Source organism: Hypanus sabinus, chromosome 5 (assembly GCF_030144855.1).
Source record: "Hypanus sabinus isolate sHypSab1 chromosome 5, sHypSab1.hap1, whole genome shotgun sequence".
Lineage (NCBI taxonomy): Eukaryota > Metazoa > Chordata > Chondrichthyes > Myliobatiformes > Dasyatidae > Hypanus > Hypanus sabinus.
In genome coordinates, this window is record NC_082710.1 from 883,802 (window position 1) to 1,027,980 (window position 144,179).

The 144,179-nt window shown below is 41.7% G+C and overlaps 1 protein-coding gene across 1 annotated transcript; it reads right to left on the reverse strand.

The window, feature by feature from the left end:
• Window positions 1-9,892: 9,892 nt before the first annotated feature.
• Window positions 9,893-99,078, reverse strand: LOC132393879 (UDP-glucuronosyltransferase 2A1-like). The gene is given in 9 exon segments (XM_059969285.1): window positions 9,893-12,590; window positions 24,011-24,230; window positions 26,056-26,143; window positions 32,755-32,886; window positions 55,386-55,534; window positions 70,480-70,649; window positions 70,651-71,102; window positions 75,062-75,075; window positions 98,370-99,078. Coding segments are annotated over 9 exon segments (2,202 nt in total). The 5' UTR covers window positions 99,064-99,078; the 3' UTR covers window positions 9,893-12,307.
• Between the last annotated feature and the right edge of the window lie 45,101 nt (window positions 99,079-144,179).

Consider the following 144,179-nt stretch of genomic DNA (forward strand, 5'->3'; position numbering starts at 1 on the left):
GAATTAGGTGAGAGTAAGCGTTCGGCACAGACTAGAAGGGCTGAAATGGCCTGTTTCCGTGCTGTAATTGTTATATGGTTATAACAGAGATAAAGAGGAATTTTTTTTAGTGAGGGGGTAATGAATCTGTGGAACATTCTGCAGCAGAGGCCAAGTCTGTGGGTGTATCTAGGGAGGAAGTTGATCATTTCCTGATCAGTCAGGATATCAAAAGATAGGCTGAGAAGGCAGGAATATGGGGTTGAGTGTGTTCTGGGATCAGCCATGATGGAATGGTGGAGTAGACTCAATGAGCTAAATGGCATAATTATGCTCCCATGTTTTATGGTCAAATGCTCTGGGTGAGTTATGGAACCTTGAGTCTTTCAGGTTTCTCACCACACTCCCACTTCTGTTAGGAACAGCACTCACTTCTCTTCCCTCACACCCTTCAGCATCTGGCATACTGTTAGTGTCTTCCACAGTGAAGACTGATGCAAAATACTCATTTAGTTCATCTGTCATTTCCTTGGCCCCCCATTATTATTTCTCCGGCCTCATTTCCTAGCAGTCCTATATCCACTCTCAACTCTCTTATATTTTTTACATACTTGAAAACGCTTTTACTCTCCCACTTTGATATTGTTTGCTAGTTTGCTTTCATATTTCATCTTTTTCCTCCTAATGATTCTTTTAGTTGCTCTCCGCAGGTTTCTAAAAGCTTCCAAATCATGTCTTTCCACACATTTTTGCTTTGTTGTATGCCCTCTCTTTTGGTTTTACATTAGCTTTGACTTCCCTTGTCAGCCACGGTTGTACTATTTTACCATTTGTGTATTTCTTCATTTTTGGAATGCATCTCTATTGCATCTTTTTCATTTTCCCCAGAAATTCACGCCATTGCTGGTCTGCTGTCATCCCTGTCAGCATCTCCTTCCAATTTACTTTGTTCAACTCCTCTCTCATACCACCATAATCTCCTTTACTCCACTGAAATACTGCTATTTCAGACTTCACTTTCTCCCTATCAAATTTCAAGTTGAACTCAATCATATTGTGATTACTGCCTCCTAAGAGCTCTTTTACTTTAAGCTCCCAAAGCACCTCTGGTTCATTATGTAACACCCAATTCAGTACAACTGATTCTCTAAGTAGGTTCAATGACAAACTGCTCTCAAAAAGCCATCTTGTAGGCATTTCCCTCGAGATTCATTACCAACCTGATTTTCCCACTCGATCTGCATGTTGACTCTCATGACTATCAAAACATTGCCTTTTTGACATGCGTTATATTTCCCATTGTAATCTGTGGTTCACCTCCCAGCTACTGTTGGGAGGCCTGTATATAACTGCCTCAGGGTCCTTTTACCCTTGCAGTTTCTTAACTCAACCCACAAGGTTGTTTTGGTCCATGTAGGGACCAATGAAGTGGGTAGGAAGAGTGAGGAGATCCTAAAAGGTAAGTTTAGGGAGTTAGGTGCCAAGTTAAAGGACAGGACCTCCAGGATAGCAATTTCAAGATTGCTACCAGTGCCACGTGCAGGCGGGTTTAGAAATAGTAAGATAGCGCAGATCAACATGTGGCTGAAGACATGGTGCAGGAGGGAGGGCTTCAGATTTATAGATAATTGGGCAGTTTTTCAGGGAAGGTGGGACCTGTTCCGGTGGTACGGTTTACATCTGAACTAGAGGGGGACAAATATTCTTGCAGGTAGGTTTGCTAGAGAGGCTCCAGTGGATTTAAACAAGAAATGAGGGGGGAAGAGAACCAGAGTGTAGGAACAGATGTATGGGAGAAGGAAGAAAAAAAAGTTAGTAAAGTTGTTTGCACCATTAGTGATAAACAGAGAGTAATAGGTGGAGAATTTCTTAAATGCATTTATTTTAATGCTAGGAGCATTGTAAGAAAGGTGGATGAGCTTAGAGCATGGATTGATATCTGGAAATATGATGTAGTTATTAGTGAAACATGATTGCAGGAGGGGTGTGATTGACAACTAAATATTTCTGGATTTCATTGCTTCAGGTGTGATAGAATCGGAGGGACAAGAGGGGGAGGTGTTGCATTGCTTGTCAGAGAAAATATTACAGTGGTGGTCTGGCAGGATAGATTAGAGGGCTTGACTAGGGAGGCTATTTGGTTGGAATTGAGGAATGGGAAAGGTGTGGTAACACTTATACCCCTATATTATAGATCACCAAATGGGGAGCAAGAATTGGAGCAGCAAATTTGTAAGCAGATAGCAGATATTTGCAAGAAGTACAGGGTTGTGATTGTGGGAGATTTTAATTTTCCACTTATAGACTGGGAAGCCCATACTGTAACAGGGCTGGATGGTTTGGAGTTTTAAAATGAGTTCAGGATAGTTTTTTTGCAGCAATACATAGAGATACCAAGTAGAGAAGGGGAGGTGTTGGATCTCCTGTTAGGGAATGAGATAGGTCAAGTGACAGAGGTATGTGTTGGGGAGCACTTCGGGTCCAGTGATAACAATGCTATTAGTTTCAATATAATTATGGAGAAGGATAGGACTGGACCCAGAGTTGAGATTTTTGATTGGAGAAAGGCTAACTTTGAGGAGATGCAAGAGGAGTTATAAGGAGTGGATTGGGACAATTTGTTTTATGAGAAGGATGTAATAGAGAAATGGAGGTCATTTAAAGGTAAAATTTTGAGGATACGGAATTTTTATTTTCCTGTTAGGTTGAAAGGGAAGTGCAGTGGTTCAGTTCGAAGTCCATGGTCCGGTCCATGGACTCCGGACTCCGGGTTTTCCGGCGGTCCCTTTCTGTGGTTGGACTTAACTAGAAACACATGAGGCTCATATTGGAACTGGGAATATGAGTGGCCCTGGTATTGAGCGTGGTTGGGTGTTGTCTTGTCAAGATACTCATGGCACAGTTGGCTGGTGGAAGGCTGGTATGGGCTCTTGTCATCCTTGGGGCTGTGTTGGAGAACCATGGTTTCTTAGAGGCTTGCTGGTAGAGTTGGAGTGGTCATTGTGGTAGGGATTCAGCTGTTTCCCAGGCTGGCTGGCTGTCAGCCACTCTGAGCTAGGTGGGGATCCAGTTGCTTCAGTAGGCAGCCAAGGCTGCTGGCTGTAATGGCTACTCAGAGCAACCCTGATGCAGAGATGGAACAGTCTATTGTTCTTTGGTGTTTGTCTCTTGTCCTCAGCTCTGTGTGGTAAGTCAGGCTGTTCTGCCGTTGCCCTGCGGGGGAAATCTGTCTTGTCTTTGCCTCTGTCAGGTAAGTCAGGCTGTTCTACTGTTACCTGATGGATGGTCCTGCCCCATCTTGGTGTGGAGTTATAGATGAGTCCTGGCTTGTCAGTGCGTAAGTCCTGGCTCTGTTTGTGTACTGTCCTGTCTCATGTCAGTGTCCTATTAAAGATGAGTCCTGGCTTGTTGGAAAGTAAGTCCTGGCTCCATATTAATGTACAGTTTCTAGTCTGCCTCTAGCTCCAGCCTCAAGCCTTGCCCCAAGCCTGCAGGCTCCAGCCTCAAGCCTTGCCCCAAGCCTCAAGCCAAACTTCAAAGCCCCAAGTCCCTAGCCAAGCCTCATCATATAACCATATAACAATCACAGCATGAAAACAGGCCATCTCGGCCCTCCTAGTCTGTGCCTGGGTTTGGGGTCTGAGCCTGAGGCAAGACCCAGGTTCTGGGTCCTTGTCCAGTCTTGGGCTCGGAGTCCACTATCAGCTCCTTGTTCCCAGTCCCTCGTCCTGGTCCTGCTTCCCCTGCCTAGACTGCATCCTGTCCCGTCCTTGGGTTCCATCTCATCCTGTTTCTGGGACTCTAGTGTCTGTGTCCTGCAGGTGGGTCCTGATTCAACACCCGGCTTATGACAGAAAGGTTAAAAGTTTGAGACAGCCGTGGTTTTCAAATGATATTGGAAACTTGGTTCAGAAAAAAAAGATATCTACAATAAATACAGTCAGCATGGAGTAAATGAGGTGCTTGAGGAATATAAAGAATCTTAAGAAAGAAATTTGTCATAAGGGGACAGGAGGTTGGACCCAAGTGCAGGACACAGGCACTGAAGTACTAGGGGCAGGATGGGAACAACTAAATGATAGACAAGATGTGGTGACCATGGTGTGTGCAAGGGACGTGATGTCCAAGGTGATTCTGGGGTTCCAGGAGAGTCTTAGAGTTCAGGCAAGGCAGGATCCCAGAGTTCAGGCAGGGCCCAACAGAGGCAAGGGATAGGAAGGGAACTAGGTCCAGGGTGACAGCCAAACTTACTCAAAGAACTTGTCTTTAACAAGGAGAACTCCAAGCCAGGGCGACCAGGATAGGCAGGACAACCCCCCAACTCCATTCAGTCCCAGAGTCCCCTAGATACACCGCCAGCCGTTGGGCATCAGGTGCACCTCCTTGAGCCCCAAGAAGCCACAATGATCCACAGGTGTGACTAATTGGGCTCAAGGGTGAAAGGAGGGATGGCTACAAGACCCAGAGTCCAGAGTCCATGGACTGGATCAAGACCAGGAATACCGGCTCCGGACCGGACCATAACAAAATTAGAAAAGCTAAAAGAAGATCAGAGGTTGTTTTGGCAAGTAAGGTGAAAATAAATCCAAAGGGTTTCTACAGTTATATTAATAGCAAAAGGATACTGAGGGATAAAATTGGTCCCTTTGAGAATCAGAGTGGACAGCTATGTGTGGAGCCAAAAGAAATGGGGGAGATTATGAACAATTCCTTTTCTTCGGTATTCACGAAGGAGAAGGATATTGAGTTGTTTAAGGTAAGGGAAACAAGTTCGTAGTTATGGAAAGAAGAGGAAGTACTGGATCTTTTAAAGAATATAAAAGTAGATAAGTCTCTGGGTCCTGACAGGATATTCCCTAGGACATTGAGGGAAGTTAGTGTAGAAATATTTCAAATGTCATTAGAAACGGGGATGGCGTCAGAGGATTGCCATATTGCTCATGTGGTTTCATTGTTTAAAAAGGGTTCTAAGAGTAAACCTAGCAATTATCGGCCTGTAAGTTTGACATCAGTTGCGGGTAAATTAATGGAAAGTATTCTTAAAGATGGTATATATATAATTATCTGGACAGACAGGGTCTGATTAGGAACAGTCAACATGGATTTGTGCATGGAAGGTCATATTTGACAAATCTTGTTGAACTTTTTGAAGAGGTTCCTAGGAAAGTTGACGAGGGTAAAGCAGTTGATGTTGTCTATATGCACTTCAGTAAGGCCTTTGACAAGGTTCCACGTGGAAGGTCAGTTAAGAAGGTTCAATCATTAGGTATTAATATTGAAGTAATAAAATGGATTCAAGAGTGGCTGGATGGGAGATGCCAGAATGTAGTGGTGGATAACTGTTTGTCAGGTTGGAGGCCGGTGACTAGTGGTGAGCCTCAGGGATCTGTACTGGGTCCAATGTTTGTCATATACATTAATGATCTGGATGATGGGGAGGTAAATTGGATTAGTAAGTATGCAGATGATACTAAGGTAGGTGGCGTTGTGGATAATGAAGTAGGTTTTTAAAGCTTGCAGAGAGATTTAGGCCAGTTAGAAGAGTGGACTGAAAGATGGCAGATGGAGTTTAATGCTGATCAGTGTGAGGTGCTACATTTTGGTAGGACTAATCAAAATAGGACATACAAGGTAAATGGTAGGGCATTGAGGAATGCAGTAGAACAGAGTGATCTGGGAATAATGGTGCATAGTTCCTGAAGGTGGAATCTCATGTAGATAGGGTGGTGAAGACAGCTTTTGGTATGCTGGCCTTTATAAATCAGAGCATTGACTATAGGAGTTGGGATGTAATGTTGAGGTTGTATAAGACATTGGTGAGACCGAATTTGGAGCATTGTGTACAGTTTTGGTCACCGAATTACAGGAAAGATATTACGGTTGAAAGAGTGCAGAGAAGGTTTACAAGGATGTTGCTGGGACTTGAGAAACTGAGTTACAGAGAAAGGTTGAATAGGTTAGGACTTTATTCCCTGGAGCGTATGTAACCCTTACCCAACAGGCTGGTATATGTCTAGGGGAAAAAGGGGATCCAGCCACTCTCCAACCCACCTCCCGTACACACAGGTGCTGTAAGAATCGAGTTTACGCCTCGAGCCCGCCAACAGTATCAAATCCACAACAAATACCGTTATGAAATACACTTTAAAGAGTTTACTAAAATTAAAAAGAGTAGTAAGCAATACAATATATATACACAAGGAAAAAAAACAAAAGGCGTCACTTATCAAAGTTCAGTCTGTTTAGTGCACTCGTTGGAGCTCAATCAACGAACCAATCGACCCATCCGGCCGTCGCACCTGGGACCACCCTGGTGGTCTTACGAGCAGTCCAGCACACGTCCACCTTCTTCAGTGTCTTCCTCGGCCTCTCCCAAAAAACCCGCGAAAACCCCTCCCCCAAGTTCCCAGCATCACAAGACACAATGTGACATTCCCCATTGATTAACAAATGAATACAATTACCATATCAGCCATTCTAAAGTGAAACAACGGCTAGAGAAACACTTATCCGACAAAGAAACATTCCTACTTGTAACAAACCAAAGAGGCCATTTTGAGTAACATACCCAGGACATTGTACACGTAGGAGAATGAGGGGTGATTTGATAGAGGTGTATAAAATTATGATGGGTATAGATAGTGAATGCAAGCAGGCTTTTTCCACTGAGGCTCAGGGAGGAAAAAAGAGGTCATGGGTTAAGGGTGAAGGGAAAAAAGTTTAAAGGGAACATGGGGGGGTGGGGGCTTCTTCACACAGAGTGGTGGGAGTGTGGAATTTGCTGCAAGATGAAGTGGTGAATGCTGGCTCACTTTTGACATTTAAAAAATACTTGGACAGGTATATGGATGAGAAGGGTATGGAGGGATATGGCCCAGGTGCAGGTCAGTGGGACTAGGCAGAAAAATGGTTTGGTACAGCCAAGAAGGGCCAAAAGGCCTGTTTCTGCGCTGTAATGTTTTATGGTTCTATGGATTCAACACCTTCCAATCCTATGCCACACCTTTCTACTGATTGATGCCATTCTCTACCAGCAGAGCCATGCCAGCACTCTGCCTACCTTCCTATATCTCCAATACAAATTGCAACCTTGGATATTCAGCTTCCAACTACAACCATCCTTCAGCTACAATTCAGTGATGGCCACAACATCATATCTGACAGTCCATAATAGTGCAACAAGATCATCCACCTTATTTCTTATATTCTATGCATTGAGAGATAACACTTTGAGTACGTACTGTATTTGCTCCCTTTTTGATTCTGCATCCCTAATGCACTGAAACTTGCCCTACTGGCTGCAATTACATCCCATCACCTGCCTTCCCTTCCTGATGGTCTGACTACACATTATCTTTACTTTTTTATCATCTGTCCTGTCCAGAGTTCCTTCACTCTGGTTCCCATCCCCCCTGCCAAATTAGTTTAAACCCTCCCCAGCAGCTCTAACCAACCTGCCCACGAGAATATTTGTCCCCTTCAGGTTCAGGTGCAACCCGTCCCTTTTGTACAGGTCAGAACCTGAAGCCCTGCCCCCTACACCAGCTTCTCAGCCATGCATTTATCTGCCAAATCATTTTGTTTCTACCCTCACTGGCACATGACACTGGCAGCAATCCATAAATTACTACCCCAGAGGTCCTGCTTCTCAGCTTTCTGCCAAGCTCTCTAACTTCTCTTTTCAGGACCATTTTGCTTTTCCTTCCTGTGTCATTGGTACCAATATGTACCAAGTCATCTTTCTGCTCTCCCTCTCAATCCAAAATGCTGTGGACGCAATCTGAGACATCCTTGACCCTGGCACCTGGAAGGCAGCATACCATTCGGGTGTCTTGTTCACGTCCACAGAATCTCCCGTCTGAATTCTTATTAATCATCCACTTCTGACTCTTTGATATCTGGTGCTTTTTCCAGTTTCTAAGTTGAATGTTCTCATAGGAGAGAATAGTGGACCATGGAAGAAAGGGAAGAAATGGGTAGGGGGTGGGGTCCCAGAGGGAGGTGATGGCAGATGAGGACAAGAGAAAGGGCGAGAGGGGAACAAGAATGGGATATGGAAAAAGAGAACAAGGGAAGAGAGAAAATAGCTGGTTAGAGTAATCGATGTTCATGCCATCAGACTGGAGGCTGTCCAGATGGAATATGAGATGTTGCTTTTTCAACCTGAGTTTGGCCTCATCATGGCCATGGAGGAGGCCAGAGACAGACATGTGAGAATGAAAATGTTAGTCAAATTGTAAAGGGTCACCACCAGGATATTCTGCCTTTTCCATTGGATGTCCTAAGCTGGATGTGCAGGAACCAACATGTCCTAGAGCCACAAAGTGTTAATTAAGAAGTAGGCCCCTCTGTCTATAACTTTGCCTGAGGACATTGCACAGTCAATCCAGTGAATTAAGAAACTCTCAGGTTGGATGGCATAGTCAAGGAAAGCAGGTGTAAGCCACATATCAGTGAGGCAAAGCACACAGCAGTCCCTCAGTTCCCTCTGGTAGGTCAGTGTTGCTCTTGGTTCATCAGCTTTGTTTTCAATGGCCTGAACGTCAGTTAGTAGTATGCTGAGCAAGGCTTCTTGCATCCAAGCTAATTCAGCCCCCACCTGCAGTTAGCCCAACCATCCTGCCACACCGAGGTAAGAGGCTGTGTCTCAAAAACTCAAGAGATTCTGCATACGCTAGAAAATTTTGAGCAACAAACAAATGCTGGAGGAACTCAGCAGGACAGACAGTATCTGAGTCAGATAGGACTCATGATGAAAGGTTTCAGCCAGAAACATCAACAGTTCATTTCCCTCCACAGACCTGCTTGATGTGCTGAGCTCCTCCAGCATTTTGCATGTGTTTCTCAAGTGGTTGCGCCTGGATGGTAGGTGACTGTTTAGGGACAAACCTGGAGAAACACCTCTCCTGCCACCAAATGCACTCAGCTGGGGAGTCAATACAGTTTAATCTCCCTCAACACCTTATGATCACTTTCCATATCCCTAATATCTTTGGCATCTAGAAATTTTAACTCCTTCTTAAATATATTTACCAATTTAGCATTGGCAGCTTTCTGTAATAACAGTTACTGTTGTTCACCCATCAGAGTGAAGGAACTTCTCTTAACTTCAGTCCAGTATCTCTTGCCCTGTTATCTGATCCATCATTTCTGACACATCATCCTTCCTATTTGTCAGTATAACCTTCTCAGAAATTTGTAAGTTTCAATGAGATCACATCTTGTTCTTCTAAACTTGAATGAATACTAACCAAGTCAATGTAATTGTGTCTGAAAGTGTCCAGTCCAATATTTCTAGCTGATATTACATAATAAGTAATGACAATCAGAAGAAAGAAAGCAATCAGCTTTGAAAGAATATTTCTTTTATTAGTTGTTTTCTCAAGAACTAAGTAGTACTAAATATGTGCTATTGGCTTCATTTAAATCTTCTCTAAAGTAGGAACACACACAAAGTGCTGGAGGAACTCAACAGGCCAGGCAAAAAGTACAGTGGATGTTTTGGGTCTACTGTAGGAAGACTGTTTGTTGTTCCGCTCGATGTCAGAAACAGTTTTAACGCTGCCGACTAACTACTGAACAATGTAAAAAGAGAAAATAAAACTCCATAAAGCATATAGCTAGAAGAGTTAGTTGTAGTGACTATTCCCTGTTCATATTTGAAATAAGGCTGGTTGTGCAGCCAAAAAACGGGCACATCCAGACTCTCGTTCTGATGCAAACATTTTCCACTCATCAGCTGGTAGTGGTAGCTTCCCACAAAGTAAAAATCCCAATGATATTTTTATTTGGTAATCAGTAACTATCCTCTTGATGTTATATAATACAGCAAACCCAAACGTGATAATTGGTAAGGACTGTGCTTAACATAAAGAAACCTTCAGTTGGCAAATAGGATTATCCTTCTCTGCCTTTTATCTCCTTTCATTTCCTGTTCCTTCCAGAATATTCACATAATGATAATAAACCAATTACAAATTAGCCTGAAAAGATCTGTTTATTTGAAATCTGTCTTTTATGCAGTAACAATTGTTAATCCATGATCAGACTACCTCACTAGTTCCATGAGATTTTACCTTGTACACAGGCCTTTCATGACACCTCATCAAATACCTTCTGAAGATCTACATACAATCCATCAGCATATTCCCCTTTATTGAAACTGATTGTTGCTGTAGCAAATATGTCAAATATAATTAACCATTCATAAACCATGTTGACTTGCTTTAAGATTTCCAAATGACAGCTGTTTCACCCTTGATTCGAGATCAAAACATCTTCGACCATAAAACTTAAGCTGTTAGGAACAGGATTAGGCCATTTATCTCACCGAGCCTGCTTGCCCATTCCATCGTGGCTGATTAATTATCCCTCTCAAAACCATTCTCCTGATTTCTCCCAGTAACCTTTGACACCCTGACTAGCGACCAGTGAGTGAGTGGGCCAGTGAAGGAATAGAGCTTTGAGGCTTTGGCTCGAGAGGTTTTGTCAGTTTTGGCAGTTGGCTTGTGCAATCAAGTCAATCAAAATTTAAATAGCTCAGACTCAGCAGAAAGCAGTTAATTGAGCAATTAAAAATTGAAAAGCTCAAACAAATAAGAGGGGTAGCTCAAGCTGAGTGGCCAGTGAGTGAGTGGGCCAGTGAAGGAGTGGAGCTTTGAGGCTTTGGCGAGAAGAGGTGGAGGACGAGCTTGCTCCCAGTGAGGTAAGGCCAGGTAAGTTTCTTTAATTAATTTAATTAACTTAGGAGATGGTAATGGAGGCAGTAGATAGGGCAGCTCAGTGCTCTGATTATAGGATGTGGGAAGTCAGGGACAGCACAATTGTTTCTGATGACTAATTTGGATCATTCAAGAGGCAGAGGCAGTACTAGATCAGAGATTCAGGGAGACAGTCACACCTATAAGTCAGGAGACAGGTAACCAGGTGACTATTAGGAGAGGGAAGGAAAACAGACAGAAAGAGCAGAGCACCCCGTGGCCATTCCCATCAATAATAGGTATACTGTTTTGGATACTGTTGGTGGGGACGACCTACCAGGGACAAGTTGTAGTGGTCACATCTCTGGCACCAGCTCAGAAAGGAAGGAGGGAAAAGAGGAAAGCAGCAGTGATAGGGGATTCAATAGTTAGGGGGAACAGATAAAAGGTTCTGTGAGAGAGGTCGAGAATCCTGGATGGTCTATTGCCTCCCTGGTGCCAGGGTCCGCGATATCACGGATCGGGTTCTCGGTATTCTCAGGAGAGAGGGTGAGCAGGCAGATGTCATGGTCCACGTGGAGACCAATGACATAGATAGGAGCAGGGATGAAGTCCTGAAGAAGCAATATAGGGAGTTAGGAAAGAAGTTCAAAAGCAGGACCTCAAGGATGGTAATGTCGGGATTGCTGCCTGCGCGACGAGACAAAAAGGGTAGGAATAGGAAGTCATGGCAGATGAATGCGTGGCTGAAGAGTTGGTGCAGGGGGCAGGGGTTCAAATTTCTGGATTATTGGGATCTCTTCTGGGGAAGGATGAGAGGGGACTTGATAGAGGTCTACAAGATTATGAGAGGCATAGATAGGGTGGATAGCCGGTACCTGTTTCCCAGAGCATGAATAGCAAACACCAGAGGACACATATACAAAGTTAAGGGAGGGAAGTTTAGGGGAGACATCAGGGGTAAGTTTTTTTACACAGAGGGTTGTAAGTGCCTGGATTGACTTGGCAGGGATGCTGGTGGAGGCTAAAACATTAGGGGTATTTAACAGCCTCTTGGACAGGCACATGGATGAAAGAAAAATAGAGGGTTACAGAGTAGTGTGGTTTTAGTACTTTTTGTAAGGAATATATGGGTTGGCACAACATTGAGGGCTGAAGGACCTGTACTGTGCTGTAGTGTTCTAGTGTTAATCAAGAACCTATCAATCTCTGCTTTAAATATACTCAATGATTTGGCCTCTACAGCTATCTGTTGCAATATATTCCACAGATTCACCACCCTTTGACTAAAGAAATTCCTCCTCATCTCTGTTCTAAGTGGATGTCCTTCTGAAGCTGTGCTCTCTGGTCCTAGACTCACCCACGCTAAGAAACATCCCCCAACAGAAATAGTCTTTGTTAGTGACTCAGATCACAAGAATAATTATTAATGAAAATAAGCTTAGCTTGATGTTGCATAATTTGGCAATTGTACAAGTCAAAACACTGGTAATAAGCATAATTATGATATGCAAGTTCTCCATTTCTTGATAAATTTTCTCAGAGTATGGTTTAAAAGTATAATCATTGAAATTCCAACATTATCATCATGTTATAATGTTCAGTGTGATTCTATGCATTTTTAACCATTATTGAGTTTTATTTTTCTGTACCTTCATAAGTTTCCAGGTTCTGCAGCAGTACAAACAACATTTTGTGAGGAGGAATATGAATGCTGCTAAACAGGTAGCAAGCAATGCTACCACATCCAGGCAATGATATTGATACCATGACAGAGAATGTGCTGCAGGCCGCAAATGCTTCGCTCCTCCATGTCGCATTACAAACTCAATCCAGTACACAGACCTTTCCAATGGAGTTAATTGTTGGTCATGATGAATTCTAGATAACTTCATTGCATTTTCTTTGTATCTAAGGGAATAAAAGTAAATAATTTTTCTGTTTTCTCTTTATTTTGAAGCTTAATTTGGATTATTGTGTGCAGTTGAATTTTTTACAGTAAAGACATCAAGAAGATTGAAAGAGTGCAGAAGAAATTGTGTTTGTAAAGGAGTAAAAGTCCTTTGGATAGTTTAATTGAATATATTTGTATAGGTTAACAAATTACTCTGACCGCACTCAATGCAAACTACATCTCAGATACAAACAAGTTCAATATTTTAACTCAAATTTCAGAAGAGCTCCTTGCTGCAATATCAAGTTCTTCCTTTCTTTCTAATACCTTTTCAAAAAGCCAAATCATGCCTCATTACAGCCCAAAAGTGTGATGCAATTGCCTGTATTTCTCCAGTCAACTTAATGTAATACTAGTCAGTTATTAAATGAAGTTGGAGATGTTGCAGTAAAGGAAGATCTTTGCCAAATCTTCATCATGATTATACCTTAACTGCATAAATGAAAGGTTAACTTTAATTTGAGTTCAAAAGTCAGGAAATTGTGTCGTGGCTTTATGAAACTCTAATTAGGCAGCATCTGGCATTAGATAATTCTTTCAAAAATGGTTGTCACAGTATAGGAAGGATGTCAAGATTTGGAGAAGGTGCAGAAGAGGTTTACCAGGATGCTGCCTGGATTAGAGGGCATGTGCTATAATGAGAGATTGGACAAACTTGGTTTTTTCTTTTGGACTGGCAGACTCAGGGGAAATTTGATAGAGGTTTATAAATTATGAGAGACATAGATAGACTGTATCTTCTACCCCAGGGTCAAATTGTTTAATACCAGAGGACAACATTTAAGGTGAGTGGTGGTAGTTTCAAATGAGATGCAAGGGGCACAATTTCTTTTACACATAGAATGGTGAGTACCTGTAATGAACTGCCTGTGGTGGGAGTTGAGACAGATAGATTAGGGCATTTAGGAGACATTTAGATAAGCACATGAATGTGAGGAAAATGAGAGGATACCTGTGTATATATATTGGAGGCACAGAAGCATGAAGACACACACTCAACAATTCAGGAACAGCTTCTTCCCTTCTGCCACCTGATTCCTAAGTGGATCATGAACCCATGAACACTACTTCACCTTTTTTAATACTATTTCTGTTTTACACTACTTTTAAATTAACTATTTAATATACATATATACACTTACTACAATTGATTTTCTTATATTTTTCTGTTCTACATGCTTATGAATTGCAATGTATTACTGCCGATAAGTTAGCAAATTTCACAACATATGCCAGTGATATTAAACCTGATACTGAATTACAATCAGGTTTAATATTACTGGCATATGTCATGAAATATGTTGTTCTGGCAGCAGTACATTGCAATAAATAATGATAAAACCTATAAATTTCAACAAGGTGATGTAAATTAATTACAAACATAAAACACAAAATAATTGATTGCATAAGAATTCACCCTCTTTAATATGATGCACCAACTCTTCACTGGTGCTGCCAATTGGTTTTAGAAGTCACAGAATTAGTTAAATGCAGAACACCTGTGTACAGTCATGGTGTTTCAACTGATTGTAGTGAAAATACATCAGTGTCTGGAAGGGCCAACTGCTTCAACTGTGGATATAGACTTCCACTTGGCAAAACAGAAGCCAAGGGGTTGGTGGGGATAAGAATTAGGAGAGTATGGGCTTAAGAGGAGACCATAGGACCACAAGACGTAGGAGCAGAATGAGGCCATCTGGTCCATTGAGTCTGCTCCACCATTCAAACATGGCTGATCCTTTTTTTAAATCTCCTCCTCAACCCCAGTTCCTGGCCTTCTCCTTGTAATCTTTGATGCCATGTCCTATCAATCTCTGCCTTAAATACACCCAATGACCTGGCCTCCACAACTGCATGTGGCAACAATTTCACAAATTCACCACTCTTTGGCTAAAGAAATTTCTCTGCATCTCTGTTTTGAAAGGATGCCCCTCAATTCTGAGGCTGTGCCCTCTTTCCTAGACTGTCCCACCATGGGAAACATCCTTTCCACATCTACCCTATCTAAGTCTTTCAACATTTGAAAGGTTTCAATGAGATCCCCCCTCATCCTTCTGAATTCCAGCCAGTAGAGACCTAGAACCATCAAATGTTCCTCGTATGATAAATCTTCCATTCCTGGGATCATCCTGATGAACCTTGTCTGGACCCTCTCCAAAGCCAGCAAATCTTTTCTAAGATGAGGGGCCCAAAACTATTCGCACTACTCAAGGTGAGGCGTCACCAGTGCCTTATAGAGTCTCAGCATCACATCCCTGCTCTTGTATTTGAGACCTCTTGAAATGAATGCTAACATTGCATTTGCATTCCTCACCACCGACTCTACCTGCAAGCTAACCTTCAGGGTGTTCTACACAAGGGCTCCCAAGTCCCTCTGCATCTCGGATTCTGAGATTTTCTCCCCGTTTAGAAAATAGTCCGCACATTTATCTCTATTAACAAAGTGCATGACCGTGCATTTTCCAACATTGTATTTCATTTGCCACTTTCTGGCCCATTCTCCTAATCTGTCTAAATCCTTCTGCATCCTACCTGTTTACTCAAACTATCTGCCCCTCCACTAATCCTGGTATCCTCTGAAAACTTAGCAACAAAGCCATCTATTCCATCATCTAAATCATTTATACAGAGCATAAAAGGAAGTGGTTCCAATACCGACCCCATGGGAACATCACTAGTCACTGGCAGCTAACCAGAAAAGCATCTTTCTATTCCCACTCACTGCCTCCTACCAATCAGCTAATGCTCAAAACATGTTTGCCACCCAGGTGTCAAGATCTGGGATGTTTCTGATCGCGTCCATGATATCCTGAAGTTTTGAAGCTGAACAGCCAGAGGTCATGGTACATATTGGTACCAAAGGCATAGGTGGGAAATGGGAGGAGGTCCTGAAAACAGACTGCAGGGAGTTAGGAAAGAAACTGAGAAGCAGGACCACAAGGGTAGTAATATCAGGATGACTGCCTATGCCAATGCGACAGTGCGTATAGGAATAGAGTGAGGTGGAGGATAAATATGTGGCTGAGGGATTGGATCAGGGGACGGGTTCAGATTTCTGGATCATTGGGACCCCTTTTGGGGCAGGGGTGACCTGTACAAAAAAGACGGGTTGCACTTGAATCCAAAGGGGACCAATATTCTGGCAGAGAAGTTTGCTGAGACTTTTGGGGAAAGTTTAAACTAGAATTGCTTGGGGGTGGGAACCGAACTGAAGAGACGGTTAGCTCACAAATAAAGAAAGCTTGTAGATAGTGCGAGGAGGACAGGTAATAGAGAAGGGATGCTCTCAGAGTGATGGTTTGAGATGTGTCTATTTTAATGCAAGGAGTGTTGTGAACAAAGCGGATGAGCTTAGAGCATGGATCAGTACTTGGAACTATGATGTTGTGGCCACTACAGAGACTTGGATGGCTCTGGGGCAGGAATGATGACTTTGAGTGCTAGGCTTTAGATGTTTCAGAAAGGATGGGGAAGGGGAGCAAAAGAGGTGGGGGTGTGGCACTGCTGATCAGAGATAGTGTCACGGCTACAGAAAAGGAGGAAGTCATGGAGGGGTTGTCTAAAGAGCCTCTGTGGATGTTAGTTAGAAACAGGAAGTGGTCAATAACTCTACTGGGTGATTTTTATAGACTACTCAATAGTAACAGGGACATCAAGGAGCAGATAGGGAGACAGATTCTGGAACGATCCAATAATAACAGGGTTGTCATGATGGGAGATTATAATTTCCACAATATAGATTGGCATCTCCTGAGAGCAAGGGGTTTAGATGAGGTGGAGTTTGTTAGGTGTGTTCAGGAAGGTTTCTGACACAATATGTAGATAAGCCTACAAAAGGAGAGACTGTACATGATCTGGTATTGTGAAATAAACCTGGTTAGGTGTCAGGTCTCTCAGTGGGAAAGCATTTTGGACATTCCTATGTCCTTTACCTTAGCATTGAAGAGGGATAGGAACAGACAAGTTAGGAAAATATTTAACTGAAGGAAGGGGAAATATGAGGCTATCAGGCAGGAACTTGGAAATGTAAATTGGGACAGATGTTCTCAGGGAAATGTACGGCAGAAATGTGGCAAATGTTCAGGGGTTATTTGTGTGGAGATCTGCATAGGTACGTTCCAATGAGACAGGAAAGGATGGTAGGGTACAGGAACTATGGTGTACAAAGGCTGTTGAAAATATAGTCAAGAAGAAAAGAAAAACTTACGAGAGGTTCAAAAAACTAGGTAATGATAGAGATCTAGAAAATTATAAATCCCTTCTCTTCGTGATTTTTATAAATGACCTGGATGAAGGAGTGGAGGGATGGGTTAGTAAATTTGCTGGTGACATAGAAGTTGGGGCTGTTGTGGATAGTGTGGAGGGCTGTCAGAGGTTACAGTGGGACATTGATAGGATGCAAAACTGAGCTGAGAAGTGGCAGATGGAATTCAACCCAGATAAGTGTGATGTGGTTCATTTTGATAGATCAAATATGATGGCAGAATATCGTATTAGTGGTAAGACTCTTGTCAGTGCAGAGGATCAGAGGGATCTTGGGGTCCGAGTCCAGAGGACACTCAAAGCTGCTTCGTTAAAAAGGTGTACGGTGGTCTTCATCAATCGTGGGATTCAGTTCAAGAACTGAGAGGTAATGTTGCAGCTCTATAGGACCCTGTTCAGACCCTACTTGGAATACTGTGCTCAGTCTGGTTACCTCACTACAGGAAGGATGTGAAAACTATAGAAAAGGTGTAGAGGAGATTTACAAGGATGTTGCCTGGATCGGGGAGCATGCCTTATGAGAATAGGTTGAGTTCACTTTTCTCCTTGGAGTGAAGGAAGTTGAGAGTTGACCTTATAGAGGTGTACAAGATGATGAGAGGTATTGATTGTGTGGACAATCAGATGCTTTTTCCCAGGGCTGAAATGGTTGCCACAAGAGGACATAAGTTTAAGGTGCTGGGGAGTAGGTACAGAGGAGATGTCAGGGGTAAGTTTTTTTTTTACGCAGAGAGTGGTGAGTGCATGGAATGGGCTGCTGGCGACAGTGGTGGAGGTGGATCCAATGGGGTCTTTTAAGAGACTCTTGGATAGGTACACGGAGTCAGAAAAATAGAGGGCTAAGGGTAACTTTCTAGGTAATTTCTAAAGTAAGTTCATGTTCGTCACAGCATTGTGGGCTGAAGAGCCTGTATTGTGCTGTAGGTTTTCTATGCTTTTATATTAGTAACTTCCCTTTAATACCACGGGTTCTTAACTTGGTAAGCAGCCTTATGTGTGGCACTGTATCAAAGATCTTCTGTAAGTCCAAATATACAGTACAACGTCCACTGCATCACCTTTTTCTATCCTACTTGTAATTTCCTCCTCGAATTCCAACAGGTTCATCAGGCAAAATTTTCCCTGAAGGAAACCATGCTGACTTTGTGCTGTCTTGTCCTGTGTCACCAACTACTCCATCACCTTGCAGTTAACAATTGACTCTGACATCTTCCCAACCAGTGAGGTCAGGCTAACTGGTCTATAATTTCCTTCCTGCTGCCTTCTTCTTTTCTTAAAGAGTGGAGTAACATTTGCAATTTTCCAGTCCTCTGGCATCATGCCAGAGTCCAATGATTTTTGAAAGATCATTTTTAATGCCACCACAATCTCTATCACTATCTCTTTCAGAACCCTAGGGTACAGTTCCTGTGGTTCAGGTAACTTATGTACCTTTAGGTCTTTCAGCTTTTTGAGCACCTTCTCTCTTGTAACAGTAACTGTAAGCACTTCTCTTCCTTTACACACTACAACATCAGGCATACTGCTTGTGTCTTCCACTGTGGAAGACATGAAAATACTTACCTAGTTCATTGGCCATCTCCTTGTCCCCCATTGTTATTTCTCCTGCCTCATTTTCTAGCAGTCCTATATCCACTCTCATTTCTCTTTTATTTTTAACACACTGGGAAAAACTTTTACTATCCACTTTGATATTATTTACTAGCTTGCTTTCATATTTCATCTTTTCCCTTCTAATGATTTTTAGTTGCTTCCTGTAGATTTTAAAAATCTTCCCAATCCCCTTATTTTTCCTTTGTTGTATGCCCTTTCTTTTGCTTTTACAATAGCCTTGACTTCCTTGTCAGCCACAGTTGTACTATTTTACCATTTGAGTATTTCTTCATTATTAAAATACACATGTCCTTCACCTTCCTCATTTTTCCAAGAAACGCATGCCATTGATGCTCTGCTGACATCCCTGCCAGCAGCTCCTTCCAATTTACTTTGGCCAACTTGTCTCTCATACCAGTGTAATTTGCCTTACTCCACTGAAATACTGGTAAATCAGACTTTACTTTCTCCCTAACAAATTTCAATTTGATCAGTGGTTCCTAAGGGTTCTTGTACCTTAAGCTCCCGAATCACCTCCGGTTCATTGCATAATAGCCAATCCAGTACAGCTGATCCCCAAGTAGGCTCAAAGACAAACTGCTCTAAAAAACTCAGGCATTCAACAAACTCGCTCTCTTGAAATCCATTACCAACCTGATTTTCCCAACCGACCTGCTTATTAAAATCTCCCTTGTCTACCATAACATTGCCCTTTTGACTTGCCTTCTCAATTTCCTGTTATAACTTGTGGTCAACCTCCCAGCTGCCATTGAGAGGCCTGCATATGACTGCCATCAATGTCCTTTTACCCTTGTAGTTCCTTAACTCAACCCACAAGAATTCAACATCTTCCGATCCTATGTCACATCTTTCTACGATTTGATGCAATTCATTAGCAGTAGAGCCACACCACCCCTTCTGCCTACCTTCCCATCCTTCTGAGATAACGTGTAACCTTGGACATTCAGTTCCCAACCACCACTACCTTTCAGCTATGATACAGTGACAGCCACAACATCATACCCGGCAATCTGTAATATTGCAACAAGATCATCCTCCTTATTTCTTATACTATGTGCATTTAGATACAACACCTTGAGTACTGTATTTGCTATCCTTTCTGATTCTGCATCCCTAATGATTTGATACTCAGCCTTTTGGCTGCAACTGATTCCCATCACCTGCCTATCCTTTCTGATAGTCTGACTGCACCCTATCTTTACTTTTTTACCATCTGTCCTATCCTGAGTCCCTTCACTCCGGTTCCCACTTCCTTGCCAAGTTAGTTTAAACCTTCCTCAAAAGCTCTAACAAACCTGCCCACAAGAATATTGGTCTGCCTCAGGTCCAGGTGCAATATGCCACTTTTGACCAGGTCACACCTCCCCCAGAAGAGATCCCAATTATCCAAGAACCTGAAGCCCTGCCCCCGCACCAGCTTCTCAGCCACGCATTTATCTGCCAAATCATCCTGTTTCTACCCTCACTGGTGAGTGGCACAGGTAGCAGTCCAGAAATTACTACCCTAGAGAGCTTTCTACCTAGCTTTCTAAATTCTCTTTTTGGGACCTCATTGCTTTTCCTTCCTGTGTCATTGGTACCAATATGTACCAAGATATCCGACTGCTCCCCTACCCCCTCCAAAATGTTGTGTACGCAGTCAGACATCCCTGACCCTGACACCTGGGAGGCAACATACAATCCTAGTGTCCTGTTCACATCCACAGAATCTCTTGTCTGTTCCCTTCACTATTGAGTCCCCTATCTCTACTGCTCCCTTCTTCTCTCTCTTTCCCTTCTGCACCACGGACCCATGGTTAGTGCCAGTAACCCGGTTGTCATGGTATTTTTTCGGGAGTTCATTCCTCACAAAAGTATCCAAAGTGATAGACTTGTTTTTGAGGGGAATGGCCACAGGGGTGCTCTGCTCTCACTGCCTATTTCCATTTCTCCTGACAGTCACCCAGCTACTCGCCTCCTGCAACTTGGGGGTGACTACTTCCCTGTAACTGTGATCCATTATATCCTTGCTCTCTCATACAAGCTGAAGGTCATCCACTTACTGCTCCAGATCCCTAATGTGATCTTTGAGGAGCTGTAGCCAGACACACCTCACAAGATGTAGTTCCCCAGGAGACTCTGGGTCTCCCAGTTCTCCAACATCTGGCACAAAGAGCATACCACAGCCATTTAAATGGCACAGTAAGCGAGGGGAAAAAACACAAATGCTTTACACAGAACCGACACCTCTTCTGAGCTGAAGCCTCCTTTGAGCCAAAGCCTGGCATTTCTACTCTCACCACTTGCCTCCTCCCAACAATGGCTGCTCCGCTTATCCCTTTTGTACTTTTATTTAGTTCGTAGAGCTCTGTTGATGCTGCTGATAGGCCATGTTCAGTGGACAAACACCCTCGAATGTCCCTTTTTAAACTACTGCCGCCAACCTGTGAGAAATACCTCTTGGTAGAGCTCTGTTGACGCTGCTGATAGGTCATGTACACCTTTACAGAATACATAAAACTGTAGGATTGATGACAGAAAGGGGTAAAACAAGATGGGAAGGAATTATATTGACTTGACTTAGAATTGGGCATACTATGCTTAATTATAGACCACAAGACATAGGAGCAGAATTAGCTCATTTGGCCCATCAAGTCTGCTCTACCATTCAGTCATAGCTGTTCTTTTTCCTCTCCTCAACCCTGTTCCCTAGCTTTCTCCCCGTAACCTTTGATGCTGTGTCCAATCAAGAACCGATCAAGCTCTGCCTTAAATACACTCAATGACCTGGCCTCCACAGCTGCCAGTGGTAACAAATTCCACAAATCCACCAGGCTCTGACTAAAGAAATTCCTCTACATCTTTTTAAAATGGATGCCCCTCTATCTTGAGACTGTGTCCTCTTGTCTGAGACTCCCTCACCACAGGAAACACCCTTTCCACATCTACTCCATCTCTAGGCCTTTCAACGTTCCAAAGATTTCAATGAGATACCCCCTTATCCTTCTAAATTCAAGCAAGTACTGACCCTTATGTTCCTCATATGATAACCCTTTCATTCCTGTGAACCACCTCTGAGCCCTCTCCAATGCCAGCACATCTTTTCTTAAATGAGGAGTCCAAAACTGTTCACAATACTAAAGGTGAGACCTCACCAGTGCCTGATAAAACTTCAGCATCACATCCTTGCTCTTGTATTCAATCAGTTTTGAAATGAATGCTAATATTGCATTTGCCATCCTCTACCAGCTAGTTAACCTTCAGGGTGTTCGGCATATGGACTCCCAAGTCCCTTTGCATCTCAGATTTTTGGATTTTCTCCCCATTTAGAAAATAGTCTGCACATTAATTTCTATTACCAAAGTGCATGACCATGCATTTTCCAACATTGTATTTCATTTGCCACTTTCTTGCCCATTCTCCTAATCTGCTTTAAGTCCTTCTGCATCCTACCTGTTTCCTTAACACTACTTGCCCCTCCACCAATCTTCATATCATCTGCAAATATGGCAACAAAGCCATCTATTCCATCATCATTGATATACAGTATAAAAAGAAGTGGTTCCAACACCAACCCCTGTGGAACACCACTAGTCACTGGCAGCCAATCAGAAAAGCATCTTTTTATTCCCACTTGCTGCCTCCTACAAATCAGCCAATGTTCTATCTTAGTAACTTTTCTGTAGTACCATGGGTTCTTAAACTTAATTATTCCATGTTTCTTGTTGTAAAACATCATTCTGGGGTGAGTCAGTTTTGTCATCATTATAAATGAGTTGAACACACTCTTCTACAATGTGAAGCATACAGGTTGAAAGAAAGCAAATGCTAGCTTTGGGATTGATAGTTTTCACTTAAAAACTTTATGAATTAAAATTTAATTTAATTCACAATATTTTCTTTCATTATTGACAATCTATCAGGCTTTTGGGGGTAATTTAGTTTCCAATTGATAAAGAACTAGTGAGGGTTTTATTTCCCAGCTCTCTACACCACACTCCAGTCCAGTTGGTGGGGAGGAGAGTGGGGAGAGGAAGGCGGGGGGGGGGGGGAATAGAGGAAGGGAGAGGAATAAAAGAAAGGGGTAGAGGAAAGGGGGTAGTGGAAGGAGAGGTGGAGATGTGAGAGTGGGGAGAGTGGATGGGGAGGGGTGAGAGGAAGGATCCAACTGCTGGTGAGTCAGTATCCTGGCAAAAACTACACCATGAAGACAAAAGAACACTCCAAGCAACTCTGTGAAAAGGTTATTGAAAAACACAAGTGAGGGGATCAATACAAGAAAATTTTCAAGTCACTGAATATCCTTTGGAGTACAGTTAAGTCAATCATCAAGAAATGGAAAGAATACAGCACAGCTGTAAGTCTGCCTAGAGCAGGCCATCTTCAAAAACTGAGTGACCATGCAAGAAGGGAACTAGTGAGGGAGGCCACCAAGAGACCTATGACAACTCTGGAGGAGTTACAAGCTTCTGTGGCTGAGAAGGAAGAAACTGTGCATACAACAACTGTTGCCTGGGTGCTTCACCAGTCACAGCTTTATAGGAGAGTGGCAAAGAGAAAGCCACTGTTGAAAAAACTTGCATGAAATCTTGGCTAGAGTTTTCCAGATGGCATGTGGGAGACTCTGAAGTCAGCTGGAAGAACATTCTATGGCCTGATGTAACCAAAATTGAGCCTTTTAGCCATCAGACTAAATGTTATGTTTGTCGTAAGCCAAACACATCATCAAAAACATACCATCCCTACCATGAAGCATTTTGGTGGCTGCATCATGCTGTGGGGATGCTTCACTGCAGCAGGCCATGGAAGGCTTGTGAAGGTCAAGGGCAAAATGAATGCAGCAAAACACAGGGAAATCCTGGAGGAAAACCTGATGCAGTCTGCAGGAGAACTGCAATTTGGGAGAAGATTTGTTTTCCAGCAAGACAATGACCCCAAAGATAAAGCCAAAGCTACATAGGAATGTCTTAAAAACAACAAAGTCAATGTCCTGGAGTGGCCAAGTCAGAGCCCAGACCTCAATCCAGTTGAGAATTTGTGTCTAGACTAGAAATTGCAGAATCCAGATGTGCAAAAGTGATAGAGACCTATCCACACAGACTCAAGGCTCTAATTGCTACCACAGGTGCATCTAATAAATACTGACTTGAAAGGGGTAATTATGCAATTAATTATTTTGTGTTTAATAATTGTAATAAATTTAGAACAATTTGTAGAAATTTTCTCTTTGACATGAGTCTGTTCTATTGATCAGTATAAAAAAAACAAATTAAATCCACTGTGATTCAATGTTGTAGAACAAAACATGAAAAATAAGTAGTGCAGAAAGAGGGAGAAAATTACCAAGGTAGTGTTCATGGGTTCATTGTCTGTTCAGCAGTCTGATGGCAGAGGGGAAGAAGCACTTTCAGAAGTGTTGAGTGTGTGTCTCAGGTCCTTGCAGAGTTTTCTGTCAGGTAGGCCAATGCACCATATTCTACAATAATGTTTAATGTGCTTCCTCGCAGTGTTTTATTCTTACCTTGTTCCATTGATCACAGCGTTAAGAGCATCAACCAAATCCTGTGCACGTAATGTGGCAAAATTAAGGACCACAGCAATCCCCTTTACTTTCATGTGAGCCAAGTTATCAGGCTGATCGGCAAACAGAGGAATACCAACCAGGGGTACGCCATGATAGATAGCTTCGTATATCCCGTTGGTACCACCATGAGTGATGAAAGCTCTGGTCTTGGGATGCCCTGGAAAAGCATAGAAAATAAAGACCACGAATTGAACCCCATAACTTCCGATCTGATAGGCTACTGATTGGATGGTGTTCATTATTATAAAAAAACACTTGTGGTATTTATTTGTTCATGAGTGTAGACGTTACCAGCATTGCCAGGAGTTACTGTCCATCTCTAATTAATCCTGAACTTCAATGAGAGTTAACGTTTGTGATGTTGAATCTGATGTAACATACAGACCTGTCTGAGGAAGAAGGCAAATCCCCCTCCCCACATGGACCTGTTGAAATTTTACAACAACTATAGTGCTGGGAATAATTATAACTTAGACTGTATATTTTCAAATTCTGGATTTTAAAAATTTAATCACTCGGAGTAAATTTGAATTCCCCAGTTATCGTGGCGTGATCAATCTGTTCATTCTGGATCAATGGTTCCGAGCTATACTTGGTGGTCCAGCAACAAAACTACAAGACCACATACTCATTATGGTATTGTCACGTACCCTGTGACCGGGTTACCAAACCAGCAGAAATGGAATATTGGAGTCTGGTGGAACTGTAACTAAAGGTGTTTATTAGTAAACTAAGTAATATAGTATCAAAAATGCAAATATTCATATAAACCAGTTTAGCAATGATAAATACAGAAGGGTAGAACTAAGAATCAAAACCAAGCTCTATCAAAGTCTAGGGGTAAATGAATAGTCTTAAGATAATGCAAGGTTCAGTTCAGTTCAGTTTAAGTCGAGGTAATTGCTCTTGTGACGTTGGAGAGAGAGAGAGAGAGTGAGCAAGATGTGAGCTGCTGCAGCAGGCAAACCTTCCGTTGTCTTCTTGTTCCGTTGTACTGATGTGGTCATTCGGTTATGACCCCTCCGTTCTCGGCTAGACCGTTCTTCCATGGTGGACTCGTCACTCTGGTGTGAGTGGACACACATACAAGCCCCCACCTGTCCTGCCATCACACTGTGAGCTCTGTGACCGATCTCCTGACTCGGTCCTCCAAGCCCCCACCTTCCTGTGGGTGCACAACACTCTTGCAGTGTCTCGTGGCGTGTCTGCCGGTGTCTCAGCAGACCCATCTTTTATCTCCCCAGCCGGGGTACCAGCCATCCATCAACTCCATGTCCATCAAACTGGCCACTCCCTCCTGTCTTAGCAGGCACCTGGTATCACTCTGCTGTGTCAGCAGAGATCCACACAAACAGGCCAAATGTCCTTGCCGTTAAAGTGAACAATTAGCGAAGAAGCCATAATACTAAATCATCCATTTTAATCCTTCTCTCTCTCTCTCTCTCTCATCTGCAACAGGATGCCTCCCCCCTCTTCATCTCTCTCTCTCGTTAGCAGCATAGTTCACAGGGGGGTCAACTCTGGACCCCATCTCCAGCTGGTTTTCTCATCACACATAACAGAATGCCATTGTATACCTTGCAAGGTGTTAAGTTCATTTGCTAATGAGACATTTATTACACCATAGCAAAAGGGACTGTTTGAGTCATTGAACCATGAAGCTCACTACATCCAGTCTGACCCTTGGAGACCCATCTGCTCCCAGTCCATCACATCCAATCTGACCCATGGACACCCATCTGTATTAATCCCATTTTCCAGCACTTGGCAATTAACTCATCCAGACGTGTCCTAAGCACTGAGAATAAGTCTGCTTCTAATACCCACCCCTGACAGAGCGTTCCAGATAGCCTGTCTCTACTGCTATCCCACATAAATAAATAAATAAATAAAGACACACACACACACACACACACACACACACACACACACACACACACACACACACACACACACACACACACAAAAACTCCAGCTCTTACCAAGTAAGTCATTTTGAGGAAGCCAATCATACAACTTTGTATTAGATGCCAGTGCCCTTGGTTTTTTCCCAGCGTATCTCCAAATAACCTAAAAGAACGGATAGACATATCATGAAGCTTGAAGGATAGACCTAATGCGAGGCCATGGATAGACATATCAGAATGGAAATGGGATGCAGAATTAAAATGTCTGGCCACTGGGAGATCCTGCTTTCTCTGGCAGACAGAGCGTAGGTGTTTAGTGAAACGGTCTCCCAGTCTGCGTTGGGTCTCACCAATATATAAAAGGCCACACCGGGAGCACCGGACGCAGTATACCACACCAGCCGACTCACAGGTGAAGTGTCGCCTCACCTGGAAGAACTGTCTGGGGCCCTGAATGGTGGTGAGGGAGGAAGTGTAAGGGCAGGTGTAGCACTTGTTCCACTTGCAAGGATAAGTGCCAGGAGGGAGATCGGTGGGAAGGGATGGTGGGGGGGGATGAATGGACAAGGGGGTCGTGTAGGGAGTGATCCCTGCGGAATGCAGAAAGGTGGGGAGGGAAACTTGTGCTTGCTAGTGGGATTCCGTTGGAGGTGGCGGAAGTTACGTAGAATTATACATTGGATCCAGAGGCTGGTGGATTGATAGGTGAGGATAAGGGGGACCCTATCCCAAGTGGGGTGGTGGGTAGATAGGGTGAGGGCAGATGTGCAGGAAATGGGAGTGATGCATTTGAGAACAGAGTTGATGCTGGAAGAAGGGAAGCCCCTTTGTTTAAAAAAGGAGGACATCTCCTTCATCCTGGAATGAAAAGCTTCATCCTGAGAGCAGATGCCCATCACTCTGCCTGTTCTCCATGTCCCGTTGGTGCTCCCCTTCCCCTTTCTTTCTCCCTAGGCCTCCCGTCCCATGATCCTTTCCCTTCTCTCGCTCTGTATCCCTTTTGCCAATCACCTTTCTGGCTCTCAGCTTCACCCCACCCCCTCCGGTCTTCTCCGCTCATTTCACATTTTCCCCTCCCCCTCCTACTTACAAATCTCTTACTATCTTTCCTTTCAGTTAGTCCTGACGAAGGGTCTCGGCCCGAAATGTCGACATTGCTTCTCCCTGTAGATGCTGCCTGGCCTGCTGTGTTCCACCAGCATTTTGTGTGTGTTGCTTTAATTTCCAGCACCTGCAGATTTCCTCGTGATTACTAATTGTATTGGGTCCTATTCCTGTTCTGGACTGTTCTATGTTCTACATTCTATTCATCAACCTAAATCTCTACTTTCATGATTAAATGTGTAAATATCACACTTAATGACATTTGGTTTTCTTTGAAAATGGAGATATACTCCTCAAATGATGTGAAAGATTTGGGTACGTTTGCAATTCAATGTTAATTTGAAGTTACGCTGAGGCCTGAGAAGCAGAATTTTAGAAAAGGTTGCAGTGTACAGAAATTATTACTACAGAAAATTTATTGTTTAATATTGTGCTGAGGTTCCTTGGGAAACAAACAGAAAACCTCTTTCCCAGACATTGCTTCACTTTGCTTCCTCAGATAATGGAGCAGAGGCTATTGTTTCCTCATTCTCCCTAGTCACCTTGTTTGACCCATGAACATGAATCAAGGTAGCCACATCTGAGTTCAGTATGTTGTACTTCTCAAGTGGGTTGTGTGATGCCAATGCTATTCAAGCTCCTGTGTACAATGCTCCTTGTGTCAACATCTTCTGGATAGATCATGAAACCATATATTTCACTTCTTTTATGTTTTTTATGTTTGTTTTTTCTTTTTGAATGTGACCCTGGGACTGTGATTTGCAGTTTGAAGATCTTTTGGGTGTTTTAGTGAGAATCTAAGAGGATTCCAGGAGGCAGAGAAGGCTGCAGAGTGATTAAATCTTCCATTGTTCGCTGATTAAAGCAATGAGGGAGATTGAACCATCAAGGTGAATACAGAAACTGAGTGCCAGCTGTCTGCCTTTTGATCACTGGTGAGATTGCTCTGCTGAAGCAGAGGGAAAGTCCTGTTACTGTGCCCAGAGAATATTACCAAGGTTTTCTGCATTTTGGATATGGACTTGCACTATAGACACTTTTTTTAGTCTGACAGTTTTTATATTCTGTGTTTCCCCCCCCCCCCCCACCCCCCGATCTTACTTTTTTTTGTGTACGGGAGAGGGGGGTTTGCAGATTGGTGTGCCGGTTCCATTTTTTTTTGTTTTTTTGTGCAGGGAGGAGGGATTTGAGGTTCATGATTGTGCTACCACATTTTTCTTTCTTGGCTTCACGGCTATCTGGAGAAGAAGAATTTCAGAGTTTAGATAATAAATGAACTTTGAAGCTGTGAACCAGCTTCCTGCTTCAGCTTCTGACTCTGCCCAATTCAATGCTTTGCTGTGCACTGCCTCTCAGTTCATGAGACTCCATCCAGTCAATGCCCATGATCAGGTCCACAGCTCTATCCTATTATTGGTACTTGGACACTTCTGTCTTTAATCACAATCCAACAATCTGCCTCTTGTAACATGGGAAGCCTTCTGTCAGACCAGCTTACCCTCACTCACACTCACAGGGTAGCAGTGTCAATGTGAGTTGACAAGCAGACTGCTAATATATTAGTGATAACACCTTCTACAAATTCCATTAACATACTCAGCTCTAGCCCTAAGATCCCGATTTCCTGTCAAGTGATTAGTTGACCTTTACCTCTTTGCAAGCAAGGTGAACAAAGACATTTGTCCTTTCTGACTATTGCTTCCTTCAGGGACCAACATACTGATGCAATATTAATCTCTGGGATGTCAGTTAAAACAGCAGGCTACTTTGAGTGGGCATTCTGATACCAGACAATTTCTAGGGCAGCCACTCAAAGCTCCTGATCCATACGCCTATGCACCTTCCTACCATGGTATTTGTACAGCCTGTAATTTTCCTTCTGAATGGACTTGTAACATCTGAAGAACAGCTTGCCAATGCCATGCATGAAACCATTTTGTATATTATAGTTATTAATGATCCGTCCATGCTGCTGGCCTTTCTATGTGCTCTCTTGAGCATATCAAACACATAAATCCATCTCACAACACTGAATTTAAAAGTTTGCAAATTTTACTTAGTGCTTTCAACTTGGTAACATCTTCAACCAATCTTCCTTTCTGTCCCTAGCTGCACATCATAGTACAATTCATTAAAATCTGAATTAAACAACCCCACTGAAATTCTTGCAATACCCAGTCATTCTCTCTTCTTCCTCTTCCAATGGACAGAAGGTACAAATGCCTGAAAGATTTGCCGGGGAAGTGGTTGAGGCCGGTACAGAGGCAGCATTTCAGAAACGCGTGGATGGGTAATTGGAGGTGGGGCTTAGAGGATCAAACACAAGAATCTGGGGTTATCTCAGTGGTCAGCATGGACTGGAAGGGCCAAAGGGATTATAATTGGAATCGGTTTATTATTGTCACGATTACTGAAATTCTACAGGTGTACCGTGGAGAGCACTCTAACTGGTTGCATCCCCTCTGGCATGGAGGGGGTCATTGCACAGGGTTGGAAGAAGCTGCACAAAGTTGAAAACTCAGCTAGCTCTATCATGGGCACTAGCCTGCCTAGCATCCAGAACATCCACATAAGGCGTTGCTCTCTTTTTGCAATAATTATTTAGTTTAATTTTTAGAAATGTATTTCTTATTGTAATTTATAGATTTAAAAAAAATATGCATTGCAATTTAGCATGGTGGATTGGACAAACATCTCTACCAAAGGAGGTGTAAGGCGCTCCTTTCCTCCGCTATCCTGCAGGTCACCCTTGGACAAGGTGTAGCACCTGCTTAGCAGGACCTCCCCCCCCCCCCTCAATCAGAGTCACCTGAAACCATGGGAGCAGGTGGTGGATGGTCGTATGAGCTGATGCCTATCAGAAGTCCTGGTTATGCAACCACTAACACCAGGCAGGCAGTCTCTGAAGAGTATTGATAATGGCTGGGGTCACCTGACTGTAAAGACACTGACCAGTAGGAGGAAATGGCAAACCACTTCTGTAGAAAAATTTACCAAGAACGATCACTGTCAAAGACCACGATCACCCACATCATACGGCACGGCACATGATGATGATGATACTAAAGAGAAACCCCCTGAAGAAAGAGGGGAAATACAGCTGAAAATTGAACAAAGCTAGTTCAGTAAGGGTGGGCACAGAACCCATCTAATTCTCTATAATGATGATGATGCAATGTACTGCTGCAAAACCACAAATTTCTTGAATTTGCCAGTGATACTAAACCTGATTCTGATTCTGAGGTAGAGTGAAAAGCCTTTCTTGCATACTATTCATACAAATCAGATCTGTATTGGGAAGATCAAGGTAAAACAAGAACACTGCATAATGAAATGTAACAGCCACAGTACAAGTAAACAATAAGGTGCAAGATCATAACGAGGTAGGTCGTGAGGTCAACATCATACTGGGAAACTATTACTACACTTCTAACAGTGGTGTAGAAGGTGTCCATGAGACACCTTCAAGCTTTTGTGTCTTCTTCTGGATGGGAGAGTGGATATCTGGGATGGATGGGAAAGTGGACATCTGGGATGGATGGGAGAGTGGATATCTGATATGGATGGGAGAGCGGATATCTGGGATGGATGGGAGAGTGGACATCTGGGATGGATGGGAAAGTGGATATCTGGGATGGATGGGAGAGTGAATATCTGGGATGGATGGGAGAGTGGATATCTGGGATGGATGGGGTCTTTGATGATGCTGGCTGCTTTACTGAAGCAATAAGTAACGCAGAGAGTCCATGGAGGAGAGGTTGATTTCTGTGTTGAGTTGTGTATACAACTCTCTGCGGTCTCTTGAGGTCACATGCAGAGCAGTTGCTACACCAAACCATTATGAATCCAGACAGAATGCTCTGCAAGTTTTGATAGCCTTCCTCACTGTCCACTACACTCACAATCTTGGTGTCATCTGCAAACTTGCTGATCCAGTTGATCACACTATCATCCAGATCAAACAACAAACAACAATGGACCTAGCACTGATCCGTGCAGCACTCCACTAGTCACATCCCTGCAGTCAGAGACAACCATCTACTACCACTCTCTGGCTTTTCCTGCAAAGCCAATGTCAAATCAAATTTACTACCTTATCTCGAATGCCAAGTGACCTGACTCTCCTTGACCAACTTCCCATGCAGGCTTTGTCAAAGGCCTTGCTGAAGTCCATGTAGACAAGTTCCATAGCCTTGCTTTGATCAACTTTCCTAGTAACTTCCTCGAAAAACTCTTTACTTTTGGTTAGACATGACCTACCACACATGAAGCCTTGTTGGTTATAGTTAGTTAGACCCTGTCTATCGAAATATTTCTATAAAATAGGTCAGTAAGTCTGACTTTGATTGTTGGAAGGTATTCTGAGGGCTATATCCTGTCCCTTCCAATACCTTCCAATAACCAAAGTCAGGCTCATTGGCCTATAATTTCCTTCCTTAGAGTCTTTCTTAAATCATATAACAATATTAGCTATCCTTCTGTCCTCAACCCCTCTCCTGTGGTAAAGGACATTTTAAATATCTCTGCTAGGGTCTTGTAATGTCTGTATTAACCTCCCACAGGGCCTTGGGATTTATCCACTTTAATTTTCCTCAAGCCAGCAAACATCATCTCCTCTGATATCTGGATAGTGATGACCTCACAACCGCTTTGTCTCACAGCTGTATATTCTGTGCCACAAAATACTCTGCCGATGCTAGGGGTCAAAGCAAAATGCACAACACACTGGAGGAACTCAGTTCGAGCAGCATCTGTGGAAACAAACATTTCGGGCCAAAACTCCCAAAACGTTTGTTTCTACGGATGCTGCCCGACCTACTGAGTTCCTCCAGCATGTTGTGAGTGTATTCTGTGCCATCTCCTCGGTAAATGCAGTCTCAAAAATTCCATTTAAGATCTTCCCCATCTCTTTTAGCTCCATGCATAGATGACCACTCTGTTTTTACAGAGGACTAATTTTGTCCCTTGCTGTGCCAATGCTCTGAACACATCTGTAGAAGCCTTTACGATTCTCCTTAACCTTGACTGCTAGAGCAAACTCATGTCTTCTTTTAGCCCACCCATCTTCATTCTTAAGTGTTCTCTTGCATTTCTTATACTCCATAAGTACCACATTTGTTCTTTCCTGCCTATACATGCTATATATCTCCTTCTTTTTCTTAACCAGGTCATCAGTATCTCTTGACCAACAAGTCTACACATCAAGAGCCCATAACTCTATAAATGTGATAGAATGAGCATCCCATAAAATGACCCTCTTCTTCGACATCAACTTCCTCCAGCTTAATTCCTTCCAGAGAAGAAAGCAGCAGCCAAGGAGAAATTCAGAGAGGTGAATATTCACACATTGGCCTCATCAGTCTCTCCACAACCCAATGAACCAGGTTTGAAGTAAATCTTCCTCAATCTCAAGGGACTGCCCAAAAAGAAGTAAAAATAACATTTTAATTCAGGTTTCCAGCATCCATAAGATTTCACTTTTATGTTCTTAGTCAGAAAGGAAACTCACAACAATTGATTTTTTTTACAAATTGAGATTTAGACTATGGATAATTCAAGGTACCAGAGTTAGTGACACCAGCATCAAACAACTCTAGGTTTTAACCTCATTTTCCCAGTTTTAATCTCACCTTGACAAAAACTGGATGCAGAATTTAAAAGTAAACAAACCTTTTGTGGAATTTGCCCAAGTGCTTCAGCAAATAAATTGGCTTTTTCATCAGTAAGGTTCTTTACGAAGGAGCCCAGGGAAAATATCACAATCCCATGCTCCCCTGAGCTCTGAACAAATTCTTCCATCTCCTGTAAAACAATGAATTATCAAGTCACACAGAGGTATCACACACTGAGGACTTTCAAATGACATGGGACCCTTTCACAAATGGGCTTTTGGCCATTCCTTCCAAAACCTTCCAGAGAAGAAAGCAGCAGCCAAGGAGAATTTCAGAGAAGTAAACATACAGCTGACTATGGTCTTTGCAAATCAACATCTCACCACTGACATCATAGTACTAATTCCATCATTAAGCTAATTCCCCCCACTCTTTAGATTACTGTACTTAATGATTTGAGGTTTTGCTACTATTCTTTCCTGAGGCTGGTTCACCAGAATCAAAATGAGCTGTAAAGAATGTGGAAACTAAAGTGCAAAAGTACATTTATTATCGAAGTATGTAGACTATATACAACCTGAGATTCATCTCCTTACAGGCAGCAACAAAACAAGGATACCCAATAGATCCCATTAAAAAACAAGACTGTTAAACACCTAATGTTTTGTATTTGAATTTATTTAAATCTTAAATGCATCCCACAATGAGGAAGTAAAATCTCTGTATTATGACTCCATCACAACATACAGACATGTGAATTTACAAGTCTAATGGCTTGTAGAAAGAAGCTGTCCTGAAGCTTGTTGGTTCTGGCTTTAATGCTGTGGTACCATTTGCCAGATGGAAGCACCTTAAAAAGTTTATGGTTGGGGTGACTGGTGTCCCCAATGATCTTATAGACAACAGACAATAGGTGCAGAAGTAGACCATTCAGCCCCTTGAGTCTGCACCGCCATTCTGAGATCATGGCTGATCATTCATTATCAATACCCAGTCCCTGCCTTGTCCCCATATCCCTTGATTCCCCTATCCATCAGATATCTATCTAGCTCCTTCTTGAAAGCATCCAGAGAATTGGCCTCCACCGTCTTCCGAGGCAGTGCATTCCACACCCCCACAACTCTCTGGGAGAAGAAGCTCTTCCTCAACTCTGTTTTAAATAACTGACCTCTTATTCTCAATCCATGCCCTCTGGTACTGGACTCTCCCAACATCTGGAACATATTTCCTGCCTCAATCCTATCTAATTATCAATCAGATCCCCTCTCAATCTCCTCAATTCCTGCGTGTACAAGCCCAATCTCTCCAATCTCTCTGCGTAAGACAGCCCTGCCATCCCAGGAATCAACCTAGTGAATCTATGCTGCACTTCCTCAATTGCCAGAATGTCCTTCCTTAAACCTGGAGACCAAAACTGTACACAATATTCCAGGTGTGGTCTCACCAGGGCCCTGTACAAATGCAAAAGGACATCCTTGCTCTTGTACTCAATTCCCCTTGTAATAAAGGCCAACATTCCATTTGCCCTCTTCACTGCCTGTTGCACTTGCTCATTCACCTTCATTGACTGGTGAACTAGGACTCCTAGGTCTCTTTGCATTTCTCCCTTACCTAACTCGACACCGTTCAGACAATACTCTGCCCTCTTGTTCCTGCTTCCAAAGTGGATAACTTTACATTTATTCACATTGAATGACATCTGCCAAGTATCTGCCCACTCACCCAGCCTATCCAAGTCTCCCTGTATTCTCCTAACGTCCTCTTCGCATGTCACACTGCCACCCAGTTTAGTATCGTCAGCAAACTTGCTGATATAGTTTTCAATCCCCTCATCTAAATCGTTGACAGAAATCGTAAAGAGCTGTGGTCCCAATACAGAGCCCTGTGGTACCCCACTAGTCACCTCCAGCCAGTCCGAGAAACACCCATTCACTGCTACCCTTTGCTTTCTATCTGCCAACCAGTTTTCTATCCATGTTGAAACCCTGCCCCCAATGCCATGAGCTCTGATTTTACTCACCAATCTCCTATGTGGCACCTTATCGAATGCTTCTGAAAATCTAGGTACACAACATCCACTGGCTTACCCTCGTCTAACATCCTTGTTACACCCTCAAAAAACTCCAACAGATTAGTCAAGCATGATTTGCCCTTGGTAAATCCATGCTGGCTCAGCCTAATCCTATTACTGCCATCAAGATGTGCCACTATTTCGTCCTTAATAATGGACTCAAGCATCTTCCCCACGACTGACGTTAGGTTAACAGGGTGATAGTTCTCCGTTTTCTCCTTCCCTCCCTTCTTGAAAAGTGGGATAACATTAGCCACTCTCCAATCTTCAGGAACTGATCCTGAATCTAAGGAACATTGGAAAATGATTACCAATGCATCTGCAATTTCCTGAGCCACCTCTTTTAGAACCCTCGGATACAGACCATCTGGACCCGGGGATTTATTAGCCTTCAGTCCTACCAGTCTACTCATCAGTTTCTTTCCTAATGTCAATCTGTCTCAATTCCTCTGATATCTTATGACCCTGGCCCATCCATACATCTGGGAGATTGCTTGTGTCCTCCCTGGTGAAGACAGATCTAAAGTATGCATTAAATTCTGTTGCCATTTCCCTGTTTCCCATAACAATTTCTCCCAATTCATCTTCTAGGCCTTCTTTCTGCAACTGCTGCTGTAAATATCCTCAGTGGAAGGAAGTTCCCATCCATAAAAGCACTGGGCTGTCCGTACCACTCTCTGCAGTGCCCAATGATCAAGGTTGGTGCAGATCCCGTACCAGACAGTGATACAGTCAGTCAGGATGTTCTCAATGGTGCTCCTATAGAAGGTCTTGTGGATCTGGGGATTCATGCCAAACTTCTTCAGTCGTCTGGGGTGGAAGAGCCAGTGTGTATAATCTAGGTGAGATCTTCGGTGATGTGTGTACCGAGGAACTTGAAACTACTCACCCTCTCAACTGCACACACATTGATGTTGATCGGGGCAAGCCTGTCTACATTCCTTCTGTAATCCCCAATCAGCTCTTTTGTTTTTTGGACACTGAGGCAGAGTTTTTTATCCTGGCACCACTGAATGAACCTCTCTTCTGTAGGCTGTCTCATCTCCGCTAGAAATAAGGCTGATCAAAGTCACGTCATCTGTGAAATTAATCAGCAGATTGGAGCTCAGTCATGAATGTAAAGGGAGTAGCGGAGGGGCCTCAGGACACAACTGTGGGGGGGCACATATGTTGAGAGTCAGAGAGGCAGAGGTGCCTCTGACAGCCCATCCTTACCACCTGTCGGTGATCCAATAGGAAGTCCAGGATCCAGCTGCACAAGGTGGAGTGCAGGCCGAGGTTTCTGAGCTTCCTGTTAAATCTGAAGGGAATTATGGTGTTGAATGCTGAACTGTAGTCCAGAAACAGCATTCTAACATAGGCATCCCTCTTCTCCAACTGAGTGAGGGTGGTGTGTAGTGCCGTGGCTACTGTGTCACTGGTAGATTGGTTCCATTGGTAGGCAAATTGTAGGGGGTGCAGTCTGGGTGGTAGCATGCTGCAGATGTAGTCTTTAACCAGCCTCTCAAAGCACTTGCTTATAATTCAGGTGAGTGCGACAGGGCATCAGTCGTTCAGACGTGTTACCTTGGTCTTTTTAGGTACAGGGACAATGATGGATGATTTGAAACAGGAGGGCACTCCACACTGGGAGAGGAAGAGATTAAAAATATTTGTAAGTACATCGGCCAGCTGTTCTGCATACACTTTGAGGATGCACCCTGGGATGCCGTCCTGCCCTGCTGCCTTGTGGCTGTTGACACGTTGGAATGTTTGATGTACTTCAGCCTCATTAATAATGAAGGTGCAGGGCTCATCAGCAGCTCTCCTTGGGAGCCCATGTTCTATGCACTTCAGTCCTACCAATCTTGAATCGAGCGTAAAAAACTTTTAGCTTGTCCAGGAATGAGGCAGCAATGTTGGCTATACCACTACATTTTCTCTTGAAGTCTGCAACAATGAAGACTCGTTTAGCTCTCCCCATGCTCACTGAGTATGAAAAACTTCTGGACAACAGGCTGATTCGGTGGTGAGGAAGGCAAATGCAGTGTGAGCAATCATTTCAATAAGTCTGGAATACAAGAGCAGGGATGTGATGGTGAGGCTTTATAAGGCACTGGTGAGGTCTCATGTTGAGATAGTTTTGCGCTCCTCATCTAAGAAAAGATGTGCTGGCATTGGAGAAGGTTCAGAGGAGTTCACAAGGATGATTCTAGGATTGAAAAGGTTATCATACAAGGAACATTTGATAGCTCTAAGTTGGTACACGTTGAATTTAGAAGGACGGGGGGATATCATTGAAACCTAGACAGAGGTTTGATGACCAATGGTGTGCTTCAAGAATCTGTTCTGGGATTTGTGATTTTCTCTTTGTGATTTTTATAAAAGACCTGGATGAGGAAGTGGAGGGATACGTTAGTGAAAATGCTGATAACACAAAGTTTGGGGGTATTATGGATAGTGTGGAGGGCTGTCAGAGGTTACAGTGGAACATCGATAGCATACAAAACTGGGCTGAGAAATGGCAGATGAAGTTCAACCCAGATATGTGTGAGGTAGTTAATTTTGGTAGGTCAAATATGATGGTAGAATATATTATTGGCAGTGTGGAGATTCAGAGGGATCTTGGGGTCTAAGTCTATAGGACACTCAAAGGGGCTGTGCAAATTGACTGTGTGGTTAAGAAGGCATATAGTGCATTGCCTTCATCAACCATGGACTGAGTTCAAGAGTCGAGATGTAATGTTACAGCTGTATGGGACCCTGGTCAGACCCCACGTGGAGTACTGTGCCCATTTCTGGTTCCCTCACTACAGGAACGATGTGGAGACTGTAGAAAGGGTGCAGAGGAGACTTACAAGAACGTTGCCTGGATTGGGGAGCATGCCTTATGAGAATAGGTTAAGTGAACTCAGCCTTTTCTCCTTGGAGCGACAGAGTATGAGAAGTGACTTGATAGAGGTGTATAAGGAGATGAGAGAGGCATTGATCGTGTGGATAGACAATAGATAATAGACAATAGACAATAGGTGCAGAAGTAGACCATTCGGCCCCTCGAGTCTGCACCGCCATTCTGAGATCATGGCTGATCATTCACTATCAATACCCAGTCCCTGCCTTGTCCCCATATCCCTTGATTCCCCTATCCATCAGATATCTATCCAGCTCCTTCTTGAAAGCATCCAGAGAATTGGCCTCCACCGTCTTCCGAGGCAGTGCATTCCACACCTCCACAACTCTCTGGGAGAAGAAGCTCTTCCTCAACTCTGTTTTAAATAACTGACATCTTATTCTCAATCCATGCCCTCTGGTACTGGACTCTCCCAACATCTGGAACATATTTCCTGCCTCAATCCTATCAAATCCTTTAATTATCTTAAACGTTTCAATCAGATCCCCTCTCAATCTCCTCAATTCCTGCGTGTACAAGCCCAATCTCTCCAATCTCTCTGCGTAAGACAGCCCTGCCATCCCAGGAATCAACCTAGTGAATCTACGCTGCACTTCCTCAATTGCCAGAATGTCCTTCCTTAAACCTGGAGACCAAAACTGTACACAATATTCCAGGTGTGGTCTCACCAGGGCCCTGTACAAATGCAAAAGAACATCCTTGCTCTTGTATTCAATTCCCCTTGTAACAAAGGCCAACATACCATTTGCCCTCTTCACTGCCTGTTGCACTTGCTCATTCACCTTCATTGACTGGTGAACTAGGACTCCTAGGTCTCTTTGCATTTCTCCCTTACCTAACTCGACATCGTTCAGACAATACTCTGCCCTCTTGTTCCAGCTTCCAAAGTGGATAACTTCACATTTATTCACATTGAATGACATCTGCCAAGTATCTGCCCACGCACTCAGCCTATCCAAGTCCTGTATTCTCCTAACGTCCTCTTCGCATGTCACACTGCCACCCAGTTTAGTATCGTCAGCAAACTTGCTGATATAGTTTTCAATCCCCTCATCTAAATCATTGACATAAATCGTAAAGAGCTGTGGTCCCAATACAGAGCCCTGTGGTACCCCACTAGTCACCTCCAGCCAGTCTGAGAAACACCCATTCACTGCTACCCTTTGCTTTCTATCTGCCAACCAGTTTTCTATCCATGTTGAAACCCTGTCCCCAATGCCATGAGCTCTGATTTTACTCACCAATCTCCTATGTGGCACCTTATCGAATGCCTTCTGAAAATCTAGGTACACAACATCTACTGGCTTACCCTCATCTAACATCCTTGTTACACCCTCAAAAAACTCCAACAGATTAGTCAGATTAGTCAGGATCGTCAGAGGCTTTTCCCCAGGGCTGAAATGGCTAACTCGAGAGGACAAAGTTTTAAGGTGTTTGGAAGTAGGTACAGAGGAGATGTCAGGGATAAGTTTTTTATGCAGAGAGTGGTGAGTACATAGAATGGGCTGTCAGCAAAGGTGGTGGAGGCGGATACGATAGGGTCTTTTAAGAGACTCCTGGATGGGTACATGGAGCTTAGAAAAATAGTGGGCTATGGGTAACCATAGTAATTTCTCAGTTAAGGACATGTTCGGCACAGCATTGTGGGCTGAAGGGCCTGTATTGCGCTGTAGTTTTCCATGTTTCTATCTATATAATGGCCAACCTGGCAGTGAAGGCTAATTGCTTAACAATGCAATGATGTGTAATCAATGACTGCTATGTACCTACAATTAAGCAACGAGATCTCGTAATTAGAAATAAAATAACAATCCCAGTCACACCGCCTGGAATCTGTAAAAGATGCCACCAACTAAACCCAGGTCTTTCCCAAAAAAATACATGAAACCTATTAGTGTCAATGGTCCTGAGCAATGGAACAGTGTTGTCAAATATTAAAGAATAATAAGGCCATCAACTTGATTTGAAATGCATAAGTAAAATTCTGTCTTTCACGAGGGATCACTAACCCAATCTTTGAAATACGCAACATACACAAAATGCTGGGGGATCCCAGAAGGCCAGGCAGCATCTATGGAAAAGTGTACACACAGTTGATGTTTTGGGCTGAGGCTCTTTGGCAGGACTGGAGAAAAAAAGCTGAGGGGTAGATTTAAACGGTGGGAGTGGAGAGAGAGAAACACAAGGTGATAGGTGAAACTTGAAGGGGGAGGGATGAAGAAAAGAGCTGAGATGTTCATTGATGAAAGAGATACAGGGCTGGAGAAGTAGAAGTCCAATAGGAGAGAACAGAAGCCCATGGAAGTAAGAAAAAGGGGGAGGAGCACTAGAGGGAGGCAATGGGTAGACAAGGAGATAAGGCAAGTGAGGGAAAAGGGAATGGTGAAGGTGAGGGGCGGGGCATTACTACAAGTTCGATTGATGTTCATGCCATCTGGTTGGAGGCTACACAGATGCGATATAAGATGCTCTTCCTCCAACCTAAGTGTGACCTTATCACAACAGTGGAGGAGGCCATGGATTGACATATTGGAATAAGAACGGGAAGTGGAATTAAAATAACTTTGAAATAAGCTAACTATATCATATCAAATATACAACAGAGTTCAAAACAAGTTTAGAATCTGTACAAACAAAATATTGTCTTAGCTTTTATAGATCTGTAACCAGAGTTCATACTTCAATAATTTTCTAATAGTTCAGTTTTCCATTTATACTGTTCGTTTTCTTCCTAAGTACTTTCAGGATGTTGCTTGAGCAGGACAGCTGCTCCTTGCTTGCTCATGGTTGCTTGGGAGGCATTGTTGAGGATGAAGGAACTGTAGTGATGTCATTCAGCTGTTTGAGCTGTTTGGATGGAATCCATTATCCACCACCCTCAGGTAAGTAAGGTCATCCATTGAAGTAGTTGGTTTGTACTCATCCTTTGTATGGACAAAGACAGATTCACCCATGCTTGCTGTATTGCTTGTCACGCTTCTGTTGCTAGTCAAGGTGGGAGAGATGGGAGCCTGACAGGACTGACTGAAGGTCTTCTTGACATGGATACTGCTAAGGCAAAAAGTCTTGAGGCTGGTGTGCCCTTTTTCTAGAACGCTAGTTCTGAAAACATTCAAAGGTGAGGGATTACGTGCACTCCCCAGGCAGAAGTCTCCTACTAGAACCCACCCAAGTGCTAACTGCTCTACAAGGGAAGTATCTGGAGCCCCATTACATTGCTCAAATTCTTTGTGTACCTGTATGATGTCCTTTCCCAGTAGGAGCAGGATCTCAGCCTGTGAGTGGTGGGCTTGAGGTGAGGTTGATGAGCCACTGCTTCTGGAGTGGAGATTTCCATAAGACATAGGAGCAGAATTAGCCCATTTGGCCCGTCGAGTCTGCTCCGTCATTCAATCATGGCTGATCCTTTTTTCCCCTCTTCAGCCCCACTCCCTGGCCTTCGCCCCGTAACCTTTGATGCCGTGTCCATCAAGAACCTATCCAGCTCTGCCTTAAAGACACCCAATGATCAGGCTTCCACAGCTGTCTGCGGTAACTATTCCACAAATTGATGTAAGAAATTTTTCTGCATCTCTGTTTTAAATGGATGTCCCTTGATCCTGAGGCTGTGCCCTCTTGTGCGAGACTCTCCCACCACAGGAAACATCCTGTCCCTTGATGCCAGGGACCATTATTGGACAGATATTCCTAAATGTTTTGTGCATATGTGGCCTTTTCTCTCTTGATGCCTACAATGAGGTTTCTCCTGACTGCTCTGAGAGCTGTACTGTCCTAAAAGCATTGTCCTGGGCTTTTAGTCAGTAGCACACCTCTGCATTCAGTCAGAACTTCTGGTTGGGCTGTGAGTTGACTGTTCTTGAATATCAACATTGTCTGCTGTAGCTGGTGACAGATGAGGCATATTCCTCAAGGTCTGTGTCTTCTCCGTATTGTGGTGGCCTCCTTGAACATCTGCCATTTGGTCAGTTCAAAATAGTCCTGGAGCATAGAAGGTGCTTCATTAAACTGTACAGTGATGGTCTTCCTGACTGATTATACCATTTTCAACATTTTCAGCTGGAATTAACATGATGGAGATGAGGGCATGGGATGGCTCTGTAAATACTGTGTCTGCTTGTATAAACATAGTCTGTTTGTTTCCCTCATGGCCCTGGTGATGTGTTGATGGAATTTGGGGAAAATGTTCTGCAGGTGAATATGATTGAATTCTCCTGCATTTATGAAGAGACTGTCTGGATGCTTGTTTTGTAGAGAGCTGATGGTACTGTAAAGCTCTCCCAGTGCATCCTTGGTGTTTGCACTTGGGGGAATGTAGGCAGTGGTGATGAACACAACAGTGATCTCCCCGAGCAGGTAATGTAGCTGACATATAATTGTAAGATGTTCAATTGCCCAGAACAGTAACTGCTAAATACAGATGAGATTGTGCACCAACCTATGTTTATAAACAGATTCCACCTTGCTGTGCGGTGAAAGGCCTTGATAGAGAGGATGTTTCCTATGGTGGGAGAGTCTAAGACCAGAGGACACAACCTCAGAATAAAAGGGTGTCCTTTTAAAATGGAGGCAAAGAAGAATTTTTTTAGCCAGAGGTGGCAAATCTATGGAATTATTTGCCTCAGGCAGCTGTGGGGGCCATCTTTACGTATATTTTAGGCAGAGGTCGATAGATTCTTGATTGGTCAGGGCATGAAAAGGTAGAGGAGAAGGCAGAAGATTGAGTTTGAGAGGAAAATTGGAACAGCTATGATAAAATGGAGGAGCAGACTCGATGAGCTGAATAGCCTAATTCTACTCCTATACCTATGGTCTTATGGTTTGGACTCCCCTGACAGGGAGTTCCTGTCTGCATGAACAGAGTCATCCATTCAAGTTGAAACATCAAAGTCAAGCATATTGTTGTTCAATCACATTTCAGTGCAACCAGAATGCAGCAGTTTTCCACATATTTCTGTGCATTCATTTTAAGACTAAATTAGTCCATTTTATTTTATAGTGAGTAAATGTTGGCCAACTAAAATGATGGTAGCATCAGTATGGTCAGCTCGGCTCTCAGCCTAGCTAGTGCCCCCGCTCTCTTACTGAGTTTATGCTTCCTCTCACACAGCCTGCATCTGGCACTTCCTCAGATAAGTTGCCTAGGCCAGGCTGCTGTCTCTGAGTCTGGTGTCAGGAGAGTCCAAGTCTGCTGAGCACCGCTGTTCACTCTGCTGGCAGTGGCTTTAAAGTAATTTTGTCTAAGAGTTCAGCAGTGCTGTATTTGCAGAGCTTTGGTTGACTGAAATCTCTGAAAAGAATTTTGAAACCCACTCTAAGAATTTAAAACTAGCACCATTCCTGGGAGGCAGATAAGCTGCTGTGTCTCTAAAGTGCCATCATTTCAATAAGAAATCTTCACCCATAGCATCGTGATCCAGAGGAGTTAGGTTTAGGATAGGGTTAAGATGTATCTGTAAATAATCACATAAGCAGAAGTGACCACAACACAATTCTGTTTTACACTGAACTTCATGTTGTATAGCACTTTTAGGGGACACAGTGATCAAGTAATCTAGTGAACAGTCCAGAGTTCGAACTCCATCTTGACAACTTTGAGAATACAATTCAATTAACAAACTGGAATTTAAGAAGAAACAAATTAGTCTTAGTAATGATGAAAATATCTTTCATAATCTGCTCTCATTTCCCCTACTGGGTCTGGATCCACAGTTACAGCAAAGGGGCTGATATTTAAAAGGCTCAGAAAGCCACTCTGTTAAGGGAAGTTAGAATGCTGTCCATAAGACATATAGAAACAAAAGTAGGCCATTCAGCCTATCGAGACTGCTCCGCCATTCAATCACGGGCTGATTCAATTCTTTCAGTCATCCACACTCCCCTGCCTTCTCCCATACCCTCTGATGCCCTGGCTAACCAAGAACCTATCTATCTTTGCCTTAAATACACCAATGACTTGGCCTCCACAGCTGCTCATGGCAACAAATTTCTTAGATTTACCACCCTCTGACTAAAATAATTTCTCTGCATCTCTGTTCCAAATGGACATCCTTCAATCCTGCAGTTGTGCCCTCTTGTCCTAGACTCCCATACCATGGGAAATAACTTTGCCATATCTAATCTGTTCAGGCCTTTTAACATACTGAAATTTTCTATGAGATCCCCCCTCACTCTCCTGAACTCCAAGGAATACAGCCCAAGAGCTGCCAGACGATCCTCATACAGTAACCCTTTCATTCCTGGAATCATTCTTGTGAATCTTCTCTGAACCCTCTCCAATGTCAGTATATCCTTTCTGAAATAAGGAGCCCAAAACTGCACACAATATTCCAAGTGTGGTCTCATGAGTGCCTTTTAGAGCCTCAACATCACATCTCTGCTCTTATATTCTATACCTCTAGAAATGAATGCCATCATTGCATTCACCTTCTTCACAACTGACTCAACCTGGAAATTAATCGTTAGGGTGTCCTGCACAAGGACTCCCAAGTCCCTTTGCATTTCTGCATTTTGAATTCTCTCCCCATCTAAATAATAGTCTGCCTGTTTATTTCTTCCACCAAAGTGCATGACCATACCCTTTCCAACATTATATTTCATTTGCCACTTTGCCCATTCCCCTAAACTAAATATCTCGGCAGGCTCTCTGTTTCCTCAACACTACCTGCTCCTCCACCTATCTTTGTATCATCAGTAAATTTAGCCACAAATTCATTAATCCCGTAGTCCAAATCATTGACATACATCGTAAAAAGCAGCAGTCTCAACACAGATCCCTGTGGAACTCCACTGGTAACCAGCAGCCAGCCAGAATAGGATCCCTTTATTCCCACTCTGTTATCTGCCGATCAGCCAATGCTCCACCCATGCTAGTAACTTCCCTCTATTTCCATGGGCTCTTATCTTGCTAAGCAGCTTCATGTGCAGCATCTTGTCAAAGGCTTTCTGAAAATCCTAGTACACCATATCTACTGCATCTCCTTTGTCTACCCTGCCTCAAAAAATTGCAGTAGGTTAGTCAGGCAGGATTTTCCTTTCAGGAAACCATGCTGGCTTTGGCTTACCTTGTCATGTGCCACCAAGTACTCCATAATCTCATCACTAACAATCGATTCCAACAAATTCCCAACCACTGATGTCAGGCTAACAGGTCTATAGTTCCCTTTCTGCTGCCTCCTACCCTTCTTATATAGTGGAGTAACATTTGCAATCTGCCAGTCATCTGGTACAATGCAAGAATCTATCGATTCTTGAAAAGTCATTGTTAATGCTTCCGTAATCTCTCCAGCTACTCCCCTCAGAACCTGAGGGTGCATTCCATCAGGTCCAGGAGATTTATCCACCCTCAGACCATTAAGCTTCCTGAGCACCTTCTCAGTTGTATTTTTCACTGCACATACTTTACTTCCCAAACACTCTTGAACGTCTGGTATACTGCAGATGTCTTCCACTGTGAAGACTGATGAAAAATACACATTCAGTTCCTCTGCCATCTTTGCATCTCTCATCACAATATCTCCAGCGTCATTTTCTATTGGTCCTATATCTACCCTCAACCGTCTTTTACCCTCTATATACCTAAAAAAGCTTATAGTATCTTCTTTGATATTAGTCACCAGCCTCCTTTCATAATTCATCTTTTCCTTCTGAATGACCTTCTTAGTTTCCTTCTGTAAGTTTTTAAAAGCTTCCCAGTCCTCTATCTTCCCACTAGCTTTGGCTTCCTTGTATGCCCTCTCTTTTGATTTTACTTTTGCTCTGACTTCACTTGTCAGCCATGGCAGTGTCCTTCTTCCATTCAAAAATATCTTCTTATTTGAAATATATCTGTCTTGCACTTTCCTCATTTTTCGCATAAAATCCAGCAATCGCTGCTCTGCTGTCCTTCCTGCTAGTGTCCCTTTCCAGTCAACCTTGGCCAGTTCCCCTCTCATGCCATTGTAATTTCCTTTATTCCACTGAAATACCGACACATTGGAATTTTTCTCCTTCTCAAATTTCAAAGTGCACTCGATCATATTGTGATCAGTGTTCCCTAAAGGTTCCTTAACCTTCAACTTTCTTATCACCTCCAGATCACTGCACAACACCCAATCCAGCACAGTCAATCCCCCAGTGGGCTCAACAACAACCGTTCCAAAAAAGCTATCCCTTAGACATTCTACAAATTCTCTTTCTTGAGGTCCAGTACTGGCCAGGTTTTTCCAATCCACTTTCATGTTAAAATCACCAGCAATTATCATGACATTGCCCTTCTGACATGCCTTTTCTATCTCCTGCTGTAATTTGTAATCCACATCCCAACTGCTTTTTGGAAGCCTGTATACAATTGCCACCAGGGTCCTTTTAGTCTTGCCATTTCTTAACTCAACCCATAGACACGCTACACCTACTGATCCTATGTCATCACTTTCTAATGATTTAATATTATTTCTTATACACAGGACCACACCACCCCCTCTGCCTATTAATCTATCTTTTTAATACATCACATATCCTTGGATGTTCAGCTCCCAATGGTTGCCATCCTTTAGCCAAGTTTCAGAGATGGTGTGCCTCAGGGATCTGTACTGTTGTTTGTCATATACATTAATGATCTGGATGATGGGGTGGTAAATTGGATTAGTAAGTATGCAGATGATACCAAAGTAGGTGGCATTGTGGATGATGAAGTAGGTTTTCAAAGTTTGCAGAGAGATTTAGGCCAGTTAGAAGAGTGGGCTGAGCGATGGCAGATGGAGTTTAATGCTGAATAAGTGAGAAGTGCTACATTTTGGTAGGAATAATCCAAATAGGACATACATGGTAAGTGGTAGAGCATTAAGAATGCAGTAGAACAGAGTTATCTAGGAATAATGGTGCATAGTTCCCTGAAGGTGGAATCTCATGTGGTTAGAGTGGTAAGAAAGCTTTTGGTATGTTGGCCTTTATAAATCAGAGCATTGAGTATAGGAGTTGGGATGTAATGTTAAAAGTGTACAAGGCATTGGTAAGGCCAAATTTGGAGTATTGTGTACAGTTCTGGTCACCGAATTATAGGAAAGATGTCAACAAAAAAGAGAGAGTACAGGGAAGATTTACTAGAATGTTACCTGGGTTTCAGCACCTAAGTTACAGGGAAAGATTGATCAAGTTAGGTCTTTAATCTTTGGAGCGCAGAAGGTTGAGGGGGGACTTGACAGAGGTACTTAAAATTATGAGAGGGACTCTGCCTCCCAGCTACAGACATGTAAGATTAGTCACTTCTTGTCCACCTTTCATCTGTCCCTTTTCCGATTTAAACTTTGAAATTTCAACTTTACTTGGTCGCATCAGTTATAATTATGGCTACTCTCAGAAGTGCTAAAAGAAATCCGGACCCAGGCAATGGAAAGTCCAAGAAAACCGACGAGTTCTCGGAGGAACCCCCCTGGGTGAAGAGACTAGAATCTCAAATCAGCAATATCAGCATTGAGGTAACTCAACTAAAAGAGAAATTCGAAGGAAAAGTTGACTCTTTGAGCCTTGATCTTAAAGAAGTTAGTCGAAATACTGCAAACCTTTCTTCTCGTTTGGAAAAAGCCCAACAACAGATCATTGACCTCGAAGCTCGATCACGTAGGAACAATATTCGAATTGTTGGATTAAAAGAGAAATCAGAATCGGCCAACACACTGGATTATTTTGCAAAAATGTTTCAGTCTTTATTTCCGGAGGTTTGCTTACAGCCTTCGGATATCGAAATGGCTCACAGAATCGGCACTTAAAATGTTTTGGATCAAGGTAAAAACAGACATATTGTTGTGAGTTTTCTCCTTTTTGGAGACAAAGATCGTATTATTAAACTTGCGGAAAAAAAAACTTTTCAGACATTCGCTTTTTTGAAGATTTTCCACGTGAAATTGTTAAGAAGCATGCTGGATTTGCAACTGCTATGAAATTAGCGTATGAAAAAAAGCTCTTCCCACTGCTCCAACATCCAGCGAAATTAAAGCTCTTTGTTAAAAAGTCTGGCTTTCATATTTTTGTTGATCCAGTCGAAGCACTGAATTTTATTAATTCTTTATCCAATGCATCCGATGACAAATCTGAAGCTTGAATGATTTATAATGGCTTGATTGTCTTGCAGTGTAAAGAGTGATGAGATTGGAAGATTTGATAGTTACATAAGACTTTACCTTAAAATACATTTTTATCTCTGAAAAAGACTGGTTTGGAATTTCTGAAGACATAGAGGGAGAACTGTTGAAGACTGTAATAAGTTTGAACCATTTAGAATTTTTTTGCAGCATTTAAATGAATTAATCTTTTTTTTGTTTTGTATGCTTTTGTAAAGATTTTTTTAAAGTAATTATTCGGATTTCTTTGTGTTTTAAAGATAGACCAGACAATTTAAAGATGGCGATTGTTTTTCTTCTGTGCAAATATTTCAAGAATTGTTTTGGATGTGTTTTTCTTCCCTTATCTAATGTTATAAAGGTTACTTTCAATTGAAGGTAGTTTTGTTTTACAAGAAAAACACTTCCTTTCCAAGTTAATTATATTGAGATATATATCGACTGTAATGAGATTTATGTTTGGTAGAGGGAGACAGAGATTAAATTTTTCTTTCTTTCTTTTTTAACAGGTAGGTGGAGGTGCATCTTTGCCTTTCTTGGGGCTTGCGTTGATTGATATCGATTTGTTTCTGGGCTTTGTAGTTTGGGTGGGACTTTTTTCTTTTTTGTCCCCATTATGGAATCCCGAAGCATACACCAATTATTTTTATTGTTGTTCATCTCTGCCATTTTCGACTACCTTATCCTGACATGCGTCTAACTATTGTTCTTAGATACAAAGTTCCATGATGATATCTAAACATTTAAATGTTTTAACTTGGAATGTTCGCTGTTGGAATCATCCTATTAAGCGAAAGAAAATATTTAAATTTATTAACCGATTCCAGCCTGATATCATCTTTGCTCAAGAGACGCATATCAGGTTACGTGATAAAAATGGATTTTTAAAATTTCGCAAAGGTCCTCAGTATCACGCAAATTCCCAGAGTAAAACTAGAGGTGTTTCTATTTTTATTGATTCCAATATTCCTTTTAATCAGGAGGATATTATAGCTGATATTAATGGTAGATTTTTGATTGTTAAAGGAATAATTTGTAATAGGAAAATGGTTTTGGTTAATATTTATGGACCAAATGTTGATGATCCCTCATTTTTTTAAAACTGTTTTTGCTCTATTACCGGATTTAAATGAATTTATGTTATTAATGGGTGGTGATCTTAATACTTGTCTGAATCCTTTAATGGATAAGTCATCATCCAAATATCAACTTCCTCATCGTTCTGCATCACTTATTAATTCCTTTTTAATTGATTATGATTTAATTGAGGTCTGGAGGCATATGCACCCTAATGATAGAGAATACTCCTTTTTCTCACATGTTCATAATAAATATTCGAGAATCGACTACTTTATAGTTTACTCTTGACTTTTATTCAATGTTCAGAAATGTGTGTATGATGTGATTGCTATTTCTGATCATGCTCCTTTAAACTTAATATTTGAACTGAAAGATGTTGTTTCTACCAGACCATTTTGGCATTTTTCAGAACATTTATTACAAAGTTCAGAATTTGTTGAGTTTATCAAAGCTCAGATAAAAGTTTTTTCTCTTTAATAATATAGGAAACGTCTCTGTTAGTAATTTGGGATACATTAAAAGCTTATCTACGCGGTCAAATTATTTCGTATATAGCTAAACTGAAAAAACAAACAAGATTTGAATTAGATAAAATCTCTAAACAAATTAAAGAATTAGATAACATCAATGCAATCTTTCCAAATGTTATTTCATTTAAAAGAAGAGTAGAATTACAATCACGGTATAATTTATTGCTAACATATCCTATTGAAGGATATTTGCTTAAATTGAAAAGTCAATTTTATATCTTTGGGGATAAAAATAATAAACTCTTAGCTTCTCAATTAGGAGCAGCTAGAGCTAAAAGACAAATCTTAAAGATTCATAAAAATAATGGAGATATAGTAAGTAATCATGAGGACATTAATAATACCTTTCAAGATTTTACTCTGATCTTTATAGATCTCAATTTCCTGCATATTCCACTAAAATGAAGGCTTTTCTACATAAGATTAAATTTCCACAAATTTCTCTTGAAGATCAACAGACACTTGATGCTCCAATTACCGAGCATGAAATTCAGAAAGCTATTTTATCAATGCAATCAGGTAAAGCTCCTGGACTTGATGATTATTCAGTGGAATTTTATAAAAAATTTGAAAGGTTACTTTCTCTGTATCTTTTGGAAATATTTCATGAATCCTTTGAGAAGGGTAATTTACCTTCTTTTTATGAAGCATCTACTTCCTTAATTCTTAAAAAAGATAAAAGTTCCTGTTGAATGCTCATCATAGAGACCTATTTCGCTATTAAATGTGGACGCAAAAATTCTCTCTAAAATAATGGCTAATCACTTGGAAAATGTTTAACTAAAATAATTTCTATGGATCAAATAGGCTTTATTAAAGGCCATTATTCTTTTTCTAACGTTTGGAGATTGATGAACAATACATATTCATCATTATCTAAACAAACTCAATGTGTTATCTCTCTCAATGCAGAAAAGGCATTTGATAGAGTTGAGTGGCCATATTTGTTTAAAGTATTAGTAAAATTTGTTTTTGGTAATAATTTCAATAGATGGATTCAAATGATTTATAAGAATCCTATTACCATGGTTATTACTAATAATTGCACTTTATTCCCACTTTCTCGTGGCACTAGACAAGGATGTCCATTAAGTCCTTTGTTATTTAATCTTGTATTGGAGCCTTTAGCTATAACATTACGCGAAGCTAAAAATATTCATGGTATCTCTATGAATGGAACCATACATAAGATTTCTCTTTATGAAGATGATCTGTTGGTTTTTATTTCAAATCTTGAGGAATCAATTCCTAATCTTTTGGAAACACTTAAAGATTTTGGTAAATTTTCAGGATATAAACTTAACTTGAATAAAAGTGAATTGTTTCCATTAAATGTCCATGTTAGTATATATAATGATATTCCTTTTAGAATTGTTAATACATTTAGATATTTAGGTATTATATTTACTAAAAAATATAAAGATCTCTATAAAGAGAATATAGTTCCTTTAATGGACTCCATGAAACAACTGATGGAATCCACTTACTTTTTCTTTAATAGGTCGTATTCATGTTGTGAAAATAATGATTTTACCAAGATTTTAATACATTTTCCAAAATATACCTAACTTTTTAACTAAAAAATTTTTCGATCAAATTGACTCTCTTATTTCTTCTTTTATTTGGAACAATAAGAGACCGAGAATTAATGTATCATTTACAAAAATCGATAAAAGATGGTGGATTTCCACTTCCTAATTTAAGACTATTATTGGGCTGTGATTATCAGACAATTATGTTTTTGGTTATATTGGCTTCATAAGAACCAAAAACTTTATGGGTTGATTTGGAATTAAAAGCTGTTAAACAATTTCATTTAACATCAATTTTAGGAGCTCCATTACCTTTACAGCTCTTTAAAATTCCAAATTTAAATCTTTCTCCGGTTATTAAACAATCCCTATGGATTTGGGTTCAGTTTCGTAATTTTTAAAATTTTGAACAATTTAAGTTATCTAGTTTTTTATATCGAAACTTTTCATTTAAACCTTCAACAACTGACCCTATTTTTCTTCTATGGAAAAATAAAGAAATTCATCCTTTTACAGATTTATTTTGTGATGGTCGATTGATGACTTCTGAGGAGTTAATTAACAAATATTCTCTCGTTCATACACATTTTTTGCAATATTTTCAGGTTAGACATTTTTTACAACAATATTTACTTAAGTTTCCATATTTACAAGAATCTGATTTGTTGGATACCATTTTGAAATTGAATCCCTTAGTGAAAGGTTCCATTAGTAGAATTTATAACTTATTTTTGTTACAAAAAGAGAAGCTATCACGAAAGATTAAACAAGATTGGGAGAGAGAACTAATATGACCTTTGTTAATGAAGATTGGCTTTGAGTTTTGAAAAACATAAATTCTTCTTCTGTATGTGCCAACCATTGTTTAATTCAATTTAAAATTGTACACCGTTATTATTTAACGTAAGGAGAGCCTATCTAAAATATTTTCTAGTATAGATAACTATTGCGATAGATATAAAACTGAAGTAGCTACTTTGTCATATGTTCTGGTCATGTTCTTCATGTAAATCATTTTGGAAATCTTTATTTTCTACAATCTCTAAAGCTTTGAAAATTAATTTACAACCTGATAGATTGACTGTTCTATTTGGAATAGTTCCGCATCTTATTCAGGGTATCTCATCTTCAGATCAACATGTAATTGCATTTGTTACACTACTGGCAAGAAAGGCTATTTTATTAAAATGAAAAGATATTTCTTCCCCTGCATTAATTGAATGGTTTTCTCAAGTGATGTTGTGTCTTAGTTTGGAAAAAATTAGAAGTAGAACTTTTGGCTAGGATCTTTATGTCCACGGGAATGGTACCGGATGATTGGAGGGAGGCAAATGTTGTCCCCTTGTTCAAAAAAGGTAGTAGGGATAGTCCAGGTAATTATAGACCAGTGAGCCTTACGTCTGTGGTGGGAAAGCTGTTGGAAAATATTCTTAGAGATAGGATCTATAGGCGTTTAGAGAATCATGGTCAGATCAGGGACAGACAACATGGCTTTGTGAAGGGCAGATCATGCCTAACAATCCTGATAGAGTTCTTTGAGAAGGTGACCAGGAATATAGATGAGGGTAGTGCAGTGGATGTGATCTACATGGATTTTAGTAAGGCATTTGACAAGGTTCCTCATGGTAGGCTTTTTCATAAAGTCAGAAGGCATGGGATCCAGGGAAGTTTGGCCAGGTGGATTCAGAATTGGCTTGCCTGCAGAAGGCAGAGGATAGTGGTGGAGGGAATACATTCAGATTGGAGGGTTGTGACTAGTGGTGTCCCACAAGGATCTGTTCTGGGACCTCTATTTTTTGTGATTTTTATTAACGACCTGGATGTGGGGGTAGAAGGGTGGGTTGGCAAGTTTTCAGATGACACAAAGGTTGGTGGTGTTGTAGATAGTGTAGAGGATTGTCGAAGATTGCGGAGAGACATCAATAGGATGCAGAAGTGGGCTGAGAAGTGGCAGATGGAGTTCAACCAGGAGAAGTGTGAGGTGGTACACTTTGGAAGGACAAACTCCAAGGCAGAGTACAAAGTAAATGGCAGGATATGTGGTAGTGTGGAAGAGCAGAGGGATCTGGGGGTACATGTCCACAGATCCCTGAAAGTTGCCTCACAGGTAGATAGGGTAGTTAAGAAAGCTTATGGGGTGTTAGCTTTCATAAGTTGAGGGATAAAGTTTAAGAGACGCAATGTAATGATGCAGCTCTATAAAACTCTAGTTAGGCCACACTTGGAGTACTGTGTCCAGTTCTGGTCACCTCACTTTTGGAAGGATGTGGAAGCATTGGAAAGGGTACAGAGGAGATTTACCAGGATGCTGCCTGGTTTAGAGAGTATGCATTATGATCAGAGATTAAGAGAGCTAGGGCTTTATTCTTTGGAGAGAAGGAGAATGAGAGGAGACATGATAGAGGTGTACAAGATATTAAGAGGAATAGACAGAGTGGACAGCTAGTGCCTCTTCCCCAGGGTACCACTGCTCAGTACAAGAGGACATGGCTTTAAGGTAAGGGGAGGGAAGTTCAAGGGGGATATTAGAGGAAGGTTTTTCACTCAGAGAGTGGTTGGTGCGTGGAATTCACTGCCTGAGTCAGTGGTGCAGGCAAATACGCTAGTGAAGTTTAAGAGACTAATAGAAAGGTATATGGAGGAATTTAAGGTGGGGGGTTATATGGGAGGCAGGGTTTGAGGGTTGGCACAACATTGTGGGCCGAAGGGCCTGTAATGTGCTGTACTACTCTATGTTCTATGTTAAACATCGACCACATGTCCATAGTACATTTCCCTGTACATGTCCATAGTACATAAACCCATCCGAACCATGCTAGGAAACCTACCAGCAAGGATGTTGCTTCCCCTCGAGTTCAGGTGCAACGCTTCCAATCTGTACAGGTCCCACCTTCCACAGAAGAGATCCTAATGGTCCAAAAATCTAAAACCCTGCCCCCTGCACCAACTCCTCAGCCACACATTCAACTGCCATCTCTTCCAATTCTTACCATCAAGCCAAAGCTGAGCACAAAGTGTAGAAGAGCATGTGGGGAGGGTAATCAAATGTACTTAGAAATGAGGCATGAAGCTGAGACACAGAACTAACAAAATCTTAGGCAATGGGTACATCTCAGCAATCCTCCTGCCAATTGATTCAATAAAGGTGTTTTACAACTGGCAACACTTTTTCAGTTGTGTATATTGATGAACAATTTCACTGGAAGGGACAACTGATAAATGTCAACACAAAGTACACTGCAGATGCTGTGATCAAATAAACACATACAAACAAGCTGGATGAATTCAGCAGGTTGGGCAGCATCCGTTGAAAGGAGCAGTCAAAGTTTTGGGCCGAGACCCTTCGTCAGGACTAAAGAAGGAGGGGGCAGGGGCCCTATAAAGAAGGTGGGGGGAGGATGGAATGTGCCAGGTGAAAAACCAATCAGAGGAAAGATCAATGGGTGGGGGAGTTGATACTGCCTATCCCCTCCCTGCTTCCCTTTCCCCCACCCCTTGATCTTTCCTCTGATTGGTTTTTCACCTGGCACATTCCACCCTCCCCCCACCTTCTTTATATGGCCCCTGCCCCCTCCTTCTTTAGTCCTGACGAAGGGTCTCAGCCCGAAAAGTTGACTGCTCCTTTCAACAGATGCTGCCCGACCTACTGAGTTCATCCAACTTGTTTGTACGTGTTTAACTGATAAATGTCACCAGCCTCAAAAATAAAAGCACAACTTGGAAATACTCAATTGTACAGCCAGCTGATCTCTGGAGAAGGAAAGAAAGCTAACAGCATCCATGCTAGTTTGGGAAATAGCCCTCTCATCAGTGCTGCCCTCCAGTGTTCAATCAGCGCAATGGTAAGCTGGATTGCGTGCATGTGTATATTCATATGGGGACTGCTGAAAATGGCTTGTTCTGACCAGCAACACCCATGCACCATCAACTTACAGGGCATGTCACTCAAGGACTTAGGCTTTATCTATATTGTGTGAAAGTATGTTTACTGCTATCCTGTATGTGCTATATGCTGTGATGGCTGTTGGTACTGTGTTTTGCACCTTGGCTCCAGAGGAACACTGTTTCATTTGGCTGTATTCATAGCTGTTCATGTATGGTTGAACGTTAATTAAAAACTTGAACTTGAAATTGAACTAATGTTTCAGGTTGATAGGTTTTCATGTGAATCTGATTCATTCAAAGGTATTCAGCTTGGAACTTCCCTGCTTTCCTCCAAGATGTAACTGAAATGTTTGCAGTATTTCTATCTTAATTTCACAATCTGTGGAAGATTTTGGTCCCACATCATTTAATAAAATCTTTCCCCAAATGCTTTATCAATGAAAGCAGAATCCCTGTGAGAGAGAGATATAAATGAATAGTGTCAAATGCCTGCCTCCAAAACCAAGACAGAGGGATTGGTTATGAAATCTGTCGCAGAGGCTCTGTACTACCTTTTGTTCCATTTGTTTTATATGGCAAAGATTTTACTGCTTTTTTTCTGGCATACCTGAGGCAGGGGATTTGCTGGCCGACAGTGAAGCCCTCCTACAAACACAAAGTTGGGCAGCAGTGGACGAGGAAATTCAAAATCCCAATATGTTCGAATCAGCCAAATCTCTGCCTTGCCCATTATCTCACACAAAGTTGTTGATTCACCTAATGTAAACAGCAAAAGAACAAACAGGAGATTTTTAGAATTAATTCCATACACTGTGAATCATTTCTGAGAATCTCTGTATTGGTAGCATTATCTACAATAAAAAAAAAGAAATCAGTTTCTCACTTGGGATAGGATTCCCCTTGTCCTCACCTACCACCCCACCAGCTTCCAGGTCCAACATATAATTCTCCATAACTTCTGCCATCTCCAACGGGATCCCACTACCCACCACATCTTTCCCTCCCCCCCTTTCTGCTTTCCACAAGGATCGCTCCCTACGCAACTCCCTTGACCACTCGTCCCCCCCATCCCTTCCCACCAATCTCCCTCCTGGCACTTACCCTTGTAAACGGAACAAGTGCTACACCTGCCCTTACACTTCCTCCCTCACCAACATTCTGGGCGGTGCTTTGGCAGGATAGATTAGAGGGCTTGTCTAGGGAGGCTATGTGGAAGGAATTGAGGAATGGGAAAGGTGTAGTAACACTTATAGGGGTGTATTATAGACCACATAATGGGGAGCAAGAATCGGAGAAGGGAATTTGTAAGGAGATAGCAGATACTTGTATTAAGCACATGGTTGTGATTGTGGGAGATTTTAATTTTCCACACATAGACTGGGAAGCCCATTCTGTAAAAGGGCTGGATGGTTTGGAGTTTGTAAAATGTATCCAGGATAGTTTTTTGCAGCAATACATACAGGTACCAACTAGAGAAGGGGCAGTGTTGGATCTCCTGTTAGGGAATGAGATAGGTGAGGTGACAGAGGTATGTGTTGGGGAACACTTCGGGTCCAGTGATCACAATGCCATTAGTTTCAATATAATTATGGAGAAGGATAGGTCTGGACCCGGGGTTGAGATTTTTGATTGGAGAAAAGCTAACTTTGAGGAGATGCGAAAAGATTTAGAAGGAGTGTATTGGGACAATTTGTTTTATGGGAAGGATGTAATAGAGAAATGGAGGTCATTTAAAGGTGAAATTTTGAGGGTACAGAATCTTTATGTTCCTGTTAGGTTGAAAAGAAAGGTTAAAAGTTTCAGAGAGCCGTGGTTTTCAAAGGATATTGGAAACTTGGTTTCGAAAAAGAGAGAGATCTACAATAAATATAGGCAGCAGGGAGTAAATGAGGTGCTCGAGGAATATAAAGAATATAAAAAGAATCTTAAGAAAGAAATTAGAAAAACTAAAAGAAGATATGAGGTTGCTTGAACAAGTAAGGTGAAAATAAATCCAGTGGGTTTCTACAGTTATATTAATAGCAAAAGGATAGTGAGGGATAAAATTGGTTCCTGAGGGAATCACAGCGGACATCTATGTGTGGAGCCAAGAGAGATGGGGGAGATTTTGATCAATTTCTTTTCTTTAGTATCCACTAAGGAGAAGGATATTGAATTGTGTAAGGCAAGGAAAAGTGTGAGGTGCTACATTTTGGTAGGACTGATCAAAATAGGACATACATGGTAAATGGTAGGGCACTGAGGAATGCAGTGGAACAGAGTGATCTAGGAATAATGGCATATAGTTCTCTCTAGGTAGAATCTCATGTGGACAGGGTGGTGAAGAAAGCTTTTAGTATGCTGGCCTTTATAAATCAGAGCATTCAGTATAGCAGTTGGGATGTAATGTTAAAATTGTACAAGGCATTGGTAAGGCTGAATTTGGAGTATTGTGTATAGTTCTGGTCACCGAATTATAGGAAAGATGTCAACAAAATAGAGAGAGAGTACAGAGGAGATTTACTAGAATATATCCTGGGTTTCAGCACCTAAGTTACAGAGGAAGGTTGAACAAGTTAGGTCTTTATTCTTTGGAGCGTAGAAGGTTGAGGGGGGAACTTGATAGAGGTATTTAAAATTATGAGGGGGATAGAGTTTTTTTTTTAAACATCTCTTTATTGTTTTTACAGAATAAAAAGAAAAAAACAATATATATCATTCATAAATTGAAAAGATAACAAAGTTGTAGAAAAAAAACAAAAAAAAATACATATAAAAAAAGACGAAACCATCCCACCATGAAAAAAAAAGCAGTCAATTCAGTTCATTACTTTCAACATCTTGAACATTAATCTCCAGGAACTTGTAAAAAATGTTCCATATTTCTCGAAATTTGTCAAGTTTGTTTTTTGTAATGTAGCTTATCTTTCCCAGAGCAAGATAAGAAGTCATTCCTTTCAACCATTGTGAGAGTCCATTGGTTGATGGTTTCTTCCATGAATAGGCAATGCAGCGTTTAGCTTCCAAAAAACAAATGTTAAGCAGAGATCTTACATTTTTGGAGGTTACAAAATCACTTGAATAAATATTCAGAATACATAATTTAGAATTGAGGGGTACCTTTTTCCCAATAATCTGACTAATCAAATCCAGCACCTTCTTCCAGAAACAAATAATCCGGGGGCACTCCCACATACAATGAAACAGAGGTCCCTTTTGATGATTACATTTAATGCAAGTGTCTGGAATGTTGGGGTTAAAATGATGCAATCTGACTGGAGTAATGTACTGTCTGGTTATCCATTTATATTGTAATAATTAGAGTGAGTGTTCACTGATTGGGTTTGAACTAAGGAATGAGCTTCTGACCATTCTTTTTGAGATAGATTCTCATTCAAATCAATTCTCCATGCTCAAAGTATGTTGTTTGATGACTCTTTGCATCTGCTTGCAAATAAATTTTATACGATCAGAATCATTCATTTATTAAAGACTGGTGTCTGTAGCAGTAGGGAAGTTCTCCTCCAGATATTTTCTCACTTCTGAAGTTGAAATGAAAACCTGTCGTGGAGCATTCGACGGAGAAATTCGAAGCTTCGCAGGGTATAGAAGCGCAGGTTTCAGATTTTTCTCATAACATTCAGCCATCAACGGTTTAAAAAGAAGCCTTCTTTTTAAAAGATCTGAACTAAAATCTTCGATCAGACGGAAGGAAAAATCTTTGATTTTAATCATTCCTGCTCGACGAGCTGCTCTTATAACTTGTTCTTTGTCATGTACATAATGGAACCGGACAACTATCACCGAAGGTTTGTCTGTAACACTCGGTGATCGACGCCGAATTCCATGTGCCCGATCCAATAAAGGGGGGTTATTCGGGAAAATTGTCGGAAACGCTTCTTTTAAAAGTTGAGCAAAATATTTCGAAGGGTCATCTTTTTCTATGCCGTCTGGAAGACCAAGTATACGTAAGTTCTGTCTTCTGTACCGATTCTCAAAATCGTCACTCTTGGCTTTAAGGGCTTCCATCAGCTTAATGGTCGAAATTAAATCCTGTTGCAGTTTTCCAATAGTCAAATCTCGCTTCCGAGCTTCTTCTTGCAGAGACGCAATAAGAGTTTGTTGCTGTTTAATTACTAAATCCGTCTTAACCATGTACTCTTGAAAAGCCTTTATATCTTCTTTAAAAAATTGTTGTAGTTCAGCAAATTTTTGATTCAAAACCTCCATAAACAATTCAAAAGTTAATGGTGTTTGTTGTGTCGGAGCCTGCTTTTTTCCGTTACCGTTCGGATTACGTCCGGGATCCCGTCCCTTAGACCTGAGAGACATTTCTGTTTGCATATCATCAAAAGTTCACAACAAACGCTTAGCAGTAAATCCAAAAAAAAAGAATAAAGAAACTTTCGGTATAGGTAAAAATACGCTGAATAAGGGTGATCAAAGGTTAAAAAAAGTAAAAGTTATGGAGCGAATCCAAAACGGTACTCACTCCATGAGCGTCTCCAGCTGACTCACAAATAAATTTTATAGTACAGAAACATGTTCCTTAGCTTCAGATAAGTTTAGAGTGATGTCTTCTAGGGTAGATAAAGGAGGGAGTTTCAAACTGTTGCCTTGCCTGGACATAATAAAACTTCGCAACTGAAGGTATTTAAAAGTGTTTTGTTGGAATTCCATATGTGGCCTTGAGTTCTTGAAATGACATAAATGTATCGCCCCCTATAAAGATCAGACACCTTTACTATGCCTTGGTCTGCTCTGCCAGGCCTAAAGCCATCATTATCAAAGATGGGGGTACACTGGGATAACTGTGATGTCTCTCCCAAATATGCAACAGCATCATGCCAAATCATCATTGTATTTTTTAAAAAAGGATTTTTAGTTTGTTTCATCAGTTTTTTCTTATCTGCTGAATACAAATAAAGATCTAGAGGGATATTGATCGACTGGGATTCCATTGAGACCCAAGTAGGAGGGTGACCCTTAACAAAGTAGAACATTCCTGCTCTAATTTGGGCCGCCCAAAAATACCAGATAAGATTTGGTAGCTTTAGGCCGCCTCTATCATACGGCAAATATAATGAGGAAAGCCTGAGTCTTGGACGTCTATTATTCCAGGTAAAGTTAGAAAAAACTTCCTTTAATAAATAAAAGAAAGACGATGGAGGAGAAAGTGGGATAGATTGAAAAAGGAACAGGAACTTCGGTGAAATTGACATTTTTAGAATGTTTATGTGTCCAATCAGAGATATAGGCAATTTTGACCATCTGTTTATAAGTTGAATAACTGAGTCTGTGAGAGGATTATAATTAGTTGGGATAATTTCATCAATAGTAGGAGTGATTTTAACACCCAAATAAGTAAAACCCTGTACTGGCACCATGAATGGAGTTTGAAATGAGGGACTGAGACTCTCATCTTCATCCATGAATAATATTACAGATTTATTGTTGTTTATTTTATAGCCTGCAAAAGTACCAAAAGTACTTATCAGGTCAGTTAAGGCAGGTAATGTTTGTTTCAAGTTAGAACAAAACAAAATTACGTCATCCGCGTACAGGGCTATGCGATGTTCTATATCTCCTATAGTTATTCCTGCTATGGTAGCCTCTTTTCAAATTGCCATAGCAAGCGGCTCAATGGCCAGGATAAACAGGAAGGGAGATGGGAGACAGCCCTGTCTTGTTCCCCTTTGGAGTTTGAAAGGTGCCGGAAAAAGCCCATTAGTTAAAATTTCAGCCTGTGGGTTAGAATAAAGAAGCTGTATCCATCGTAAAAATTTCCCCCCTATACCGAATCTTTCTAAAACTTTAAACAAATATTGCCATTCCACTCTATGAAAAGCTTTCTCGGCATCCAGTGACAAAATAGCACTATCAGAGCTTCCAGACTTTTCGTAGAGTATATTAAGCACTCTTCGGATGTTGTGGAAGCCCTGTCTTCCCTTAACAAAACCATTTTGGTCAGGGTGGACCATCTTTGGCAAGAGTGGTTTCAGCCTCCGAGCTAATACCTTACAAAGAATTTTGAGATCATTATTTAGAAGAGAAATTGGTCTATAAGATCCACATAGGGACGGTGATTTTCCAGGTTTTAGTAGTAGTGTAATTACTGCCATATTAAGAGAGGGGGGGAAGGGATCCAGTATCAAATGACTCCTGATACATATCAAGCAGAGGTGGTATTAATTTAGTTTTAAAGATTTTATATATTTCAATCAGAATGCCATCAGGCTCAGGACTTTTCCCTCCCTTCATGTTAGTTATGGCTTCAGACAATTCTTTATCCTCTAAGTTATACTCCAGTGAGGTCAAGGACATTTCATCCAGTAGTGTAAATTCTAGCAAATCTAGAAATTCCTTTTGTATTTGTGGGGTTGAATTCAAATATTCTGATGTATACAAATTTTGGTAAAATCTCGAAAAGATATTATTTATTTCTTTTGGGTCAGCAGTTGTCACCCCCTCATCTGATTGTAGGGAGTTTATTGTCCTTTCTGTTTGTTCCTGATTCATACGCCAGGCCAAGAGTTTACTCGCCTTTTCACCCTGCTCATAATAGGATTGCTTCAATCTCATCAAACTTTTTGTTACCTTATCAATGGACATTATATCTAGCTCTCAGTTTGTTAAGTTCTGCAAATAGCTACTGAGAGGGATTTTGAAAAATTTCAGATTCAGTCTCTTTTATTCTTTTCTCGAGCTGTTCTATTTCAAATCTAAGACATTTTTGCTTAAAGCTGGTGAAGCTAATCATCTGACCTCTTAGAAAAGCTTTAAAGGCTTCCCATCTTATAGCTACAGATGTCTGGTCCGTATTAATTCCAAAATAGTAGTCTATCTGTTCTTCAATAAACTTTATAAATTCTGGATCCCTAAGCCAAATATTTTGAAGCCGCCACCTTGGGGAGTAATGTAAAGCGCTAGTCTGGTTCTGAGTAAATTAAACTGGAGCATGATCCGAAATTAATATGCTGTCATACCAACAGCTTGAAATTGTAGATATTAAGGTAGCTGAAAGTAAGTATTAATCAATTCTAGAAAAGGTCTGGCAAGTGCTAGAATAGCAAGAAAAAGCTAGTTTATCTGGGTTCTTCCTTCTCCACATATCAACTAAATTAAAGTCTTTAACACGTTGCAATAACTCTTTTCTTGTTTGATTGTGAGAGGTATCTTTCCCCTTAGATCTGTCTAGTTCAGGTTGAAGTGCACAATTAAAATCACCACCTATAACAAGGTAGCCCGGCAGAGCAGCTAATGATAACAACAGATGTCTGAAAAAAGCTGGATTGTCATCATTTGTCCCATACACATTGACCAAATTGAACCTGGTTGAGAAAATTTCACACTGAATAATAAGGTATCTGCCAGATTGATCTTCAGATTGATCAGTAACATTAACAAGGTGAACAGGCACCAACTTATGTATAAGGGTAAATACCCCCCTTAATTGTGAGTTAAAAGACGCTGAAAAAACCTGTCCCCGCCATCTCTTCCTTACTCTAACTACATCTTCAGGGGTTAAGTTAGGTCTTTACTCTTTGGAGCATAGAAGGTTGAGGAGGGACTTGATAGGGGTATTTAAAATTATGAGGGGGATAGATAGAATTGATGTGGATAGGCTTTTTCCATTGAGAGCAGGGAAGATTCAAACAAGAGGACATGAGTTGAAAGTTAGGGGGCAAAAGTTTAGGGGTAACATGAAGAAGAAATTCTTTACTCAGAGAGTGGTAGCTGTGTGGAATGAGCTTCCAGTAGAAATGGTAGAGGCAGCTTCCATTTTGTCATTTAAAAAAAAAATTGGATAGGTATATGGACAGGAAAAGAATGGAGGGTTATGGGCTGAGTGCAGGTAGGTGGGACTAGGTGAGAGTAAGCGTTCCGCATGGACTAGAAGGGCCGAGATGGCTTGTTTCTGTGCTGTAATTGTTATATGGTTATATGATAACCCTTACATTCCTGGAATCATTCTTGTGAATCTTCTCTGAACCCTGAACCCTCTCCAGTATCAGTATATCCTTTGTCAAATAAGGAGACCAAAACCACACAAAATACTCCAAGTCTAGTCACTTCTCATTCTTCTGAATTCTGGTGAATACTGGCCAGAGCCATCAGACACTCATCATATAACAAGTCAATCAATCCTGGAATTATTTTCATGAGTTTCCTTTGAACCTCTCAAGTTTCAGCACATCTTTTAAGATAAGGCACCCAAACCTACTCACAATACTCCAACTGAGACTTCCCCAGTGCTTTAAAAAGCAACATTACATGCTTGTTTTTATATTATAGTTGGCTTGAAATGAATGCTAATATTGCATTTGCCCTCCTCACCTCAGATTCTACCTGCAAACTGCCCAAGAGCAGATCATTTTACCCATCAACAGGCCTTCCCCCAATACCCTGGTATAATCAACCCTCCTGGTTGTCCCAGAAGGCCCAGAGGAATTCTGATGTCAGCTGGTCCAGGGAACTTGCCTCTCTACAGCTGTTTAACAGCAGTGTTCAGCTTCTCCAAGGATAGCCATCTAGCCACTCAGCACCTTCAGAGTTAATCTTGCTAAGTCATGCGTGCACCTTCAATACCCGAGTCCGGCGAGAATTAAGCCTTATTAAAGGAATGGACCTCTTCAATAACTCTAGTTGGACTGTATCAGAGGAGCCATCCTCTGCTGGCAGCTCCGCAAGCTGCCTACAGGCACCCCTCCCCTTCGAGAGAATGAAAGGGTGAGGCAGTCCAGTTCCTGTAGCATCCTTGTAAAAGCCCCTTGGGACTTCTTGAGCTGTAGCTACCTCAGTGGTTCCTTCTTCCTCTGGTGCTCATCCAAGTGGAACAATCCCTATTGGTCACCCTCTGTGACAACCACAGATTCAGCAGCACAGCAGATACGGCAACTGCACTCGTGTCAACTAATTATTATTTCATTGTGATAGTATTTAACTCCATTCATTCCGCCGTAGTGCTCGTTGAGACTTAAACCCAGCGCAGCAGATACAGCAATTGCACTCATAAATATGCATGTGTCAGCTAATTATTATTCCATTGTGATAATTCTGAGACTAGTGGTATTTGTTTTATATTTATTTCTTTCAGGCGCAGTGTCAGCTTCGTTTTCCATTTGAAAGTTTTAGTTAATAGCCCTATTTGGCCTAGCATTTATTATTTTCTTTCCCTCTAACTCTGCTCACATTAAAGTCTGTGCACTGTCAGTGTCTCTTGCTCCACACTTGGGCAATATCCGAACTCGGTGACAGCAAGTCTCGAACCCAGACGGACCCAGCAGATGACCATGGCCCTGATATTCATTGGTTAGGTAGGAGACAAGCTACAGGCAATGGAATCTGTTCTGAGCGAAGTTATGGGAGCAATGAGGCAGATAATCTCATGCCAACAAGCCCAGTCTCATCTGGAGGAACAGGTATCATCCCTAGCCGCAATGGTTGAACAGCTCACCGCAGACAATCGGACTCGGGTGTCTGCGATTTCTGCTCTCATGGCCGCCTTCCACGAACTCACTGAGGACAGACAGCATCAGCTGACAGCCACTGGCATTCTTGCCGATGAAATTCTGCAGCCTCTGGCTGCCTTACACCCACTCCCAGCATTTTGTAGTTCCTCCTTTTCTGCTGACCCAACAACCTCTGCCACGACTGCTCCCACTCTCGCGCCAGGTCCAGAACAGACTCACTTTCAGATCATCACAGACTCCCGCATCCATACAAGAACCAACTGTTCCACCATCGGGCAGATATTCTGGTGATCCCGATGACTGCAGAAGTTTTATTATCTATTGTGAGCTGATGTTCGAAGCCCAGTCTGGTTGTTTTGGTGATGATGTGCAAAAAATGGCTTCATGGTCAATTTCCTAGATGGACCTCCAGTCAGCCTGTTCAATGCTTTGTGGGAGCAAGGATACCCCATATTCCACCAGCCAGATCCATCTTTCCACCCAACCCCTCCAACTGGTGCTCAAAGGTAACCATCATGAATAAATATCTTTCTACCTGGTTGTTTCATCTGAACTGTCATTGGTACTTCATCTCCCCTGGTTATCCCAACATAATCCACAGATCGATTGGTTTCTGAAAGTCCTCCAACTGTGGGGACCAGCATGTCTGTCTAGGTCCAGCTCAAGCTCCATTCCATGAATCCCTCCCTGTGTCTGGGATTCCGGCTGAATATGCAGATCTCCTTGAGGTTTTCAGTGAAACTCTAATGCCTGCTCCCATACTGGTCATATGAATGTCCATAGACTTCCTGTCTGGCACTGTTCGTCCCGGGGCTGCAATGGAGGAATACATCAAGGAGGCATTGGCCATGGGGTTTATTCATCCATCAACCTCACTGGCAGGAGTGGGCTTCTTTTTTGTGAACAGGAAAGATGGCAAGCTCCATTCCTGTGTTGATAATTGGCCCCAGAACAATATCAATAAAGAGTCGCTACCCACTTCCCCCTGCTGGCGTCTGCGTTTGAGTATCTCCAGGGAGCAACCATATTTTCCAAAACTGATCTGTGCAATGCTTATAATCTGTTTCGCATAAGAGAAGGGGATGAGTGGAAAATGGCTTTCAACACCTCTAATAACTACTAAGAATACTTGGTGACACCTTTTGGTCTGGCCAGAGTCCCTGTTGTATTCCTGGCCTTGGTTAACAATATGCTCAAGGAAATGTTGAACCAGTTTGTGTATTTGTGTTGTGATGGGCAAACTGAGTTTGAGATGGGGTCCAGAATTGACCCTATGAACTGTGCTGCTATTGTGGGGGGGGGGGGGGGGGGAGGCATCCAGTGCAAATGAAAGAGAGAGAGAGAGATAAGAGAGATAAGATTTAATGTTATGGTTCCTTTGCTGATTGTTTACCTTTTCTCCAAGGACACTTTTGCCTGCTTGTTAAGATTCCTGCAGAGACAGCAGGAAGGAGCTGGTTGATGGACAGCCGGTGTCCAGCATGTGGAGATAAAAACAGGTCTGCTAAGACACAGGCAGACACAGTATAGGACACTGAACGAGCTTTGTGCACCCATGTGAAGGTGGGGGTTTTGGAGGTCTGATTCGGGGAATCGATCTGTGGCCGAAAAGGTGAAAAGGTGCGACCGGTGGGGAACTATTTGTGTGTCTTCCCTTGCCTGGGTGATAGTTTTGCCACTGAAGAATGGTTGTACGTGGTATGGTCATAGTTGGTGACCACAACAGGAAGACAATGGGAAGATCAACAGCAATGGCATCACCTCTCATCACCTCTCTCTCCCTCCAACGATACTCAAACAACTACCTTGAACTGAATTGAACTCTGCATCATATCGTAAGACTGTATCCATCTACCCCTAGCTCTGAAAAAGCCTGGTTTTGGTTCCTGTTTCCACACTTCTGCATATATCATTGCTAACCTGGTTTATATATTTGCATTTTATAGTACTGTATTGCTTAGTTTACTAATAAACGCTATTAGTTTACGGTAATACCAAACTCCAAGGTGTTTTCCATTTCTACTGGTTCTTAACCCGGTCACGGGGTACGGGACAGTGTATCGTGTATTTGTGTACCCTTTTCTATTCCTGCTCTCATCAGGAACACAACCTGCCTGTCCAGAGTGTTCTCAAACGGCTTCTTGAAAATGACCTGTGCACCAAACCAGAAAAATGTGAATTCCATAAAGACCAGGTGTCGTTTTCGGCTATATACACAGTGCCGGATTAACCTAGCAGCAGAAGTAGCATATGCTATCGGCAAACACGAGGAAATCTGCAGATTCTGGAAATTCAAACAACACACACAAAACGCTGGTAGAACACAGCAGGCTAGGCAGCATCTATAGGGAGAAGCGCTGTTGGCGTTTCGGGCCGAGACCCTTCGTCAGGACTAACCGAAAGGAAAGATAGTAAGAGATTTGAAAGTAGTGGGGGGAGGGGGAAATGCTAAATGATAGGAGAAGACCGGAGGGGGTGGGATGAAGCTAAGAGCTGGAAAGGTGATTGGAGAAAGTGGTACAGAGCTGGAGAATGGAAAGGATCATGGGACGGGAGGCCTCAGGAGAAAGAAAGGAGGGAGGGAGCACCAGAGGGAGATGGAGAACAGGCAACAACTAAAAATGTCAGGGATGGGGTAAGAAGGGGAGGAGGAGCCTTAACGGAAGTTAGAGCAGTCAATGTTCAAGCCATCAGGTTGGAGGATACCCAGCCAGTATATAAGCTGTTGTTCCTCCAACCTGAGTTTGGATTCATTTTGGCAATAGAGGAGGCCATGGATAGACACATCAGAATGGGAATGGGACGTGGAATTAAAATGTGTGGCCACTGGGAGATCCTGCTTTTTCTGGCGGACCGAGCGTAGGTGTTCAGCGAAATGGTCTCCCATTCTGCGTCAGGTCTCACCAATATATAAAAGGCTACACCGGGAACACCGGACACAGTATACCACACCAGCCGACTCACAGGTGAAGTGTTGCCTCACCTGGAAGGACTGTCTGGGACCCTGAATGGTGGTGAGGGAGGAAGTGTAAGGGCAGGTGTAGCACTTGTTCCGTTTACAAGGATAACTGCCAGGAGGGAGATCGGTGGGAAGGGATGGGGGGGATGAGTGGACAAGGGAGTCACGTAGGGAGCGATCCCTGCGAAAACCAGAAAGGGGGGGGGGGGAGGGAAAAATGTGTTTGGTAGTGGGATCCCGTTGGAGGTGGCGGAAGTTACGGAGAATTATATGTTGGACCTGGAGGCTAGTGGGGTGGTAGGTAAGGGCAAGGGGAACTCTATCCCGAGTGGGGTGGTGGGTGGATGGGGTGAGGGATGCGTTTGAGAGCACAGTTGATGGTGGATGAAGGGAAGCCTCTTTGTTTAAAAAAGGAAGACATCTCCTTCGTCCTGGAAAGAAAAGCCTCATCCTGAGAGCAGATGCGGCAGAGACAGAGGAATTGTGAGAAGGGGATAGCCTTTTTGCAAGAGACAGGGTGGGAAGAGGAATAGTCCAGGTAGCTGTGAGAGTCTGTAGGCTTATAGTAGATATCAGTAGATAGGCCGTCTCCAGAGATGGAGACAGAAAGATCAAGAAAGGGGAGGGAGGTGTCGGAAATGGACCAGGTAAATTTGAGGGCAGGGTGAAAGTTGGAGGCAAAGTTAATGAAGTCGACGAGCTCAGCATGCGTGCAAGAGGCAGCACCAATGCAGTCGTCGATGTAGCGAAGGAAAAGAGGGAGATGGATACCGGTACAGCCTTGGAACACGGACTGTTCCACAAAGCCAACAAAAAGGCAAGCATAACTGGGTCCCTACTAAAGTTCAGGCAGTTGCAGAGTGGCCCAAACTGTCTACAGTCAAACAGGTACAGCACTTCATGGGGTTTGCGAACTTTTATAGCCACTTCACCCGGAATTTCGGTTCTATCGCAGCTCCCACACTCCGAATTCGGAGCAGACAGCCCACTAACCCTCCTGGAGTTTGGATGGAGTCCAGACCATGCCCAGCTCCACACCCTTGTCACAGCACTAGGGAGTGTCCCCTCCCTCCTCACCTGTTGGGCCTCTCTCCGTTGGAATAACCATGCAGGGTGGTGCTCCAGTTCCCCTCGTGCACCAGAGCCAGGCGCTCCTCAACATGGCACTTGGTCTTGACTGAGGCAACAGCCGGTGACCCTCCACTCACAGTCGACGCCTCCCCTGGATCCTTCCCCCTTTCCTGGGAATAGATGCCCTGGCTTCGCAGCCTCCCAGAAGGCAAGTCTGCCTCTTCACATGGCCACTCTCCTGTAGCATCGCTCACCAGTCCAGAGGACCCGTGCTCAGGAGATGCCATCCCAGGGTCCCTGTATAGTGGGGCTATCTTCTAGCTCTGGGGAATCATACTTTGATCATGGGGCCTTAACCAGAGGTAAATCCTCCTCCTCGTGTGGCCCTGGTCTTCAGACTCAGAGTACACATCTCTCCTTTTTACACCACAGATATGCTGAGTGAAGCTGCCCTCCACTTCAGAGGTGAAATCTGTGCCCGGTCACTCTCTCCACTTCCCCAAGTTCTTACAAGTATCTTGGACGCCACTGGGCTCTTCGCGTCAGATTTAGCAGTAACTACCGATTCTTCTCCAGGGGACAGGCCGCAAAATGTTTCTTTTTTTTTGCCTTCCTATCTGTTACCTGAATCCACCTTCACCGTCATCCGCCCATCCCAACCACGCTGACACTGGCACGGTGGGGGAAGGGGTGGCGAAAGGAGATGGAACAGCAGGGAGGGGGGTTTGGTCAACAAGGCCTAGCGGTATCACCCTGTGCCTCCAAGACAGAGTTAGCACAGGCGGTTCGGGCAATTCTTCCCAATATACCCAAAATCTTTGCGGGCGGCCCAAAGCCCACAGGATGATGTAATGATGCCTGTTATGATATACTTGTACATGCAGACGATTAAAGTTGGTACGCATGCGCCGTTGGTTTTAATCTGAAATATCTGTCTCAAAACAATGCCCCTCAAAATGTAACTGAAATCGTCCCTCGGTATCTTCACTCTGCTCCAGATGCATAAGCAGGTGGCACTAAAAGGGGAAAAGGTGTTAACAATCCCACTGGAGTGCCCTGTACGCATTGGGGTTATTTTTGACCATAGCTCACCCAGAGAGCACAGGTGGGCAGGAGGGTCACATCCGGCACGTGGGAGTGGACGCTAGAGTCCAATCACCCAGCACAAAACAACACCTGCTCCACTTGCTCAGGGCCAGAAACATCTCTCTCGCAGACCGCAGATAGAAAATGGTATTCCCTTTAAATGTCACAGACTCAGTAATATACTCACAGACCCAACAATCGTGGCTTTTAAAGCGCCATTCCTACCGATTCAAGTTGGTATGGGACATTGCACAGCGTTTTTCAAAGTTATCGGTGATGTACCGCAGGTGTCGGTGTTGTTCACAGGGGTCGGTGCCGATAGCTTTGATATTTACAATATTACATTTTGCTTTTTCTTCTAATACATCCTCACAAAATCATTTTTGATCATTCATAACCATTTACGCATCTGCAGCCGCATTAAAATTTATAAAGGCATAACTGTGGCTAAATTTCATTAGGAGTTTGAGGAGAATTAGTACGTCACCAAAGGCATTCTCAAATTTCCACAGATGTACCATAGAGAGCATTCTAACTTGTTGCATCACTGTCTGGTATGGAGGGGTCACTGCACAGGATTGGAAAAAGCTGCTGAAAGTTGTAAACTCAGCCAGCTTCATCGTGGTCACTAGCCTCCCCATCATCAAGGCATCTTCAAAAGGCGATGCCTGAAGAAGACGGCAGTTATTATTAAGGACACTTACCATCCAGGACATTCCCTCTTCTCATTGCTGCCATCAGGGAGGAGCTACAGGGACCTGAAGGCACACACTCAACAATTCAGGCACAGCTTCTTCACTTCCACCATCGGAATGGGAGGAAGAGGGTACATTAAGATCACATTCACAACATGGTTTTATCGCGGATCAGAGGTTTGAACATCTACGCCCAAAATGGAAAACTTGTATTTAATAAACATGAGAAAGTCTGCAGATGCTGAAAATCTAGAGCAACACGCACAGAACGCTGGAGGAACTCAGCAGGTCAGGCAGCATTTACAGAAATGAATAAACAGTCGACATTTCAGAAATGGAAAGGAAGCGGGGGGGGGGGGACGCCGGAATTTCTTAAAAAATACTCTAAATGTCTGCAAATATAAAAAGTGGTTACTTAAGCCATTAACAGAAGGAAACTTCCAACTTCACTGTAATACGAATCCAAATCCTGCCGCAGTTGTTTAACTATCCACTGGTAGATAAATGTGTAAAGTACATTCTGAACTCTCTCCGGAAAAGACATCTTATCTGAAAACTCTGACAGAGAAGTCGGTACGTAGGAAGGAGGAGCAGGCAGCTGCCCGCAGACTCTCCATCACAAACGCCGGGGAAAATCTCAGACTGAAGATGAAGGGAATGCCGAGCTTCACGGCCGGAAGATCCCCACACCGACGCACCGGATCAGACAACAGCACTTTGAACTCTGACTCCCGTAACTTCTGCATCAGTGCTTCATTCTTTAACACCCCATCGCAGATCCCTCTGCCAAGTTCTGACCCAATTTCCACCAATGCTGAGAATCTTTTGTATTCATTCCAACGGGATAAATGAGGCCTTTCATGCACCAGGAAGTCCAAAAAGATCGTTAGGAAGTTTCTCAATTTGTCGCTAGTAAACGGCACTTGAAATACTTCAAACCGTAAGGGTGGGGGCTCGGAGTAGTTGACGAAAAGTGCAGCTGAATGTACAGCCACCGTGACATTGTGACCCCGGGCGATCAGTTCATTGATAATAAATTTTACATTGATCCAGTGGCTTCCCTCCGCCGGCCAAATCAGTACGTTTTCGGGAGCTGCCCGCTGGGAAAAAAACAAGAGCACAAACAGGAGCCCGAGTTGCATCGTGTCCAAGCAATGGCTCCCAGCTGAAGTTCTGGTCACCTGATCGGACTTCGCGCCTGACGAGGAAAAGTTTCGAAACGTCGACTGTTTATTCAGCTCCGTAGGCTTCTGACCTATGGAGTTCCTTCTGCATTTTGTGTGTGTTGCTCTGGATTTCCAGCATCTGCCGAATATCTTGTTTCTTATTTGCCACACGTATCAGCGAGATGCTCTTGCCTCCACAGTCCTCGATTACAAAAAGGCCAGAGAGAGAAACGTTTTCTTCTCGAGGGTGGCAAACCTCTGGAATTCTCTACGGAAGAGGCTGAAAAGGAGCCAGCGCTCTGTACCTTAATGGTGGCGACTGCAGGATATTTAGCGACTCTCAGGGAGTCCGACTACAACCTTGTTGAATGGCAGACCCAGCATAAAGGACTGAAGGAGAGATTCCTGCTCCTATTTCTAATGAAAGACTCAGGAGTACGGATCCAATGTCAATGTCAGAGCAGCAAATTTATTTCAGACTCTGTGATAAGTGCACAGGTCATTGACAAAAGATAACGTAACAGTTTGCAGCTAGAAACCACTGGGTTTATGTAATTAAGAGCTGCACTGTTTAAATTTCAAAGGAAAATTTATTGTTACAGTATGCGTGTATTGCCATTCTGTGCTGTATTTTCTATGATTCTATGACCTTGTCAGGCCCTGGAGATTTATCCATTCTAATTAGCCTCAAGACAGCCCATTGTGAAAAAGTGGGAAAAAATATGAACCCAGAGCTTCATTGCTGCACTCTGAAGGAAGTCGCTGAAGAAGAATGGCACTCGTAAGAGAAGCCATTTTAATGCTAAAAACCACTCTGAGTGAGCTGCAGAAGTCAGTGGCTGTAACTGGAGATCAAGTTCATGAAACTACAAACCCTAAGGCCTTGCACAAAAATGGTATTTATGGAAGAGTGGCAAGGAAGAAGCCCAAGCTAAAAAAAAGTGTATCCTTTTCCATGAAGACTTTGCAAAATGTCACTTAGAAGATACCATAAAGACATGGAAGAAGGTCTTGTAGTTGATGAGACTAAAGTCTTGGCCTCAACACCAAGTGATATGTGTGCTGTAAATCTAATACTGCACATCAGTCAGGCAACATCATCCCTACTGCGAAGTATGGTGGAGATGGCATCACGTATGGGTTTGTTTTTCAGCAACAGGGACTGGAAATATGGTTAGGATTGATGGGAAGATGAATACTGCTAAATACCGAGAGATCCTGGATAAAAACCTGCTGGCATCTACAAGAAAGCTTAAACTGGGAAGGAATTTTGTCTTTCAGCAAGACAATAACCCAAAGCACAATTCAGAGCGACCATGGCTTCAAATGAAGAAAATTGGTGCCCTTGAGTGGCCAGAGACCTGACCTTAACCCAATCAAACATCTCTGGCAAGACCTCAACATTGCTGTCCACCTCCACCACTCTGCAATTAACCTGTCCCACTTTGAACAATTTTGCAAGGAGCAATGGGAAAATCTTGCTCCATCACATTGTTGAAAACTAATAGAGACTCATCCAAAAAGACTATTGGCTATAATAGTTGTGAGAAGTGGTTCAACTAAGTACTGAATACTTTTGAACATGGAACATAGAAATCTACAGTACTTTACAGGCCATTTGGCTCACAATGTTGTGCCAATCATGTAACACACTCTAGAAACTGCATAGACTGTCCCTAGCACATAGCTCTCTATTTTTCTAAGCTCCATGTACCTATTTCAGAGTCTCTTAACAAACCCTTTTGTATCCGCCTTTACCACTGTCACTGGCAGTGCATTCCATGCACCCACCACTCTCTGTGTGAAAAAACTTACCTCTGACATCCCCCTTGTACCTACTTCCAAGCACCTTAAAACTATGCCCACTCGTGTTAGCCATTTCAGCCCTGAGAAAAAGCCTCTGGGTATCCACACAATCAATGCCTCTCATCATCTTATACACCCCTATCAGGTCACCTCTCATCCTCTGTCACTCCAAGGAGATAAGGCCAAGTTCACTCAACCTATTCTCATAAGGCATACTCTCCAGACTAAGCAACATCCTTGTAAATCTCCTCTGCACTCTCTCTATAGTATCCACATCCTTCCTGTAGTGAGGTGACCAGACCTAATCATATACCAATTACAGCATAAGCCATCTCGGCCCTTCTAATCCATGCCGAACGCTTACTCTCACCTAGTCTCACCTACCTGCACTCAGCCCATAACCCTCCATTCAATATACCTGTAACATTACCTCATGGCTCTTGAACTCAATTCCACTGTTGATGAAGGGCAATATACTGTATGCCTTCTTAACAACACTGTCAACCTGTGCAGCTTTGAGTGTCATATGGACACAGAGACCAAGATCCCTCTGATCCTCCACACTGCCAAGAGACTTAACATTAATATTATATTCTGTCTTCAAAGTTCACCTACCAAAATGAACCACTTCACACTTATCTGGGTTGCACTCCAGCTGCTACTTCTTAGCAGTGTTCCCTCTAATTTTTAGTAGTCAGTGTGCGCAATAATCTTATGTTGCACAAATTTTTTTCCTGTGACAGAAGTATGTGCACACTGAATGCACACATAGCACAGTTTATGTAGGTTTACTAAATACTTGACATAAAATTGCACAGAATATCAACAAAATAACATACATATTTAAGTCACTCAGCTATTTTTTCTCTCTCCTGTTTGGCATTTACCCATTCTTTGTAAGCTCTACTTAGACTAATAGAACTTCCATCCAAATGACAGCTTTTGATTCTTATTAACAGATCCAAATGACATTCACCTAAACAGTTTCTCAGATTGTTTTTGAGTTGATTCATTAGGCCAAAACCTCACTCACAGCCTGCACAAGATGCAAGAAACGTCCCCCCCCCCCCCCCCCAATGTCCATCAACTGTGCAAAGTTGCAAGGCTGTTCATTTTAAAGTAGAAATGCCACCATTTGAGCAAACTTTGAAATCAGTTTGGATTTAATTTTTTCTTGCATGGAAAATTTGAAATCATTAAACTCTCTATTATAGTATTTTCAGCTAGAAAATGAGCTTTCGGTGTAGCAGTTTCTACTATTTTGTTAAGACATTCAACTTTAAACAAACTTGCAGTTCTTTTGCACTTCATGCCCTTCGCTTCTTTTGAATTTGACACAGTGAATCAACATTTCTTTCAATAAAAACTTAGTAAGCTATCTACAGGATTTGAAACAGATCTTTGTAAACTTTATGCTATGAACACTGTCACCCAAAGATGGCTGCCGCTGTGATGCAGCTGTACAAACCAGAACAGGAAAGATGAGGTGACGTAAATTAGTGACATGCATTGTGGTATTTGAAAAACCAACTAACTAGTTAACAGGAACATTTAGCTAAAAGATTAATTTCAATAAGTACAATTATTAATTACTACATTATTTTAGGTAACTAACCTTTTGTGTGCACATTAATTTCCTTTGTGCATTGGTTGAAAAATGTGTGTGCATGCACACAACTCAGAGGTAACATAGCTTCTCAGCCCAGTTCTGCATCCTATCGATGTCCTGCTGTAACCTCTGACAACCCTCTAGACTATCCACAACACTCCCAACTTTTGTGTCATCGGTAAACTTACTAACTCACCCTTCTACTTCCTCATCCAGGTCATTTATAAAAATCACAAAGAGCAGTGATCCTAGAACAAATCCCTGCAGAACACCGCTGGTTACCATCCTCCATGCAGAATACAAACCATCTGCATCCCTTTGCCTTCTGTGGGCAAGCCAAAAAAGCAAGGTCTCCTTGGATCCCATGCCTCCTTACTTTCTGAATGAGCCTTGCATGGGGATCTTTATCAAATGCCGTACTGAAATCCATATGCTTTACATCCACTGCTCTACCTTCATCAAAGTGTTTTGCTATATTCTCAAAGAATTCAATCAGGCTTGTAATGCTCGACCTGCCCTTGACAAAGCCAGGCTAACTATCCCAAATCAGATTATGTCTCTCCAAATGCTCATAAATCCTGCCTCTCTAGATCTTCTCCAACAACTTCAACTCCAATGAACTGTCATTCCTTCTTTGGGGCACTTCTCTGTTTTGTGAAGAAAAACCATTTCAGGATGTATATTGCATACATTTCTCTGACATTAAACTTGACGTTTGAACCTCTGAACTTGCCCACCACTGAAGTAAGACTCACTGGTTTACAATTTCTTCTGTTATCTCCACTCCCTTTCTTGAACAAGGGAACAATATTTGCAACCTTCCAGTCTTTTGGTACTTCTCCCATCCCTACTGATGATGCGAAGATCATCACTAGAGGCTTAGCAATCTCCTCCCTCACTTCCCACAGTAGCCTGGGGTATATCTCGTCTGGTCCTGGCGACTTATCTAACACAGGAAAGTGGCCAGTGAGTGAGTGGGCCAGTGAAGGAGTGGAGGTCGAGAGGCGATGAGAAGAGGCAGAGGATGAGTTTGTTCCCAGTTAGTCTTTACAATGCCTCCTGAGACAATGATGTGCCTCTCCTGTGAGATGTGGCAGTCTTGGGGGAACTCCTCTCTCCCGCAGAGTCACATTGCTAGAAGTGCATGCGGCTGGGCGATCTGGAAGACCGTGTGAGGAATCTGGAGCAGCAGCTGGATGACCTTCGACTCATAAGGGAGAATGAGGCAGTCATAGATGAGAGCTACAGGGAGGTAGTCACACCTAGGCTGCCGGAAGCAGGATGTTGGGTGACAGTCCGAGGGGGGAAAGCGAAGGAGAGTAGACAGGTAGTGCAGAGCACCCCTGTAGCCATTCCCCTGAATAATAGGTTTACCGTCCTGGATGCTGTTGGTGAGGACGACCGACCAGGTGTGAGCCACGGTGGCAGGGCCTCTGGCACTGAGTCTGACCCTGTGGTGCAGAAAGATGGGACGGAGAAGAGGAGAGCTGTCGTCATTGAAGACTCTATAGTCAGGGGAGCAGTCAGAAGATTTTGTGGACGTGAGAAGGACAACCGCATAGTTTGTTGCCTCCCGGGTGCCAGGGTCCAGGATGTCTCTGACTGGGTGCATGACATTCTGGTACAAGAGGGAGAGCAACCAGAAGTCATGATACATGTTGGGACCAACGACATAAGCAGGAAGAGGGATGAGGTCCTGAAGTGTGAGCTTCAGGAACTAGGCAGAAGACTGAAGAACAGGACCTCAAGGGTGGCGTTCTCAGGATTGCTGCCAGTGCTACGTGATAGTGATGGTAAGAATTGGAGGAGATGGCAGTTGAATACGTGGCTGAGGAGTTGGTGCAGGGGGCAGGGTTTTAGATTTTTGGATCATTGGAATTTCTTCTGGGGAAGGTGGGACATGTACTGATTGGATGTGTTGCACCTGAACTTGAGGGGGAGCAACATCCTTGCAGGTAGGTTTGCTAGCATGATTCAGGAGGGTTTAAACTAACTTGGAAGGGGGATGGGACCCGGAATGATAGAGCAGTGAAAGAAGTGCATGGAGCAAAGCCAGATCTGACATATAGAGAGGCTTTGAGGAAAGAGAAGCAGAATAAAGGGTATAAAGGTATTAAGGTAGAAGGACTAAAGTGTGTGTACTTCAATGCAAGAGGCATCAGGAACAAAGGTGACGAACTGAGAGTTTGGATACATACATGAGTGTTCTCAATATTCCTGGATTTCAGTGCTTTAAAAGGGATAAAGAGTGGAGAAAGGGGAGGAGGGGTGGCATTACTGGTCAGGGATACAATTACAGCTGCAGAAAGGATGGGTAATGTAGCAGGATCCTCCTTTGAGTCAGTTAGGGTGGAAGTCAGGAACAGGAAGGGAGCAGTTACTCTACTGGGGGTATTCTATAGGCCCCCTGGTAGCAGCAGAGATACCAAGGATCAGATTGGGAGGCAGATTTTGGAAAGGTGCAAAAATAACAGGGTAGTTATCATGGGTGACTTTAACTTCCCTAATATTGATTGGCACTTGATTAGTTCCAAGGGTTTAGATGGGGCAGAGTTTGTTAAGTGTGTCCAGGATGGATTCCTGTCACAGTATGTTGACAGGCCGACTCGGGGGAATGCCATATTAGACCTAGTATTAGATAACCAACTGGGTCAGGTCACAGATCTGTCCGTGGGTGAGCATCTGGGGGATAGTGATCACTGCTCCCTGGCCTTTAGCATTATCATGGAAAAGGATAGAATCAGAGGACAGGGAAATATTTAATTGGGGAAGGGCAAATTATGAGGCCATAAGGCTAGAACTTGCAGGTGTGAATTGGGATGATGTTTTTGCAGTGAAATATACTATGGACATGTGGTCGATGTTTAAGGATCTCTTGCAGGATGTTAGGGATAAATTTCTCCCGGTGAGGAAGATAAAGAATGGTAGGGTGAAGGAACCGTGGGTGACAAGTGAGGTGGAAAATCTAGTCAGTTGGAAGAAGGCAGCATACATGAGGTTTAGGAAGCAAGGATCAGATGGGTCTATTGAGGAATATAGGGTAGCAAGAAAGGAGCTTAAGAAGGGGCTGTGACGAGCAAGAAGGGAGCATGAGAAGGCCTTGGTGAGTAGGGTAAAGGAAAACCCCAAGGCATTCTTCAATTATGTGAAGAACAAAAGGATGACAGGAGTGAAGGTAGGACTGATTAGAGATAAAGGTGGGAAGATGTGCCTGGAGGCTGTGGAGGTAAGCGAGGTCCTCAATGAATATTTCTCTTCAGTATTCACCAATGAGAGGTATTACGTACCCGTGACACGTGACAGTGGTGTACTTGTCATGTGACAGGTGTTGAAGCTATACTGGACTTGAGGTAATGGTCTTGTGATGGTGGAGTGTAGAGGTCATGTGACAGGTTTTTTTTACAGAGTATAAAAGGAGGACCCTTCCCTGTGAGGAGGGGCAGTTCGTGGCTGGATTTGCCATGTTGACTTCATGCTACTGCGTGATTTAATATTATGACACAGTGTGGTTGAAAGATGGAGTTTTATTTAATGCCTAAAGTTTAAAAGGTCATTGCCAGCAGCTTCTTTATGATACTGCTAGTTGAGGATCAGTGGAGAGTGAAGATCGGAATTCGGGAGTTAAAAGATCGAGGAAAGTCGATTTCGATGGTGAAACAGGTTCGACCTTGTTTGATCCTCATTTGGAAGGAATTCGTTGACTGTACTCGTGTTAATCCCTGTGAATAGCAGAAAGGATTGAGTACAGTGTTGTAAAGGAAAGGTCAGTGCCTTTAAGCCATTTCATTTCATCTTCGTAAATTCTTCTTGGGAAAAGTGTGGTTTGACTGGGAATCGCAACAACACAACGTGAAAGAGAATTTAAATCATCTTAAAAAGTCTCTCCCTTAAATGGACTGTAAGCATTTTGAACTTTTGCAATACTACTTTGAGGAACTGTTTTTGCAACATCGCTTTAAGAACTGTTTAAGCTTCATTGCTTTAAGAACTGTTTAAGCTGCCGCACAGCAGCTGATTTCCAGTTACGTTAGTGATTTGTTTACTTTTGGGGGTTTGTTTTTCAGTGTTAAATAAACATTTTTGTTTGTTATCAAAACCCTGCCTCGCTCATATATTTATTGTTGCTGAATCCGTAACAGAGGGAACTTGATGACGGTGAGGACAATATGAGTGAGGTTGATGTTCTGGAGCATGTTGATATTAAGGGAGAGGAGGTGTTGGAGTTGTTAAAATACATTAGGACGGATAAGTCCCCGGGGCCTGACGGAAAATTCCCCAGGCTGCTCCACAAGGCGAGGGAAGAGATTGCTGAGCCTCTGGCAAAGATCTTTATGTCCTCTTTGTCCACGGGAATGGTACCAGAGGACTGGAGGGAGGCAAATGTTGACCCCTTGTTCAAAAAAGGTAATAGGGATAGTCAGGGTAATTATAGACCAATGAGCCTTACGTCTGTGGTGGGAAAGCTGTTGGAAAAGATTCTTTGAGATAGGATCTATGGGCATTTAGAGAATCATAGTCTGATCAGGGACAGTCAGTATGGCTTTGTGAAGGGCAGATCCTGTCTAACAAGCCTGATAGAGTTCTTTGAAGGTTGACCAGGCATACAGATGAGGGTAGTGCAGTGGATGTGATCTACATGGATTTTAGTAAGGCATTTGACAAGGTTGCACACGGTAGGCTTATTCAGAAAGTCAGAAGGCATGGGATCCAGGGAAGTTTGGCCAGGTGGATTCAGAATTGGCTTGCCTGCAGAAGGCAGAGGGTTGTGGTGGAGGGAGTACATTCAGATTGGAGGGTTGTGGCTAGTGGTGTCCCACAAGGACCTGTTCTGGGACCTCTACTTTTTGTTATTTTTAACAACAACCTGGATGTGCGGGTAGGAGGGTGGGTTAGCAAGTTTGCAGACAACACAAAGGTTGGTGGTGTTATAGATAGTGTAGAGGATTGTCAAAGATTGCAGAGAGACATTGATAGGATGCAGAAGTGGGCTGAGAAGTGGCAGATGGAGTTCAACCCGGAGAAGTGTGAGGTGGTACACTTTGGAAGGACAAACTCCAAGGCAGAGTACAAAGTAAATGGCAGGATACTTGGTAGTGTGGAGGAGCAGAGGGATCTGGGGGTACATGTCCACAGATCGCTGAAAGTTTCCTCACAGGTAGGTAGGGTAGTTAAGAAAGTTTATGGTGTGTTAGCTTTCATAAGTCGAGGGATAGAGTTTAAGAGTCGCGATGTAATGATGCAGCTCTATAAAACTCTGGTTAGGCCACACTTGGAGTACTGTGTCCAGTTCTGGTCGCCTCAGTATAGGAAGGATGTGGAAGCATTGGAAAGGGTACAGAGAAGATTTACCTGGATGCTGCCTCGAGGATGAAAAGAGACATGGTAGAGGTGTACAAGATATTAAGTGGAATAGACAGAGTGGACAGCCAGCGCCTCTTCCCCAGGACACCACTGCTCAGTACAAGAGGACATGGCTTTAAGGTAAGGAGAGGGAAGTTCAAGGGGGATATTCGAGGAAGGTTTTTCACTAAGAGACTGGTTGGTGCATAGAATGCAGTGCCTGAGTCAGTGGTGGAGGCAGATACACTAGTGAAGTTTAAGAGATTACTAGACAGGTATATGGAGGAATTTAAGGTGGGGAGTTATATGGGAGGCAGGGTTTGAGGGTTGGCACAACATTGAGGGCTGAAGAGCCTGTAATGTGCTGTACTATTCTATGTTCTATGTTTAGTACCTTTCAAAAGCTCCAGCACATCCTCTTTCTTGATGTCTATATGCTCAAGCATTTCAGTCCACTGTAAGTCATTTCCACAATTGCCAAGGTCCTATTCACTGGTGAATATTGAAGCAAAGTATACATTAAGTACATCCGCTCCCTTCTCTGACTCCATGCACATGTTTTCACTCTCACTTCTGAGCAGTCCTATTTTCAAACAGCTAATCCTCTTGCTCTTCACATACTTGTAGGATACCTTGGGATTTTCTAATCCTGCTTGCCAAGGCCTTCTCATGGCCCCTTCTAGCTCTCCTAATTTCATTCTTGAGCTTTTTTGGCATCCTTGTAATTTTCTAGATCTCTATCATTACCTAGTTTCTTGAACACTTCATAAGTTTTTCTTTTCCTCTTAACTAGATTTTCTATCTCCTTTGTACACCATTGTTCTTTAACTCTACCATCCTTTCCCTGACTCAATGGAATGTAACTATGCAGAATGCCATGCAAATGCTTCCTGACTGCCTGCCTAAGAGCATCATATTTCCCCCTACCCTAATTAAATGTTTACCCAAATTGTCTCTCCTGTCCCTCTCCAGCAATATGGTAAATCAGATAGAGTTGTGATCACTACTTTCAAAATGCTCACCCATTGAGAGATCTGACACCTGACCAGGTTCATTTCCCAAAACCAGATCAAGTACAACTTCTCCTTGAGTTGGCTTATCTACATATTGCGTGAGGAAACCTTCCTGAACATACTGAACGAACTCCAACCCATCCAATCCCCTTGCTCCAAGGAGATGCCAGTCAATATTAGGAAAGTTAAAAACACCCATCGCAACAACCCTATTATTATTGCACCATTCCAAAATCTGCCTCCCGACTTGCTCCTCAATCTCTCTATTGCTATTTGGTGATCTAATAAAAATACCCAATAGATTTATTGCACCAGTCCTGTTTCTGACTTTCACCCACAGAAACTCAGTAGATTATCCTTCCATGATTTCCTCCTTTTCTACAACTGTGATACTATCTCTGATTAGCAATTCCACTCCCCACCTCTTTTGCTTCCCTCCCTGTCATTTTTGAAACAACTAAAGCCTGGAACATTCAGCAGCCGTTCCTGCCCATGGCATCCAAGTTGCTGTATTGGCTACAATGTCAAAGTTGCACATATTGATCCATGCTCTAAGTTCATCCACCTTGTTTATGATACTCTTTGCATTAAAATAAGACACATCTCGACCCATCTGGCTGAGTGCATTGTTGCTCTATCATCTGCCTATCCCTCCTCACAAACTCCCTATAAGCTGTCTCTACTTGTGCGCCATCCACCCCATCCTCTGTCTCTTCACTTCAGTTCCCACCTCCCTACAAATCTAGTTTAAACCCTCCCCAATAGCAGAAGCAAATCTCCCTCCCAGGATATAGGTTCCCTTCCAGTTCAGGTGCAACCCATCCCACTTGTACAGGTCACTCCTTCCCAAGAAAAGGTTCCAATAACCCAAGAACTTGAAACCCTGCCCCTGCACCATCTCCTCAGCCACTCATACGTCTGCGCCATCTTCCTGTTCTGACCTTCTCTAGCTTGTGGCACTGGGAATAATCTGGAGATTACCACCTTGGAGGTCCTGCTCTTCAGCCTCCTTCCTAACTCCCTAAACTTACCCACAGGATTTCTACCCTTCTCCTGTCTATGTCATTGGTACCAACATATATCAGGACCTCTAGCTACTTACCCTCCCCTTCCAGAATATCCAGCAACTGCTCAGAGATATCCTGGACCCTAGCACCCAGGAGGCAACAGACTATCCTGGCATCTCTTTTACTCCCACAGAGTCTCTTATCTGACCCCCAGCTATCAAGTCCCCTATGATCATTGCTCCACCTGACTTCACCACACCCTTCTGACGCTCAGAGCCGACCAAGATCACAAGACAAAGGAGCAGAAGTAGGCCATTCAGCCCACTGAGTCTGCTCCACCACTCCACCATGAGCTAAACTATTCTCCCATCTAGTTCCAATTTCTGGCTTTTTCCCCATATCCCTTATATAACCCAACTAATTAGGCACCTATCAATCTCCTCCTTAAATACCCCCAATGATCAGGGCTCCACAGCTGTATGTGGCAACAAATTCCATAAATCCAGTACCATAAATCTGGCTAAAAAAATTTCTCCTCATCTCTATTTTAAATGGGTACCCTCTAAGAATGTGGCCTCTTGTCCTGGACTCACCCACCAAGGGAAACAACCTTTCCACATCTACTCTGTCAACATTCAACATTCGATATGTTTCTATGAGATCCCCTCTCATTCTTCTATACTCTAATGAATACAGTCCAAGAGTCGATAAACGCTCCTCATATGTATGAATAAATGAATGAATGATCTTTATTGTCATTATACATAGATACAATGAAACTCTGTTTGGCTTCCTCTCAGGCAATTAAATAAAGCAGTAGATGAAAACAAGACAGTAATAGAAAAACAGTATTAAATAGATTAGTAGCAGAAAATAAGCTGCAGCAGCACCAGAATATCACAGTAATGCACAAAGTGCCGTTAGTGCAAGTTAGCCCCTGCATTCCAGCAATCATTTTCATAAATCTTCTCTGAACTCTCACCAACATCATTACATCCCTTCTAAGATAGGGGGCCCAAAACTGCACACAGTATTCCAAATGAGGTCTCACCAGTGCCCCATAGAGCCTCATCAACACCTCCTTACTCTTATACACTATTCCTCTTGAAATGAATGCCAACATAGCATTCACTTTCCTTACTGCCAATCCAACCTGGTGGTTAACCTTTAGGGTATCTTGCACGAGGACCCCCAAGTCCCTTTGCACTTCCGATTTTTGAATTTTCTCCCCATCTAAATAATAATCTGCCAATTATTTCTTCTTCCAAAATGTGCAACTGTACATTTCTCAACATTGTATCTCATCTGCCATTTCTTTGCCCACTCTCCTAAACTGACCACTCTCCTAAACAAGTCTCTTTGCAATCTTTCCGTTTCTTCAACACTTCCTGCTCCTCCACCTATCTTAGTGTCATCTGCAAATTTAGCCACAAAACCATTTAATCCATAATCTAAATCATAGATTTACAGTGTAAAAAGAAGTGGCCCCAACACAGACCCCTGCGGAACACCACTAGTAACCAGCAACCAGCCAGAAAAGGATCCCTTTATCCCCACCCTTTGCTTTCTGCCTATCAACCAATGTTCCACCCATTCCAATATCCTTCCCGTAATTCCATGGGCTCTCATCTTATTGAGCAGTCTCTTATGCGGCACCTTATCGAAGGCCTTTTGAAAATCCAAATACACAACATCCACAGCCTCTCCCTTGTCAATCTTATTTGAGATTACCTCAAAAAACTCCAACAGGTTGCTAAGGCAGGATCTTCCCTTCATGAAACCATGCTGGCTTGGGCCTACTTTGTCATGCACCTCGAGGTATTTCATAATCTCGTCCTTGCAGATCGACTCCAATAATTTTCCAGCTACCAATGTCAGACTGATAGGTCTGTAATTTTCTTTTTGCTGCCTCCCTCCTTTCTTAAACAGCAGAACTATATTTGCAACCTTCCAGTCCTCTGGAACCATGCCAGAGTCTATTGATTCCTGGAAGATAATTTCCAATGTCTCCACAATCTCCAAAGCCACCTCCTTCGGAACCCATGGGTGCACCTCATCCAGTCCGGGAGACTTATCTATCCTTAGTCCATTTAGCTTCCCAAGCATTAGTAATCTTGACTGTACCTAATTCTATTCCCTGAGACCTCTGGCAATCAGGTATGTTACTAATGTCTTCCACTATGAAGACTGATGCAAAATACTAATTTAGTTCCTCTGCCATCTCTTTGTTACCAATTATAATTTCTCCAGCATCATTTTCAATCGGTCCTATATCTACCCGTGTCACTCTTTTACTCTTCATATATTTAAAAAAACTCGTAGTATCCTTATGTTAATTGTCAACTTCCTTTCATAGTTTATCTTTTCTTTCCTAATGACTTTCTTAGTTTCCTTCTGTAAGTTTTTAAAGGTCGCCCAGTCCTCAGTTTTCCCACTAATTTTTGCTTCCTTGTACACCATCTCATTTACTTTTATTTTAACCTTAACCTCTCTCATTAGCCACATTTGTGCCATTTTTCCATTCATGATTTTATTTTTTCTTGGAATATATTTTTCCTGCACTTTCCTTATTTCTTGTAGGAATTTCATCCAATTCTGGTCTACCGTCCATCCATCTAGCTTACCTTTCCAATCAACTTGGGCCAGTTCCTCTCTCATACCACTGTAATTTCCTTTGTTCCACTGAAATATCGATATGCCTGATACCAGCTTCTCCTTTACAAATTTGAAACTGCACTCAATTATATTATGATCACTACTTCCAAGGGGTTCCATTACCTCTAGCTCCCTAATCACCTCAGGCTCATTACACAGCACCCAATCCAAAACAGCCGATCCCCTGGTGGGCTTACGGACAAGCTGCTCCAAAAAGCCATCCTGCAGGCATTCTACAAACTCCCTCTCCTGAGATCCAGTACCTTCCTGACTTTCCCAGTCCACTTTCATATTAAAATCCCCCATAATTATCTTGACATTTTCCTTCTGACACGCTTTTACTATTTCCAGCTGCAACTTGTAATCCACATCCCGGCTGCTGTTTGGAGGCCTGTATATAACTGCTATTAGTGTCTTTTTACCCTTGCCATTTCGTAACTTGACCCATAAGGATTCTACCTCTTCTGATCCTATGTCCCTTCTTTCTAGTGATTTGATATCGTTGCTTACCATCAGGGCCACGCCACCCCCTCTACCTACCTTCCTATCTTTCCTATACGTGGTGTATCCTTGAACATTCAGCTCCCAATCACATCCATCATTTAGCCATGACTCAGTGATGGCCATAGTGTCATATCTTTTAACCTGTAGCTGTACAAGGTCATCCACTTTATTTCTAATGCTGCGTGCATTTAAGTACAGCACATTTAGATCAGTATTTGTTACTGATTTTGCTATATTTCTATCGCACAGCAAATTATCCTGTCTATTCACCTGCCTGTCCTTCTTGCCATCTTTGCTGCACAGTATAGAAACATAGAAAATAGGTGCAGGAGTAGGCCTTTCGGCCCTTCGAACCTGCACCGCTGTTCAGTATGATCATGGCTGATCATCCAACTCAGAACCCTGTACCTGCTTTCTTTCCATACTCCCTGATCCTTTTAGTCACAAGGGCCATATCTAACATCCTCTTAAATATAGCCAATGAACCGGCCTCAACTGTTTCCTGTGGCAGAGAATCCCACAGATCTACCACTCTCTGTGTGAAGAAGTTTTTCCTCATCTTGGTCCTAAAAGACTTCCCCTTTATCCTTAAACCGTGACCCCTCGTTCTGGACTTCCCCAACATCGGAAACAATCTTCCTGCATCTAGCCTGTCCAATCCCTTTAGAATTTTATACGTTTCAATAAGATCCCCCCTCAACCTTCTAAATTCCAATGAGTATAAGCCTAGTCGATCCAGTCTTTCTTCATATGAAAGTCCTGCCATCCCAGGAATCAATCTGGTGAACCTTCATTGTACTCCCTCTATGGCAAGAATGTCTTTCCTCAGATTAGGGGACCTAAACTGCACACAATACGCCAGGTGTAGTCTCACCAAGGCCTTGTACAACTGCAGTAGAACCCCCCCCCCTGCTCCTGTACTCAAATCCTTTTGCTATGAATGCCAACATACCATTTGCCTTTTTCACCGCCTGCTGTACCTGCATGCCCACCTTCAATGACTGGTGTACAATGACACCCAGTCTCGTTGCACCTCCCCTTTTCCTAATCAGTCACCATTCAGATAATAATCTGTTTTCCTGTTCTTGCAACCAAAATGGATAACCTCACATTTATCTACATTAAATTGCATCTGCCATGAATTTGCCCACTCACCTAACCTATCTAAGTCCCCCTGCATCCTCTTAGCATCTTCCTCACAGCTAACACCACCACCCAGCTTCGTGTCATCCGCAAACTTGGAGATGCTGCATTTAATTCGCTCATCTAAATCATTAATATATATTGTAAACAACTGGGGTCCCAGCACTGAGCCTTGCGGTACCCCACTAGTCACTGCCTGCCATTCTGAAAAAGTCCTGTTTACTCCCACTCTTTGCTTCCTGTCTGCCAACTAATTCTCTATCCACATCAATACCATACCCCAATACGGTGTGCTTTAAGTTTGCACACTAATCTCCTGTGTGGGACCTTGTCAAAAGCCTATTGAAAATCTAAATATAACACATCCACTGGCTTTCCCCTATCTACTGTACTAGTTACATCTTCAAAAAATTCTATAAGATTCGTCAGACATGATTTTCCTTTCACAAATCCATACTGACTTTGTCCGATGATTTCACCTCTTTCCAAATGTGCTGTTATCACATCTTTGATAACCGACTCCAGCATTTTCCCCACCACCGATGTCAGACTAACTGGTCTATAATTCCCCAGTTTTTCTTTCCCTCCTTTTTTAAAAAGTGGGGTTACATTAGCCACCCTCCAATCCTCAGGAACTAATCCAGAATCTAAAAAGTTCTGAAAAATTATCACACTAATGCATCCACTATTTCTTGGGCTACTTCCTTAAGCACTCTGGGATGCAGACCATCTGGCCCTGGGGATTTATCTGCTTTTAATCCCTTCAATTTACCTAACATCACTTCCCTACTAACATGTATTTCCCTTAGTTCCTCCATCTCACCAGACCCTCAGTCCCCTACTATTTCCGGAAGATTATTTATGTCCTCCTTAGTGAAGATAACACCAAAGTAGTTATTCAATTGGTCTGCCATGTCCTTGTTCCCCATGATCAATTCACCTGTCTCTGACTATAAAGAACCTACATTTGTCTTGACCAATCTTTTTCATTTCACATATCAATAAAAGCTTTTACAGTCAGTTTTTATGTTCCCTGCCAGCTTTCTCTCACAATCTTTTTTCCCTTTCCTAATTAAGCCCTTTGTCCTACTCTGCTGGTCTCTGAATTTCTCCCAGTCCTCAGGTGTGCCGCTTTTTCTGGCTAATTTATATGTTTCTTCTTTGGACTTGATACTATCTCTAATTTTCCTTGTCAGCCACGGGTGCACTACCTTCCCTGGTTCATTCTTTTGCCAAACTGGGATGAACAATTGTTGTAGTTCATCCATGTGTTCTTTAATGCTTGCCACTGCATATCCACCATCAACCCTTTAGGTATCATTTGCCAGTCTATCTTAGCTAATTCACGTCTCATATCTTCAAAGTTACCCTTCTTTAAGTTCAGAACCTTTGTTTCTGAATTAACTATGTCACTCTCCATCTTAATGAAGAATTCCACCATATTATGGTCACTCTTACCCAAGGGGCCTTGCACAACAAGATTGCTAACTAACCCTTCCTCATTGCTCAACACCCAATCTAGAACGGACTGCTCTCTACTTGGTTCCTCGACATGTTGGTTCAGAAAATCATCCAGCATACATTCCAAGAAATCCTCTTGGATTGTATTGAAGAGACTGGGACATGGTGTTGGACAACTGAAACAGGGAGACTGGGAAATGGTGTTGGACAACTGTAACAGGATGAAGGGGACATGGTGTTAGACAACTGTAACACGGAGACTGGGACATAGTGTTGGACAACTGTAACAGGAAGACTGGGACATGGTGTTGGACAACTGTAACACGGAGACTGGGACATGGTGTTGGACAACAGTAACAAGGTGAAGGGGACATGGTGTTGGACAACAGTAACAGGGTGAAGGAGACATGCTGTTGTACAAACATAACAGGATGATCGGGACATGGGGTTGGACAACTGTAACAGGGTGATGGGGAACATGGTGTTGGACAACAGTAACAGGGTGAAGGGGACATGGTGTGGGACAACTGTAACAGGGAGTCTGGGACATGGTGTTGGACAACTGTAACAGGGTGAAGGGGACATGGTGTTGGACAACTGTAACAGGGTGAAGGGGAAATGGTGTTGGACAACTGTAACAGGGTGAAGGGGACATGGTGTTGGACAACTGTAACAGGGTGAAGGTGAAATGGTGTTGGACAACTGTAACAGGGTGAAGGGGAAATGGTGTTGGACAACAGTAACAGGGTGAAGGAGACAGGCTGTTGTACAAACATAAAAGGATGATCGGGACATGATGTTCGACAACTGTAATTGGGAGACTGTGACATGGTGTTGGACAACTGTAACAGGCTGTTGGAGAAGATCCTGAGAGGCAGGATTTATAAACATTTGGAGAGGCATAATCTGATTAGGAATAGCCAGCATGACTTTATCAAAGGCAGGTTGTGCCTTACAAAACTGATTGAACTTTTTGAGGATGTGACTAAACACATTGATGAAGGAAGAGCAGTAGATGTAGTGTATATGGATTTCAGCAAGGCATTTGACAAGGTACCCCATTCACAGCTTATTGAGAAAGTAAGGAGGCATGGGAACCAAAGAGACATTGCTTTGTGGATTCAGAACTGGCTTGCCCACAGAAGGCAAAGAGTGGTTGTAGACGGGTCATATTCTGCATGGAGGTTGGTCACCGGTGGAGTGTCTCAGGGATCTGTTCTGGGACCCTTACTCTTCGTGATTTTTATAAATGACCTGGATGAGGAAGTGGAGGGATGGTTTAGTAAGTTTGCTGATAACACAAAGGTTGGAGGTGTTGTGGATAGTGTGGACGGCTGTCTGAGGTTAGAGCCGGACATTGATAGGATGCAAAACCGGGCTGAGAAGTGGCAGATGGAGTTTAACCCAAATAACTGTGAAGTGGCTCATTTTGGTAGGTCAAATATGATGGCAGAATATTGTATTAATGGTAAGACTTCTGGCAGTGTGGAGGATCAGAGGGATCTTGGGGTCCAAGTCCTTAGGATGCTCAAAGCAGCTGCACAGGTTGACTCTGTGGTTAAGAAGGCATACGATGTATTGGCCTTCATCAATCGTGGAATTCAATTTAGGAGCCGTGAGGTAATGTTGCATCTTCATAGGACCCTGGTCAGACCCCACTTGGAGTATTGTGCTCATTTCTAGTCACCTCACTACAGGAAGGATGTGGAAGCCATAGAAAGGGTGCAGAGGAGTTTACAAGGATGTTGCCTGGATTGGGGAGCATGCCTTATGAGAATAGGTTGAGTGAACTCGTCCTTTTCTCCTTGGAGCAACGGAGGATGAGAGGTGACCTGATAGAGGTGTATAAGATGATAAGAGGCATTGATCGTGTGGATAGTCAGAGGCTTTTTTCCAGGGCTGAAATGGTCGCCACAAGAGGACACAGGTTTAAGGTGCTGGGGAGTAGGTACAGAGGAGATGTCAGGGGTAAGTTTTTTTACTCAGAGATGGTGAGTAATGTGGAATGGGCTGCCAGCAATGGTGGTGGAAGTGGATACGATAGGGTCTTTTGGATAGGTACATGGAGCTTAGAAAAATAGAGGGTTATAGGTAAGCCTACTAATTTCTAAGGTAGGGACATGTACAGCACAATTTTGTGGGCCAAAGGGCCTATGTTGTGTGTAGGTTTTCTATGTTTTATGTTCTATGTACCTATCCAAACCTCTCATAAACATTGAAATTGAGTTTGCATGCACCACTTGTGCAGGCAGCTCATTCCACACTGTCATACCCCTCTAGTCTAAGTGAAGAAGTTTCCCCTCATGATCCCTTAAACTTTTTAACTTTCACCCTTAACCCATGACCTTTGGTTGTGGTTCCACCCAACCTCAGTGGAAAAGCCTGCTTGCACTTACCCTATCTATACCCCTCATTATTTTGTATACCTCTATCAAATCTCTCAATCTTCGATGTTCTAAGTTATATTATCCTAACTTTACTTTATTGTCACCAAACAATTGATACTAGAGTGTACAATCATCACAGTGATATTTGTTTCTGCGCTTCGCGCTCCCTGAAATACAAATCAAAATAAATATAATAAAACATTTAAATTATAAATCATAATTAGAAAATAGAAAAGGGGAAGTAAGGTAGTGCAAGTCAGGTCCAGATATTTTGAAGGTACAGCCCAGATCCGGGTCAGGATCTGTTCAGCAGTCTTATCACAGTGGAAAGAAGCTGTTCCCAAATCTGGCCATATGAATCTTCATGCTCCTGAACCTTCTTCCAGAGGGATGAGGGACAAAAAGTGTGTTGGCTGGGTGGGTCTTGTCTTTGATTATCCTGGCAGCACTGCTCTGACGTGTGGTGTAAAGTGAGTCCAAGGATGGAAGATTGGTTTATGTGATGTGCTGGGCTATGTTCACGAGCTTCTGCAGCTTCTTCCAGTCTTGGACTTCTATACCAGGTTGTGATGCACCCCAGAAGAATGCTTTCTACGGTGCACCTATAAAAATTAGTGAGGTTTTTAGGGGACAGGCCAAATTTCTTCAGCTTTTTCAGGAAGTAAAGGCGCTGGTGGGCCTTCTTGGCAGTGGACTCTGCTTGGTTAGACCAAGTCAGGTCAGTTGTGATATTCACCCCAAGGAACTTAAAGCTTTTGACCTGTTCCACCTGCGTACCACCGATGTAGATGGGGTTGTGCGGTCTGCTGCTCAACAACCAATTCCTTCACCTTATATACCGGCTGGGTAGCCTCCAACCTGATGGCATGAACATTGACTTCTCTAACTTCTGTTAATGCCCTTCCTCCCCTCCTAACCCCATCCCTGACATACTTAGTTGTTTGCCTGTTCTTCATCTCTCTCTGGTGCTCCCCCCCACTTTCTTTCTCCTGAGGCCTCCCGTCCCATGATCCTTTCCCTTGTCCAGCTCTGTATCACTTTTGCCAATCACCTTTCCAGCTCTTAGCTTCATCCCACCCCCTCCGGTCTTCTCCTATCATTTCGCATTTCCCCCTCCCCCCACTATTTTCATATCTCTTACTATCTTTCCTTTCAGTTAGTCCTGACGAAGGGTCTCGGCCCGAAACGTCGACAGCGCTTCTCCCCGTAGATGCTGCCTGGCCTGCTGTGTTCCACCAGCATTTTGTGTGTGTTGTTGTTTGAATTTCCAGCATCTGCAGATTTCCTCGTGATAACCAATTCCTTCGTCTTACTGACGTTGAGGGATAGGTTATTGCCCTCGCACCATGCCACCAGGTTTTTAATTTCCTCTCTGTACAACCTATTCAATCTTTCTTTATAACTCAGGTCCTCCTGACCAGGCAACATCCTTCAAAATTTTATCTATCTTTATTATTTCAAACTTGTTTACATCACCTAGGTAGGTGACCAAAACTACACACAATACTGCAAATTAGGCCTCAACTACATCTTATAAAGCTTCAGCTTAACATTCCATCTCCTGCACTCCATGCATTGATTTATGAAAACCAACATGCCAAAAGATTTCTTTACGACCCTATCTATCTGTGATGCCACTTTCAACCAATTCTGGGCCTGTATTCCCATATCCCTTTTGTTCTACCACACTCCTTTCTCTGTGTAAGACCTGCCTTGGTTGGTGTAATCAAAGTACAAAACTCACATTTTAATGAATTAAATTCCATCTGCCATTTCTCTGTCCATTTTTCCAGCTGAATTAGATCCTTCTGCCAGCCATAATAGCCTTCCTCACTGTTCACTACAGTCCCAATCTTGGTGTCATCTGCAAATTTGCTGATCCAGTTAATTATCATTCAGATCATTGATATAGATGATAAACAACAACAGACCCAGCTCTGATCCCTGCGGCACAGAACTAGTCACAGACCTCTGGTCAGAGAGACAATCCTCTACCAGCACTCTCTGGTTTCTCCCACAAAGCCAATGTCAAATCCAATTTAAAACCTCATCTTGAATGCCGAGTGACTAAACATTTTTGACCAACCTCCCATGCAGGGCCTTGTCAAATGCCTTGCTAAAGTCTATGGAGGCAAGATCCACTGCCTTGCCTTCATCCATTTTCCTGGTAAATTCCTCTAAAATCTCACACAAAATGCTGGTGGAACGCAGCAGGCCAGGCAGCATCTACAGGGAGAAGCGCTGTCGATGTTTCGGGCTGAGACCCTCCGTCAGGACTAACTGAAAGGAAAGAAAGTAAGAGATTTGAAAGTAGGAGGGGGAGGGGAAATGCTAAATGATAGGAGAAGACTGGAGGAGGTGGAGTGAAGCTGAGAGCCAGAAAGGTGATTGGCAGAAGGGATACAGAGCTGGACAAGAGTGTAGCCATGGGCACCCACATGGCTCCCAGTTATGCCTGCCTTTTTTTGGCTTTGTGGAACAGTCCATGTTCCAAGCCTATATGGGTATCCATCCTCCTCTTTTCCTTCGCTACATCGACAACTGCATTGGCGCTGCCTCCTGCACGCATGCTGAGCTCGTTGACTTCATTAACTTTGCCTCCAACTTTCACCCTGCCCTCAAATTTACCTGGTCTTTTCTGACACCTCCCTCCCCTTTCTTGATCTTTCTGTCTCCATCTCTGGAGACGGCCTATCTAATGATATCTACTATAAGCCTACAGACTCTCACAGCTACATGGACAATTCCTCTTCCCACCCTGTCTCTTGCAAAAATGCTATCCCCTTCTCACAATTCCTCCGTCTCCACCGCATCTGCTCTCAGGATGAGGCTTTTCATTCCAGGACGAAGGAGATGTCTTCCTTTTTTAAACGAAGTGGCTTCCCTTCTTCCATCATCAGTTCTGCTCTCAAACGCATCTCTCCCATTTCTCGCACATCTGCCCTCACCCCATCCACCTACCACCCCATCAGGATAGGGTCCCCCTTGTCCTCACCTACCACCCCACCAGCCTCCAGGTCCAACGTATAATTCTCCGTAAATTCCGCACCTCCAACGGGATCCCACTACCGAGCACATCTTTCCCGCACCCTCCCTTCTGCTCTATGCAGAGATGGCTCTCTACGCGACTCCCTTGTCCATTCATCGTTTCTTTATTTCGTATATTTCGTTTTCTTCCCCCCCTTTTTTTTTCTTTCTCTCTCTGCCCATCACTCTGCCTGTTCTCCATCTCCCTCTGGTGTTCCCCTTCCCCTTTCATTCTCCCTAGGCCTCCCGTCCCATGATCCTTTCCCTTCTCTAGCTCTGTATCCCTTTTGCCAATCATCTTTCCGGCTCTCAGCTTCACTCCACCCCCTCCAGTCCTCCCCTATCATTTCACATTTTCCCCTCCCCCTCCTACTTTCAAATCTCTTACTTTCTTTCCTTTCAGTTAGTCCTGACGAAGGGTCTCGGCCTGAAACATCGACAACGCTTCTCCCTATAGATGCTGCCTGGCCTGCTGCGTTCCACAAGCGTTTCGTGTGTGTTGCTTGAATTTCCAGCATCTGCAGATTTCCTCATGTTTGTCCTCTAAAAACTGTATAAGATTGGTTAGACACGACCCGACATGCACAAAGTCATGCTGGCTATCCCTAATCAGTTCATGTCTATCTAAATACTTGTATAGCCAGTTCCTCGGAATACCTTCCAATAACTTTCCCCCAATGATGTCAGACTCGCAGGCTTATAATTTCCTGGTTTATGTTTAGACCTGTGGGTAGTTCTAAGGAACAGCAAAGATAAAAAGGCTCTAATGGGAGACATACAGACCTCCAAACAGAAGTGTGATGTGGTCTACAAATTAAAATGGGAGATAGAAAATGCATGCAAAAAGGACAATGTTACAATAATCCTGGGGGATTTCAATATGCAGGTAGATTGGGGAAGTCGGGTTAGTGCTGGATCCCAAGAAGGGGAGTTTCTAGAATTCCTTTGCGATAGCTTTTTAGAGCAGCTCATGGTTGAACCCACTAAAGGTTCAGCTATTCAGGATTACGTCTTGTGCAATGAACCAGAATTGATTAGCAAGCTTAAGGTGAAGAACCTTTAAGGAAATAAATAGAATATGATTGAATTCACCCTGAAATTTGAGAAGGAAAAGCTAAAGTTAGATGTATCAGTATTACAGTTGAGTAAAGGGAATTACAGAGGCACATGTAAGGAGTTGGCCAGAATTAGAAACATAGAAACATAGAAAACCTACAGCACAATACAGGTCCTTCAGCCCACAATGCTGTGCTGAATATGTACTTACTTTAGAAGTTACCAAGCGTTACCCATAGCCCACTATTTTTCTAAGCTCCATGTACCTATCCAGGAGTCTCTTAGAAGAAACTTATCCAACTTGATGCTTTCCAAAAGTTCCAGTACATCCTCTTTCTTAATGTCTATATGCTCAAGTTTTTCAATCCGCTGTAAGTCATCCCTACAATTGCCAAGATCCTTTTCCGTAGTGAATACTGAAGCAAAGTATTCATTAAGTATTCCTGCTGTTTTTCCAATGTCACACTTGATTGGTCCTATCCTCTCATGTCTTATTCTCTTGCTCTTCACATATTTGTAGAACGCCTTGGGGTTTTCCTTAATCCTGCTCATCAAGGCCTTCTCATGGCCCATTCTGGCTCTCCTAACTTCATTCTCAAGCTACTTCCTGCAAGACTCATAATCTTCCAGATATCTATCATTTCCTAGTTTTGTGAACCTTTTGTAAGCTTTTCTTGTTAACTAGTCTTTCAACAGCCTTTGTACACCACTGTTCCCGGACCCTAGCATCCTTTCCCTGTCTGATTGGAACATACCTATGCAGAACGCCACACAAATATCTCCTGAACATTTGTCACATTTCTGCTGTTCCCTGAGAACATCTGTTCCCGATTTATGATAGCTTCATATTTCCCCTTACTCCAATTAAATGCTTTCCTAACTTGTCTGTTCCTATCTCTCTCCAATGTTATGGAGATAGAATTGTGATCACTCTCTCCAAAATGGTCTCCCACTGAGAGATGAGACACCTAACCAGGTTCATTTCCCAATACCAGATCAAGTACAGCCTCTCCTCTTGTAGACTTATCTACATATTGTGAACACACTTGAACACACATACTTGAACATATACTTGAACACACCTGACAAATTCAGCCCCATCTATCCCCCTTGCACTCAGGAGGTGCCGGTCAACATGTGTCAGAAATGCTGCACAATCAGACTCGGGAGTCCTTGTGCAAGATTCCCTAGAGGTTGATTTGCAGGTTGAGTCTGTGGTGAGGAAGGCAAATGCAATGTTAGCATTTTTTTCAGAAGGACTAGAATATGAAAACAAGGATGTAATGTTGAGGCTTTATAAAGCACTGAGGAGGCCTTACCTAGAGTATTGTGCGCAGTTTTTGGACCCTCTGAAAGAATGTGGTCACAGTGGAGAGTTTCTAAGGAGGCTCACAAAAATGATTGCAGAATTGAATGGCTCGTCATTTGAAGAGCATTTTATGGCTCTGGGCCTGTATACACTGGAATTAAGAAAAATGAGGGGTGACTTCACAGAAACCTTACTGTATGGTAAAAGTCCTTGATAGAGTGGATGTGGAGGATATGTTTCCTCTGGTAGGAGAGTCTAAAACCAATTCCAACGGGACCACATTTCTTCAACTATCCACTGGTACATTAATGTGTAAAACACATTCTGAATTCTCTCCGGAAAAGACACCTTATCTGAAAACTCTGACAAAGAAGTCGGTAAGTAGGAAGGATGAGCAGGCATCTGTCTGCAGTGTCTCTCCACCGCAAACCCCGGGGAAAATCTCAGACTGAAGGTAAAAGGAATGCCGAGCTTCACGGCCGGAAGATCCCCACAGAAATGGAGAAGATCACTCAACAACACTTTGAGCGCAGACTCCCGCAGTCTCTGCATCAGTTTGTTATTCTTTAATACCCCGTCACAGACCTCTCACATCACTTTGGTCCCATTTTCCATGATCTTTGAAAATTTTCTGTAGGCACCCCAGTGGGACAGGAAAGTCTTCTCGTTTGTCCAGAATTCTATCATGTCATTCAAAAATATATCTAACATATGCTTCCTTTTTCCTCTTGACAAGTTGCCTCACATGTTTCGTCAGCCACGGTTGCCTTTTCTTACCACTTTTTCCTTGGGACAAACCTATCCTGAACCCAGCTCAATTGGTCCCTTAACTTCTCCCACATTACTTCTGTGCTTTCCCCTTTGAACATCTGTTTCCAATTTACTCTCGCTAGTTCCTGCCTCATTCCTTCAAAGTAGCCCTTCCCCAGTTAAGCACTTTACCATTTTGACTGATTTTATCCCTTTACATAGCTATGCGGAAGCTAAGGGAGTTGTGGTCAGTCTCACCAAAATGCTCCCCCACCAAGAGGTCTGTCCCCTGACCAGGTTCATTACCCAGAACTAGATCCAGTATAGCCTCTCCTCTCGTCAGCTGGTCCACATACTGTGTCAGGAATCCTTCTTGAACACACCTGACAAATTCATCCCATCTATCCCCCTTGCACTCAGGAGGTGCTGGTCAACATGTGTCAGAAATGCTGCACAATCAGACTTGGGAGTCCTTGTGCAAGATTCCCTAGAGGTTGATTTGCAGGTTGAGTCTGTGGTGAGGAAGGCAAATGCAATGTTAGCATTTTTTTCAGAAGGACTAGAATATAAAAGCAAGGATGTAATGTTGAGGCTTTATAAAGCACTGAAGAGGCCTTACCTAGAGTATTGTGAGCAGTTTTTGGACCCTTTGAAAGAATGTGGTCACACTGGAGAGTTTCTAAGGAGGCTCACAAAAATGATTGCAGAATTGAATGGCTCGTCATTTGAAGAGCATTTGATGGCTCTGGGCCTGTATTCACTGGAATTCAGAAGAATAAGGGGTGACTTCACAGAAACCTTACTGTATGGTAAAGTCCTTGTTGGAGTGGATGTGGAGAATATGTTTCCTCTAGTGGGAGAGTCGAAGACCAAAGGACACAGCCTGAAAATAGAGCAGCATCCTTTTAGAATGGGGATGAGAAACAATGTCTTTAAACAAAGAGCTGGAAATCTGAAGAATTCATTGCCACAGGGAGCTGTGGAGGCCAAGTGTTTACATATAGTTAAGGCAGAGGCTTGTGAATTCTTGACTCCTTCACTGTGGAGGACACCAATAGCATGCCATAAATGCAAAATTGTCGGGGGGGGGGGCGCAGAAGTGAGTGTAGTCACTAATTCTAAGGAGAAAGTGTTTGGAAAGCTGAGAAGTTTTTATTGTTTCTTTCTTCTTGTATTTGCACTGTTTTTTTATCTTTGCATGCTAGCTGAATGCCCAAGTTGGTGCAGTCTTTCATTGATTCTGTTATAGTTATTATTCTATTGTGGATTTATTGAGAATGCCCACAACAAAATTAATCTCAGGGTTGTGTGTGTGTGTGTGTATGTATACATATATATATATATATATATATATATATATATATATATACTTAGATAAAAATTAACTTTGAACTTTGAAGGGAGGGAGGCAGTAGAAAGAAACTATCGCCCATTTAGCTTGACTTCACTGGTTTAGAAGATGTTGCACTAGATTACTGAGAATGATTCCAAGACACATAATAGACAGAAAGCTGTCTTACAAAACTATTCAAATTCATTGGAAAAATAAGCAGAATTAGGTCACTTGGCCCACTAAGTCTGCTCTGCCATTTCTAAACGGGGAGTGAAGATGTAGTGAGGATATTTCCTCTAGAGGAAGACTCTGGTACCAGAATTCAAGGATGTCCTTTTAGAACAGAGATGGGGAAGGATTTCTTTAGCGAGAGGGAGGTGAATTTATGGAATTCACTGGCACAGACTGCTGTGGAGGCCGAATAATTGGGTATACTTAAAGAAAAAGTTTATAGCTTCTTGATTGGTCAGGGCGTCAAAGGTTATTGGGAGAAAACAAAAAAATTGTGTGTAGAGAGATAATAAAACATATAAGCCATATAACAATTACAACACGGAAACAGGCCATCTCAGCCCTTCTAGTCCGTGCCAAACGCTTACTCACGAAGCCATTACTGAATAGAAGTGCTGACTCAATAGGTGGACTATCTTAATTCAGCTCCTACGCCTTATGATCGTATGGTAACGTAAGGTTGCGTTAAGTTGCACAGTTGTATTTATGCCATTTATCAGGAGAAAACGGAATCCTTACCTAAAATCTCACTGTAATACGAATTCGAATAGGACCACATTTCATCAGTCATCCACTTGTACATAAATGTGTAAAACACATTCTGAACTCTCTCCGGAAAAGACATCTTATCTGAAAACTCCGACAAAAAAGTCGGTACGTAGGAAGGAGGAGCAGGCATCTGCCCGCAGTGTCTCTCCACCGCAAACCCCGGGGAAAATCTCAGAGTGAAGATGAAAGGAATGCCGAGCTTCACAGCCAGAAGATCCCCACAGAAATAGACAGGATCACTCAACAACACTTTGAACGCAGACTCCCGCAGCCTCTGCATCAGTTTGTCATTCTTTAATACCCCGTCACAGACCCCTCGCACCGTTTTCATCTGACTTTCCATGATCTTTGAAAATTTTCTGTAGGCAGCCCAGTGGGACAGGAAAGGCTTCTCGTTTAAAAAGAATTCTATGATATCATTCAAACGGGCTTCGTAATCCTCTGTGGTAAACGGCACCTGAAATACTTCAAACCGTAAGGGTGGGGGCTCGGAGTAGTTGACGAAAAGTGAAGCTGAATGTACAGCCACCGTGACATTGTGACCCCGGGCGATCAGTTCATTGATAATAAATTTTACATTGATCCAGTGGCTTCCCTCCGCCGGCCAAATCAGTACGTTTTCGGGAGCTGCCCGCTGGGAAAAAAACAAGAGCACAAACAGGAGCCCGAGTTGCATCGTGTCCAAGCAATGGCTCCCAGCTGAAGTTCTGGTCACCTGGTTGTGTATGTGGCCTGTTTACACAACTGATTTATTAATAGAAACGCTGGAGACAGGAACTAAATTTCGCGATTCTTTTCCAGGAAAAGTCCGAACTTTTACACACACATATATAGATCCATACGCGCCTAATAGCGCATGCAACGACGTTCCTTATTCTAATATCGGTTATACGGTTCACTCCTCCCCCTTTTATTTTAATAGTGTATCAACTGTTTTTTGTTACAGGGGCACTATGCTAAGCAAATATGTTTACTCTTAACATACAAACCCCTACCATTTGTTTACAAATTATAACGAAGTAGCTTAATAATATCAAATCATAACAAGCCTTTTAACTTTTTACTTTTGGTCCAAGAACCAGTTATAACTCAAGTGTCTGGGGAGGTCTTCTCTGCCTCTTTCGGTTGTTACGTACTCGTGACATAACAGTGGTACCCTTGTCACGTGACTGGGGTTGACGCTACACTGGACTTGAGGTGATGGTCTTGTGATGGTGGAGTGATGTAATTTTCCTGCCAGTAGAGATCATGTGACAGGTTTTTTTTACAGGTTATAAAAGGAAGACCCCACCCTGTGAGGAGGGGCAATTCGTGGCTGGATTTGCCAAGTTGACTTCATGCCACTGCGTGATTTAATGTAATGATGCAGTTTAGTTGAAGGATGAAGTTTTTATCTAATGCCTAAAGTTTAAAAGGTCATTGCCAGCAGTTTCTTTACAATACTACTAGTTAAGAAATCAGTGGAGAGTGAAGATCGGAGTTCGGGAGTTAAAGATCGAGGAGAATCTATTTCGACGATGAAACGGGTTCGACCTTGTTTAATCCTTATTTGGAAGGAATTCGTTGACTGTTCGCGTGTTAATCTCTGCGGGATAGCAGAAGATTGAGGACAGTGTGATAAAGGAAAGGTCAGTGCCTTTAAGCTGTTTCGTTTCCTTTCGTAAATTCTTCGTGGGAAAAGTTCGACGTCGGGGATGGAAGCAAAATGACGTGAAAGAGAATTTAAATCGTCTTATAAAGTCTCTCCTTTTAAATGGACTGTGAGCATTTCTGAACTTTTGGCAATACTACTTTAAAGAACTGTGTTTGCAACATCGCTTTAAGAACTGTTTGAGCTGCATCGCTTTAAGAACTGTTTAAGCTGCTGCACAGCAGCTGATTTCCGGTTACGTAAATGTTTGTTTACTTTTGGGGGGGTTTGTTTTCAGTGTTTAATAAACGTGTTATTTGTTATATGAACCCTTGCCTAACTCATATATTTATTGTTGCCTGAATACGTGACATAAATATGGGGGCTCATCCAGAATTGGATCGTTTGAGTTTAAATGCTTGCTGACCTTTGCGTCGGTGTTTTGGAAAAGGGGAATACTCGATTCTTTTGTTTGATTGGCTTGTGAGTGGTATTCGGCAACAATGAATATTGATGAGTTTCTGGTTTTGCCAGATGCGGAGTTGTTAGTGAAGGCGAAGAAAACTGAGGTATCTGAGATAGCTCATAGATTGCAACTTAAAGGTATTTTGACATCTACATCAAAGGCTGTCATACAGAGGAAAATCGCGTCACACTATGTGGATTCAGGTGTTTTTGATTAATCGATTTTAGGGTCGTTTCCAATAAGTAATCTGGAGATGCAGTTGCAAATCGAACAGATGAAATTGGAGCATTGTAAGCTAGAGGCTGAACAAAAACAGAGAGATTTTGAATATGCAATAGAGGAATTAAGGTCTGGGAAACAGTCTTCTGGTTCTAGAAAACCGTTTGTTGCTAGTCAAGAAATTAAATTGGTCCCTCCATTTAGTGAAACAGAGGTGGAAAGATATTTTCAACATTTTGAAACTATTGCTCGGATGTCAGAGTGGCCGAAAGATAAATGGTCAGTGTTGTTACAGAGTGTAATTAAAGGTAAAGCACAACAAGTTTACACAGCTTTAACTGCTGCGCAAGCATTAGATTATGATATTGTGAAGATGCATATTCTAAAAGCATACAAATTAGTCCCAGAAGCTTATAGAGAAAGATTCAGAAATTTGAAAAAGTCTGTGGAAAAAACTTATGTGGAATTTGCTTATGATAAAGCTATGTGTTTTGAGAGATGGGTTTCTTCTAAAAATGTAAATGGGGACTATGACACATTGAGAGAGCTGATTTTAATGGAGGAATTTAAAAGAAGCATTCCTGTTGAAGTAAGGACCTACTTAAATGAGAGGGATACTGATAAATTGCAGGATTGTGCTAGATTAGCTGATGAGTATGTTTTAATCCATAGGAATAAATTTCCTCAGGGCAGAAATTTTAAGAGGAAAAATAACATGGAGACTCAAGGTAAATCAGAAATTAAATCAGAAGTTAATGAGAAAGGTAAGGAGGAAGGAAAACCTGTGAAGGAAAGACAGTTTGATCCTATTTGTAACTATTGTAAGAAACCTGGCCATGTAATAGCTAATTGAAAAAGAAAGAGAAGGAAGCAGTTCCAGATGCTTGTGTGCAACATACTGAAGCACCTGTAAAGTTATAGGGTTTGATAAACACAAATGGGGCTTTGTTAGAGTCTGACCAGGTTAGAAAGGGATATGATCATTTTATAACTGAAGGGTTTGTATCCTTGAAAGAAGGATCTACTCTGGTGCCAATAAAAATCCTTAGGGATACTGGAGCTTCTCAATCGCTGATGTTAGACAGTGTGTTGAAGTTTAATGAACAGTCTGATTCTGGAGAGGTAAATTATATAAGAGGTGTTGGGAGTGATTTTATGCTTGTACATTTACATAAAGTAAATTTAAAGTCAGGGTTAGTTACAGGATTTGTTAAAGTAGGATTACAGCATAGCTACCTGTGAAGGGTATTTCTTTATTGTTAGGTAATGATTTGGCAGGTGGACAAGTTTTTCCTGAAGTGCATTTGACAATGGAGTCAGAGGAACCAGAGTTGAATTCTAACACAGATTCTTCCTGTGTTGTGACTAGAGCTATGGCTAAAAAGATTGATGCGCAGAATGAGGTTGTTACTCAGGACTGTTCAACTCAGGATTTGAGATTTGAGGATGTGTCAAAGACTTTCTTATCTTCGTTGTTTGTACAAGATTTTTGGAGTAAGTCTGACTATGAAGATTTATCTCTGTCTCGGAAGGAGATGATAGCAGAGCAGAATAGAGACCCTGAGATTATAAAATTAAGAGAGCAAGCTTTACTAGGTAGTGAAATTGAGAAGGTGCCAGTAGGATATTACTTGGAAAAAGGAGTGTTGATGAGGAAGTGGAGATTGCCTACAATTCCTGCAAGTGAGGATTGGAATGTTGTTTACCAGGTAGTTGTCCCTAAAGTTTATCGAAATGAGATTTTGACTTTAGCTCATAGTGTGCCTTTAGGTAGACATCAAGGGGTAAGGAAAACTGTGGACAAGATTTTAAAACATTTTTACTGGGCTGGTCTAAGAAAAGATGTGGCGATGTTTTGTAAAACGTGCCATACTTGTCAAATTGTGGGTAAACCAAATCAGGTTACACCAGTAGCTCCATTACAACCCATTCCAGCATTTGGTGAACCGTTTTCTAAAGTTATTGAAGATTGTGTTGGTCCATTACCAAAGACAAAAACTGGTTATCAGTATTTGTTGACTATCATGTGTACTTCGTCTAGGTTTCCAGAGGCAGTACCACTTAGGAATATAAAAGCTAAAACTGTGACAAAGGCTCTTATAAAATTCTTTACTTATTTTGGATTACCTAAGGAAGTACAAACTGATCAAGGCAGTAATTTTATGTCTGGATTGTTTCAACAGATAGTTTATAAATTGGGAGCTAAGCAAATCACTTCGTCTGCTTACCGTCCAGAGTTGCAAGGTGCCTTGGAGAGGTTTCATTCTACCCTCAAGAATATGATTAGGATGTATTGGTGGAAAATGAAAATGACTGGGACGAGGGTATAAACTTACTTTTATTTGCAGTAAGGGAATCGGTACAGGAATCTTTAGGTTTTAGTCCATTTGAACTTGTGTTTGGGCATAGAGTTAGAGGACCTTTAGCTTTATTGAAAGAACAATGGATTAGTAAGGAAGTACACACTAATTTGTTGGACTATGTGTTGAAATTTAAGGACAGGTTACATAAAGCTTGTAGCTTAGCTAAGGAAAATTTAAAATAGGTTCAGGAGAAAATGAAGACTTGGTATGATAAAGAAGCTAGGATGAGGATGTTTAAGCCTGGAGATAAGGTGTTGGTTTTTTTCCCAGTGCAGACAAATCCTTTACAAGCTAGATTTCATGGTCCTTATGAAATTATGTCTAAAATCAATGATGTGGATTACGTGATAAAAACTCTAGATCTTAGAAGGTCAACACAACTTTGCCATATAAATATGATAAAACCATATTATGAGAAACAATCTGATACTGTGACTGTTGTGGTTAGTGAGAATGAGTTTGATTTAACTAGGAACATGATAGATGATTCATCTGACTTTCATTCTAAATCCAACATTGTTTCTGTTAGGTTACCAAATTCAACCATTCTGGAAAATATTGATGAGAAATTAGCACATTTACAGCTGGAGCAGAAACAACAGATGAAGGAATTAATTAATTTTTAAATATAAGGAGTTGTTTCCAGATGTTCTGAGAAGGACTACTATAGCTTCACATGATGTAGATGTTGGAGATGCCAAACCTATTAAACAACATCCATATAGGATGAACATAGAAAAATGTGAACTTGCTGAGAAAGAAATTGAATATATGTTAGAGAATAATATTATTAGACATTCTAACTCGAATTGGAGTTCGCCATGTGTTATGGTGCCAAAACCAGATGGTAGTATTAGGTTTTGTACGGACTATAGGAAGGTGAATGCTGTAACGAAAACAGATGCATATCCAATTCCTAGACTAGATGATTGTGTAGATAAAGTTGGAAAAGCAAAGTTCCTTACAAAGATTGATTTATTGAAAGGGTATTGGTGTGTTCCATTAACGGACAGAGGTAGAGAGATTTCTGCATTTGTAACTCCATCTGGGTTATATGAGTATAATGTTCTTCCATTTGGGATGAAAAATGCCCCAGGTACTTTCCAGAGGATGATTAACTCTGTGATTCAGGGATTGAAAGATACTGATGCTTATATTGATGATGTAGTGACAGGAAATGATACTTGGGAAGCACACATTATTGCGGTGGAGAAATTGTTTGAAAGGCTTTCAAAAGCTAACTTAACTATTAATTTAGCTAAGAGTGAATTTGGACATGCCACTGTGACTTACCTTGGTTATGTTGTGGGTCAAGGTAAGGTAGTTCCTGTTCAGGCAAAAGTTCGGGCAATTTTAGAGATTCCCACTCCAACAGGGAAAAAAACTCTCGGAAGATTTTTGGGAATGGAAGGATATTATCGAAAATTTTGTAAGAATTTTGCTAATGTTGCCCTTCCATTAACTAACCTTCTGCAGAAGAATGTGAAGTTTGTGTGGACAGTGCCTTGTCAAGAAGCATTTGAAAAATTGAAAATAATGATATGTCAACAACCTGTGCTTAAGGCACCTGACTTTGAAAAACCTTTTTCATTGGCTGTGGATGCTAGTGATGAGGCTGCAGGAGCAGTATTAATGCAAAGGAATGAGGGTGATGAGGTTGATCATCCAGTAGCTTACTTTTCTAAGAAATTTAATAAGCATCAAAGAAACTATTCGACAATAGAGAAAGAATTGTTATCTCTTGTTTTAGCTTTGGAATATTTTGAGGTATATGTTAGTACAACTCAAAAACCACTTATTGTTTACACTGATCATAATCCGTTAGTTTTTCTGAGTAACATGAAAAACAAAAACAGAAGATTATTAAATTGGAGTTTGATGTTACAAGAGTACAATAATGTGATAACATATCAAAGGTAAAGATAATGTGGTTGCTGATTGTCTATCTCGATGTTGAATGTACAATGCAATTTTTTTATGGAGTGGTTTATTTTCAATTGTAACACTCCTACTGTATTGTGAGTTATAAGATGTTATATGATGGTATTGTATATTATGTATGTTATAAAATTTATACATTTGTTTTCTTGTATGCAATTGTTAAAAATTTTTGTTCTTGTCAGACCAAAAAATGTTTTTTTTGGAGGGAGGTGTTACGTACTCGTGACATGACAGTGGTACCCTTGTCACGTGACTGGGGTTGAAGCTACACTGGACTTGAGGTAATGGTCTTGTGATGGTGGAGTGATGTCATTTTCCCGCCAGTAGAGATCATGTGACAGGTTTTTTTACAGGTTATAAAAGGAAGACCCCACCCTGTGAGGAGGGGCAATTCGTGGCTGGATTTGCCAAGTTGACTTCATGCCACTGTGTGATTTAATGTGATGACGCAGTTTAGTTGAAGGATGAAGTTTTTATCTAATGCCTAAAGTTTAAAAGGTCATTGCCAGCAGTTTCTTTACAATACTACTAGTTAAGAAATCAGTGGAGAGTGAAGATCGGAGTTCGGGAGTTAAAGATCGAGGAGAATCTATTTCGATGATGAAACGGGTTCGACCTTGTTTAATCCTTATTTGGAAGGAATTCGTTGACTGTTCTCGTGTTAATCTCTGCGGGATAGCAGAAGATTGAGGACAGTGTGATAAAGGAAAGGTCAGTGCCTTTAAGCCGTTTCGTTTCCTTTCGTAAATTCTTCGTGGGAAAAGTTCGACGTTGGGAAGCGAAGCAAAACGACGTGAAAGAGAATTTAAATCGTCTTGTAAAGTCTCTCCGTTTAAATGGACTGTGAGCATTTCTGAACTTTTGGCAATACTACTTTAAAGAACTGTGTTTGCAACATCGCTTTAAGAACTGTTTGAGCTGCATCGCTTTAAGAACTGTTTAAGCTGCCGCACAGCAGATGATTTCCGGTTACATTAGTGATGGTTTACTTTTGGGGGGTTTGTTTTCAGTGTTTAATAAACGTGTTATTTGTTATATGAACCTTTGCCTAACTCATATATTTATTGTTGCCTGAATACGTATCAGGGTAACGTCTGATCTGAAACGTTTGCTTTGGGGAATGAGTCTTCACAGGTACATCAGATGGGTCATCAGCACTGATGGCATGCGTATCTGTAGATGAGGCTGATGTAGTCACATCAGGAGTATTTGCTTCTATGTCAGGGGAGTCTGGGCAGGGTATTGTTGTGTTTTCACCTGAGCATCCAGGATTTTGACTACATGATGTCTCCAAACGTTCTCTCCCACCTTCAATGTATACATCAGTGGCCCATCTATGGTGGAAATTGTACCCGGTTGCCACTTTTCAGTACGACAATCATGTGCAAGAACTGACTGTCCCATGCTGAAGCTCCGTGTTGACTTAGCATTCAAGTGTTTGAACTGTCTGTTCTCCACATCCCGCCTTACATCTGGTTTGAGAAGATCCATGTGGGACCTCAGGTTCCTGTTCAGAAACAGCATCGGTGGAGTCTGGTTAGTGGTTGCATGTACTACATTACGATAGGTAAGGAGGAAGTTGTCTATCTTGTGTTGCAGTGGTCGATTTTCACTGTCCCTTGCCTTGATGGCTTTCTTGAATGTCTGCACAGATCTTTCTGCCAAGCCATTTGTGGATGGATGGTCAGGGGCCGATGTAAAGTGCTTGATTCCATTGTTCTTAACAAAACTTTGGAATTCTTCAGAGACAAACTGTCGTCCGTTGTCTGTGCAGATTTGTTCTAGTATGCCATTCCTGGTGAACATGGCCCTCAGAACTGCAATGGTCTTTTCTGATGTGGTTGTCTTCACTTTGATGACCTCTGCCCAGTTGGAATGTGCATTGATGGCGATAAAAAGAGAGTTCAAGAATGGTCCAGCAAAGTCGATGTGCATGTTGCCATGGTGATGAAGGCCACTCCCACGGAAGGACAGGGGCTTGTGATGGTGTGTTCTGGATCTTTTGACATCCAGAGCAGTTCTTGGTCAAGTCCTGTTTATTGATTTCTGGCCACCAGGCATAGGCATGGGCAAGGCTTTTCATCTTAATGGTACCCAGATACCCCTTGTGCAGTTCCTCCAACACTCTGGTGCGTAGCTTGGTAGGAATCACAACTCGTGAGCCACACATTAGTGTTCCCCGACACACTGATAACTGCTCCTTCCTCGCTGAGAAGCTGGAAACAGTGTGTTACCAAGCACTGGCCATCCCTTTAATGTGATGTCATACACTTTTGACAACATAGGGTCATTGCGTGTTTCTCTTTCAATGAGGCTGTTTGTCACTGGTAATTGTTCAACTATTGTTGTGTGAAAGACCTCTGCTGAATCCATTTGTGTAGTTATCTCCAAAGTCGGCAGTGATAAACGTGACAAACCACCTGCGTTGCCGTGTTGCTTGATCCCCTTGTGTTCAATGTCATACATGTGACCTCCTAAGAAAAGGGATCATTGCTGCAGCCTTTGTGCTATCTTCACTGGAACGTCATTTCTTGGGTTGAAGGTTGACACGAGAGGCTGATGGTCAGTCAACAGGTAGTGACTGAATTTCTTGACTCCCCACACGAGGCTTCGGGTCCCTCTGTCAATCTGTGCATATTTGCATTCAGCTGAAGTTAGCATTCTTGAGGCAAAGGCTATTGGTCTTTCTGAGCCATCTGGGACCTTGTGCGATAACACAGCTCCTATCCCATGGGGCAAGGCATCACAAGCTAGTTGGATTGGTAAGGAGGGGTCAAAGTGCACGCGCACCCCTTCTGAAGTTATGAGTCTTTTAGTTTCTTGAAATGCTTTCTCACAGCTCTCAGTCCACTTCCACTGTGTCCCTGTCCGTAATAGTGCATTCAGTGGGTGTAGGACTGTGGATTGGTCAGGCAAGAACTTGTGGTAATAGTTCGCTAGTCCAAGATATGCTGTCAGCTGAGACACATTTTCAGATGGTGGTTCCTTAAGCACCACTTCTATCTTGTCTTGAGACATGTGTAAGCCATCCTTGTTGACCACATGCCCACAGTATGAGATTTCCTTTTTGAAAAACTCACATTTCTGTTGATTAGCTCTGAGCCCATATTCTCGTAACCTGGTGAGCACTTGTTCAAGGTTAGAAAGATATTCCTCGTCATCTTTGCTAGTGACAATGATGTCATCCAGGTAACACTGAGTCCCTGGAATCCCCTGCAGAACCTGGTCCATCGCCCTTTGCCAGATTGCAGGTGCCGATGCTATCCCAAACATCAACCTGTTGTACTGGTAAAATCCTGTTAGGTATTTCTTGGATGCATCATCAATTTCCATTTGGAAATAAGCCTGGGCCAAATCATTTTTTGTGAAACGTTTCCCTCCTGACGGGGAAGCAAAGATGTCCTCAGTTCGAAGTAGAGGATTCTGTACTGTGCAGAGAACTGGGTTAACAGTCACTTCAAAGTCTGCACATATGCGCACCCTGCTTGGTTTTCCTGGTTTTGTGCTGGAGGTTTTCTTCATCACTGGAATAATGGGCGTGGTCCATTCACTCCAGTCCACCTTTGACAGGACCCCAGTCTGCTCCAGATTTTTCAGCTCTGCCTCTACTGTAGGACGGATTGTATATGGCACTGGTCTGGCTTTGTAAAATTTTGGACATGCATTTTCCTCAATCTCAATCTTTGCTTTCATGCTCTGAAGTGTTCTTATTCCTTTCATGAACACTTCCTCAGTCAGCAAGTATTTGTGACTGACTCTCAGATGTAGCCTTGCTGCCCTCCTTTGCTGACACAACTAGTGCCTTGATGGAGTGCCAATCCAACTGAATTTTCCTGAGCCATTCACGTCCCAGCAACGGTGGTCCTCCATTTTCCAGTGCATAGAGGTTCAGCTGCTGTGCTTTGTCTCTGTAGGTCATTTTGTGGTTACTTGAAATGACTTGGAGACACAGACAATTATTCAAGAAAAGTAAACCTTTATTTGCAAACAAAGGCTGAGGCAATTAATGAACTAGTCACCGAAAGCCCAGCGAGCTCCAGTGTACAGCATTCTTTATAGCAATTTCTTATCTTAGTTACATATTGGTTTTAATTAGCATACCCAATCGATTTTTAGTTGCATATCATCTATATATGAATTAATTAATCACTCTTGCCTAGCCCGCGGTGCGCCACCATTATGTACCAGCCGTTCGCATTGGGACCTGAGTCTTTGCCAAGATTATGTTCTCCACACAACCCCCTCACATTACATTCCCACCCGTAGCATCCTGCCCGACACTGTTATCTCATACTGAACAAAGGCTGAGTGTAATACATGGGATATATCTCAGCTAATAACTGCAAAACAACAGGTGTTCTGTAAGTGCCATAATAAGCAGCTAAAAGAGTACAAAGTATCTAGTGAAAACAACACATAACAAAATGTGTCTAGAAAATAATACATATTAATATTTGGTACCTAGAAGTGATTACATAGTACAGTAAATAGCTAATACGTAGTGATTATATTTCAGGTATATATACAGTGGTTATGTTTGAGGTATATAGTGGTTATGCGTGGTTATGTCAGGTATATTTCTCAATAGTCACTGTCACTTTACTTTTACCTTTGGGATGCGCTCTCTGTCCTGTGTAAGTCTTTAGTAGTAGTTTAGTTCGTTTCAGAGGTATGTGAGAAAACAGTCGTTTGTAATCGTGTGCGGAGATCACTGTTAAAGCTGAGCCTGTGTCCAACTCCATTTTCAGTCTCACGCCTGCCACTTGTGGAGTGATCCATATTACTCTTTGATCATCTGTCTCTTTCACGCTGTGAAGTTGCAGACAAGACAGTTCACTTTTGTTTGAGTCGTTTTCATCAGAACTGCTTTCTTCCATTTTGTGTACATTGTTGTATTTTCCTTTCTGGGGTTTCTTGTTACACTGTATTTTGTCCTTTTTCTGCTGTTTACTAGCTTTACATAATCTGCCAACGTGGCCCTATTTGCCACAGTTTCTGCATTCTTTGTCTTTAAACTGTGACGAGATCTGAAGGATTATTCTAAAGTGGACTGTTCCTTTAAGAGAGAGAGAGAGAGAGAGAGAGAGAGAGAGAGAGAGAGAGAAGGAACAAACAGCTTGTGTGGGAGAGAGAGAGAGTCTGCGAGTTGCCTTGGAAACTGAAAGGCAGAGCTATATGATGGACAGCTGGTGTTCCACACTACTGAGATATATACAAGGTCAGTTGACTTTTTAATCAAACACAGGAGACACACGACAGCAGAGGCAAGGAGGACACTGGTGAGCTTTGTTTGCCCATGACAAAGGTGGCGTTTTTTGCTCACAGTGTGGACAAAGGAGTGACCGGTGGAACGCTATCGGTGTGTTTAACCCTGGCCTGGGTTGATAGCAGAACTGAAACGGTCCCCTTTTCTGTGGTCACAAGTTGGTTACTTTAAATAAGTTTCAGGAGCAGGAGGATGACGTGTAGGATCAGCATCGGCATCGGAATTGGAAAACAAACCAATAGTCTATCTCTCTCTCCCCAACTCTGCTCAAATCAAATTCCAGAACTGAACTGATTATTTACCATACCTCCGTAAGACTGTATCACCCAATCATCTGAGCTGGGGAAGCTTGGAGACCTTATTTACTCACATATATATATACATATACTTCGTTAACCTGTTTACCTTGTTTTATATTACTTTATTCACATAGTTACTAATAAAACAGAGTTTTTAATGGAAGACTCAGACTCCAGGTGTGTCCATTTCTGCTGGTTCTTTTTAACCCATTACGGGGTACATTACAAGACCAACAGTCTTCAGGGTCATATGACATGTTCCCACAAAGGCAGCATTTTTTTTCCTTCATTTCTGTTCAGTGACATTTTATTTGTAGCATATTCCGGAGATTTTTATTATACTCTGAAGCACTCCATTCTGCTGTTTTCAATTATATTGCAATGTTCAGTGCCTTCTCTAAGGTAGGGTCCTTTTCACACGGGAGGTTATTCGGTGTGGTTTCACAGTGCATGCCACACACTAACTTGTCCCTCAATGCGTCCGATAGACCAGCTCCAAATTGACAATGTTATGATAGTTTGCACAGTTCAGCACAATATTCAGAAATGTTTTCATTTTTGCTCTGATTCCATTTGTGAAATTTAAATCTTTCAGCGATGACCAGTGGTTTGGGGTTTAAATGCTGTTGGAAAGTGTCTGCTATTTGCTTGAACATTTTATCAGCTGGCTTTTCAGGAATTAACAAACTCTATAGCAGCCGGTATGTTTTTGCTTAGGTAACACTGAGTAAGATGCTAGCTTTCTTTTCATCATTAACACAGTTAGCATCACAATAGAACTTCACTCTTTCAATGTAAGTTACCCAGTTTTCAATGCCACTATCAAATGCTGTAATAGTTCCACTCATCACCATCTTTGTTATGTTAATTTAGCCCAGTTTTTTTCCTTGTTTTCTTTTTAGCCAGCTCCTTGCAGTCACAGCACGTTTCAGTTGACTTACCTGTCCTTTTTGCAAGCTCAACAATCGCACTCCATCTATATGCGTATGTCGCTCCTTTTCATCTCCCTTGTCTCTCTTCTCCTCCAAGTGTCGTTATCAACTAAAACACGGTGTACCGATAAGATGTAGGTTCATAATCCTCGTCACCAATTTATTGTGTATATGGCCCATTTACACAAGTAAGTTATTAATAAAAACACTGGAGAAGGGATCTAAATTGTTTTTGTAATTTTTTTATTGAAGTTCATCATCAAACGTTTCCATAAGATGTATTTCAGACATTTTACATATATATCATATATGTCACAAATCTCCACATAGTATTTATCTGAGGTATACACTTATAGAAAAGAGTGGAAAGAAAAAACAAGCAAAAGGAAAAAACTATGTACAAGTAGGGAGTGATCTTTTTTTTTACAACATATTCATTGATTTGTGAGAATAAAATCAGGCCTCTGAGGCATTATGTAGTTAAACCATTTTTCCCAGTATGAATCAAATTGTTCCAGCTTATGATTAACAGATGCTGTTATCTTCTCCATTTTGTAAATGTCCATTGTAATTTCAATCCATGCATTTAAAGTTGGGCTCTCCTGTGATAACCATTTCCTAGTAAGAGTCTTCTTACCAACCACCAACAGTATATTCATTAAATATTTATCTCTTTTCCACCATTCTTGAGGTATATACCCAAAATATATGGTCTTACGCTCTAAGGGTATTTCACATTTAAAGATGTCTTGTAGGGCATTGTGTATCCCACTCCAATAGTCTTTGATAACAGGGCAGCCCCAATATATATGATAATGATTTGCATTTTGATTTCCACAATTTCTCCAGCAAACAGGGAGGTTACTATCATAATGGGATTTCTGAGAGGGTGTAATAAAATATCTTATCAAGTTTTTCCATCCAAACTCCCTCCTTCTGTGAACTGGTACACTTCCATTGATATCTCCATATTATTGTCCATTCTTCCTCATATATAATTATCCCTCCTTCCTTCTCCCATTTTGTTTTAATGTATGAAGTCAAATGTGTTTTAAGATTTACAAACCCTTATATATGCTTGAAATGATTCTACTACCATTATCTGAATTATGTGCTTTTCTAAGTAGCTCTATCAAGCATGGTTACATTTTTAAGCGTCCTATTAACATTGTCGCAGCTGTAAATATCGATAAAAATCTTGTTTTTCTAATAAGTGTTTCTCATAAAGCATTTCAAAACTGAACAGTGTTCCTTCTTTCATTATGTTGCAAAGAAATGTTATTCCTATAACTGTTCAGTCCTTAAATCTAGCATCCAATTCATTTGGTGTAAAATCAGAGTCATATGCACACCATTTAAGAATTGCAATATCTCCCTCTAGATTATATTCTTTTATAGTAGTTTTCCATATTTTAAGAGTCAATTTCACCCATGGGTTATCAATAGCATTTATGTAGCTTTGTAGGTTGTTATCAGCCAAAATTGCTTGTATGGGGATGGGAAGTACCCGCTCCTCAATGTTTTTCCATTGAGCGTCATATGATGAGTTGCACCAACATATCACAGCTCTCAACTGTGCTGCAAAATCATAATCTCTAAGAGAAGGTAGGCCCCATCCCCCCTTTCCTTTGCTAATTGCAAAGTTTTGAGATGAGCTTTAGGCCTTTTACCCTGCCAAATGTGATAACATCTTGTTCCATTCATTGAATTGATTTTGATTAATCTCTATTGGTAGGGTCTGAAAGAGATATAACAGTCTGGGCAGTATATTCATTTTAATAGACTCAATCCTTGAAATTAGACTAAAAAAAGGAATCAGGTTCCATCTTGCCATATCTTCCTTAATTTTTTTTATATAAAGGCTGATAATTACATTCTGATAATTTTGCCAAATCTTTTGGCATAATGATGCCCAAATATTTGAAAGACCCTGTTTGCCATGCCCAGGGATATCTTCCAATTTCTCTTGGTAGGCTATAGTAATATGAAAGTAATTGGGTTTTATCTATGTTAATCTTATATCCTGATAATTGACCATATTGTTCAAAGGATTGCATCAATTTAGGTAAAGAGTATGTTGCTTGCCCTAGATAGATCAAAATGTCATCCGCGTAACAAGCCAATTTATACTCTGTCCCTTTAATAGTAAATCCCCTGATATTTTCATTTTGTCTGATGTAGTGAGCTAATGGTTCCAGATATAATCCAAAGAGTAGCGGTGACCATGCACAACCCTGTCTCGTGCCCCTTTCTAGGGTAAGTCTGATAAATATCCATTGATTTTAATCCTAGCAGTAGGGTTGTCATATAGTGTCTGTATAGTTTTAATAATTGTGTCTTGGAAACCAAATGTATGTAAAACTGTAAAGAAAATTCCCATTAACTGAAACAAATGCCTTTTCAGCATCCACGCTTAGCACTTTTGCTTCAATTTTATTTTTTTGTATATGATCCATAATGTGAAGTGTCCTTCGTATATAGTCTTGTGTTTGGCGTTGTCGTATAAAACCTGTCTGATGGTTGTGTATCAGTATGGGTAGAAACTCATCTAATCATTTGGCCATGATGGAGGTAAATAATATATAATCTACATTAAGAATGGATATTGGTCTAAATGACCCGCATTTCATTTTATCCTTACCTTCTTTCGGTATAGCTGAGATTATCGCTTCCTTCCAACTGGGTGGCATTTGTGCCTTTTTTTGGAGCCCAGTTTAGTGTGGGGAGTAAAACAGGAATTAACTCATTTTTAATTTCTTTGTACCACTCTGCTGTATACCCATCTGATCCTGGTGACTTGCTTAATTTAAGCCGACTAATTGCAGCTTTTAATTCAACTTCAGTTATGTAAGCAGTCATCGTTCTATTTTGTTCTTCACTTAAAGTGGGTAACTCTAGAGAATTCAAGAAGATGTCAATTTGGGTTATGCTTCCCCCTGGAACTTTGGAATATAGAGTTTTGTAAAACACTTCAAAAGCTTCTTGAATTTCACTTTTCTTTTTTTTTTAATAATTTTTGTTCTTGAATCCCTAATTCCATGAATTGTATTTTCTGCTATCTTTTTTTTCAGTTTTCATGCCTGTATTTTCATAGACTTAGATCCACTTTCATCTTGTCTCTGTTTCAGAAAGATTAAATTTTTCTTGATTTCTTGCATAGCCAAACCATTAATTTCATTCCTAATATTTTAAATTTCCTCTAATGTAACCTGTGCCAAATTGAATTTGTGTTTTTTTCTAGTTCCTTCAGCCTACTTTGTAATTCCTCTAATGTTTTATTCCCTTTTTTTGCTTATATGAAGATATCGCTATAATTTTCCCTCTTAAGACAGCCTTCAGAGTATCCCATAAAATGGGAGGTGAAACCTCTCCATTATCATTGAATTCTAAGTAGAGACCAATTTCATTTTAATTTATTCCGTAAAGTACGGATCATTGAGTAGACTTGAATTTAGTTTCCAAATAGTATTCTTTGGTTGCAGGTCAAAATCAACAGATAAATATATGGGTGCATGGTCACTTACATCTATTATCCCAATTCCACAGGTATTTATTTTGTCTTTGTCTTTTCCAAATGTTATGAAATAGTCTATTCTTGTATATACAGAATGGTGAGCAGAATAATGAGTGTAATCCCTTCGGTCGGTGAAAGTTCCCTCCATATATCAGTTAAACCATCATCCTCAAAAAGTGTATTAACTTTCTTATGTAAGGATTTTGTTTCATAGGTTTTTCTTTTGGAAGAGTCTAACTTTGGTTGTAATTATAAATTTAAGTCTTCCTCACATATCAGGAGATCTGTTTCCGCTACCATAATATTAGTAATTTTCTGAAAGAAACCAGTATCACTTCCCAGGTGTGCATATATATTCAATAGAGTAACTGAATTTCCATCTATATTCCCCCTTACCAGAATATATCAGCCCTCCTTATCTCCCATTTTGAATACTTTTTCAAAATTAAGCTTACTTGAAATAAGAAAAGCAACTTATCTCCTACGTCCTGATTTATATGAGGAGAAAAACAAAGTAGTGAAGCCCATTCTCTTTAGTTTTCTGTGCTCATTATCACTTAAGTGAGTTTCCTGTAAATATACTACATGGGCTTGTTCTTTTTTCATTTTGGATAAAATTCAATTACGTTTGATTGGATTTAATAGCTCATTGACATTAAAAGAAATTAATTTTACTTTGTCCTTAGCCATCTGTATTTATCTGTCAATGTTTCATTGAGATTAGCAGAATAAAACTTAATCAATCTACTCCCTGAACAAATAAGAACCAAGAAATGCAAATAATAACAAAAAAAAGGCAATGAAGGTGTGATTCCAAGGCTAAGGTCTCTAGTAGATGACCCTGGGTTGAGCGAGAAATGTCTAGCTGTGGGGGATAACCCCTCCCACTTGTGAGTTTGTGAGTTGAGGGCCCCCATTGCAGTATTCATAAAAGTCAGTGAACAAATCCATTACACAGAAAAGATTTCCCTTTGTACTCCTCTATATATATATATACATACACACATACACACGCGCGCGCGCACACACACACACACACACACATGTATATATATATATATACATACACACATACGCACGCATACATATATATTCTCATTTTGGTGGGGAAAAAGGAGTAAGTGAGCGAATAAATAAGAATAACTGAGTAATATAAAATCCACATTATAAAAAGTATTTCTCGAGATAGGTATATCACCGTCTACTTTTGCTTCCGTTTAGCTTCTCAACATTTTTAAAGTTAGCCAAACCTTATGGCTCTTCTGGAGGGGGTAAGGGCTGCCTTTGAAAAACTCCCGGTCTCTTTCTGATATACTTCTCTCGGCCTCCTCCTGTCTCCTGCCTTCTCGATTCTCGCACTATTTCCCAAGCAGAGCGGGATAATTCCTCTGCCAGGCTTTTCCTCAGTTTGATCATGCTGATGGGCAACCGTCTGGCCTTCATGTCTGTAGTCGCCTCTTCCACTGTCTAATACAGTTGGATCCCATCCTGATAAAACACTCAAAGTTTTGCAGGATACGGAGTTTGAAATCTAATCCTTTCTTGCTTTAGTAATCGCTTTACTTCAGAGTATTTTTTACGTTTCTGCAGGACTGCGGGGGGGGGGGTAATCTTGATCAAAATATATTAATTTATCATCTAAAAACACCCTCTTCTTACCCCAGGCGCTTTGTAGTATCTCCGCCTTGGTACTGTATCGAAGGAATTTAATTACTATTGATTGTTGCTTATCTTCTCTGCTTCAGATAGGCCTCGGGACGATCGCAGGATGCACCCTCTCAATTTCCAGCTCCATAGTCGAGGGAAGCTCCAGCGCGTCCTGCAGCAACTTTCCTACAAACTCTGTCATAGAAAAACCCTCCGCTCCTTCGGGAATGTTTTATATCCTGATATTTTTCTGCTGTGATCTTCCCTCCAGGTTAAGCAGTTTACCCTCTTGTTGATTTAATATTTTTATCATCTTACTTAGTATCCGTTCCATGTTTTGCATGCGATCTTCCACCTTCTCAATTCGAGTCTCTGCCACCGCTATTTTTTGATTGACGTGAGCGAGCTCTGACTTAATATCATGTAGCTGCTGTTTTATATCTTTCTGGAACTCCCTTATCTCTTTCAAAATTTCAATCATATTTGCCGCTTTGCCTGAATGAGGCCCAGCGTCAGCTTTGCTAGCAGGCGGTCGGGTAGGAGAGCCGCTCGTTGCACTCCTCTCGGCCGCAGGCTCTGCAGTGTCATTTTTTTTATTTCTGTTCTTTTTCCCCATTCTTGCCCCTCTTTTCAGTTCAAATATTTTTCGAAAAATACTATATTTGATGGGTTAACGGGCAAAATATGCGTTTTTCCGGAGGAGCTTTTGACTTAAGCTGCCATTCTCGACGATAACGTCACTGGAACCGGGATCTAAGTTTCATGGTTCTTTTACTGGAAGAATCCGAACTTTTACATACACATATATAGATCCATATGTGCCTAATAGCGCATGCAACAACGTGTTACTAAAACATTAAGTAGTCTCTTATTCTAATGTACGCTGTACGGTACACACCTGATGGGACTTCCAGCATTGACAAGGTAAAGTTCCGGAATGTCGACTGTTTATTCAGCTCTGTAAGCTTCTGACTTGTTGAGTTCCTTCTGTATTTTGTGTGTGTTGCTCTGGATTTCTAGCATCTGCAGAATCTCTTGTGTTTATGGTCTTATTTGCCACATGTAATCATTGAGATGACCTTGTCTCCAGAATTCTCGATTGCAAAAAGGACAGAGATAGAAAAATTATAGATTTTGCATTGATCCATTGGCTTCCCTCTGCTGGCCAAATCAGCATGTTTTCCGGAGCTGCCTGCCGGTGAAAAAACAAGAGCACAAACAGGAACCTGAGTGTCTCCAAACCACGGCTCTCAGCAGATAGGGCTTTGAGTTTTGCTGGGTAAAGTTTGCTTATTGATAGATTTTTTAATACAGATACAGCATGGAAGCAAGCCATTGCAGCACAACAAGCCCAATTACACCCATGTAAGCTACTAACCTGCATGTCTTTGGAAAGTGGGAGGAAATCGGAGCACCCGGAGGAACCCATGCAGTCATGAGGAGAACATACAAACTCCACAGCAGGAATTGAACCTGGCTACTGGCACTTCAATAGTATTATGTTAACCTATGCTACCCATAAAGTTCACTTGTAGGGCCAGTTTCGGCAAATTATCTCCTTCGCTGTACTGGGATTGCTGACAATTGAGTTAGAGCGTACTTCATCTTTGAAGAAAGCAGATTGATGTCAGTTCCTAGGGTTGGCAGGTCCCTATTTGTCATGTGTATCAGTGAGGGGCCTCAGCAACCACATCATCGTCATTATGTGCCTAATGATGGTCCATGACAACGAATGCTCTTGGCAAATTTTTGTCATTTCCTCCTTCTGTGCAGTGTCTTTACAAGGCAGGTGACTCCAGCCATTATCAGTACTCTTCAGAGACTGTCATCCCAGTGTCAGTGGTTGCACAGCAGGATTTCAGATCAGCCTGTTCCCATGGTTTCATGTGACCTTGATTGAGGAAGGGGGGGCCTAAGAAAATGTGACACACTGCCCAAGGGTGAACTGCAGGCTAGCGGAGGGAAAGAGCACCTTAAACCTCCATTGGGAGAGAAATATCTCCATCCCACCATCCATCCAGCAACCACAGAATTCAATATAAAGAGAGCAGAGGAAGAAAAAATATCTTCAACTCAAGGGTGGCAAGTTATTGCAATCTCAAGATGCAGAAATGGAGGAATAAGGACAGAGTATTTTCTGGACCTGGGGCAAATGCAGAAATCAGAGGTGCAAAGGACTTGTGAGTCCTTGTGCAGGATTCCCTAAAGGTTAGTTTGCAGATCGAGTCTGTGGTGAGGAAGGCAAATGCAATGTCAGCATTCATCTCAAGAGGACTAGAATATAAAAGCAAGAACGTAATGTTGAAATTTTATAAAACACCCATGAGAAATCACTTGGAGTTTTGTGAGAAGTTTTGGGCCCCTTATCTTAGAAAGGACATGTTGACATTGGAGAGGGTCCAAAGGTGGTTCATGAAAATGATTCCAGGATTGAAAGGCTTGTCATATGAGGAGTGTTTGATGGCTCTGGGCCTCTACTCACTAGAATTCGGAAGAATGAGTTGTGACATCATTGAAAGATGGAATGGTGAAAGGCCTCAATAGAGTGGATGTGCAGAGGATGTTTCCTTTGGTGGGGGAATCAAGTACCAGAGGACACAGTCTCAGAATAGAGGGGCGTCCTTTTAGAATGGAGATGAGGAGGAATTTCTTTAGCCACAGAGTGATAAATTTGTGGAATTAGTGCCACAGGTGACTGTGGAGGCCAAGTCATTGTGTCTATTTAAGGCATTGGGTGATAGATTTTTGATTAGTCAGGTCACGAAGGGATACAGAAAGAAGGCAGGAGGTTGGGGCTGAGAGGGAAAATGGATCAGCCATGATGAAAAGGCAAAGCTGATTCGAAGGGCTATATAGACTAATTCTGCTCCTCTATCTTATAGTGCTATCTAAGAAAAAATGTGCTGGCATTGGAGAAGGTCCAGAAATGGCTCACAAGAATGATTTTGGTAATAAAAGAGTTAAGGTATGAGGAGTGCTTGGTGGCTCCTTTAGAAGAATGAGGAATGATCTAATTGAAATCCGTTGAATATTGAAAGGGCCAAATAGAGTAAAAATGGTGAGGATGTTTCCTATAGTGGAGGAATCTAGGACCATGGGCATTGATTCAAACCAGAGGGATATCCATTCAGAATAAAGATGAGGAGGAAATTCTTAAGCCAGAGTGTGAAACTGTGGAATTCATTGTGACAGACTGTTGTGGAGGTCAAATCACTGGATATATTTAAAGTGGAGCTTGATAGGTTCTTGATCAGTAAGGATGTGTCATCACTGATTAACTGGATCCGAAAACTCACACTTGTTCCTCAATCACACTACTTACTAGAGAAGAAGGAGAACAGCCTGGTCCCTATCACCACACTGCTGTGAAGTTCAAACAAAAAAATGCCATTTTAAAACAGAAATTGACCAGTTGTAAATAAATAATAATCAATTGAAACTTTGTGCAATTCTGAATCCAACCATTTGCAATTGAATCATGCATTAGAGGCCAATAATACTCCAGAATTAGTAATTTAGTAAGTGTTGCCTTAGAATCAGGGTTAGAGAAAAGTACAGTTCAAGAAAAGTTCAAGAAACTATTCTTTTTCAATTTTTTTATTAAGTTTCAAATTAGCAAACAGAAAAATAATGATAATGATACAAAGAGACCGGGATTACATTAACAATGATTAACATATACAAACACAGTTTCCAAGAAACAAATGTAGTTTAGCCTCCCAATCTCTTAGTAACTATCCATAAAAAGATATTTAAAAAGTTATTTTATAAAGAGAGAAAAAAACCCTAAGCTAAAAAGAACTAAACTAAAAAAGGGTCAACTTACATCATATGAAAATATTGAATAAATGGCCTCCAAGTTTATTCAAATTTAACTGAAGGGTCCATAGTACTTCTCCTAATTTTTTCCAAGTTTAAACGTGCTATTGTTTGGGAAAACCATTGAAATGTGGTAGGGCGATTGGAATCTTTCCATTTAAATAAAATGGATATTCTGGTTATTAATGTCACAAATGCAATTAAATGACAAGCTGATGAGGATAAATGACTGGAGTCTATCACCGGTAGTCCGAAAATTGCAGTAATAGGATGAAGTTGTAAATCAACACGCCAAACTACTGAAATAATATCAAAAATATCTTTCCAATATTTTCCTAGGAGAGGACTGACCAGAACATATGTGTCAAGGAAGCTACTTCAGAATTACATCTATCACAAACAGGATTTATATGGCAATAAAAATGAGCTAACTTATCCTTGGATATATGAGCCCTATGGACCACCTTAATTGTATCAAAGTGTGTCTGGCACACATTGAAGAAGTATTAACTAGTTGAAGAATTTTCTCCCATTTCTCTGTAGATAAGGATATTTGAAGTTCTCTTTCCCACTCATTCTTAATTTTATCAAAAGTACCTAAGTGTATTTTCATAACTAAATCATAAATAAATGCTATCAAACTCTTCTGATATGGATTTAAACTGAAAAATTTTTCTGTAACTTCAATTTGATGCGAAATCGGAAAGGTAACTAAAGTAGCGTTCAGAAAGTTTCTAATCTGTAATTATCTCAAAAAAGTGTGATCTAGGCAAATTATATTTGTTAGACAACTGTTCAAAAGACGTGAAACAATAATCCATGAATAAATCATGAGAACATGTTATTCCCTTTGTTTTCCATAAAAGAAAAGCATGATCAATTCTAGATGGTTGAAAGAAAAAATTAGATATAATAGAACTTGACAGGATAAGTTTATTCAATCCAAAAAATTTACGAAATTGAAACCATATTCATATTGTATGTTTAAGTATTAGATTTATCATTTGTTTATTCAATTTAGTAAGTGCAAAGGGAAGCACAGCCCCTAATATAGAAGCCAGTGAAAACCCCTGTACAGAATCCCGCTCGAGGTTCATCCATCGTGGACATTGAGTTTCATCCTGCTCTTGTGTACAAAGCATTAAGTATCGAATGTTAATTGCCCAATAATAAAATCTAAGATTTGGCAAAGCCAAACCACCTTCCGATTTTGATTTCTGTAGATATTTCTTACTTAACCTGGGATTTCTATTCTGCCATATATATGAAAAAAATTTAGAATCAATAATATCAAAAAAAGATTTAGGGATGAAAATTGATACTGCCTGAAATAGATACAGAGACTTAGGTAAAATAATCATCTTAATAGCATTAATTCGACCAATCAAAGATAAGGACATTGGGGACCATTTAGTAAACAGTCGTTTAACATGATCAATTAAGGGTAAAAAATCAATTTAAAATAGATCCTTATGCTTCTTAGTAATTTTAACACCCAAATAAATAAAATAATCAGTAACCAATCTAAATGGTGATAGTCCATAAATTGGAACTTGCATATTTAATGGGAAAAGCACACTCTTATTAAGATTTAATTTATAACCAGAAAAACTGTTAAACTGAGCAAGTAGTTACTGCAGGAATGGATTTCTCTGGGTTAGAGATATATAGTAGCAGGTCATCTGTATATAGTGATACTTTATGCATCCAATTCCCACAAATAATGCCAAATATATTGGGCGAATCATGAAGAGTGATTGCTAAGGGCTTCAGGGCAATATCAGATAATAAAAGGCTTAAAGAACAGCCCTGTCTAGTACCTTGAAAAAGCCTAAAAATGGGGGATCTCTGTTTATTGGTAAATACAGCAGCCAAATGTGTATGATATATCAATTGAATCCAAGATATAAATTTTGGGCAAAAATTAAATTTCTTAAGAACATCAAATAAATATTCCCATTCAAGTCTATCAAATGCCTTCTCGGCATCAAGCGAAATAACACATTCTGGAGTATCAGATGGAGTGTATACAATGTTCATTAACCTCCTAACATTAAAATGTGAATAATGATTTTTAATAAATCCTGCCTGATCCTCGGAGACAATTTGTGGCAATACCTTCTCTAATCTCATTGCTAATATTTTGGAAAAGATTTTACAATCCACATTCAACAAAGATATAGGTCTGGATGATGCACATTCAGTGGGATCTTTGTCTTTTTTAGGAATTAAAGAAATAGATACTTCATAAAAGGATTGTGGTTATTTACCTACAAAAAAGCATCTTTAAAAATTCTACATAATCAGGGAGAAAGTAAATCTGAAAAAATTTTTTAATATTCAGCTGTATACCTATCTGGGCCAGGTGCATTACCAGAGTTCATCAAAAAAACTGCTTTCTTTATTTCCTCTTCAGTAATGGGTGCATCTAATGCTAAACATTCATCAGCTGGTAATTTTGGAATATTCTGTTTCCTTAAAAATTCATGCATTATGGTAGGATCATCAGGAAATTCTGATTGGTATAAATTGGTATAAAATTCTTGAAAAGATTTATTAATTTCATCATGGTCAACCATAAAAATACCATCCTGTCTACGAACTTTATTAATCTTACGTTTCGCCAAAGCAGCTTTCAATTAGTGAGCCAATAATTTACCCGATTTATCACTATGTACATAAATTGACTCTTAGTTTTAAGTAATTGATTTTCAATCGGGGATGTTAATAACAAACTATGTTGCATCTGAAGTTCAACTCTCTCTTTATAAAGCTCCAAATTGGGAGCAATAGAATCTTTTTTATCAATTTATTTAATCTTATCAACCAATGTACGTATTTCACTATTAGTTCGTTTTTTTAAATCGAGCACAATATGAAATAATTTGCCCACGGATATATACTTTAAAGGTATCCCATTATATTCCACTAGAAATTTCTTCCATTGAGTTAGTTGAAAAGGAAAATGCAATCGGTTCTTTAATGAAATTAATATAATTTAAATCCTGAAGCAAAATAAAATTGAACCGCCATTGTCTAGTACTAAAAGTTACATCACTTAATTTAATTGATAATTTCAAAGGCGCATGATCGGAAATGGCAATTGCATCATACTCACAGGCAGTGACAGACGAAACTAATCGAGAATCAATAAAGAAGTAATTGATTCTAGAGTAATTATGATATACATAAGAAAAAAAAGAGAACTCTTTATCATTAGGATATAAAAACCTCCAAATTTCTAAATTTCCCGAGTCAACTGAAAAGGAATTAATAAAAGTAGCAGATTTGTTTGGAAGTACCTGATTGGGCACAGACCTATCCATCATAGGATTCAGACAACAATTAAAATCTCCGCCCATTATTAACACATATTCATTTAAATTGGGAAGGGATACAAATAAATGCTAAAGAATTCAGGATAGTCAGTATTTGGTGCATAAACATTAACCAAAACTACTTTTTGGTTATAAAGTAAACCAGTAATTAATAGAAATCTACCATATGGGTATGAGATTCTATCATAATGAACAAATGAGATCGAAGTGGCTATAAAATTGGAAATGCCTTTCACTTTGGTCAATGAGCTTGAATGAAACTGTTGACTTTTCCAAAACCTAAAAGAACATTGATTATCCTCCCTCCTCACATGAGTCTCCTGCGCAAAAATAATCTGAGCATTCAATCTATGAAAAACTTTAAAGATCTTCTTCCATTTAATTGGATGATTCAAACCATTCGTGTTCCATGAAACACAAGTTAATAATATTATCCATTTTCCTTAAATAAACCATATGGTATGCAAAGGGTTAACCAAGCTGCATAGGAGACTCATGAACCAGGAAAAGGAAAAAAGTTTAAAGAGGAACCAGAAGTTATGACAATACAGACATTTTTGTAGTTTCAAGACAGCCCAAATGAAAAATACTGAATTAAAAAAAAAACCCTGCCCCTCCCACAAAGCCACAAAACCTGGCCACTAGGTAGCTAGGAGACTATCTAAGAACCACCCAACTCCCATCTCTCTTGATGGCAAGTCTCCAAATTTTAAAGAAAGAAAACACCACCCATAGCCAAACTATGAAAGAATGCCAAACACAAGCTAAGTGAAAAAACAACCTTTTGTAGACCATTTTAAAAAACAAGGACTTAAAAAATAAACAGAGTACAATATTCATAATAATTAATCACCGTCAAAGTCTTAATAATTTTCTAAAATGGACAATTAAAAATAAAAAAAGTAAAATAATAAAGGAATAGGAAGTGAACTTTAATATAAAACAGACAGAAGCCAAAACAAAGTATCCGAAACCTCAGCCCAAGGGCAAGGCTCCACGAACTTAAAATATCCGAATCTATAAGCTGATTATTAACTAATAAACTTGGTATATACAAATGTAAAGAAATAGAAAATTGATTAAACATCCAAGCTCAAGCAATGTTCTTTGAGAATTTGTTTTGCGCCGTGCACTGAGTTAAACCATTTAAATGATTTATCAGGTAAAGACCACTCTTAAGCGGGCAGGATGCAGCAAAGCCAGTTGAAGATTCCTTTGATATAATTCCAACATCACCATTTTAAAATTCAATCTTTCTTGCATTACCTCGAGACCATAATCTTCAACCAAACAAAACTTAAGATTTTGATGTTCAATAATTCCTTTACAATGAGCAATTCCAATTAAGTGCTTCTTAGTACTCACATAATGAAATCAAAGAATTACATGATGGGGTTTTAACTCTTTTGATGGTTTTGGCTTTAACGATCTATGCACACGATCAAGTACCGGAGGAGAGGTAAAAACCTCTGAACCAAAGACTTCCATTAAGAATTGAGAGAAAAATTCACTAAGGTCCCCGCTCTCAACATCTTTACTGAGTCCTATTATTCACAAATCCTGTCTGCAACTACAACTCTCCAAATCAATAATCTTGGCTTTATACTGCTCCAATGTACGAGTAGTCAAATTTAATTTCTTTTCAAAAGAATTCATTCTGGAATCTCTCTGTTTCCCAGCTTCAGTAAGCTCGGAAATTTGCCGTTGTTGTTTCTCGTTCTCTTTTTCAAGTGCTTTCAGTTTACCTTTGTTCTCCTTCAACATTACTTCCAATGCAGCAAATCTTTTGTCAAGTTTTTCATCCAATAAATTCGAAATAGCCTGTAAAGTAAGTTGAGGCTGTGTAGGCTGACCTTCTTTCTTCCCGTTTCCATTACCGGTTTCCTTGCCTTTGGCTAATGCCTTTCTTGCTCAGGGAGTCATCTATGTCGATTAAACTTCAGAATTCAAACATATAAAGATGATAAAGACACTTTGATATATATAATAAAAGGGAGATTAGGACATTGAAAAATGACCAAAGCAGAGCCAAATATGTGACCTACTCCATCTAGCACCACCAACAGAGTCCATCCCAAGGCATTCTACAAGTATGTGAAGAGCAAGAGCATAAGATGCCAGAGAATAGGACCAATCAAGTGTGACAGTGGAAAAGTTTGTACAAAACTGGAGGAGATAGCAGAGGTACATAATGAATAATTCGCTGTAGAAAAAGATCTTGGCAATCGCAGAGATGACTTACAGTGGGTTGAAAAGCTTGGGCATATATTTATATTGAGAAAGAGGATGTGCTGGAGCTTTTAGAAAACATGAAGTTGAATAAGTCACCGGGACCGGACAAGATGCACCCCAGGCTTCTATGGGAGGTGAGGGAGGAGTTTGCTGAGCCTCTGGTAATGATCTTTGCATCATCAATGAGGACAGGAGAGGTTCTGGAGGATTGGAGGGTTGCAGATGTTGTTCCCTTATTCAAGGAAGGGAGTAGAGATAGCCCAGGGGATTATAGACCAATGAGTCTTACATCAGTGGTTGGTAAGTTGATGGAAATGATCTTGAGAGGCAAGATTTATGAATATTTGGAGACGTATAATATGTTTAGGAATAGTCAGCATAGCTTTGTCATGCCTTACGAGCCTGATTGAATTTTTTGAGGATGTGACTAAACACATTGATAAGGTAGAGTAGCAGATATAGTGTATATGGATTTCAGCAAGGCCTTTGATAAGGTTTATGCAAGGCTTATTGAGAAAGTAAGGAGGCTTGGGATCCAAGGGGACATTGCTTTGTAGATCCAAAATTGGCTTGTCCACAGAAGGCGAAGAGTGGTTGTAGATGGGTCATATTCTGCATGGAAGTCAGTCACCAGTGGTGTGCCTCAGGGTTCTGTTCTGGGACACCTTCTCTTCATGATTTTTATAAATGACCTGGATGAGGAAGTGGAGGGATGCGTTAGTAAATTTGCTGATGACACAAAGATTGGAGGTGTTGTGGATAGTGTGGAGGGCTGTCAGAGGTTACAGCGGGATGTTGATAGGATGCAAAACTGGATTGAGAAGTGGCAGATGTAGTTCAACACAGTTAAGTGTGAGGTGGTTCATTTTGGTAGGTCAAATATGATGACAGAGTATAGTATTAATGGTAAGACTCTTGGCAGTGTGGAGGTTCAGAGGGATCTTGGGATACGAGTCCATAGGACACTCAAAGCTGCTGCGCAGGTTGTCTCTGTGATTAAAAAGGCGTACGGTGCATTGGCCTTCAGCAACAGTGGAATTGAGTTTAAGAGCTGAGAGGAAATGTTACAGATATATAGGACCCTGGTCAGAACCCACTTGGAATACTGTGCTCAATTCTGTTTGCCTCACTACAGGAAGGATGTGGAAACCATAGAAAGGGTGGAGAGGAGATTTACAAAGGGTGTTGCCTAGATTGGAGAGCATGCCTTATGAGAATAGGTTGAGTGAACATGGCCATTTCTCCTTGAAGCGACGGAGGATGAGAGGTGACCTGATAGAGTTGTATAAGATGATGAGAGGCATTGATCATGTGGATAGTCAGTGGCTTTTTCCCAGGGCTGAAATGGCTGCCACGATAGTGCACAGTTTTAAGGTGCTTGGAAATAGGTACAGAGGAGATGTCAGGGGTAAGTTTTTCTACCTAGAGAGTGGTGAGTGCATGGAATGGGCTGCCGGTGATGGTGGTGGAGGTGGATACGATAGGGTCTTTTAAGAGACTCTTGGATCGGTACATGGAGTTTAGAAAAAAAATATAGGGCTATGGGTAACCCTGGGTAATTTCTAAAGTAAGTACATGTTTGGCACAGCATTGTGGGCCAAAGGGCCTTTATTACGCTGTAGTTTTTCTATGTTTCTAAAAGGGGAAAGCTCCGCGGGAACTTGGCTATAACCAGCACACCAGTAGTGAGTTGGAGAGCTGGGAAGGTTCAGGCATAAAAGGGAGACACTGCCTAGTGAAGTGCTCATCGATGGAGTGCTCTGAGGCAGAGTGGTAGGGCTTTGGTTCATTTGGGCTTTGGCGAGGTAAGTAGGTAGGTGGACTTCATTTTTTTCTCGCATTTTTTTGGAGGAATAGAGAGCATGTCTGTAGGGTTAGTACTTTGCTCCAGGTGTCAGATGTGGGAATCCTAGTAATTTTGCAGTCTTCCAGATAGACACGTCTGCACCAAGTACACTGTGATGTAGCTTCTGAGAGACTATGTTAGGGATCTGGAGCTGCAGCTTGTGACCTACAGCTTATAAGGGAAGGTGAGCAGGAGATAGATAGGAGCTACAAGAAGTTAGTCACCCCAAGGGTGCAGGGGTTAGACAAGTGGGTGATAGTCAGGGAAAGGAAGGGAAGAGCTCAAATAGTAGCAAACACTCCTCTGGCCATCCTGCTCAGTAATCACAATCTCGTTTTGGATGCTGTTGAGCGGGTGACCTGACAGAGGACGACCACGGTGATCGGGTCTCTGTCACTGAGCCTGGTTCTGTGATGCAGAAGGGAAAAAGGAAGATGAGGAATGCAGTGGTCATAGGGGATACGATAGTGAGGGGAACAGACAGGACGCTCTTGATAGAGATACCCACATGGTGTGTTGCCTCCCAGGTGCCAGGGTACAGGGTGTCTCGGAAAGGTATTCTGAAGGGAGAGGGTGAGAAGCCCGAAGTCTTGGTACACATTGGTACCAATGACATAGGTAGAAAAAGGGAGGAGGTCCTGAAGAGAGAATTCGGAGAGTTGGGTAGGAAGCTGAAAAGCAGGACCTCCAGAGTAGTAATCTCAGGATTGCTCCCTTTGCCACGTACTAACGAGTGTAGAAATAGCATGATCTGGCATATTAATTCGTTGCTGAGAGGCTGGTGTAGGGAGCAGGGCTTTGGGTTCCGATATATGTCAATGACTTGGACTATGCGATTAATGGATATGTGGCTAAATTTGCCGATGATACAAAGATAAGTAGAGAAGTTGGTAGTGTTGAGGAAACAGAGATCCTGGAGAGAGACTTAGATAGTTTAGGGGAATGGACAATGAAATGGCAAATGAAATACAATGTTGGAAAGTGTATGGCCATGCACTTTGGTGGAAGAAATAAATGGGCAGACTACTATTTAGATGGGGAAAGAATTCAAATCATAGAGATGCATAAGATACCAAAAGATTAAGCTCCAGGTTGAGTTGGTGGTGAAGAAGGCGAATGCGATGTTGGCATTCATTTTTAGAGATATAGAATATAAGAGCAGGGATGTGATGTTGAGGGTCTATAAGGCACTCACAAGCATACTTGGAGTATTGTGTGCAGTTTTGGACTCCTTATTTTAGAAAGGATATACTGACATTGGAGAGGGTTCAGAGAAGATTCACAAGAATGATTCCAGGAATGAAAGGGTTACCGTATGAGAAACGTCTGGCTGCTCTTGGGCTGTATTCCCCGGAGTTCAGGAGAATGAGGGGGGAATCTCATAGAAACATTCCGAATGTTAAAAGGCCTGAACAGACTGGATATGGAAAAGTTACTTCCCATGGTAAGGGAGTCCAGGACGAGAGCATGACTTCAGGATTGAAGGAGGACCAGTTAGAACAGAGATACAGAGAAATTACTTTAGTCAGAGGGTGGTAAATCTGTAGAATTTGTTGCCACAAGCGGCTGTGGAGGCCGAGTCATTGGAGGTGTTTAAGGCAGAGATTGATAAGTTCTTGATTAGCCAGGGCATCAAAGGGTATGGGGAGAAAGAGGGGAGTGGGGATGACTGGAAGAATTGGATCAACCCATGATTGAATGGCAGAATAGACTTGATAGGACAAATGGCTTACTTCTGTTCCTATATCTTATGGTCTTACTACAATTTACAGTTTTTATTATCTATTTCAATGTACTGCTGCCATATAATAAACAAATTTCATAACATATGCCAGTACCTGATTCTGTTTCTGATACCATTAGGTTCTTGAATCAGAGGGACTAACTTCACTCACCCCATCTCTGAACTGTTCCCACAACCTATGGATTCACTTTTAAGGGCAGAGAGTGGTGAGTGCATGGAATGGGCTGCCATTGGTGGTGGTGGAGGCGGAAAAGATAGGTTCTTTTAAGAGACACCTGGGTAGGTACTTGGTGCTTAGAAAAATAGAGAGCTATGGGTAAGCCTAGGTAGGTCTATGGTAAGGACATGTTCGGCACTGCTTTGTGGGCCAAAGGGCTGATATTGTGTTGTTGGTTTTCTATTTTTCTATTTTCTATGTGTAACCCTCAGAGTCAGCCAGCACGTTTTTGTCTAGGGGAAAACAACTTCTGGCCCCGCCAAACTGAGAAGTCTCATTTGTGTGGATGCTGCATGATGTGTTGCCCAGTTACCAATCCACACCACAAAATATCAGACAGTACACCATGCGCAAGTAAATGATTGAACTTTATAAATCTTAATCTGGATAGAGGGTTAGTAAAGAAAATAAAATAAAAAGGGCCCATTTTAAGAAAACAGTCTATTGCATATTGTTGGAGCTCACTATTCATTTTTTCCCATCGACCTCCAAGTTTAGCTGGCCCTCAGATCGTCACTCCTCAGTTCACTCTGTCCGGTGGTCTTCTGACCCTCTCCATTCACGTCCTCTCTGTCCATCACTCCCCAATGAAAGACTGCGAAAATCTCTCTTCCAGACTCACAAGAAAGAACAACATTTCTCCCATTGGATAACACGCATTCCAAAGCCCCGTTATCTCTAGTCATAATCCAAACATTGCTTCTACAGAGAAACCATTACATTAGCAATGAAACATTACAGAGAGGCCATTACATTAGCCTTAGCAGTGAAACCTTACAGCGTGTTACACTCTCCCCCCCCCACCGAATTTAGTCATGTCCTCATGACGGTGAGATAACTTGCCAACCCTTCCTGCAAAACACAAAGCCCAGTCCAGGTGCAAAAGCAGTGACACAGCTCCCCAACACAGTAGGGATCACACTCTGTTCCCCTGGGGCCTACGTAGGCCAGCCTATCTGGGAGTCCCCTAATTCTCTGATACCTCCACACCCTCTGATCTAGCTCAATAGGAGAAGGGCCAGGAGTCTCTTCCTTAATCAACGGGGAGTTAGCAAAAGGCAGCATGAACCACAGAACCCAAGGAACAAGCACAGAGTGCTCACAGTCTGGGGTCTTGGCCAAGTAGTAACTGCCCCTATCTTCACTGTCAATTTTCCCCCTTTTTCCTATAGTTTCTGACCGGTTTGTCTCAAAGGGACACTGGACATTACAGTCACCCGGAACAGATGCGCCAGAACCACCCCCCTCGAGGTCTTCCAGAGCTCCACTAAGAGGGCCTCACCCTCAAGCACTTTAGGAAATTTGGGGGTCCCCATTACTCTTGTTACCTCCCCGGGCCAGACCATCAGTGGCTTCGACTGGGTGAACCACATAGCCCCTCGTTTAAATTCGGTATCAGGCCCAATGCAGCCACACATTTCCTCAAAAGCAGCTTGAAACACCGGGTGCACAGACAATGTCCCCAGAAAGCTCTCCCCAACTTTCTCCTTGCAGACCCCCATAAGCCTCCTCAGAAACGATAGGACTCTGTCTCTGAAGTCTCCGCCCCCTGCTACAGGAAACTCAGCTTGTGACTCAGGCCACTCGGCTATCTTCTCCTCCTCCCTGACAGTATGGCCCCGCCTCACCTGGGGCACCAATAGATGCTGGCAGTCCCACCACCATTACGTCAGTGCTAGTCTGAACTAAAACAAGTTCTGAGCCTGCCATTTTATCCAAACTCCGCACTAAAATTTCAACTTTGCCAACAGCTTTAACCGTATTCAAAAATGGAATTAACAATTCATCCAGGGTACAAACATCCACCCACTCGACACACACGCATTAGTTACCAGTAACCCCACGGAGGCGCACCAGCGTGTTACATACGTTTTATCTCACTGTGCTCAGTGGTGGAGACAACTTTACCCATGATGGACTGAAAAAAGGAGCAGGATATTTTTTTAAATGGTAAAAAACTGCAGCACACTGCTGTGCAGAGAGACTTGGGAGTGTTTGTGCAAATAATATTAGGCATTCAATAGTCTCGAGAGATCATGGATCAGCACCTTGGAAAGTTTCCAGGGTGCAGGTCTGGGCAAGGTTGTATGGGAGACTGGCAGTTGCCCATGATGCAAGTCTCCCCTCTCCACGCCACCGATGTTGTCCAAGGGCCGATACAACTTGGCACCAGTGTCATCACAGAGCAATGTGTGGTTAAGTGCCTTGCTCAAGGACACAACACGTTGCCTTAGCTGAGGCTTGAACTAGTGACCTTCAGATCACTAGACCAATGCATTAACCACATGGCCATGTGTTTGTGCATGAATCACAGAAGGCTGGTTTGCAGGTGCAGCCGGCCAACAAGAAGGCAAATGGAATGTTGGCCTTCATTGCTAGAGGGATTGAATTTAATTGCAGGGAGGTTATGCTGCAACTGTACAGGGTACTGGTGAGGCCTGTTATGAGTGATGAACAGACCTGATGGACAATGGGGTACAGAGTTAACCATCCCCCCCTGAAAAACATGAACTGTTACTTTTGCTATGATGACCATGAGAGAGAGATAAAGCCCAGACAAGAACATTTGCTACAGATAAGAGGGGAAAGAGACTGTTGATGTTACTGTATTATGACTTCTGCAAGGGTTATTTATCTTCTACTATTTTGCTCATAAACATTCCTCAGTGGACTGAAGGAGTGGCCTTATTTGATGGACACAGTCATTCAGGAGTGATGGATAGCTGAGACCCTGTGAGTAGGGATAAAAAGACAGGTCTGGAGAGACACTCTCCAGACACGCCAGTGGACACTAATTGAGTGTTGGAACCCACAAGAAAGGTGGGGGCTTCGGAGACCAAACCAGGAGATCAGTCAGCAAAGCTCACAGTGTTAAAGCAGGGCCGCTGGGGACTTGTGTGTGTGTCCACTCATGCCAGTGATGAGTCCACTACAGAATAATGGCCTAGCAGAAGGACGGACAGGTCATAACTGAATGACCACACCGATACGACGGATTAAGAAAGCAAAGGAAGGTTTGCCTGACTGTAGCTGTTACATCGCGCTCTCTCTCTCTCTCTCCAACGATTACAATACAACAACCATAACTACATCAGCACTCATGAACTGAACTGAACTTTATACTTTTCTATGACAATTTATTTACCCTTAGACATCGATAGATCTTGTTTATTATTGCTTATTATTATTATTCCTAAACTTTTAGGTTTATTACTGCTAACTTGTTTTATATGTATATTTGCATTATTGATATGGTTTTGCTTATTTTTATTAATAAACACCTTTAGTTTGGTACCACCAGACTCCAATGGATTCTTCTTTCTCTGCTGGTTAAACACCCAGTTACGGGGTACGTAACAAATTGGGGCCTCGTCTTGAGATTTGATTACCAAATTAGGGGACCAGTGAATTGGGATAAAAGTCCCTTATCTGATCTGGTTGTGAGATTAACCAGATGGGAAACCAGCAGAGATGGATGTTGTTAAGTTTTTAAAAGACCCGACTGCGGGGGCATTAGAGGTTACCAGGAAGGCTAAATTGGTGAATGTTGTGAAATGATTAGATCTCCCAGAGGTGAAATCGTCAATGAGAAAAGAGGATATACAGAGAGAAATAGCTATGCATTATGTATCCAAGGGTGTGTTCACACCAGATGTATTGGACCTGTTCCCTGAGAGGAAACCAGCCGAGGGGGAGGTTCAGTTAGAGATGGAAAAATTAAGGTTGGCTGAGGAAAAGAAGAAGAGGCAGCATGAACTTCGGGTAAGGCAGCTGGAAGCAAAGGAAAGAAGAAAGGAGGAGAGAGGAGGAAGAAAGGAAAGCTGAAAGAGGAAGCTGAAAGGCAGATGGAGGAAAGGGAGAAAGAGAGGCAGCATGCGCTGGAAGTAGAGAGGTTAAAGGTACAGCAGGGAAGAGACTGGGTGGCAGACCCAAATGAGGGGTTCAAGATTAGTCGGGAGATCCAGTTGGTACCTCCATTCGAGGAGATGTATGTCGATAAGTTCTTCCTCCATTTTGAGAAAGTGGCTGTGAATCAGAACTGGCCTGAGAGAAAATGGGCTGTTCTGGTACAGAGCGTACTTAGGGGGAAGGCTCAGCATGCGTAGTCGGCATTGTCTATGGATGAGTCTAAGGATTATGAGGAAGTAAAAAGGGCTGTACTGAGGAGTTATGAGTTGGTGCCAGAGGCATACCAGCAGAAGTTCCGGAACTTGAGAAAGCTGTGGAACCACACATATTTAGAGTTTGCCCGTGAGATGCAAATATATTGTGAGCGTTGGTGCACCTCAAAAGGAGTCTGCTGGGTTAGCAGACGAGGTTGTTTTAACCCGCAGGGTTGAGTTTACTCTGAAGGGGAGTTGCCCAGAGAGTAACTGGGAGGATCAGGGGAACTTAGAATTTGAAAAGGGGACTGGTATTGAAAGCCTGGAAGAGGTAGATGTCCCGTTTGCTTGTGTTCAGGATGTGAAGGGTATGGATGCACAGGGCACTGTACCTAGTATTGAAACTCAGCAAAAGTCTGAGGTATCTGATTTAGTTGAAAAGGAATGCAGTCCTTTTGGGTCAGATGGACTTGGTACCAGTGGAAAGTGAGAATTTTCAGTTGTTTGTGTTAGAAGGTGTGTTAAAAGTTAATGATGAAATGAAAGCTGGTGATGTGAATATTATTGAAGGAGAAGGGAAAGGTGTTGTTCCTAAATTGAATAAAGAAAATTTAAAGTCTGAATTGGTTTTAGAAGGATTGACAAAAGGGAAGGGACTGTTAACTGAACAATGGCTTGTTAACAAGGTGCCTGTGAATCAATTACAGTTTGTTTGGAAATTCAAAGATAAACAACTTGCCGATGTTATTCAAGTATGTGATTTGGAGAGGCAGAAATTGAAATGTTGTTTTGACCAAGAGGGATCATCTGCCGCCGTTAAACTGAAAACAAATGGAATGAAAGATCCTGAATATAAAATTAATGACTTGCTTAAAATTAACGAATTGTGTGGCAGTTCAGCAAATGGGTTTAGTTTGGAAAACATTGGTGATAAGATAACTCCTGTGAAATGAGTCTGTGAAGGCCTATTCCACACTGGTGAGCAAGCTAACCGCGTGAGAGTTAAATGGAAAAGGGACAAAGGCTGACCAAATGCCACCTTGAATAACAGGATCTGGTTCTGAGGGAATTTGACAAAGCATGTGAAAGATAAAAACACCATGGAAGATTGACTGTTTGAACATTAAGTTTAAAAGTAAAATAGAGATTAGTATTTGCACAAACTTTTGTAATGTACTACATTATAATCACACCTGTATTGGTCCACACTTTGTAATAGACACCTAATCTAAGAACACAAACCCTTTAGTATTTTGTTTGCTAACAAAAAAAGTAAGTGGTTATCAAATTGGAGTCTGTTGTTACAGGAATTGATATTAAAATACAACATGTAAAGGGGAGTGATAATGTAATTGCTGATTGTTTATCTAGATGTTAACTTGAATGTGTATCTGTATTATTCTTGTAGTTAAGACAACTTCTGTATTTTGTTAAACTCTGTAATTCAGTCATGTGCTTTATTAGTTAATTTTCCCCCTGGTGAAAATTCCCAGAAGGATGGGGGTGTTAAGAGTGATGAACAGACCTGATAGACAATGGAGTACAGAGTTAACCATTCCCCTCCTGAGAACCATGAACTATTACTGTTGCTATGCTGACCATGAGAGAGAGAGAGATAAAGCCCAGGCAAGAACATTTGCTACAGATAAGAGGGGGAGAGAGACTGTTGATGTTACTGTATTATGACTTCTGCAAGGGTTATTTATCTTCTACTATTTTGCTCATAAACATTCCTCAGTGGACTGAAGGTGTGGCCTTATTTGATGGACACAGTCATTCAGGAGTGATGGATAGCTGAGACCCTGTGAGTAGGGATAAAAAGACAGGTCTGGAGAGACACTCTCCAGACACGCCAGTGGACACTGATTGAGTGTTGGAACCCACAAGAAAGGTGGGGGCTTCGGAGACCAAACCAGGAGATCAGTCAGCAAAGCTCACAGTGTTAAAGCAGGGCCGGTGGGGACTTGTGTGTGTGCCAACTCATGCCAGAGTGATGAGTCCACTACAGAAGAATGGTCTAGCAGAAGGACAGATAGGTCATAACTGAATGACCACACCGATACGACGGATTAAGAAAGCAAAGGAAGGTTTGCCTGATTGTAGCTGTTACATCTCGCTCTCTCTCTCCAACGATTACAATACAACAACCTTAACTACATCAGCACTCATGAACTGAACTGAACTTTATACTTTTCTATGACAATTTATTTACCCCTAGACATCGATAGATCTTGTTTATTATTGCTTATTATTATTATTCCTAAACTTTTAGGTTTATTACTGCTAACTTGTTTTATATGTATATTTGCATTATTGATATGGTTTTGCTTATTTTTATTAATAAACACCTTTAGTTTGGTACCACCAGACTCCAATGGATTCTTCTTTCTCTGCTGGTTAAACACCCAGTTACGGGGTACGTAACAGGCCGCACCTGGAGTACTGTGCGCAGTTCTGGTCTCCTTACTTGAGGAAGGATATACTGGTTTTGGAGGTGGTGCAGAGGAGGTTCACCAGGTTGATTCCAGAGGTGAAGGATTAGACTATGAGGGGAGATTGAGTCACCTGGGAGTGTACTTGCTGGAATTCAGAAGAATGAGAGGAAATCTTATAGAGACGTATATAATTATGAAAAGGATAGATAAGATAGAGGCAGGGAAGTTGATTCCACTAGTAGGTGAGGCTGGAACTAGGGAACATAGCCTCAAGATTCAGGGGAGTAGATTTAGGACGGAGATGAGGAGGAACTACTTTTTCCAAAGAGAGGTGAGTCTGTGGAATTTACTGCCCAATGAAGCAGTGGAGCCTACCTCTGTAAATATATTTAAGACAAGGTTGGATAGATTTTTGCATAGTAGGGGAATTAAAAGTTATGGGGAAAAGGCAGGTAGATGGAGGTCCAGTCAGCCACGATCTTACTGAATGGCAGAGCAGACTTGATGGGCCTACTACTGCTCCTATTTCTTATGTTCTTATGGGCCAAAACCACTTCCTCTTATAGAATTTTCAATTTAAGGACATAGGTGTCTTGCAACTAGTCAATAAATTTACTCTCCACCACACATCTAGAGAAGTTTGTCAAAGCTTTAGATGTTTAGAATCTTTGCAAACTTCTAAGGAACTAGAAATGCTACTGTGTTTTTTTTGTAATTGCATTTATATGCTTAGCCAAGGCCACATCCTCTGAAATGATTACACCGAGGAACTTAAAGTTGCTGACATTCTGAACCCCCGATGAGGACCTCGAGTTTCCTCCTCCTGAATTCAATAATTAGCTTCTTGGTCTTGTTGACATTGAATGAGAGATTGCAGTATTGGTGCAATTACCAACTTTGATTTGCCCAGTGACCAAACTTAAATGTGGCATTGGAACTGCGCTTAGCCACACAGTCATAACTGTAAATCACATAGAGCGGGGGTAAGCACACAGCCCTGAGGAGTACCTGTGCTGATGGAGCTTCAGGACCTACACCACCAGGTTCAGGAACAGCTATTACCTCTTAACCATCAGGCTCTTGAACCAGAGCAGATAGCCACTCAACTATACACTGAGTGGGTCCCATAACCTTGAAAGTTTTGCTTTCAAGGGCTCTTCATCTTATGTTGTCAATATTTATAGCTTATTTATTTATTGTCATTATTTTTTTCTTTTGTATTGGCAGTTTGTTGATAATAAATTTACTTTGGACTTTGAACTAATATAAATAGCCTAATTCCTCAGGGTGATTTTGGTTTCACTGCTGTAAGTCTTTACTTATTTGTGCTGAGTGCTGCTGTTTGTTGCCAGAAGATGTCAGTGTGACCTTGTTCTGCGCTCAAGAAGAAACCGGTGATTACCAGTGAAGAAGCAATGGAGCCAAATAAACATCTTCTCCTTGTAGATGTAATGGGAACCCACAGGCTGCTGCTGCAGACTAACACTAGTCAGCTCATCGCTGCGTTGTCCCATCAAGTTATGCTGATGCTGTAGATCAGTGGACAACTCACTTTTTCCCTTTTTTGTTGCTGACAGCAATCGACGCTAGGGCATGAATCTTCACACCATTTTATCAGATTGGCTAATACAATAGAGGCACCCAAAGTAGGGCAGTCCACATCAGGGGAGTGTAAAAAGAGACATTTTTTAATCAAGATGGCGATCAAGATTTTAAAGGCAGAGTTTTGAGGAAATTTCTCTGTATTGAGGAGTGATAAAACAGCAAGAGGCAGTGAATACAAAGACCATGTTCAAGATTTAAAAAGCAGAGTTTCAAGCTCATTTTCTCTGTGTTGGATAATCCACATCAGGGATGCATAAAAAGAGAAAATCTGTAGATGCTGGAAATCCAAGCAGCACCCACAAAATGCTGGAGGAACTCAGCAGGCCAGGCAGCATCTATAAAAAAAAAGAGTGCAGTATAGTCGACGTTGCAGGCCGAGACGATTCCAGTCCTGATGACTAGATGCTGCCCGGCCTGCTGAGTTCCTCCAGCATTTTGTGTGTATTGTGTGCATAAAAATAACTATTTTTTAATCAGGGTAGCGATTGAAATTTTAAAGGCAGTTTCTCTGATTTGAGGAGTGACCAATCAGCAAGAGGGATTCATTAGAAAGGGTCAATAAAATACAAGCGGCATGCCCATTTCTTTTCAGTATGCCACTTTTCAGAGTGCCTTTGACTCATCAGACTTGAGCTGTATTGAATTGAATTGACTTTATTTCTTACATCCTTCACATACATGAGGAATAAAAATCTTTACATTACGTCTCCATCTAAGTGTGTAATGTGCAATCATAGTAATTTACAATAATTTATTATAAATAGAACAGTCAATGCAATATAGAGTACACTCAAATCAATGTGAGTTCATCAGTCTGATGGCCTGGTGGAAGAAACTGTCCCGGAGCCTGTTGATCCTGGCTTTATGCTGCAATACCATTACCTGGATGGTACCAGCTGGAATAGATTGTGATTGGGGTGACTCGATTCCCCAATGATCCTACGGGCCCTTTTTACACACCTGTCTTTGTAAATGTCCTGAATCATGGGAAGTTCACAATCATAGATGCGCTGGGCTGTCTGCACCATACTCTGCAGAATCCTGTGATTGAGGGAAGTACAGTTCCCATACTAGACAGCGATGCAGCCAGTCAGGATGCTCTCATTTGTGCCTCTGGAGAAAGTTCTTGGGATTTGGGGGCCCATACCAAATCTCCTCAACTGTCTGAGGTGAAAGAGGCACTGTTGTGCCTTTTTCACCACACAGCTGGCATGTACAGACCATGTGAGGTTCTCGGTGATGTGGATGCTGAGGAACTTAAAGCTGTTAACCCTCTCAACCCCAGACCCATTGATGTCAGTAGGGTTTAGCTTGTCTCCATTCCTCCTGTAATCCACAACCAGCTCCTTTGTTTTTGCAATATTGAGGAAGAGGTTGTTTTCTTGACACCACTGTGTCAGAGAGATGACTTCTTCCCTGTAGGCCGCCTCGTTATTGTTTGAGATTAGTCCAATCAATGTAGTGGTGTTGGCAAATTTAATTAGCAGATTGGAGCTGTGGGTGGCGACAGTCATGGGTATACAGGGAGTAAAGGAGGGGAGTCAGTACACAGCCCTGAGGGGCCCCTGTATTGAGAGTAGGAGGGGTAGAGGTGAGGGAGCCCATTCTTACAACCTCCTGGTGATCTGACAGGAAGTCCAGGTTCCAGCTGCACAAGGCCGGGTCAAGGCCGAGGTCTCTGAGCTTCTTGTCGAGCCTGGATGGAACTATGGTGTTGAATGCTGAACTGTAGTCCAAGAACAGCTTCTCACATAAGCATCCTTCTTCTCCAGATGATTTCAGGCTTGAGTGAGGTAGAATGTTCTGTAAGTTACTCTCTTTCTGTTCTTATTTGCTCATTTCTCATCTGTTTGGGCATAGTACATTAGTAAGGATGGCTTCAGGGACAGTGTTTTGTACTGTGTGTGTAATGTGGGAAGTCTGGGAGACCTCCAGTTTCCAGATAAACACATTTGCATCAGGTGCTCCAAGCTGCAGCTCCTGCGAAAATATTTTAAGGAACTGGAGCTGCAGTTCAATGGCATTTGACAGATACAGGAGAATCAGAAGGTGACAGACAGGAGCTACAGGGAGGTAGTCACCCCTAGGTTGCAGGAGACAGGTAACTGGGTGACTGTCAGGAGAAGGAAGGGAAATGCAGAGTCAGTACAGAGTGCACCTTTCACCGTTCCCCTCAATAGTAAGCATGGTATATACAGTAACTTTAGATATTATTAAGGGGGGTACCTACCAGGAGGGAGGCAGGCACAGTGACCAGGTCTCTGGCACTGAGTTTGGTGCTGTGGCTTAGAAGAGCAGAGAGGTGGCTAGGACTGCAGTGTTGATGGGAGATTCTTTAGTAAGAGGAACAGAGACAAGGCTTTCTGGGCGTGATGGAATATTGCCTCCCTGGTGCCAGGATCTGGGATGTCTTGGATGGTGTCCATGGCTTTCTCAAGGACGAAGGTGAGCAGCCAGAAGTCTTGTACATGTTGACACCAATGACATAGGGAGACAAGGTGAGGAGGTCCTGAAGAGAGATTTTAGAGAGCCAGGTAGAAAACTGAGAAATAGGGGCTCCAGGTTAGGATTCTCTGGATTCTGTCTGTGTCACATGACAGTGAGGGCAATAATAGGATGATTTAGCAGGTGAATGCATGGTTGAGGAACTGGTGTGCAATTATGGATCATTAGAATCTCTTCTGGGGAAGGTATAACCTGTACAAAAGGGATAATTTACACCTGAACCCGAGGAGTCCAATATCCTTGCAGGCTTGCAGGATGAGTTGCAACATAAACGGTTGAAAAATCGAAAAGGGTGAATCCAGAACTAAAGGTGTTTGAATGTGTGCAGTGTACAGAGTAAGGTCGATAAACTTGCACTAAGTTAAAGGTTGGCAAGTATAATGTCGTAGGTATCACTAAATCGTGGCTGAGAAAAGATTATAGCTGGGAGCTTAATGTCCAAGGATACATATTGTATCGAATGGACACACAGGACAGCAGAGGGAAGGGCATTCCTCTGTTGGTAAAGAATGAAATTAAAACATTAGAAAGAAGTAACATCAGCTCAGAAGGTATGTAATCATTATGAATAGAACAAAGGAACTGCAAGGGTAAAAAGAATCCCAAACAGTTGTAAGGATGTGGTCTACAAGTTAGAATGCAAGATAGAAAATACATGCTAAAAGGAAACGTTACAATAGTCATGGGGGATTTTAAATAGTCATGGGAAAATCAGGTTAGTGCAATATTTCAAGAGGGGGAATTTCTAGAATGCTTTTTAGTGCAGATTGTGGTTGGGGCACTAGCGATCAGTTATTCTTGATTGGGTGTTGTGCAATGAATAGGAATTGATTAGAGAGATTAAGGTAAAAGAACTCAGGGTAAGATGATCATAATATGATTGAATTCACCTTAAAAATTAAGAAGGAGAAGCTAAAGTCAGATGTATTAATATTCGAGTGGAGTAAAGGAAACTATATAGAGGCTTAACAGAGGAGTTGGCCAGAATTGATCGGAAAAAATCACTGGCATGGAAGATGGGAGAGCAGCAATAGTTGGAATTTCTGGAAGCAATTCAGAAGGCATAAGATATATACATCCCAAAGAGGAGGAAGTATTCATGACACCTTCATGGCTAACAAGGGAAGTCAAAGCCAACATAAAAGCCAAAGAGAAGGCATATAATAGAGCAATAATTAGTGAGAAGTTAAAGGATTGGAAACTTTTAAATTGTAAAGGTATGACTAATGATCTTCCACATATCCCTAGATTTGGAATAGTTCTAGAAGACTGGAAATTGCAAATATCACCTTACTCTTCAAGAAAGGAGAGAAGCAGAAGAAGGAAATTATAGGCCAGTTAGTCAAACTCAGTGGCTGGGAAAATTTTGGAGACGATTGTTAAGGATATACTTTCAGTGTACTTAAAGGCACATGATAATATCAGCTGTAGTCAGCATGGTTTCCTCAAAGGAAAATCTTGCCTGACAAATCTGTTGGAATTCTTTATAGAAATAACAAGCAAGAGAGTCAAAGGAGAACCAGTTGAAGTTGAGTACTTGGATTTTCAGAAGACCTTGGATAATATCCCACCAATGAGGATGCTTAACAAGCTATGAGCCCATGGTATTACAGGAAAGATTCTGGAATTGATAAAGAAGTGACTGGATGGCACAAAGCAAAATGTGGGAATAAAGGGGGCCTTCTCATGTTGGCTGCCAGTGACTAGTGGTGTTTCACAGGGGTCTATGTTGGGACCAATTCTTTTTACATAATGTGTCAATGATTTGGATAATGGAATTGATGACTTTGTTGAAGATCAGTAGAGGGACAGGTAGATTTGAGGAATTAGAGATGCTACAGAAGGATTTGAGCAAATTAGGAGAATGGGCAAAGAAGTGGCAGATAGAATACAGTGTCGGGAAGTGTATGGTCATGCACTTTCATAACAGAAATAAAAATACAGACAATTTCCTAAATGGGGAGAAAGTTTTAAACTCTGAGGTGCAGGATTCCTATGTTGACACAAAGGTTGGAGGTGTTTTGGATAGTGTGGAGGGCTGTCAGAGGTTACAGCAGGACATTGATAGGATGTAAAACTGGGCTGAGAAGTGGCAGATGGAGTTCAACCCAGATAAGTGTGAAGTGGCTCATTTTTGTAGGTCAAATATGATGGCAGAATATAGTATTAATGTTAAGACTCTTGGCAGTGTGGAGGATCAGAGGGATTTTGGAGTCCGAGTCCATAGGATGCTCAAAGCAGCTGTGCAGGTTGACACTGTGGTATGGTGTATTGGCCTTCATCAATCGTGGAATTGAATTTAGGAGCTGAGAGGTAATGTTGCAGCTATATAGGACCCTGGTCAGACCCCACTTGGAGTACTGTGCTCAGTTCTGGTCACCTCACTACAGGAAGGATGTGGAAGGCAGAGAAAGGGTGCAGAGGAGATATACAAGGATGTTGCCTGGATTGGGGAGCATGCCTTATGAAAATAGGTTGAATGAATTTGACCTTTTCTCCTTGGAGCGACGGAGGATAAGAGGTGACCTGATAGAGGTGTATAAAATAATGAGGGGCGTTGATTGAGTGGATAGTCAGAGGCTTTTTCCCCAGAGATGAAATGGTTGCCACAAGAGAACACAGGTTTAAGGTGCTGGGGAGTAGGTACAGAGGAAATGTCAGGAGTAACTTTTTTACTCAGAGAGTGGTGAGTGCATGGAATGGGCTGCCAAAAGTGGTGGAGGCAGATACAATAGGGTCTTTTAAGAGACATTTAGATAAGTATATGGAGCTTAGTAAAATAAGGGGCTATAGGTAAGCCTAGTAATTTTTTTTGTAATTTATTTTTTATTGAAGTTCATCATCAAACAAACATTTCCATAAGATGTATTTCAGACATAGCACATATATATCATATATATCACATATCTCCACAAAGTATTTATCTGAGGTATACACTTATAGAAAAGAGCAGAAAGAAAGACCAAGTAAAAGGAAAAAACTATGTACAAGTAGGGAGTGATCTTTTTTTTACAACATATTCATTGATTTGTGAGAATAAAATCAGGCCTATGAGGCATTATGCAGTTAAACCATTTTCCCCAATATGTATCAAATTGTTCCAGCTTATGATTAACAAATGCTGTTATCTTCTCCATTTTGTAAATGTCCATTGTAATTTCCATCCATGTGTTTAAAGTTGGGCTCTCCTGTGATAACCATTTCCTAGTAAGAGTCTTTTTACCAGCCACCAACAGTATATTCATTAAATATTTATCTCTTTTCAACCATTCTTGAGGTATATATCCTAAATATATGGTTTTACTCTCTAAGGGTATTTCCATTTAAAGATGTTCTGTAGGGCATTGTGTATCCCCCTCCAATAGTCTTTGATAACAGGGCAGCCCCAAAAAATATGATAATGATTTGCATTTTGATTTCCACAATTTCTCCAGCAAACAGGGAGGTTCTTATCATAATAGGATTTCTGAGAGGGTGTAATAAAATATCAAGTTTTTCCATCCAAACTCCTTCCATTTCTGTGAACTGGTACACTTCCATTGATACCTTCATATTATTGTCCATTCTTCCTCAGATATAATTATCCCTCCTTCCTTCTCCCATTTTGTTTTAATGTATGAAGTTGAATGTGTTTTAAGATTTGATAACCCTTTATACATGCTTGAAATGAT